Below are 144,179 nucleotides of genomic sequence, written 5' to 3'. Positions count from 1 at the left end.
TTTTACTACAGACATCCGAAAAGTCTTTATATTGTGGAGGTAGCTGGTCCAAAACATGAGGAGGGGAATTATATAACTTGCTCACCTTTTCAATAGAGGATTCAGGTTTAGTCTCTGGAGCATATGTTTCTTATGAAAAAGAAATAGTCTTTGGTTCCCAGTTAATGGATGGATTATTTGCAGCCAACCAAGGAATTGCCAGAATAATAGGAAACTGTGGATAAGAGATCAGTAGGAAAGTCTGAGTCTCGTGGTGATTTGGCTCAATTACAAGTAACTGGACCAGAGTTCAAAGGAGAAACATTCACAATTCCCATTAACACAGGTACCTGTTTCTCTATAAATTCAATCTTATTTCTCTTAGCAAACATAATGTCCATAAAATAACAGTTCGCACCATTGCTGTACTGGAAATCCAGTGTGCACCAATCTGGAATCGAATTAGAATTGAGAAATGTGACCTATTATTCCCCTTATTCTTCTCAGTTGATGCTAAGGAGGAAGGAATAATAACACAAGGAATAATTGCGTTCACATTCTGAGGAATTTCAAAAATCATAGATTCCCGATGAAACAACTTAAAGTTCTTGCTTAACCTGTGATTCAAAAGCAAAAACTGTCCTTCAGGAATTTCAGCATCGCCTGGTATTCAATTAGCACAGTGATTAAACTTGCCACACGCCACTTAATAGGAATTTCTTCGTCAGGATCCATTTCAAAGCTTGAGTATCCTGTAACAATACTGGTGGTATTATCTGGAGCCCAATAGCCGATTAAAAATCCAGCGAGTAGTCAGACGTTTGCTGGGTCGTTACACAAGCGGGTAGTCAGACGTTGCCATTTTGATACACTAGCAGGTAGTCAGACGTTTGCCAGGTTGGTACACAAAAAGGTAGTCACGAATGGAAGAAAGTGTAGCAAGTAGCATGAGCTGAGCAGGCAGAAAACTCAAGCACATGTCTGAACCAGAAAGTGCCATTTTTAGGCCAAAACAGGAAACGGGATCCAAGATGGTTTCTCTTTGATGCCAAAGTGGATAAGGGCAAATCTAAGGGCAAGTTTGCAAATACAGAGACCTCTAGTGGTCGGAGGTGCAAATATCAGCGTAATTACTAAGAGTATGGTATATATGAATTCTGCCCTAGCATAATCTACAAATTACATTCTGTAATTAAATATATGGTTGGAGACAACCTCTGCACCTGCAGTAAGCCTGTAAGTCATAACTGTTTTCAATTTTGCTTCTAATGTAGTATCTTTGTACAAGATTTCTTGACAAGAGGATCCTAGGTATCTTGAATCCGCATGTAAGCACACAAGTCAGTAAATTAATAAAATAGTATCCAATAATTTAAACACAAAAGTGTTTCTTATCTTAATAGTACAGTAAAGCAGATAAGGATCTTCCCAGACTTCAAGCAGTCCGACTGTCCTGGGTCTTGGAGGCAGAATGGGAACCTATGCTGTTGTGTAATTATCTTTGTTTTCATTTTATTACAGTGCACATTGTTGAACAGCAAAGGGATCGCCACTGGAGAATCAATTACCTAAGATCAGTTGTTAATTATGTAAATTAAACAAAACGAAAGACTTTAGTAACATTTCTGCTTTAATGAAAATATTTCCTCCTGAATATCTATTTTTTATAATATAAATTAGGATGTAAAGAAATGCAATTTATTGATCCAATTCAGCGACTAAAAATAGAAGCTGGATTGTCTTAGAAGTATGGCACTGAAAAGTGGATAAAAACTCCCTGAGCATGTTGAGCACCAATGCACAATACCTCTTGATTAGACAGCCATAGCACTCTTCCAACCAGCAGCTGGCTATCATTTCTACCCTCACATTGGGTCCCTCCTTTTTCTGGCCCTCAGCGGTGATGACAGCAGCCATCCAGCAGGGGTCCCCATTAATTATAAGTAGATACTGCTGAACTATACAAATGTCTAGGGACACAGGAAAGTTAAAATAAAGAGTACAGGAATGGTGGGGATTTATGAAGATATATTTAGGGTGGAAAACTTTTTAAATAAAAACACTATACAATTTAAAATAAATTGCAATTATATTTTATATGGATTACATGTTAAACTAATTGAAAATGTAGCTCATTCTAGCAATGCACCCATGAAATAAATTGTATTGTAGACGACAGAGCACCAGACAGCAGATATTTGGAGTGTCTGGTTTAGATCCAGCAGTCATCTAGTACAGTGTAGGCAGTTTCAGTATCAGCCGAGCTGAAGTCCCAACGGTGTAATACAGACATTCGCTCCACCGCTGTCAGTGATATGCAGCACAATGGAGGGCTTATCAGCAGCCGCCCGGTGCTCCATTGCTTTCAAATTGATTGTCTTAAGTTGACACTCCTGGACAATGGAGTTGCGTTAGGAAACATCTCTCTCAGAAAGATTGTGAATGGACCCTGTCATCTCGGCACACAATGGCCCTGAAATCAATGTGGATGCCTCTTTGAAAATAGAGTTATACCAATCACAAAGCAGACGGAAGTGTCAATGCATGTTTCAATTTTTGTGTATGAATCCATGTGGGTGGAAACGAAGGAGAAACAAAGAGCGGAGCGTTATTTGGCTGGAATGACACTTGGATAGATTTGCTGGGTGTGAGACCAGCCCCTCTCTCTGTCTGTGCTGCTTGATGGAAGCTAACTGAATTGATTTTTACTTTCAAACATTTGAGGCTACTTTTGGTTTCTTTGTCAGGCACGGTAACAAACTCACAAAGCCAGTAGAGCATTGATGGACAAACTGATACACTTCGTGGGCCACAGTTTGCGGCCCTCTAACCTTCAAAAGGGCCGAACATTACCCTATCTCTCATTAGCTAGTTAAAACAATACTTTTAATCAAAGAAGGAGACACCTATCTGTAATAACAAATCAGCATGAATTTTAAACAAGTCTTACACGATACATGCATCTGCCAATAGAGCCGGAAGGAGCCGCATGCAGTCCTAGGTCCGCCTCACTGCAGGGTAAAGGGTAACACTTTAATTCTACTTTTTTCCTGGCTGAAACAGTACAACGCTTTTTTTGCTCATTGAAATGCAATTTTTGAATGTGAGAAATTGCCAGTATTAAAAATATATACAACCTATAAGTGTCAAATAATATTTGTTATATAGTAGCCTTTATCCGTGCAAATTACTTTGTACAAGACATGAGCATTAAAAATAAACGAAGATTTATCCATCTACAGTTTTGGAGAACACATGATATATTCACAAATTTTAAGGTAGGAGATCCGTCCTCAATGGAAAAATATAAAAGGAGAAATGATACTATAATTTAAAATACAGCACTTGAAGCACTAATGACTAACTATTCAAGAATGTCAGCTTATAAATGCTTAGTCCGGTTGATATAATATGTATTATATTGCATAATTGAATTTCAATTTCCCATAATATAATTGTTCATCTAAATAACTATCAATTGAATTATAAGAAATGAGGTTAAATATGACAAGAATTACTAATTTAATACTGTGAACCATCACAATATATTTAAATTGCTATTCTTCCCATATATCCACAATAAAGCATAGGCAATGTTTAACTATAACACTAATAATTATAGAAATGTGTGTCTGATCGTTGGTACAACCTGTCTTTAAAGCCTTATTAGACATGTCGATATAAAAAGAAATTCCAAATCAGTCTCTCATTTGTGGGTAGATGTTTCAAACCTTCTATAAAAGAAAAGTGGAGGTGTTGCCCCTAGCAACCAATCAGATTCTAGCTATCGTGTTCTAGAATGTTGTAGATAAATGAGTGCTAGACTCTCGGGCCTTTTGGCTAAGATCAAGTGTAGTTCCTGTCCTAGAAGGGGTGACCAAACGCCCCGGAAGGGATGGGGCTCCTTGGTCTGATGCCAGAAGGCCGTTGGTGACTTGGCGGCTCGAGGTTGTCTGTGCCTCCGGGGGACAGGGCCCGGAGGTGACCTGAAAATGCACAGGTGGTGGTGGTCCCACTATCATGAGCACAGAGTAAAGCACAGAGCACAATACACTGAGAGCGAACCCTGCACCACTTTTTACTTTCTTGGTCCTGGCCTTACGGCTGGGCTAGAACAATTTTTACACCCTCCGGCCATCAGGCTGGGGCTTATGGGCATCTTTTTTTATTTTGAACATGCAGCACTTATGCACACTTAGCACTTTTTTTGCACGGATTTCAGTTGGTTTGATTTTCGTTTGCACGTTTTGGGTTTGGGTTTAACCCTAAGGGGAACCCCTCTCCCTCAGTTATCTGAAACTCTCTCCTTATGGGGAGAGTTGAAGAGCTAGTCCCCTGGCGAAAGCCGACCATGGGGTAAAGGGGACGGCCCGAGCCTTGCGGCGGAGGCAGTCCTGAAGACCCTTGCCCTCTAAGGAGCCTTATGGCTCAGAGGGACGGGGAGTAAAGGGACACCCCCTAGCTTCGGCAAAGGGTTGTCCGAAGAATCTCTTTCCCCCAAAGAGGCCTTTTGGCTTCGGGGGAGAGGGAGCAACGGGGCCCTTTCCTTTCTGGGAAGGGTCTAAGTCCCAAGCCCCCAGCACTGTTTTTCACGGCACTGGGTGATTTGGAGCACGTACCTCGAGTTTCAATAAAAAAAAAAAATGAGTACTAGCCTCTGATTGGTTGCTAAAGGCAACAACTACATTTTTCCTTTTTAGAAAGTTTGATACATCTACCTCTTGATGCTGTGGGCCCATAACTAGGTGATGCATCAGAAGTTCCCATTCTCCTTGATCTCTCCATGATCAAGCGTGAGAATTGTTTTTTTGCAAAAGGTGCAAAGGCTGCAAAAGCAGCTATAACTTTTTTTAAAGGATCCTCCCCATATATTAAGTATATTTGTGCAACCTCTTTGTTATAAACTAACTATTGTTAGGGCTGACGGCAAGTGTCATAAACCTGTAGAACAGGTCACAGAGGTCTTCGCCTATAGCAGTCGTCTTTCCCGTAGAGCTGAACGTGCTCACAGGTATTCGGATTCCCCCAGGTCTTGAGCTCAAAGTAGTACAAGTTTATAACCCTACCGCAGCGCAGGCGAGGGCCAGGTGGAAGAATAGCAAAGTCCAAATTGGCCGAGGTCAAGGGGTACAGCGGGCAGCGGTGGTATAGTCCATACAAAAGGACAGGGCTGGCAGTAAACAACGAATCCAGGTAACAGGCAGAGATCAAGGTCACAGGCAATATAGCAGAGTCCAGTACACGGTCCAAGGTCATACACGGCAAGATCAATCCAAAGGCAGAGAAGGGGAACAGAGCAGGGAGCAGGTAAGTATGCACAGAGCAGGAACTATAACCGGCAGTGGAGCCCAGTCCACACTGCCTTATATACTATGATGGGCAAATCAGAAAGGAGGAGGACAGGGCTGACAATCAGCCTCAGGAGGCTGCTAATTAATTACTAGCTTAGAACTAGCATAGGTCATATCACAAACTAGGAAAATATATAAATGACAAATAGAATCATGCGAGAGCTCCCCCTGGAGTTGGAGGATGTCCCTACACCCTTCTAGTCTATGCCACAAGGATAACAGTGCATTGTAAGTAATGCACGTGCTCGGCTGCTACCTCACGCCAGGATGCGGCGCAGCGCTGCGGCTCGTAACAGCTATAGAGGAAAAAAGTAATATTAATATTACTTAATATTATTATCAGCAACATAAAGACCACCACGATTAAACATGACACTCTGCTGTCACTTCTGAATATTATCACAAAGCACAAAGGAAACATAATCTAAGTGAACACAATTTCCAAAGACTTCACCTCCAAGAATGCCGGAACCCGCAAATTAACGTAAGAAATTGCGTAATGTTGTATAGCAAAATAAAGATCTAAGCTGAATAATGCCAATTTCTAAGTCATTTTTCCTGAGCATGAAAACTGCCACTAGGTGAAAGCCAGACAGGATCTAATAGACTGAGAGGTATGGGAGATAAAGGAATTCTCATTACAACTCTAATTTCTTTCATTATTAAATGAATCCCTTTCGCTTATCAGCCTTTATTGGAAATACTCTCCCTCATGTTATCTCTAGATCTGTCTCTAACCTGCATCTCTCCTCCTCTCTGGTATCCACCTCTCACTTCCGTCTACAAGACGCATTGTGTACTGCTACCCAACTACAGAATTATCCACTATGGCCAATCAGACTCTCCCCCAGTCTTCAAATCTCCAAACACTTTCAGAAAACCCACCTCTTTACTAGAGCCTATCCTGTTCCCATCTACACCCCTCACACTGATACACCATCATAGCCGTCACAATCCCCACTCTGTGCCACACTCACTCCGCACTCCTCTAATCCCAGTTCTGCCCTTTTCCACTACAGTAGGAGCTCATGAGCAGAGCCCACCCTACCCTTTGCTTTCAGGGTTTCACATCTCGTATGTCCATGTTTTATGTCCCACAGCTATCCAGTCATTCATTCAGCATCTAGATAGATAAATATATATATATATATATATACTGTGTATATTTATTAAGTATACAGTGGTAGAAGTGGGCTGGTATATGATGGAATGCCATACAGTCGCCTCTCTTACTGCTTTAAATTTTGAACTATTCATTCCCCTCTCTTTTCCATACCACCACTTCTAAATTTACATTTAGACCACTGTGTGTGTGTGTGTGTGTGTGTGTATATATATATATATATATATATATATATATATATATATATAGTAGAAGTAAAGTTAACAATGTTGATTATCTAATTACAATGACATCTGTCAAGGGGTGGGATATATTAGGCAGGAAGAGAACAGTTACTTCTTGAAGGTGATGAGTTGGAGGTTGGAAAAATGGGCAAGTGTACGTATCTCAGTGACCTTGACAATGGCCAAATTGTGACGGCAGGTCTTGTGATGTGTTCCCAGCATGCAGTGTTCAAAGGAAGGACAACTGGTGAACCTGCACCAGGATCATGGATGCCCAAGGCTCACTGATGCACGTGGGGAGCGAATGCTAGCCCGTCAAGCCCAATAAAACAGAAGAGCTACTGTAAATTGCTGAAAGTTAATACTGGCTATGATAGAAAGGTGTCAGAACACACAGTGCCTGCAGATCGGTCAGAGTGTCCATGCTGACCCCTGCCCACTGCTGAAAGTATCTACAATGGGCAGGTGAGCGCCAGAACGGGACTATGGTGCAATGGAAGAATCACATTTTCTTTTACATCATGTGGATGGCCGGTTGCGTGTTCATCGCTTACCCGGGGAAGAGATGGTACCAGGATACTATATGGGAAGAAGGCAAGCCGGCAGAACCATGTGAGGTTCTGAACAATGTTCTGCTGGGAAACCTCGGATCCTGGCATTCATGTGGATGTTACTTTGACACTTACCACCAGACCAAGTACACCGCTTCATGGTAATGGTATTCCCTGATGGCAGGGGCCTCTTTCAGCAGGATAATGCACCTTGCCACACTGCAAAAATTGTTCAGGAATGGTTTGAAGAACATGACAAAGAGTTCAAGGTGTTAACTTGGCCTCCAAATTCCCTAGATGTCAATCCAATCGAGCATCTGTGGGATGTGCTGGAAAATCAGAAGAACTAGGGATAGTTGAACAAATAACAGTACCTGCATTTAAACATACTTGGGATAAACTAAGGCCTGTTTTGAGAATATACTATAAACACATAAAATATTAATGTAACCTGGGCCGGTTGGGTTTTATGTGCCAAATCATTTGTGTAACTATGTTTATAATCATATCCACATTACATTAAAATACGATTTTAAGTGAGTGCAGAGGCAATTTGACCTTCTACAGTATCGATATATAGTTTACAGCATCTCATAAAACTAATGAAATCTTTAAATATTTTATACCATAACTTTGTTTCCCATTTTAAAGCCATATTGTTGATAAATTTCGCAAGAAGGACTAACATTTAGATTATAAATCTGTCCAGCTCTGAGAGCTAATATTGAAGGAGCGCATTTAGAATCGATAGTAAAATCCTGGTTGTTTATGGGGTCACGGGTAGGTTGTGACTACAAATATGCAAGCAAATAATATATTAAAATGACATTATTATCATAAGTACGCCGTACCGAGTATGATTGCGCTATGCCGAAATGGGTAATGTATGTGAAATGTATTTTGTTTACTGGCTGAGGCAGAACCTTTAGACAGCTGATCAGCAATCCAATTCAGAATCCTACAGCGGCTTTTATGATAGGTGTATCAAGCCGCTGTGTTTGTACTGTATTTTGTCATATACAAATGACCTTTTTCACTGTTGTTAAATTATGATAATGGTCTATAGCTAATGTATCACTTCCTTGTAGCACTCAGCCAGTTAACTATTCCTTAACCCGAGACTTGCTCATTCTAGTGTAACACGATTACTTACGTGTTTACTGATACAAATGTAAATTAGCATGCTTCCATTTGTTTTATTTCTTACCTAGCAAAAATGTTCAGTAGCTGAAATGTTTCATATACAGTTGGAGTAGTCTTTAGTGAAGTTAGCACATATGAGAGATCATTGTCACCTTGCCACCAATTGTTGTGTTATCTAAATTGATGTAACTAAGCTTTGTTATTTTATATATTCACATAGGTCCTAATTCATCAATGCACGTATCTGTCAATTTTGAGCGTATCGTAAGCAGAATCACGGTGCATGCTCAGAACTGACAAATACAGACGTGAAACAGAGAGACACGGATGTGCATGCAATGTTGGTGTGATAGTGAGTGCAAGGAGCACTTAGTACAGCTTTCGACTTTGGGGAGTGAAGTGGGCTGGGACAGGGCGTTGTGCCGTAGTCAGGAACAATAGGGGGAGTGCCAAACCCGAGCCATGAAAGTTATTCGTGTTTTTTTGCGTATCTCTTGCTCCAATTACAGGTCTAGCCTAAGTCCTGATCAGTAGTGATGACAGTCTTGTATTCATGCAATAACATGTGTTTGCAATCACAAGCAACTGTAAAATGTATTTTTATGTACTGTAATGAATGTGAGTATGAAACCCCTGTAAGCACAATTGTTGTCTCCTAAAATACTTATATTTTGGTGTGATGATTTCTCTTAGATGACTGATATCAATACGTCTCTGATGAAAAAGCCACTTGGTAGGGTCATATTCACTAAAAAGAGAAGAAAATATGCAATAGTGTAATACTGTAGAGACAGTATACAAATCTATATGTTCTCAAAATGATTAGTGCTGTTGTATTGGTGTGTGTGTGTAAATTATAATAATGAACCTAAAAAATAGACAAATCCCAATATATTTCAATGAATATTTATTGACTCCTGGTATAATTATTAAAAGACCAGACATGTCAAATCTTTAGGTTTCTATTTTCTTCTCACTGGTGGCTAGAATTTTTTATTTTTTTTGACTGTCAGACAATTTACGAAAAGCGGTTTTGGATGTACATGATAGAGGATTCATTCTCCAAAATAGTTGCATTAAGCTTCTTCTTCATAGAGTTTACCAAGCCTCCGGAATCATATGATAGAACCCAGCAGAGCACTGATTTGGGGCGGAACCATCAGGGGAGCGGCTTATTGACGAGGGGAGAGAAGAAATGAACAGACATTGCCAATGAATACCAATTTTACCAAAATATATAAAAAGTGGTGTATGTTTTAGTTGTCATATCCATGTCAGTGTACCGAGAAATAATCCCGCCATGTAAATTGTCACAGTGCAAATTTTCTCCTTTCAGCATATATGTGATATTTTAAATATTTCAAACTGTTTATTTGTTTTTTGAAAGATTTACAAGGGGTAAAAATGTAATTTTTATGGTGGGAGTTATAAGGCTATGACATTATATTTTATACATTTTATTTGACTCTTTTATTGGGAAATTTATTTAAAAAAGTGTCATCGGGTCAGCTGAGCGGTGGTCCTGGCTAGCAGCGGTGAGCGGAGTCTTATCACCTACCAGTCCTGAGACCCTTTGCAGATACTTGAGCAGACATATCGAACTGGAACTGGAAGCCAGGACTTAAGCTGCCACTTCCAGATTCTACAGGGAAAAAAAAATGACAGCTAAAATATAAAAAAAAAAAAAAATACAAAATATAAAGCAATAATGAAAAAAGAATAAAAAAAACAACAACAAAAAAATGATTTATTTTACTAACACAGAGTTTTTCCTGTGGGCACCAACGCCATCCTGAGATGGGGAATTGGTGAATAAGGAGAAGCCCTAAATCTGGTGAAAGTCCCCTTTTTGCAGGATTTCAGTCACTAGTAATGGTGGGCCCCATCCAACTCTCTAAATAATCTCTACTGTGTCCACAAACAAATAAAGAGTTACATTAATTGTGGTGCACCACTAGGAACCTTACTTTATTAAAACATAACCTTTTATTTTGAATTGTTAAAAAATATATTTCTTATACTGTCAGATTATAATAAAAAACAGCGAAATTTCAAAACAAGTATAGATTGTACAAGGAAGTAAAGTGTATTAATACACACGGTGTGTCTATTATAGAATAAAGATACTATAGTCCCACAGTGTGTTTTATGGCTCTACTAGTGCCCCAAAATATATATAAATCTCAGTCTTTGTTTGTGGACATATTAAATTTTTGTTATATCTTCAGAAATAGTTTATTGGGATAATTCTGGGAGTAAAATAATTAGATCAGTGATATTCTGTTATATATATGTATAAATAATCTTTACTGGTAAATTTTATAAAATTAGACCGATCCACTGATAGACTCCTCTCTGGCTGACCACACCCCCTTTTGTGGCTGACCACACCCCTTTTGCACCAGACACTGTTTCATGGGCCCCTACCCTTGCATTCCCCCTGTGGGACCTTCATGCCCCAGTCTGACACTGGGCCCACGGGGGATTTCCCAGGTATCCCCGTGGGCCAGTCCGACCCTGTATGGAAACATACAATTGCTCTTGTTGATTTCCTTGCCTCACTTATGTACTAAACATTAAACCGCTTCATGTCCATATGTGTTTCACTCCTTCCCGAAACCAGACCAAACCATCACCGAAACCTCGGTCACACCAGGGATATTTTTTATTTGTATGATTTAAAGTTCTTCAAGTGAATTCTGTTTTTTTTCTTGACAAACAGAATCTTCTTTTAGATCTTACAATAAATATATACTTTTATTTCACATAGATTATATAGAGGATCACGAGTATAAGCATAAAATAAATACTTTAACCATTCTTTCCTTTACTATTACTTTGCCTATAGTTAGTGCAATTCCCTACATTTAGTTTACGCTCTTATCCTGTATAAGGATGACAAATTTGTGCACTTTATTATTTTCAAGGGTGAGTGAATGTTTGCACTTTTTTTTTATTAAAGCTTATTAGATTTGTTTATGTATTATTTATTATTTCAAAATCATCAAAGAGAAGATACGGGCGCTATAAGAAAATATTTTTAAAAAAAACGGCACAGCAGAGCAAATGCATGTTGCAGATAATTAGTAAATAAAAATACATGCACATACAATAGTGTAATTTGTTACTTGCATTAGGAACTTAGACAGTCCCCCAGCCTCTTTGGTCCATTGCCGTCTGTATGGCATTGGCATCTGACTCAAAGGGTGGGTCAGCTGTAATTGTGGTACTCTCATTGAAGAAGTAAAGCATTTTTTTTTTTTGGGAGTAATATTTGTATATATTGATACTCATTCTTGTTTGTTGCTGAGGGGAGCGCTGACATTGTAACACTATCTATTGTATTAACATTATTTTAAAATCATGCCTTAGCATAAGTTTAGATGTCAATGGCGAAACGCGGAAACGGGCTCCACCTGCACATGCCTAGTGTTCTATATAGGGTGGCATTGCGGAACTGACGTTTCTTAACCGCTTTGAATGTTTTTTGGCTAATGCACTAGAACATAGAGGCTGTCAGCCCCCGTGCGGGTCCATTGTGAGGGACATAGGGCAGAGCAGGCAATGAAAAAGACAAGCAATCCCATCTTAAATGGGTAGTGCAGCAGGTGTCACAGACGTGACCTTAGTACCTTCAAGTATTGGCACTACTACACCAGGAGGCGCGGAGTCTAACACGCCGCTGGTATTCACCAGGGACCCCCGCAAGGAAGTTTGGACTTAGCAGCAACGACGTGCAGGTCGCGGCCCTCCCAGGTAGGTACTTGCGAGATATAGAGAAACACGTAGTCAACAGGCAGAGTCAGGAACCAATCGGGCAGGTGAGGTACCGAATCAGGAGACAGAGAATGGTCAGCAGGCCGAGGTCAAACCAGAATATCAGGATGGAACAAAGGGAGAATCCGAAAGCGAGGTCAGGAAGCCGGGTCAAACACAGGAGTCAAGATAACAGTAATACTGGAACGCTGGAGACTAGATAAACCAGTTGCTCTGGCACCCTAATGGTGTCAGAGCAGGCTTTAAATAGGAAGTGATAACTCCTCATTGGTGGGCAGAGGATCGGCGGTCAGCTGTTCTGACCGCTGACAGGAACCTGGAAACACGTCCCGTTGCTATGGCGACGGGCGCGCTTGCGCACCGCGTCGCCGGAAGACGCGTCCCCATTGCTTGGCAACGGGGCGCTCCGAAGACGGACGTCCATCCCTGCTCGAAGAGGAGGCGCAGGACGGCGTCTGACAGCAGGTCAGGTATTATTTATCAGGCGGCCATGGATGGGTCAGTGGGCAAACGTAACCACAGAGCGCTGTCATTTCTCAAGTGAGAAGATCACTGCACCACATCACCACTGATATACAGTTCTGCTTCTTAATGCGGTTCCTATAATTATGTTTTTAGCAGCAAAGTAAAAGTTACAGCGCCATCTACAGCTCACGTTTTGATCTACAGCAGTGGATCCCAAACTTTCTCAGTTCGAGACACCCCTTGGGTCTCCATAATTTTTTCAAGGCACCCCTAAGCCAAAATAAATTCCAAGTAGCCCCCCGCCTTGCTTACCACCAGCCATGTCCGTGGTACCACTGTGAGATCGCTGAGGCACCCCAGGGAGCCACAGAGCACAGTTTGGGAACTACAGTTTGACCTACAGTAACTGGAAATACCCAATACAATGCTGACCACCCACCAGTTAGATACCATTGATTTATCCATCACAAAACATAACACAATGAAGGTTCTAAATGTAATTTTATTAATTAGACATTGAGATATTACATTTTTTAAACTGATTTCTCTAGGTGGGAGGGGGTCCTGGATGCAAATTTGTAATTATTCTTATGGATGACACTGCTTCAAATGGCCTAGACCAAATTATGCAATTTTTGCTTTTCAATTACTGTAACTGTTGAACTGCATCTTCTTAGAAGATGTGTACACAATCGCCTCTCATCCATAAAGAAATATTCCTCCATGGCGCCTTTGTATTTCCAGAAATTGCCTAAAGACGTTGGTTCATCTGGGACACCGCTACCAAAATTGTACGCCCTTTACAGGTATCTTAAACATACATAGATTTAAAGGGGTATTGTTGTAATCTATTTTTTTTTGTGGATACAACTGCACACAACTTTCTGTTTTGCATCATTTGACATTGTGTGTGTGTAATTCCTTACAATGGACCCACCTCCTCCGCACAAACCCGTATCTTGCCTAAGGCTCCAGTATGTCTTAGTCAGGCTCTGCTCCTACAATCTCTGTGATGTCCAGCGGCGCACATTGCTGACGGTTACAGTAGCAAACTCCTTTCATTTTTCTACTCACCTCTACGGTGTGCGAGGAAATATGAGCGGAGATTCCAGTCCTAAAAGGTGTCGTCACAAACGTTCCGGAGACACCTTCTGCCGAATTGAATCTACCTCTAATAAAACAAAAGAAACAATTCTATAATAATAGCATATTGTCACAATCGGACTAGAAGATGCCGCTGACTGGTATTGACTCTACTAGGTAGGAAGGCGCGCAGTGTAACGTATCCCCGGTATTCACCAAGGACCCCCGCAAGGAAGTATGGGCTTGGCTGCATGGGGCACGCAGGTAGCGGTCCTTCAAGCTAGTTAACAGTGCAGCGGGAGTTTGCAGGAGTAGTCGTACGGTCCAAGTCGAAGCCAAACAATAGCACGGTACAGAAGGGTGATCCAGAAGAATGGTAGGGAGGAAAGCCAAGGGTCAGTATCCAATAAGCGAGGGAGCCAAATCGTGAGACAGAGAATGGTCAGAAACAAGCCAAAGGTCAAACACCAAAGGTAACTGGAATATGGGAACAGGAACAGGATACTTGCTGGAGAAAGGTGAAACCAATACTCTGGCACCAGGGGAGGAAAAGGAGGAGCCTTATATAGTAGGGCACTGGCCCTGATTGGTAGCCTGCGGCGGTCAGGTGCTCCTGACCACCGATATAGCGGCTACTGCGCATGCGCGCCCGACGGAACCTGGGACGGGGTCCTTCAGAGAAGACAGGCGTCCGTTCTCGGCAACCAGCATGGTGCGGGAGCGGCGCCTGACACATATACTATATTGCTGTCACAAAGACATTGAGGACACTCAACACGTGCAATATAAAATAGGTTGCTTAGTAGCACTTAAAACAGATAATTTAAATAAATCCATGTTAGTAATGATCTCAGTAGACATTTCTGAGCCACAGGAGATTGGAGGGGGACTATAGCCTTGGGATCAGGACCTTGTAAAACGTCTGGATGGGGAGGTGTGAAGTTGGAGTATAAATTTTTGTGAGGCCCTCTCATTATCTTTCTTTAACAGAATACCAACAAGAGCTGAATTAGAAATAATTTCTTCATTTATTAAGAAGAAAAAGAAAAAAAAAATCCTCAGGAAAGACTAATCTCGGAAACTGCATTGAAATATCCCCGTCCTCGTACACAATTATTGAGCGCTCTGTCAGGACTAACATAGATGTCTCCAGTTTGCAGCAAGCTGAACAATGCAAAGCCAATTAAATGATTCTATCTTGTGTTTTGCAAAGCTCATTGAAAGACACAATGCTGGAAAGTACATTATGCTCTATATTTTATTTGTGGTGTCCATTTATGTCTCGCTGGATCCTCATTTCTACGACTCGGCTCCATCAATGGTTAACGCTATTGAAAAAGGTGCATTATGTTAATGCTGTAATAAGCTTCTCCTTTACCATGTCATTGTGTCACATTTAAAGGGAAAACATACAAGATAATCATTTTCTCCTGTGATGGGGTTATCGAGAGCCAGAGAAACATCTATATTTGTGTATGTAACTTCGACCATCATTAGGCATCAGATATAATGAAGAGTTTTTTTCTCACGTTGCAGCTTCTGCACAATGTAGAGTTTGAGACGGGAATGAAAAGGATCCAGGAATAAACCAGATACAACGACGGTAAAACTTTGTGAGTGACAAGCACACAATCAGATGGAGAATAAATGGGAATACAAAACTATGGCAGAGCCGCAGTCATATAACTGTGAGAGTCAATGTATCGGTTGACTGTGTTGGTGTTTACATTATCTGTAATGGAAAACAATATTTATTCTGAGTGCTAACAAGCTTAATTAGATATTAGATATATTGATAAATGGGCCTGATAAGTAAATCTCTCTCTATATATAAAAGAAGTTTGTTTGTTTATTTGTTTGTTGGCGAATACCTTTTACAGCTCTCCAGGTATAGCTGCCAAATATTACATAGTTATTTAGTATCGGAAACGTAAGCTTTTAGACCATATAGCGACTACGCAACATTGAAAAAAAGCGACAGAACGACAACATAATTTTTTTTGGTCGTCAACAATTGTTTGCTTTGACAATGCTGTTACTTTGTTATAAAACAATTATTGTAATAAACAAATAAACTTAGTTAATTGCTAAATCATAGACGCATTAAAATTAATTTAGTTCTACTGAAATAAAATTTTGTTTAGTTAAAATTGTATTTTATTCCTCTAATCAGCGCTTTTGTACATTTTCTAAATAGCATTTTTGGTCTATTTACCAAATAATTTGCTGATATCTAAAAACCGCTACACTTTACAAATCAGACCCGCGCGAAGCCAGGCGAGCCTGCTAGTATCATGTAGGTTATTACATTTCATACTACACAGCGCATTTCAGTTGTTGGAAAATTATGATTAATTTTTTTCTGTCTGTAAGTTTATAGCACTTTGATGGAGCCAGATGAGATTACAGCACATAATGTAGTTCTTTATGGTGAAGCCAACTTTATATAGCTTAAATCGTAAGCACAAAACAAATTTTAGTATTTGGTACTTCTGGGCCTACGATGCTTAGGTGCTTCAGGGCTTGAAAGGCGCCTTTTTTCCAATGCAAGGCATTAACAGGGAACTGATAACCAACAGGAACTGACTTATGTTTAAGGGGTCTATTTATGAAAGTGAGAAAAACTCTAAGAAATAGGGGCTTAAATGAGGTGCAGATGAATTGTGTCCGACCTGCACTACGACAGCAGGGCAAAGTTACAGAATGTTCGCTGCAAATGTTTTCGATACTGTATGTGATGGGGTTTTAAAGCATGAAAGTCTATGTACCTATTGTACAGGCTTCAGTGATGTAGATCCTTCTCTAGGCATGAAGGAACGGTTAATACAAGCCCAAAACATCATCAAACAAGGTATTCATTAGAGATGAGCCAAATTTTCAAAACTGTCCCATTCTGCATTTAGCCGAAAACGTTTGCATTTTGCTGGTGAAATTAGGCCTGAAGTATTCTCATTCCTACCCCAATTACACTCCTCAGAAAAATTGGTACAGGAAGATAGCAAAGCTAGAGTTTTGCACTTCTGCAAAATTACCTATTCTTGATTCGTCTGAAGTTTTCTATCGATTTTGCACGTCTCTATGGCCAGGGGTGGAAAGTGTATTATGGTGTACGGTTGTACGTTTAAAATCATTTTACTTGGAGAAAATAGTCTTTTAAGTAACATAACATGAACAGTTGTTATATATAAAAATATAACTTTGATGTAATCTGTCAGTTATCTTATATTTACTCATATGCCATACTGCATTGGGCTTAAAGTATTTGTTGTTAACAGGTACTTCCCCAAATTGATCATTATTAGAGCTGTCTGCTTTCATCTGCATTGATGTGTGTTGTATTATGAAGGATAGATAGATTCATGTGGCTTTTTTACTTTTGTTTAAATCATGTTTAATGACCTACATTCCAATATCTAGGTGTAACGACCTGCCTCCTGGACTTTTGGACTTTATTATTTGTATTCCATTTTATATGTTGCAGCAGTACCTCTGATCACCAGAGGTGCTGCTATTGTGCCTTACTTGGTTGTATCAGGGGTTAACCTGCCCTGTAATTATTTCTTGCACCTGGGTGTGTCCCTTCTTAAATCTGCCTCTCCCAGCAGTCTTGGCTGGTTATTGTTGTCCCATCCTGTGGTTGCATTCTGTTGTTCCTTCCCTGTGCTGTGCTTGTGGTTTCATGCTGCCTGGATTCTCCATATCACTGCCTTCCTGCTATCTGGGATCTCTCCATATTACCACTGACCTACATCAGCCATCTACCCGGTATTTATTCCTGCATTTTCCTGTATAATCAGTATTACACCATCAGACTGTTATTCCAGCAATAAACTTTGTGTGTTTTCAACTCATTCTTGGCTCCTGAGCTGCACTTTTTATTTGAACCGTGACACTAGGTCTGTTGATTGCATTGTGCTGGTTTGTATTCTGAAGCCACTGTTGATTTGTGTACTTCTAGTATTGTTCAATTCAATTTATTAATATTATTCTTACTTTATCATTTTCTGCCTTGATGATACTTTTTATGTCTGTTACATATATAAATTTTCATATCTAATTTTTACAGATTGTATCCTGCTGCTCCTCACCAGTAATGCTACTTTCTGCTGCTCCTCATCAGTAATGCTACTTTCTGCTGCTCCTCGCTGGTAATGCTACTTTCTGCTGCTCCTCGCTGATAATGCTACTTTCTGCTGTTCCTCCTCACTGGTAATGCTATTTTCTGCTGCTCCTTGCTGGTAATGCTACTTTCTGCTGCTCCTTCCTGGTACTGCAACTTAATGATGCTCCTTGCTGGCAATGCTACATTTTGTTGCTCCTCCCTGGTAATGCTACCTGCTGATGCTCCTTGCTGGTAATGCTAGTCCTGTTGCTCCTCCCTGGTAATGCAACTTGCTGATGCTCCTCGCTGGTAATGCCACTTTCTGCTGCTCCTTGCTGGTAATGCTAGTCCTGTTGCACCTCCCTGGTAATGCAACTTGCTGATGCTCCTCGCTGGTAATGCCACTTTCTGCTGCTCCTTGCTGGTAATGCTAGTCCTGTTGCACCTCCCTGGTAATGCAACTTGCTGATGCTCCTCGCTGGTAATGCCACTTTCTGCTGCTCCTTGCTGGTAATGCTAGTCCTGTTGCACCTCCCTGGTAATGTAACTTGCTGATGCTCCTCGCTGGTAATGCTACCTTCTGCTGCTCCTTGCTCAAATATCATGTACCATTTACAGTTGAACTTATCTGATATGTCAGAATATAGCACAGATTCTCCACTTAATTCTGAGCTATGGTGCATATTCACTAAATAAACTCTTCTCCATCTGCATAATTCAGAAACTCGCTGAACTAGTGCACTCATCTTCTAAGTAAAAAATGTATTACTAAATTGAAACAGAACCCAATAAATATTTTAACATCGTTCCAGATATGCGCACTACTAACAGAGACAATATTGCGAGATCGGAGAATGATTTGAGTGAGTCTTAACATTCCATTTTCATAGACATTTGTTTGAGAATGTAAAATAATAATGTGGGTTTTTCATAAGTGAATCTACGTTACTTAGACACCGGCCTACAGAGAAATGCTGGAGAGGAATAAGTGACTTACAATAAGGCTTACATTCTTGTATAAGGATTTTATTAATCCGCTACATCAATGTTTGCTGCAGGGATTTCTAAATCATATTATCGAGTCAACTAAATCGTCGATGCTTTCAACATCATCTAATAATTTGATGTCTCTACAGCTTTCCAGGTTGTTGAGGCTCTTATCATTTAATATTATTATAATGAAATTTGTTTCATTAGTTTATTTCTAAAATGTGGACTTTCAAAATAATTTACTAGTTTGGGAGTGTTTAGGACTAAGCTTGTCTCCACGTTACACAATGTAAGAAACCGTTTTATGGGTTGAGCCAATATAGGCTACATTGCCATGAATGGCTCTACCCACAAACAGGCTGCCTGTGAGTAAGTGATAGCTTCTCTTTATGGGGTAGATTAATTAGAACTGCTAAGGAAATGGAAAGGTATTGCCCATAGCAACCAATCAGATTCTAGCTATAATTTATCTGGTATATTCTAGTATTAGTAAATCAACCGCTTAATGTCATTCCCTATTAGAATGCTGACAGATTTTGTTGTCAGTCGTTGAGCACACTTATACCGATCAGTCACTGAAAAGTTAGGTGAATAACATTGATTATTATCATCATCATCAGTTTTTTCGGTGGTAATCATTAATTCGGCTGCAAGAAAGCTGACATTACTTAGAGTAACGTAAAAATTGTGATTAGCATAAGGCAACATTCCCCCCATGCTTAATTGCCGGCAAATGTAAAATGTAACTTTTTAAAATGTCTCCAGCAAGAAATGACGCCAGTGACAATGACAATTTTAAAGTGGCAATGGGTGAACCCACCTCCTGGATTACATTATACAGGCTGCGTATACCTACCAAAAGTGGTCCGAAGAATGGCAGCCGGTGAACTGGCACCCAAGACTCATTTATGCATGTGGGGAGTGAAGGAGAGCCTATCTGGTCTAATCCCACAAAAGAGCTACTTTTCAAGTTGTTGAAAAAGTTGCTGGCTATAATAGAAAGGTGTCAGAATAGAGAGTGCAATGCAGCTTGCTGTGTATGGGGCTGTGTATCCGCTGACTGGTCAGAGTGTCCATGCTGACCCCAGTGCACAGCCGTAAGCGCCTACAATGGTGAACTGGACCATGGAGCAATGGGAGAAGGTGGCGTGGTGTGGTTTGATGAATCATGGTTTTTTTTACCTAATGAAGAGATGGCACCAGGATACACTATGGGAAGAAGCCAACCTGGCAGAGGCAGTGTGATGCTCTGGGTAATGTTCTGCTGGGAAACCTTGGGTCCAAACCTTCAGTCCTGGCATTCATGTGAATGTTACTTTGACACGTACCACCTACCTAAACATTGTTGCAGACCACGTACACCCCTCATGACAACGGTATCCCCTGATGGCAGTGACATCTTTCAGCAGGGTAATGCGCCCTACCACACTGCAAAAATTGTTCAGGAATGGTTTGAGGAACATGACAAAGAGTTCAAGGTGTTGTCTTGGCTTCCAAATTCCCCAACTCTCAATCCGATTGAGCATCTATGGAATGTGCTGGAAGAACAAATCCAAACCATGGAGGCCTCACCTCGCAACCTACAGGACTTAAAGGATCTGCTGCTAACGTCTTGGTGCAAGATACCACAGGACAGCTTCAGTGGTCTTGTGGAGTCCGTTTCTCGACGGGTGAGACTTGTTTTGGTGGTATGAGTGGGACATACACAATATAAGGCAGGTGGTTTCAATATTGTGGCTGATCATTGTACAGTTACTGAAGCTCTGACATCTATTGGCCTATACTGTTAACCCATGTTCTTTAGTCAGTGATACCAAGTCCAAATTGGGACTATATCTAGGTGTTGGCAACCCTCGGTAAATTAACTCTCACTTTAGTAAAATGACTATTTCTTTGTTATTCTGTATACCCAGATTTTCAAATACTGAGACCCCTTTGATCTAGACCCCTCTGCATTCATTTTCTTACATACATCCCCTTGATAAACAGATATCCCACCAGTTTTAAAAAACAAACAAAAAAAAACATTGCAAGTCACATTCTTTAAAATTGACAATAAAATTGTTTTGAAGTGGTTGCATTGTGATTACTGCTGTTTCTCCAGATCCTCTTCAGCTAATTCTAAAGAAATATTTTACGTGTCTTTTTGTCTCCAATCGTAAAAATACTGTGTAGCCAAACTGGATTCACTGTCAGTCAGTGGCCATTTTCCTCAAACTATAACTGTATTAGATGTAGACAAGCTGCCATTCAACAAAGTTTTCAATTGCACTGAAATGCATTTGCTTTTCTAAAACGTATTAGTCTAGAGGAGTTGAATCTCTAATCTAAATTCAATTATTTTCCCATCAATAAATAAAATGCATCCATTAAGCTAAATAAGTCTCCAAAAATGTCGACATAATCTATGACTATGTCCTCTGTATGGTTTTACTCTGAATTGTGACAATTTTCTCAGGATTTGCATTCTATCCTTCTTTCACCTTTCTCCAAATCAGACCTGTCATGGGACCACAAAAAAAAAATCATTTGATGCTGCAAGTCAGTAAGATCCATGATGTCATCAGCGCCTGCCAATCACAGGGAGGTTTAATTTGAATGTTTCAGCCACTGCTAAGGGACATGCAACTTTATAGCTAAAAAATAATAAAGGCTTGAATAATATAACACTTCTTTTTATAATAGAAACAGAATTACAGTTGTTCATACTTGGACGATTTTTATCAGGACGTGACGGATGCTGCTTAATCAATTTAGGAGGGCAGATGAACATCATTTGCTCACATTTGTCTTGTTATGTGTCAGCAATTAACGCTACCACATCTGCTTGCATGCAACTTATCGTCATGCAGGAATATCTTGTTTTTTAGTTGTCTATTCCTGTGAGCAGCAGGACATATGTGATAGACTGTCATAACTGTATTTGATATGTAGTCTCACTCGTTCTCTAGTTTGACTCTATACCTTGTGAGCCTAGGGCACAAGATAAGGGGGTTCTGAGAGTGACAGGTCCTTGAAAATCAAGTGTGCATCCAGGCATATCAAGCTGCAAGGAGATGAAAGGGAGCATTGTGTGTGTGTTTAGAAAGCTGCAGGCAGCACTACGCAGCGTATACACACAGGCAGCAAATCCTTACTCAGTCTCATAGTTATACAGCAGGAGGCAAATTGAGCAGTAGAATTGGAAGATGGTTCCAAGTGACACCGCAGAACAAAATATCTGTCATACCAGTTAAAAGGTAAACACCGAACGATGCACATTACGGTCTCTGTATACGGGGTTCCTGCTACTGAAACAAAGTGCGATTTAAAAGGAAAAAAAAAAATTCAGAAAAATGCAATGTACTGTAACTTATGAGCAAATCAATTTTTGCTTTCTTTCATTGACTTTAATGGTTTACATGGAATAAATCCAACAAAACAAAATGTAACTAAAAGAGATTCTAATTGAATTTCCAAACCACCAATCCAATAGCAATCAGTATAGTGAAGATTAGGTAATGCAAAATTATTTCACCGTTCCGGAGAGGAGGTGCGAGGATGGAGAATGGGAGAGAGAGAGAGTCAGTAAGGCTAATTAGTTAATGAATATAAGTTGCTTACATTTTGGGTTAATGGGTTATTTGAAACTCAAGATGCAAACAGAAAAACCACAAAGTTTATTACTGACTTAGGAGAGGCATTTAGGCATTCTCTAAACTATGGCTGGCAGCAGTGATTAATTAATGAGCCATAGATTGTACGCTCCTCTGAGCAGGGCCATCTCTCCTCCTGTTTCCACCACTTCTAACTCTGCTCTCCAGCTACTTAGCCCTCCTCCTCGAGGGTCCTCCACCCCACGTCAACTCTCGCTCCCTCCTCCCCCTGGGGGTCTCCCTGTCTTCCGCGGCCTCCTTCTTGGGCACCATCGTTTGCGGATCCTCCCTCCCCCTTCCCCGCCCTCTCTAGCTGTGCATTGTGCGTACTGAGTTGCTGTGTTTTCTGTACTGTGCTGTCTCCCATTGTATTGTGATTTTGTTTGTCTCTGTACGGCGCTGCGAATGCCTTGTGGCGCCTTATAAATAAATATTAATAATAATAATAATAATAATATTATGAGTAAAACATGCCCCCTGACAGCTAGAGAAATGAAAGAAAAAGAAATAATTTATTACAAGTCAGAACTAGGGGTAATTAACTTGTATAATGGGGGCAGCACGGGAGAAGCTGTGGAGGTGGAAGCGAGAGGTGGATAGGGAGAAGACAGATCAAAAAAGAAGGGCACCTTGTGATGGAGTCAGAGATGGGTGAAGAAGAGGAGTTAGTGAGGGTGTTGAAGGTGAGGGTGAAAGGCTGGAATTGAATTCTGGATGAAATGGGAAGCCAGTTTAGGTATCTGGCAGCAGATGAGATTTGGCGTGAGAGGAAGATCGATCTATTTGCGGGATTTAGGACATATATCGTAGCCAGGATAGATGGGTATGGGTAAGGATAGATAGTAAGAGATTACAGTAGTCAATGTGGGAGATAATGAGAAAAGGGAGGTAGAAAGGGACGCAATAGGGCAATATTTTGAAGGAGGAGGCAACAAGACTGTGCAAGGAACCGGATGTGTGAAGTGAAGCTGAGGGTGGAGTCAGGGATGACACCAAGGCGGAGGGTTTAGTGTCATCCTTGACAGGAAGATCTGATTTTGCCAACCAAGAGAGAGACTAGAGGAGGGGTAGCGACACTAGGATGGTGCAATATGATGAGCTCCATTTTGAACACGCTGAGCTTTAGTTTGGAACATCCAGGTGGAGATGGCAGAGACAAAGTTGGACGCATGAGTTAAAAGAGAATTAGACAGGTAAGGGAAAGAGAAGTAGATTTGAGCGTCATCTGCATAGAGGTGGCAGTGGAGGCTGAAAGAGTGTTCACTGAGAGTAGTTGTATAAAGAGAAAAAATAAGGGGGCCAAGAACAGAGCCTTGAGGAACCCCAACAGAGAGAGTGGAGGAGAGGATGTGTCCGAAGTAGACAAACTAAAGGAGTGTTCAGAAAGATAGGAAATGAACCAGGAGAGAGCAGTGCTGTGAAGGCCATGGGAGTGAAGGTTATACAGAGAAGAGGGTGGTCAACTGTATCTAAATCTGCAGAGAGGACAACAAGGATGAGTAGGGAGAAGTTACCCTTTGGCTTAGTCGTTAGTTATTATTGATCACTTTTGTGGTTAGCCATTTATCTCATACTGGCAAGTACTGAGTCATTTATCTCATACTTATACTGGTCAGTATGGAGCCATGTATCTCATACTGGTCAGTACAGAGTCATGAATCTCATGCTGGTCAGTACGGAGTCATGTATCTCATACTGGTCAGTACGGAGTCATGTACCACATACTGGTCAGTACGGAGTCATGTACCAACTACTGGCCAGTACAGAGTCATGTATCTCATACTATTATTATTAATTTTTATTTATAGGGCGCCACTAGGTATCCGTAGCGCCGTACAGGGACAGACAGAAACGCGATTCAGGGTGAGACAGCACAGTACAGTTAACAGAAAGCACAGTAACTCAGAAGCTCAATGAACAGCTAGATTAGAGGTGAGAGCCCCCAGCGGGGTAGAGACAGGGGCCGGAGGACCTCACGGAGGAGACAAGGAGCTGGAGAGCAGAGTTAAGGTGGTGGAGAACAGAAGGAGAGGAGGCCCTGCTCGGAGGAGCGTACAATCTAAGGGGAGCGTAGGACGGACAGAGACACAATGGTAGGAGGAGGGAATGGGGAGAGCGGAGGCAGAGACGGAGAGAGGGGGGAGAGGAGAATGAAACAGTGGGAAGAAGGAGGGGGACAGGAGAGGGAGGGGGTAAGGGGAGACTGGGAGGAGGTCACTGGGTGGGGGAGTGAAGGGCTTTAAGGAAGAGGTGGGTTTTTAGGGCCCGTTTGAAGCTGGACAAGTTGGGGGAAGTTCTGATGGAGCGGGGGAGCTGGTTCCAGTGGAGAGGGGCAGCGCGGGAGAAGTCTTGTATGCGAGCATGGGAGGAGGTAACCAGGGGGGTGTCACGACTTGCACTCTGCAGCTGCTGTCTGCAGTGACTCTATTGGATTTGTTATGCTTCCACTTGTAGTACCACTGCCCACCAAAGGGGCCACTGTGCTACTTGATTATTCTCCTTGATCACTGGGAGTGGTTTCAGCTGCATGAGGCCTATTTATACTGTCACAACTTGCACTCTGCAGCTGCTGTCTGCAGTGACTCTATTGGATTTGTTATGCTTCCACTTGTAGTACCACTGCCCACCAAAGGGGCCACTATGCTACTTGATTATTCTCCTTGATCACTGGGAGTGGTTTCAGCTGCATGAGGCCTATTTACTGTCACGACTTGCACTCTGCAGCTGCTGTCTGCAGTGACTCTATTGGATTTGTTATGCTTCCACTTGTAGTACCACTGCCCACCAAAGGGGCCACTGTGCTACTTGATTATTCTCCTTGATCACTGGGAGTGGTTTCAGCTGCATGAGGCCTATTTATACCTGCCTGCTTCAAACAGTCTGAGCCAGATCATACTGTCAGGATTTCCCAGGTATGACCACGGAGAGGAGATAAGTGGTTATAATGAGTTTATTAATAAACAGAGATGACAAGGTAACTCATGAGACAGTTCAAAGTGCAGATGAGAAACAGGTAACTGCAATAGTAGATTTCAACAGGCAGCATAGAACTACAAGTACCAGGTATAATGGTTAAAGATGCAGGAGTCCAGGACACAGGTAACAGCAAATAGTAGATTTCAACGAAGAAATATGCAGGAGTCCAGGACACAGGTAACAGCAAATAGTGGATTTCAACAGGCAGCGTAGAACTACAAGTACCAGGTATAATGGTTGAAGATGCAGGAGTCCAGGACACAGGTAACAGCAAATAGTGGATTTCAACGAAGAAATATGCAGGAGTCCAGATGGCAGATAGAAGCTGAGCACAGGGAATGCTCCTCAGAATGACCTGATGATCTGGCCCAGACTGTTTGAAGCAGGCAGGTATAAATAGGCCTCATGCAGCTGAAACCACTCCCAGTGATCAAGGAGAATAATCAAGTAGCACAGTGGCCCCTTTGGTGGGCAGTGGTACTACAAGTGGAAGCATAACAAATCCAATAGAGTCACTGCAGACAGCAGCTGCAGAGTGCAAGTCGTGACAGGGGGAAGAGAGGCGACGGTCGTTAGCCGAACGTAGAGGGCGGGATGGAGCGTGGATGGAGATAAGGTTGGAGATGTAGGGAGCAGTGGAGTTGGAGAGGGCCTTGAAAGTAAGAGTGAGGAGCTTGAACACGATTCTGTAGGGGATGGGAGCCAGTGGAGGGATTGGTAGAGGGAGGAGACAGAAGAGAAGCGGCGAGAAGGAGAATGAGCTGAGCGGCTGCATTGAGTACGGAGCGAAGGGGAGCGAGATGAGAGCGGGGGAGGCCAGTAAGGAGGAGGTTACAGTAGTCCAAGCGGGAGATAATAAGAGAGTGGACAAGGGCTTTAGTGGCATCTTGGTAGAGGAAGGGCCGAAAGCGTGCGATGTTGCGCAGCTGGAAGCGGCAGGATTTGGCGAGAGAGAGTATGTGAGAGACAAAGGAGAGAGAGGAGTCCAGGGTGACGCCGAGGCAGCGAAGTTGAGAAACAGGGGAAATAGAGGAGTTGAGAACGTTGATAGAAAGGTCGGAAGGGGAGGGAGAGTGAGTGGGGGGAAAGACAATAAGTTTGGTTTTTGTGAGATTGAGTTTGAGGAATCTAGAGGACATCCAGGAGGAGATGGCGGAGAGGCAGGCGGACACCCTGGAGAGGAGGGAGGGAGAGAGATCGGGAGAGGAAAGGTAGAGTTGGGTGTCATCCGCATAGAGGTGGTACTTGACACCAAAGGAGCTGATGAGTTCACCGAGGGAAGAGGTGTAAAGGGAGAACAGTAGGGGTCAGAGAACAGAGCCTTGGTGAACCCCTACTGGAAGGGAGGAGGGGGGGATAGATCCGGAGGTGGAGACGGAGAAGGTACGGTCAGCAAGGTAAGAGTTGAACCAGGACAGGGCGGAGCCGGAGAGGCCAAAGGATTGAAGGGTGTGGAGCAAGAGCGGGTGGTTAACGGTGTCGAAGGCCGCTGACAGATCCAAGAGAATGAGAAGGGAGAAGTGGCTTTGGGAGAGAGGAGATCGTTGGTGACTATGGCCAGGGCAGTTTCGGTGGAGTGGAGGGGGCGGAAGCCAGATTGGAGAGGATCGAGGAGGGAGTGATCAGAGAGGTAGGTGGAGAGGCGGCTGCAGACGAGCCAGTACTAGTCAGTACGGAGTCATGTATCTCATACTGGTCAGTACGAAGTCATGTATCTCATACTGGTCAGTACGGAGTCATGTATCTCATACTGGTCAGTACGGAGTCATGTATCTCATACTGGTCAGTACGGAGTCATGTATCTCATACTGGTCAGAATGGAGTCATGTATCTCATACTGGTCAGTACAGAGTCATGTATCTCATACTGGTCGGTACGGAGTCCAGGTATTTACATGCCGAGCTCCGTCCTGCCGCTCTCCTGCTCCAGAGAACTCTAGAATGCGACATGGAACAGCAGGACTACAGCACCCACATTATTTGCCCAAGCAATAGTGCCCCTCCTTGATACATGGAGAAGACTTTGCCAAAAACTATTTAAAGCCTGTACTTAACAATAGCTGATTTGTCACGGAATGTTCGCCTTTACACAATTAAAAATTCCTACATATAGGGTCTCTAAAATTTCCATTTCATCACTTGTTAAGGAAAACACTTACAAAACCTATTAGCGCTGGTACCTGGTTCCTATCTGGCTGAAGAAAACTTATGGGTCCACTTCTGACTTATGTTGGAGGTGCTGTGGGGTACAGGGGTCTTTCATCCTTCAGTCACAGAGGTCCTAGACAAATTCTCTGAAAAACTGTCTGTTCAGATCCTCAACGCGGCCAGATGCCTGGTCACGAAAGACTGGAAAAATCCAAAGCCTCCTTCCAGACTGCAACTTCACAATAAAATCTGGCATTTATCATCCTTGGAGAAAATATCAAAAGGAAAACCCATAAATTCTCCCAAATCAGGCCCAGAAATTCTCTGCCCTCTTTCTGTGAACAGTTGTGTGTAAAGTGGTAGCTGCATAGTGCTCCGCTTGGTCTGTCCTTCACCCGCTGGGGGCCCCAGATCTGATCTCAAATCGCCCCCCTCCCCCCCCCCACCTGTCCTCTTTCCCATCCTACCCCTACCTTCACTACTGTATACAACACCACAATCCACAACATCTTTTTAAGGTTCATCATTGATTTATGGCTGCGAAATTCTTCTACCTGTTTATGTTTTGTAATCACCCCAAGTGGACTTGTTTTTTTATACTTCAGTTTCCGATTCACAATGTAACTTGATTCCCCCTCTTGGGATACTGTTGTATATGTGTTTATTATGTGCCAAAAAAGTGTTAAAAAAAATTCCTACATATTGCAATAGACTCCAACAATGAGCAAACAAAGGTATTCTGTCAGCCAAAGGTGAGCCACACTGCACAATAATATACGAAAGCGATGTTCTTTAACTTATAAAATAACTCTGCATTCAAGGTTGAAACATTGTATCATCCTTTCTTTAATACACAAATATATGTGGGTAAGTTAGGAAACCGCCAGCTTCCTTGGTAACCTGTATTAACAATAAAACCAAAAGAATGTATAGAAAATGACATGTCAGTGACAATGCAAAAGTTCTAAAAGACTGAAATATAATTCATAATAATATAATTCACGAATAAAACAAAAGGTGAAACTCATGTTTCTTTTTTTTTCTCAATATACTGGTTTTTTTTGGAGGCCGTTCTTACTGGCTTGTCCAAAGCCGTACCTGGCGTTTAGGCCAAAAGACATATATCCTCACTTCTCAACTTCTCAGAGGGCTCAACATTCAACATTTCTTTGTAATCCTTTATTTTACTTTTAGGATTGTTCACACTTATCCAAATTGAATCATTCACATCAGTCCCTGCACCATTGGAGCTTATTTACTTTGTATGAAGCCAATTGACCTACCAGCATGGTTTGGGATTGTAACATCACTTTATCTCTAGCAGGGCATGTTTTCCATATCTCCTTGCTGGAGCACAGGTGTATTCATTACTGACTGATACAATGTAACAGATCCACAGGTGGTATAATTATCTCACTTGTCACCTGGAAAACCTGCACTGTTATGAGGGCTTGAGAACTGGGTTTTAGAAACCCTGCTCGAGGGTCATGTATAGGGCAACTAATAATTTTTTTTCAAAAAAAACTCCAATAGGGAAAAACTGGAAACAAGAAGAGGGCTATCCCTCCACCCCCTCCCCAAGGATTTAGGTGAGAAATAAAGGGGTGAACCAGGGTGTGTGTGTGTGTTTTATTTTTCACGGGGTTAATGTATTTGACTGTATGTTTTACAGGTTCCAGTGAGTCCTGGTTGCCAGGGCATGTTGGTGTTTGTGTTTCACCAAGCCCCAGCATACTTAATCACTTTATGGCTGTGTTAGGGTTTGCTGGGTCCAGTAGTGCACCAGGAACAAAAACCATTCAAACCAATTAACTCTTTATTACCACACAGCCATCGCCCCAGGTGACAATTTTTTGCAGGCCCTATTCCCCTAGGATATTCAGCATCAGCTGAATGGGCTAATGCTGGCTGAAAATATCAAAACGGAGACCCATGCCCCCCCCCCCCCCCCCCCAAAAAAAAAAGGTGTCACCAGGACAATCTGTCATAGCCGAAAGCTGGTAGTGGCTTTCTCTGGAGTCCCCACGTTGTTCTTCTCCCCGAGATTGTCTATACCAGCCTAGGTTATCAGCACTGGTACTGGCAACTCTTTTGTATTGGGGATGGGGGGCCATTTAAAAAAAAAAAAAAGTTAAAAAAACCTCTCAGCCACCTCAAGACAAAATGCGGCTCAGCATATAGACGTAGATACTATTTTTCTGCACAATTTTTATTTTGGCCTAAATTATGCCCACTTTGTTGCCAACTCCGCGTCAGACCCTGTTTCTCTGAACCTTTGCACCTGTTCTGCCACAAAACTTGATTCGCCTGAAATTATGCAACGATTTCTGCATAGAAGATGCAAAGATAATATACAGCTACGTGAAAATCAAACACTTTAACATTGTAACTTGCATTATTATTATATAAATACAGACTGGTGTTTAGTATATATAATGTAACCCAAGATGACTTTTTTTTTTACATTCTCTGCATTTTCTATTCCAAGTTTTGAAAAACTAGAATGACATGTTTTAAATAAAAGCGCCACTTTAATATTTTCTACCCCAGTCTTTATTCCAAACCTGTTTACGGCTATATTGTTATTAACTGCATTTTCTGCCACTGTGTCTGTGTGTGATGATATACAGCATATTAAAAGCTTACGTGTTTCAAAGCTGCTGCATTAAGGCTGAAATGATGTCTGGAATCTTGGCTGAATGGAACTTTACAGAGGAACAGTGCAGAGTAATTCTATCCTCACCAGCGTCGTCCTACCAGCTCGTCGGTGCAGAGGAGGATTCTATAGAGACTGCAATGACTGGTCTATACACCCAGCACAGATACATGAATCTATACATCCTGTCACTGGAGAAGATAGCAAAATGTTTTTATCCTGAGTTACTTTCTTCAGTGTGAACATATAGGGCAGTGTGTTAGAGGACTATGTAATTATCTAAAACACTCTTTCGTAATATTGCAGAAAAAATATACACTAAGAAAGAAAATAACTAATATTACCGTTCTAGGGAATAACTAGCTGTGCCAAGTAAAAATAAAAATTGTTACAAAGTTAGTTAAAGCTTACCTATCATGGAGTTTTGAAAGATTTCACATTATTAGTACAGTCTATTTGCACTGCAAAGTTATCAATATGTATACCATCGTCAGCTACAAACGCAGGATTTGTAGAGCGGGGTTTTCACACCACGCCGCCAGTGGGTGTGTCCAGCATGCATGGGGGCGTGGCTATAATTTTAGACAGTGCTTGGCTGCTCTCCAACTCTTCCTATCCCCATAACATACACGGGCAATGCTGCGTGCACTACTGTTAGGTGCACACAGCTTTCACTTTTCAAGCAGAGCTGGGTGAAGCGGGAGCAGGGTCCAGCCACCTCAATTATACAGTGCCCCAGGCTTGGAGGGGGGTTTCCAGGCACTAAGATCGTTTATAAAATCCAGCTACAAAGCCGCGCTAGTACACCTCTCTGACATAACTGCCTAAGGCTTATTTATAGTAGCATATCTCCCAAATGTCCCAATTATCCAGACTGCTGGATCATTGGGAGGTATGTGCTCCTCACCAGCTATGTCGTTGGTGCATGCGGCAATGTAGGACTGTAAGGGAGGGAGGAATGGTGGGTTTGGGGGTGGCATAACGCTTCAGAGTAACTCCCACAATGTGACTTGAACAACCCCCAAATTCGATGGAAGGGGTGTAGTCGTGTCCTACTCCCGAAACACAGAATGTTGGGAGGTAGGCATTAGCACTTGGTCTACATGAACTCCAACACATGCTCAAAATTTCCATCATGCCTCCTAACGGTACCTATCGAAGATGGTGGCACTACCACCATTCGAGGACTGAAAGAGTTATGACTTGTTGGAAATTGGGTGTGGTCTATCATGAATGTGGGCGTGGTTTAGTGGATCTGGTCATCATTTGGAGCAGTTCGAGTGGTGTTTTGGGGGGATTGTTGGAAGGAATTTTTTGTCGCAATTTTACTTTTTATATTGTTGGGACATGTGATGTGCAGCTGTTGATATGGTGTCATATAGACCACATGTAATCTATTTTATTTATTCAGCTGTATCAATAATTAGGGTATATTGCATAAAATGGACATCAGGATCCCCATGTAAAGTTTTTGTCAGATAATTCCTCCCACTTTTTTTTTGTGTTTCGCACATAACTAAGGTACAGAGAGCAGTTTCTATTTATATCTCCCCTGATGTTATTGTGTGCTGTCAGAATTTAAATGTGGTTTCTTTATTATTTAATTGTACCCAGTCCCCCGCAAAAAAAATAATGTTAGACAAATAAATGAGTTTTGATGAGCAGCTGTCTTGTTATCAAAGTTTTTCATTGGATTCTGTCTGGCTTTATTTTAAATTTACCAGCCCCTTCAGTACAGCTTTGCCTGTGTATAATGCCTCTGCCATGTACTATTCTGCCCTCTTACTACATCTAAAGGGGATTTACCTAGTGCTTTTCTTGTCATAGAACTCACAGAACTGAGTTCCGGCACCTTATTTTCAATGGATTTTCCAAGTTTTAAAAGTAACTTTTGAACATTTGAGGTTTGGTCCACGTGGACTTGAATCGCCCTGTCGAGCGTAGCAAGTCGGCGGAAAAATCATTAAAACGGTGCATGCGGCTGGATGTTTCGTTACACAACTGACATGTGTGGGTGTGTGTACAGTGATTGACAACGTGATGTGAGTTACGGCATTTTTTTTCTTACAAAAAAAGCACAGGATTTACCTAACCAAAATTATTGTTTCATGGTAGGACGTAAGTGTCACTAGACTGGATCACGTCCTACTCTTCAACGTTCACTTTGGTTAAGTGCACCCCGAGATTCAGAAAATCCCTTCATTATGTGTTATATGGGCCGGCTTAGGAAGGGATTGCCTTTCACTTTCAAAATGAAGTTGCACAGCACTCCATTGTGACACTACCCTCAAAAATCCTGTAATAACCTCTTCACCCAGGTAGCCCCCTGCTGTTACTGGTACCCATGACACAATATTAATTTCAGTGCATCAGAGGTGCTTTGTGTACCCTCATTTTAGAAGCAAAAGGCAATCCCTTCATACACTGACACATAGTAATAAATAGATTTTTTGAATCTATGTCCTACTAGCGATAATAAACTCTGTTATCACTGGTGCTGGTTGAGGATTTAGGGAGAGATGAATGTTGCCCATTTTTAGAATATGTTCTTATTTCCTGGGCTTTAACCAGTGCCCGAGAAGTCAGTACTGGCACTGAAATCTACCGTCCTGTTTTCTCTGTGGGACTAGACCCTATCGGAGAGTAGAGCTATGGTTTTCCAGCGATAGACTATAGTTTGGCATTGCTGCTTTGTAACCAAGGAAGGGGGTTGCCCAGTTCTCCAGTGGATATTATTTATTCAATGAATTTCGGATGGATTAGTACCAATTCTCTAATTAATTCACCGTTGGCCCATCCCTGAAATACAATCTTCTCAAATAGCCAGTATGCCAATACATAGACAATATACCTCCGTATAACATCACAAGCCTCCACACAGCCGGAATACATCCAGATATTCTCACCTTCAACCAAATATCCAACATGTCCCGTATAGGCTAATGTACAGGAGTATAGCTAATTTCCCATATAGCAAATAGCCTGATCTAATTAATGACTGGGGGGGGAGGTCATTAAGAATACTAATATAATAATTGTAACCTAATTTATCCTAACAAATAGAAAAATGACCGAGGGAGCACCATGATGAGTGATCAGACAAGTCATATTTTGTGTTATCAGTAAGAAAAGGAATTTGCTTAGTGTGATATGAAATGAAACCTTTAGCACATGAAGCTATATTTTCCCTCTTCTCAATTATCCTATGATTTTCCCACCCATATCCAGAGCTTTTTCATGTTTACATATAGAAATAATAACATTATTACATGTTACTAAAACGTTACTCACTTTTCGGAAGAGGTAAATTAAGATGAAAAGATTTATCTGCCCATCGGCTTATGGCTTCTGCTACTGATTTTATTTTCTGCCAGAATTTCTCAGCTCCGGTATATATATGTAATGTCAGAAATATGAAATATCTTCCAGTATCCATTTATAATTTATATTAATAAAACCAAATGTAACAAGGTGGAAATACAAATTATTGCTGAATGAAAACAGAAATGTTGTATAATCTATTAGGAAATTGTTGAGTCTAGTAAGACTATATAGCTTGTTCTGCTGTCAGACAATGCATGTCAGACACACTGAACACCAAAGAAGCAACATCAGTTTTGCAGTAAATGCCCTTTTCTTACCCAAGATGCTAACAAAACTCTTAACCATTCTCTCATCATCTCTCACTTTGGCTACTGCAACCTCCTGTTATCTGGTACACCCATATATCCACACTTCAGTCCATCCTAAATGCTGCTGCAAGACTGATCTTCCTCTCTCACCACTCCACAATTTCTGCACAAATTGGCAAATCCCTAAACTGGTTCCCTGTGTCTTCCAGAATCCAATTCAAATTACTCACCTTGACCTACAAAGCCCTCAACAACACCACCCCTTCATACATCTCACATCTCATATAAAGACACACTCCCTCCTGCCCTCTTAGATCTACCTCTGACCTGCGCCTTGTCCTGTCTCTGGTAACCACCTCTCACTCCTACAAGACTTATGGAATTCCCTACCACGCTCAATCAGACTTTCCCACAGCCTTCAAATCTTTATATGATCTCTAAAAACCATCTCTTTATTACAGCTTACCCTACTCACCCCAACACTACCCACAATAATACAGCCTCACAGCTGTCCCAATCTCCACTCTAAGCCACACTCGCTCCTCTTGTTTCAGTTGTGCCCTCCTCCACTTAGAATATAAGCTCTCTCATGAGCAGGGTCCCCCTTTGTTTACTTTTATGTCTGCATTTATTTTGTCTTACCATGGATGTCCTTCTTTTATGTATGTCCTGTTTTTCCTACTGTACAGCGCTGTGGAGCACTGTGGCGCCTTTCAGATCTACGATAATTATAACAAAAGTAAATGTTGTAATAACTCTAAATGTTCTATACATTCAGGGCCTGATCCATCAAGGCCCGTATCTGCTGATTTTAAGTGCATCAACACAAACCACTCTGTGCATGCTCAGAAGATGCAGAATCAGCCGTCTTGGAACGGAAAGAGCAGTCATTACAGCCTGCGATTTAGGGGGTGTCCTGGGAGGGGAAGGGTGTTCTCCCCTAGGCAATGTACAGTAGGGGCATGCCAAACTCAAGCACACACAGAGTGGAAGACTACGGCCATGGAAGTAATCTTCCGCTCTATACAGTGTAAAAAATAGATTAAAAAAAACACACTGTCCCCCCATTCTTAATCCTTTTAACCCTAGTGCTGTCAGCCTAGAGCTGGTTTCTGCAGAATCATGGGAAATAAAATGCGTGGGGTTCCCCCAATTTCACAAAAAACAGCACTAGGCAACCCAGCCGGGGTTGGTGGTACTATAACAGGGGGACACGCATTTCCCCTGATTTCGCAGAAACCCTCAGTAAGCTGGCAGCACTAGGGTTAATATCATTAGTAGGAACGGACTCCAAGCATTTTTTTTATAACAAATATTTTTTTTACATTGTATTAGAGCCGGCGGGTCAGGCGGCTATAATGCCTCCCGATTCGTCTGCTCATCAGGCACTGACAGGTACCTACATACCTGCAGCGTCCTGTGGAGAAGAGCAGACCTGCGTTTAAACTCAATCCGTGCTCTGATGAATTTGGGTGCACACAAAGCCTAAATACGGGCGTGTTATTCTGAGCGCGGGTTGCGTGCCCTAATGAATCAGGCCCTCAAGTTTAAATGTTCTCTACAGAGATTTTGTGTTTGTAGTTTTATGAGAAGAAAAATGTAATTAAAGATTGTCTTCACCTTTCATTAAAATGTTTTAATGCCTAATCCACGGTTGGGGTACGGTATAATGAAGCTGATGAAATCTACACCACTTACCCCGACATGTGTACACCGAAGCTTGCCGACGAGGATCGAGGACGACTGGTGTTGGTCGCGACTTTAGTTAACCAATGGCGATGAAGCAATAACCCGGCTGGACTTGATGACAGCACTCAGATCAGCGATGCTGTTATCGTTGCTGTTAAGGGGGAAATGTAAGTATTTGGCCATATACACTATACTATAGAAAGCGTTCTACATTGTATATGGCCGCATACTTAAATTACCTGCTTTTAATGGACAAGTTGATCCCACATTCCAACAGGTCCAAAATAGGAGTCATTGGGAGCATAATTGTTTTTAAAAATGCTGCTCTGGCAATAATGAATGCACCTTAAATTAGCAACTAGGTACCACAAATGCTGAAGACCCTCGGTCCATCACCTCATCCTCCTTTATTCTTACTGGGAAAAGATTGATAAAGTAGCAACCAATTTAATTAAAGGGAGAAAAGGCAAATTAAATGACAAAAATTTTTTCTCCTATTGTCTGCTGAACATCACAGCTCTAATCGTGTGCCTGGTATAGTGGCCCAGATTTAACATTAGCCACAGCAGGTTTGTGCCTAAGGATGACATGACCCGAAAGTGTTTATCTCTTTGCCTAATATAGAGCAATATTTTTTCTTTCATGAACAAATAGCAATGTCCTGAGAGACTGAGAAAAGTCACAAGTTGAAAGCAGTTTGTTGACCTTGTGGACAACTGAGGCTTCCTAGACACAAGGGGGAGATGTCACATACAGATTGGTATCCTAGAGCAGTGTTGGCTAACCTGTGACACTCCAGGTGTTGTGAAACTACAAGTCCCAGCATGCTTTTCCAACATGTAGCAGCTTATTGCTGGTAAGGTATGCTGGGACTTGTAGTTTCACATCATATTAAAATCTAGCAAAAGAAAATGTAGTCACCAAGGGTGGGTCTTGGTTTAGTAAAACCAAGCTTATGGCTCCCACAGCGCCCCTATTGGTACACAATTTGATTATATAGTATTGAATATTTACAACATCCAAGCCAAGCGATTTCCATGTTAACACATGTTCTATCAATCAAAAAACTAAAAGTGTTAAATGAATAAAGTTTAAAACGTGAAGAAAACCCCACATAGAAACACACATATGGTAAGTACTGATAAGGCCTCAAATAACACAAACATATTCTCTATCTCTGTAAATGTTAAGGGTCATAGAATAAAATAAGCATATATTCTGCCTATTTTTGCAACATGACGTCCAGAAATGAAGCTATTTATTTAGCTATGGTACCAACAAGAAAACTCTACTGAAGAAAAACAGAACATTTGCTTCAGTACAGTAAAAAAAATGAAAACGTGATCCTTAACCATACTTGCCAACTCTACATGAATTTCAGGGAGACTCCCTGAAATAGGGGTGATCTCCCTTACTCCCTGAAGAGTCTGTCATTCTCCCTGATGCTGAGCCAGTACAAGACGTGGTTGGCTTCGCCATCTGTGTCATGATGACACAGTTCAGAAATTGTGTCCTATGTCCATGTATTGATGCCTATGGAGGTGGCCATTTTCATGGAGACTGATATGGATAATCAATTCACACAAATCTAAGTTGAATTAAAGCTGGTTATAAAATAAAGTTAGGATGCTTAAGAGTTAAGTAGCTACGTGCATAAAAATATATTGACACATTAAGCTGTTTTACTTCTATAGACATATTGCTTAAGGTATGTGGAGAAACATGTCTAAAAAGTATTTCTAAAAGAAATGTGCCCTCCATATTACGGGAATAGGAAAGTTGTGGTACAATAAGGTACAGTAAGTTAGCGCCTGATAAGATGTGGCAAGATTAATTTGGATTAATGCCTATATCTGGGGGACGAGGGGAAGATATTGATAGTTCCTGATATGGGGAGTGATATTATTGGTTTAAAGTTTTATATGATGCTCTATCTATTTATTAGTTTGTGGTTTTAAGGCATAAAATGCTTGCAGAAGTAATATGAAATTACCATTATTCCTTTTGAATTGAATGGTCTGTATTGCGCATACATAAATAAAGAACATATTCTGAAGAGACTTCATTTTTGGATTAATTCTTTTAAAACCAAGAGACCAAGATTTAATCAAAGACTGACAGGTAAGACAACATGACTTCAGTAATGAGACAGAAATGTAAAAGACACTTCAGTCTCTAGAGATTCATTAGCTGCTTTTCTTTAACGCATAGTTGCCTACTCTCCCGGAATGTCCGGGAGACTCCCGCATTTCTGGGAGAGTTCCCAGGAGAGCAGGGCAACCTCCCAGTTCTCGCAGCTGCAATAGATAAGTGGCGGGGGGGCTTAGCCCCACCCCCTGCTGTAATTGGCCAAAATTGTGACAATCATTTAGGGGGCGGGGACAAAATGATGCGATTTGTCAAGCCCCGCCCCCGCACGCCCACCTCCCCCGGGATCTCCCTGAAGCCAACGAGGAAAAGTTGGCAAGTATGCCTTTAACGAAACTGACACATTGTGAATATGCAACAAAAAGTATCCTCCTGAAGTACACATTTGTCATGGCCGTGAAAGAGTTAAATGAACAGGGCTTGAATTATGCGGGATATTGTTAGATATTTTCCAGGTTTTGGCATGGTCTATATAAGGGGGTGTGGCTAGTAAATGGGGCATGGCCAAATGTGTGTGCCTACAGGCTGCAGGGAGGGGGATCCTGCCCTGTTAATGTGTGTACATGATAACTACATCTCTGCACCTGACCTATCGCTGGTATACCTCAGGGAGAATGCAATGTAAATGCTGACTTCATTTATTTTTTGCTTATATCACAAACTTACAAAGATCTAACATCACATCAGACGCAGAGTGAAATCTGAATGTGGATTCTCGTCTCTGGATACAAGTTGCAGGTCCTGCACAGAATGTCTCTGGGAGGCTTGATGAGGCATTTTAGTTAAACTACGTTCCTGGGTGCAGCTATGCAGAAAGTAGTCTGGTTAAAAACTAAAACATGTATAATACAAAAGATAGCTCCACCTGGATTTTTGCAGATAAATGAAACCGAGTTTACAAGGATACAGTGCAGGGAAAGTGAGGACAAGTCTATATAGCCCGCTGCTCAGTTTTATGGAGGATGTTATTTATAATCGTGAAAAGACAGCTAACACGCTGTGTGTCAGAAGGAGACAAAGAGTTGGGCTCTAAAACGACAACTGGATACTAATTGTTATCAACGCATAAATATCGATAGGGATATTATCATCTAAACTGCATATTGTAAGTTTATATTTAAACATACTGTAAACTTTTGTAGCGTATACAGCAGTTACTGCTTTGCAAACATCTCTCCGACAGTCTCAATGACTATCACTGTGCTGCAAGCAACAGGTGTGGCCAACCTGCTAGGTTTTTGGGTCCTCACATGTGCCCCTAAACTCCTGCAAAGGGCGACAGACTAATTGGGCTTAAGTAAAGATGAACATGAAGCATAGACTTTATATTTTATCAATATTTGAGATCTCAACTCTGGCACTGTGGCCCGCCATCACTAGAGATGTTCACTAGGGCGCTTATGAACTACAAGATCGCACAGTGGTACCAAGTAGATCTTGGTAGCTGTTGTAGTAATTGTCAGACAGCGTGTACAGAAGCTGTGATATTTTTATTATTATTATTGATTTGGCAGTTGTCACATTGCTCCGCAGTGAGGTAAACAGTACATACCTAAAACAGGGACTTACAAGGTAGACAAAATAAATGCAGACATGAAAACAAAGGGTATGGAGGACCCTGCTCATTACAGAGCTTACAATTTATATGGAAGAGGGCACAGCTGAAACAAGAGGAGTGAGTGTGACTTAAGAGTAGAGATTGGGATAGTTATGAGGGTGTATTGGTGTGGGTAGTATAGGCTGGTGTAGGGTAAGTTCTAATAAACAGATGGGTTTTCAGAGGGGGTCTATAGATTTGAAGGCTGTGGGAAAGTCTAAATCAGGGTTGTCCAACTCGCAACCCGCGGGCCGCATGCGGCCCAGCACGCCTGTAAATGTGGCCCAGAAGTAGTTTTGGTTGTGGCAAGGGGGCAGCACTGTTAATGGAAAAAAAAAATCTTGCAAAAAAAAGAAAAGAAAATACTTAACTTGCGGTCTTGCGGTCACGTCAGCTGGTACTCCGGCTCCCTCCCTTGTCTCCTCCTCTGTGCGGTGCTCGCAGTGAATGTCAGGCGTGATATCATCACGCCCAACATCCATTGCGGAGCGCAGCACAGAGGAGACACCCGCGCGAGAAGAACAATCAGCAGCACAGAATTAAAGAAGAGAAGAGGACAGGAGAACAAGCCGATTAAAAGGTAAGTTAAGGGGGATTTTTTTTTTTTATATTTCAAGGGACGCTGACCAGTGAATAAAAGTCACCTGGTCCTGGAGAATCATGGACCTTATCTCCCTGCTACATACTTCTACTTGTAATACTAATGGGGCATTATATATTATTTTCTTTGGCCCATTATAAGTTGTTATCCCTTAACTAACGTAGTGGTGTAATTAGCAAAACAGGTCACAATTTGGGGTCACAGTAATGTATATGTCAGGTACCGCAGGCCTGGTCAGAGCACCCTGATATACAATGCCTGGCTTAAATGCACTTTATTGATATTGCATCGAAACAATACAAAAAGTGATTATAGTATAATAACTAGAGAGGATTTTGTGAACAGGGCGATTGAAAGGTAAGTATAGGGGGATTTGAAAAAAAAGTGATATATATATATATATATTTATATCACTTTTTTTCTCATATATATATGTTAACTATGTTTTCTATGGTTTTTTGGATGATCAGCTATCGTTATTGTTAGTGTATCTTATGTGCGGCCCAAACCAACTCGTCGTCTTCCAATGTGGCCCAGGGAAGCTAAAAGGTTGGACACCCCTGGTCTAATTGGACGTGGTAGAGGAATCCATAAGTGAGAGGTGGTTACCAGAGATCAAGTTAGGCACAGGTCAGAAGTAGATCTAAGAGGGCGAGTCGGAGAGTATTTCAAGATGAAATTTGAGATGTATGAAGGGGTTCTATTGCTGAGAGATTTTTGGGTGGCTCATTAGTTTGACTTGGGTTCAGTGTGGGGAATAACAGAGTGGTGCACGAGAGAAAGAAAGATCAGTCTTGCTACGGAAATGAAGATTGCTCTAAGTGGGGACAGATCGATGAGTGAAATGCCAGCTAAGAGGAGGTTGCAGTAGTCCAAGTGGGAGACAAGGAGAGCATGGAAAAAAGTTTTGGTAGCATCTTGGTTAAGAAAAAGGCATGGTTTGGAGCACTCCAATACTTCTAAAGTGCTACTAACATTAAATCCCCCAGCATGGTGTGGACACCTCCCAGTGGCATCAAACCCCCCCCCAAATATTCTGTGACCACACCGCCCACTTGGATGGTTAAGGCAGTGGAAGCAAAATAACAAAAGTTTTTAAAAATTCTGTGTGCCCCTTTGTTTCTGCCGCTCCCCAGCTCCATATGGGGGGGTTTGGCATAAGTGCTGTAGTTGGTGCCATATGGAGAGTATCTAATAGGAAGTTAGAGTCAATATAACAAGTAAAATTCTAAGTTTACTACAGCAGGAAAGAAGAATTCCATTTGATTTTTAAAGGGAAAAATAACATAAGAGATATTTGTATTTATTTTATTTTATTTTTATTTTTGTGTTTGTAACACCGTCAAGCCACATCTCTACGCTATCTGTATGCTAACACTAAGTAAGCGCACTTGTACACCTTATTAACACATCTGGCGCAAATGAAACTGAGATGCGTCCGACTGAACATATATATATATACACGTAAATATGTTTATTTTTTCATCCATCTTTTCTTCCATATCTTCGGGGTGCAAATGTGTCCACTTCTGTATGAACCCCATAATGCCATCATATCTATAAGTTTCTTACATAATGTTATCATTTCCATAATGACCTCACGTAATGTCCATATGTTCCTTAAGGAATCTGGAAGTTATATAGGTAACCGCTCCTTCATATGTTGCTTAGTCTACTGCAGCAGCTCTAACCATCCACTGCTTGGCCCAATGCTGAAGAGTTTCTCCAAAAAGGAATGTAGGATGAGAAACAAACTCTGCATGAATAGTTAGAGATAAAGGCAATTTTCGTAACTCTTCCACTGATTAGTTGCCCCATTCCATATTCCAAATTTTACCTGCGCAGTTTGGCCACAACTGTTCCTAGTCCTACCCCAACAACACCTGCTCCTGTGACCATTCTGGTGTCTGATTGGCTACAAGTTGTTCTATAGTTGTCCACTAAAAAAATGATCCCTGCCAACCAAGAGACAAAGATTGAAAACACTGAGATGCTCAGACCCCAGTCAAATGCAGCTTAAAATTTGTACAAATAAATATATAAGACAGACTGGGGTATTATTCTTAATAGCGCACACTATTCTACTGCCTCCTTAAATTTTCAGCAGAGTCAAGTGAATTTTTTACTCCTGTTAGCAAAATGTAGTTCTGGTCATACTACTAGTCGCCCAAAATTTGGGAGTGAACCTGGGACCTTTTGGTATCTCCTAATGGAATGCACCACAGCTCATGTCTTCTAGCTTTAAGTCATTTGCTGTATCAATAAAAAAAGGTATTTCAATTTTGTTACGGTCACCAGCCACATGCCTTTTTGGGTTGCACCTAAAGCATATGACAAATAAAGTTACACAACTATACACGTTGCATTTATAATGGTTAAGGTCCTAGTAGCTCGGTTATGGATGGGCTCCACGAGTCCGTCGATTCATAACTGGATGTCGTTGGTCAATGCCATGATAGGCCAGGAAAGATTTGTGTAGGAGGATCCCACCCAAATTGGAAAGTATCTGAGGTAGGTGGTTTGACAATCCTTCTGCTTTGAGGAGGTTGACTGTGGAGGACTAAGGCTGCCATTTAATGTATTGTTATCAATCTCCCTGATGTTATACGTGCTTCCATGTTTCTGCCAATGATTTGACAGATCTTCTATTCTCTTATTTTTCACGATGCGTTGTAAACGACATGTCTGCTTGGACTGTCATGAAATGTTTATTTTATTAATAAAGCGTTTGGGCTGTGCTGTTTTTATTGTTATGCTATAAAAATACCAATTAAAATACTTGATTAAAAAAATATATAAGTAAATATGTAAAATAAAAACAAAGGACCGCAACTTGTGGTGACAAAACTTTAAAAACTTGGATGCAGGGCTGGTGGAAACTCTGTGGGTCCTTCTTACCTTAGCAGGTAGGGGTGGTATCTCCTGCTCCTCTTCCAGACAGGAAGTGTGGCGCTGGACTATGACATCACAGCCCAGCGACACACCTCCAGCCTATCACAGCCCAGCAGCACACCTCCAGCCTATCACAGCCCAGCAGCACACCTCCAGCCTATCACATCCCAGCGGCACACCTCCAGCCTATCACAGCCCAGCGGCACACCGCCAGCCTATCACAGCCATGAAGGAACTGCAGCCGCAGCTTCACAGGTAAGAGTATTGTAGCTGCTGCTTCTTTATGCTAAATGAGGGTGAAATAAGTGAAATTACATTAAGTTTTTCGGTGTCCCCTATTGGCAGGAATTTCTAGCTTAGTTTACAATATACCAACATTTTTACTTTTTAAAAGAAGCCCATAATGTTCCTTTCTACCCAAAATGTGCATTTTCCTTTAGCAATAACATTTTTTGGTCATTTTTAATGTTAGTCTGAGATGCTGAGTTAAGCTAATTCAAAATGTGCTTGTCCTACATCTTCTCCTCTCGTACATGGTCACACGCTGTGAATGTATCATTTGAATATTAAATCTCTTTTCTGAATCCTCATAAAAAGGAATATACATCATGTTCTTTCTTTTTTATTCTGAATAGCAAGTAAGAAGACGCCGCTATATCTGGGTCCTTTACTTTTTAATGTGTATTTCACCAGTCCAGAGCGCCTTTTCTTGTTACTGGTTTTCATTTAACACTCAACTGTGTTTCCCTAGTTTTAAAGTGGGAGGGGAATAGATCCTGAGGCCAATCAGATCATCAGAATACTCACAGCAGCACAGAGTATTTGATGAGACGAGTGTCCAGATCTAACGGGGGCGGTGACTTTTCCACTTGTGTGATTGTGTGAGAAGGGATAATGTTTTAATGTGAGGTAGGGAATCAAGTCTAGCTGGAAGCCACTGGCTTATGTTATAATGTACAAAAGTGCAAATATATTGCTTATTAGAGCCAAGTTCTGAGCCAAGTTATCAAAAATTGCATCTAGTTTTACAGGTAAGCAGGGCTGGCTGGGCTGAAGGGCAGGTTGGTCATCTGCCCCTAGGGGGCGATCCCTGGAAGGGGCTACATTGGGCTGGGTCACTGGATCACTTGCATCTTTTTTTTTCTATTAAAATGTTCCTGATAGGCTGTTGAGCCGAGTCTGGCCCCCCACCCCACCCAGGGCTAAAAATTTGGAAGAGTTCCCTGCTTTGTGAGTGGGCAGACAACCTTTTTCTTCCCACAAAAGGACTTTACAGTTATAAGTACATTCTGGCTCCTTCAACCAATGTAATAGATACATTGCAACAGACAAAGTATGGAAAGGGGGATGAATTTACGGATGTGATGAAAGCGACAATGCGTATTACGAAAAAAAATAGACGGAACTGACTTGGCCGACACCCAATAAATGCTGAGTGACCTTAACAATGACAAAACAAGTCCCCGAAAGTGTGGTAAGAAGTCACGAGCAGCAGTAATAACGGCAGCTTGTTTTGACGTCATTTAAAATGGGGACCGCTACATCAGTATTTTTAAAGTGGCAATGCCGGGTCCCTAACCCTAACTCTAACCCTACTCCTAACCCTAACCCTAACCCTATTCTAACCCTAACCCTAACCCTATTCTAACCCTAGCCCTAATCCTATTCCTAACCCTAACCCTAACCCTATTTTAACCCTAACCCTAATCCTATTCCTAACCCTAACCCTAACCCTATTCTAACCCTAACCCTACTCCTAACCCTATTCCTAACCCTAACCCTATTCTAACCCTAACCCTAATCCTATTCCTAACCCTAACCCTAACCCTATTTTAACCCTAACCCTAATCCTATTCCTAACCCTAACCCTAACCCTATTCTAACCCTAACCCTAATCCTAACTCTAACCCTACTCCTAACCCTATTCCTAACCCTAACCCTAACCCTATTCTAACCATAACCCTAATCCTAGCCCTTTTCCCAATGCTAACCCTAAGTGTAACACTTAAGTCCGATGAGAAGCGGCATCGCCGCTTTAAAAATAGTGATATTGCGGTCGCCATTTTAAATGCCGTCAAAACAGGCTGCCATTATTAGTGGTGCTTGTGATTTCTTACCACACTGTCGGGGACCTATTTTGACATTCTTAAGCTCAGTCAGCATTTATTAGGTGTCGGTCAAGTGAGTTTTGTGTATTTTTGCTCGTGGTAGTCCCTGTCGGTGTTATCAGCACCATTAAAGTGATAAAGAGAATTCTGATGTTCCTTCATTCACATGGTTAATTTAAGGCATGAGTAAAAATAAACCAAGCAGTATTTTAAGAGAAAAATATTAATATTTAAATGAACGAAGGGGGTGATCCTAACATGTCAGTAGGCTGGAGTTTGAAAATGACATTTCCATATTTCCACCATGTATATTTGTCATGATTATTGCCTAATCAGGAGAATTAGGAAAATAATATATTAATGTGACCATAATCCCCCCCAAAGATATGATTTGGTTTCGATAACATTTCTTGCAGCTAACCACAAGGGATTAATATATGTTGAGGTCTGCATCTGAGGCCTGCATTTTGTCACCCGGCTTGGAAAGTACTCAGAGATACCTGGTGTTACAGATGGCCAGTAAACTATGGTCTATGGCTCAGCCCCAACACATGCAAAAATATTTCCTATAGAGTAAATACTTTACATAATCCATCTTTTGGAAGACCTCTGTACATTTGTAACCAGTGGAGCCCTTCACGTAATATATTTTATCAATAGATAACAGCCCCATAAGAAGGTTATAGAGAAAATACTTCTCTCCAAGGAATCTATATAACAAATTCATGTTTCTTATGCATATGTGCAGGAAATCATAACACTTATTAACATATCTGTTAGGTTTCATAAGAAGAGTTATAATATTTATAGAACTCCTTACTAGATGATGTTTTGAACACAGGGCAATAAAACAGTTGTAAAAAAGATTACCACACGTGTCACTGGGAAAGGGGGATTGGGAAAAAAAGGAAAAGGTTTAGAAAGTGCTGAAATGATTTTTGAATTTTACAGTTTTGGAGGGGGTGGGCGGGTGTCGGTCTGCTTCTAAGGAACTGGTTACTTTCTAGCCTTTCCCCCGGCAGCATATTGTGCTAAAAATATGTACAGCTTTTGTGTTTCTGTGCATCACTTCTGTTTTATTTTAAAGAAACTGCTTCACATTTATATTTCTGTATGTCGATTTGTTATCATCGTTTATATTCAATAAACATTGTGTCATATTAAACTCCATTTAATAAGGTTCTGTCTTTGTGTTCTTAAAGAAATCAGGTTCCAGATAGGCTTGTTTTTTTATTATGCTACATTTATGCAAAGAATTGTTTGGTTTACAGTATCTCTGACTAAATTAGATTGTGAAATTTGATGAATACTAAAGGGCATATTCAATTACAATTCGCGCTCGTGATTACGCGCGGCTGCGCGCATAAAGCGTCATTACGGTAGCGCCATATCGCAGATCTCTGTGCGTACCCTGATGGGGGTGCACACAGAAATCCACGATGTTGCGGTACCGGGACCCATGTGGCAGCGCGCAATCGGGGACGCAAATCGTAATTGAATCTGCCCCTAAGGGTGTCAGCTCTTCAACCAAATCTAAGTGGTGGCAGAACTGGGTGTTTAACAGTGAGTGTGAGATATATTTTAGGGGATTTTAGTCATTTTTAGACCAGGTGATTTTGTTTTTTATTAACTCTTTCTCCCCCATGCATGTTTAGATGGGTCTTGCTGTGACATATATCTGGAGGTGGATCCGCAAACCCAAAAAACTAGGAGCAGATTGAATTTTGGGGGACAGTATCAAGGATCTGGTAATGGGCATGTACCTTAAAAATGTTCTAGGTGTAAAAGAAGCAAGGTGATTGCACATTGTAAATAGTAAATTCTCCTTACTGAGTGTGATATACTAGAAAGGGCTATATCCACTCTAAGCCACACTTGCTCATCCTGTTTCAGCTGTGTTCTCTTCCACTTAGGTGGTAAGCTCTCTAATGAGCAGGGTCCTCCATTCTCTTTGTTTTCATGTCTGTATTTTTTTTATGGGCCTTGTATGTCCCTGTTGTATGTATGTCCCTGTTTTATGTATGTCCTTTTTTCCCTACTGTATGGCACTGTGGACCGCTGTGGTGCCTTACAAATCTAAGATAATAATAATAATAATAAAGGGCAGAGTTCCCCTAAAGCACAAAGTAATGATGTGAAGTTGTTGTCACACTGGATATACATCTGCTTGAAACAAATAAATAACACCAAACATTAATGTGAATAGCATCCATTTATATAGCATATTGACTTACCACTAACTAAATCCTGAAAAACACCAAAAAAATACGAGGATTGGATTCTTGCGGGCTGTTCCCATATCTGTGTTACGAAATGTAAATGTTGTGTTTAAATCTTTAGAATGCAGCAAAATCTATTTTTCATGTGTTAACGCATGCTAGATTATATTGTATTGGGGAAAAAAGCAACGAATGAAAAGCATGTTAAAAGCTCATCGCTAAAACACATCTAAAGTACACTTTAGTTCTATGTTTTTACTATATGTGAAAACAAGCTGTAAGGATTGGTATAGTTATCTCAGTATTAACCATCCCATGACAAATACATGAAGACATCTTGGGGTTATTCTAGCCTTTCTGCAAATTCTTTCTGCTGATTTAATTCTTTAGAAAAGCAAACAAGAATTCCTCTGAAACTGACCCCTTAGTTCTTGATCATTTGATGTTCTTCATGTAATTTATTCAGTTTCCACCATAAATTATTACAGAAATGGACTTTTAACATGAAATATGTGATACATATATACACTCCAAAACACCTCTAATTCTTTGTCTCCGAAGAGACAATTTTAGTCCGAGTACACGTGAACACCTTGTCTTCAGTGGTGAACCAAACGTCAGTTCTTTCCAAAAATCCTCAATGTTTTGACTGATGTGTGTCACTCTCCTTAGCCCTGAGGGAAGCCTGAGGTTAATTTAAATTTCTCAAGGGACCTGCCAAGACTCAATCAGCGTTGGCAGGTTTACTCAAACCTCTGACTCATTTCAGCGTGTTTTATATGGTCCTAGAAATTTAAATAAGAACATCTCGCTAATTAAGTTCAGTAATAATGTGGTGGATCGGTGACGCAGTCTGAGTTATATGACATTCAGGTCTTTTCTCTTTTTACACATCTCGCAGTAACACCCTCCTTGCAGGCATAAGGAATGCTCAGTCTGGACAAAGAAAGACTGATGCATCAGCAAAAAGGGACATAATTAGGTGAGAATTAAACCATAACCGCTGATTGAAAGGACATTTTATATTTCTCCTACATGTGATTTTATAGAAACTTTCTAAAAGAATAAAAAAAAAATCCTTTGTCAGCCTGAACCAACTGCAAACTTTTTGGTGATGTCAGGAGATTTCGGACCTGGTTTTCAGTTAGGAGCAAAGCAAAGAAAAGGAGTATCTTTGCACCTTGGCAAAACCATGTTGCATTGGAGGAGGGAGGTAAATTTAAAATGTGAGGACAGATTTATAGTTTGGATACGGCATGTCATACATCAACTTTAATTTCAGTGTAAAAATAAAACTATTAAGTATTTGTGTGCTACATTAAATATCAGCCAGTATTTTCCTTGTGTGCAAAAGAATAAGTCAATTTGTACCCCTTTCATTGTAACATGGTTTGTCCAGGTGCAAAGTTGCTCCTTTTCTTTGCTTTGCTTTGCTTCTAACTCAAAATCAGGCAATTAATTAGTTAAGATGATATTTTGCAGATGATATTGTGGTTGCAGAAGTTTTTAAACAAGAACAATTAGTACTATTTTGCTGTGATTCTCATCTTTGTAGTATAAGAAAGGTTAAATGAGCCAGACTGATGTCTGATCTGTACATCCAGGTCTTTCTAGTAAAATAGGTCCACTAGATGTCACAGAAAGAGAAAGGTAGCGCCGTCTCAGGATGGCGTTACCTGTCATTTCCTATGGGATTCTGCTGAAGCCTCTTCGTCTTCGCAGAATCCGTTACAGTGGAAGTGCTCCGCGCATAGCACTTCCTCCTCTAGAGCTGCCGGTACATAAGAAAATTAGATCTCAGGAGATGGGTCACTTCACTGAGGCTCCCAGATTAACCAGTCATGATGCATTTAAGCAGTGCATAAATATGCATCATAAATATACGATGTACAGCGATGCATATTTAGTTACACTGCATATTATTGATGCATAGACCCCCCAAAATTGGTAACAATAGTAATGTCCTATTTTAAGCATAGCAATAGTTATTCATATTAATAAGCTCACTAATAGGCACAGCAGTGATAACGCTCAATAGTATGCCTGGTAATAATGAGCAGTACCACCCAATAAGCAATAGTAATTGTAAGTGTAGTAAAGATCATACAAGTAGTAACGCCCATTAGTCACTCACTGTCTGTCCGGGTCCTGCTGCTCCTCTGTTCTCACATGTTCCTCCCCATCACTGACTCTGTATACAGATACTTAAATGTGTTTAGTTTGCTTGTTGCTGGCTCCTAACTGACCTCGGTCAGATGGATGAGACCCCTCCAAGCCCCACCCCCCACCATCACCCTTTTAAATAAGACACACCCACTGAAATCTTTACACATTTTTTTTTCAAATCCAATTCCAGTTTTACTCATTTTGAAAAGCCCGTTTTAAAGAAAAACTTAAATCTTAAAATTTCAATTTAAATACATTTAGCAGCAAAATATTCTTTACCCCAGAGGGGATGTTGGAAGGAAGGGGAGGACTGCCGGACACATCTCTTGAGATGATCCAGAACAATAAATGTTAATAAAGTTTTGGGAAGAATACAGAAGTCTGCAGCTAATGCTACAATATCTGCAGCGTGTGTGGTCCAAAAATGACCACAATCTCCCCAAAAATGGACAAGTAGTAATCATCTAAAAAAAAAATGTAATGAGCAATTTTAAACTAACTATGTCTTGCAGGTTAGAAAATGGTTCCTAACAATCTGAGATAGCAAACATTCAGTGTGAGTACCCAGCAACATGACAATGTCCAATTTGGTCACACACATAGGATGACCTCCACTAAGTGGTAGTCAGCATATAGATGCTGACTACCCCGACAAGACTTACCCCGGCATGAGGACTTCGAAGGGCTCCTTCACGACCATCAGCAATGACGACTCCTCTTTAAAGCGACGTCACCCAATCAAGTCTTGTCGGGGTACTCGGCATCGATATGCCGTACCCCACCCCTCCACTATATACCAATCATCTAGGCCATGTCATTGTTTATATAATAAACTATTGTTTCCCTAAACAAAAGTGCACTAGTTGTGGTTTTAATTATTGGAATATGCTTTATACCATATTCTCTCTATGTCTCTCTTTTACTCAAATAAATATTGCAGTAGGTGTTGTTCTAATTATTGGAATATAGTTTATACTAGAGATGGGCGGGTCCGGTTCTCCGAGAACCGAACCCACCCGAACTTTGGGTATCCGAGTACCGAGCTGAGCAGCTCGGTACTCTCCCGCCAATTCCGAATCCAAATCGAGGCCGAACGTCATTGTGACGTCGTCGGATCTCGGGACTCGGTTCTCGCGATACTTCAACTTTATAAATACACGCCTCCACAGCAATCCATCGCCATTTGACAGAGGGAGAGAGCAGGGTGTAGTCATAGGCTAATTAGAGCAGGGACAGAGAAAGAATACAATATTGTTCTTGCAATTGCTCTAACCAAAATCGCTAGTGCAGAGAGGAGGATAGAGGTTTATTATTTTTTCTTCATATTTGGCACTCCCCAGCGCTTTTGGGTTGTCCCCCATAATTGTGCATTAATATTTCTGGCTGTCAAAAGTCATATCTGTCAGCAGTATCTACTCAATAAATGTTAGCACTCCTCAGTGTTTTTGGGGTGTCCTCTCTAATTGTGCATTAATATTTCTGGCTGTCAAAAGTCATATCTGTCAGCAGTATCTACTCAATAAATTTTAGCACTCCTCTGTGTTTTTGGGGTGTCCTCCCTAATTGTGCATTAATATTTCTGGCTGTCAAAAGTCATATCTGTCAGCAGTATCTACTCAATAAATGTTAGCACTCCTCAGTGTTTTTGGGGTGTCCTCTCTAATTGTGCATTAATATTTCTGGCTGTCAAAAGTCATATCTGTCAGCAGTATCTACTCAATAAATTTTAGCACTCCTCAGTGTTTTTGGGGTGTCCTCTCTAATTGTGCATTAATATTTCTGGCTGTCAAAAGTCATATCTGTCAGCAGTATCTACTCAATAAATGTTAGCACTCCTCAGTGTTTTTGGGGTGTCCTCTCTAATTGTGCATTAATATTTCTGGCTGTCAAAAGTCATATCTGTCAGCAGTATCTACTCAATAAATTTTAGCACTCCTCTGTGTTTTTGGGGTGTCCTCCCTAATTGTGCATTAATATTTCTGGCTGTCAAAAGTCATATCTGTCAGCAGTATCTACTCAATAAATGTTAGCACTCCTCAGTGTTTTTGGGGTGTCCTCTCTAATTGTGCATTAATATTTCTGGCTGTCAAAAGTCATATCTGTCAGCAGTATCTACTCAATAAATGTTAGCACTCCTCAGTGTTTTTGGGGTGTCCTCTCTAATTGTGCATTAATATTTCTGGCTGTCAAAAGTCATATCTGTCAGCAGTATCTACTCAATAAATTTTAGCACTCCTCTGTGTTTTTGGGGTGTCCTCCCTAATTGTGCATTAATATTTCTGGCTGTCAAAAGTCATATCTGTCAGCAGTATCTACTCAATAAATGTTAGCACTCCTCAGTGTTTTTGGGGTGTCCTCTCTAATTGTGCATTAATATTTCTGGCTGTCAAAAGTCATATCTGTCAGCAGTATCTACTCAATAAATGTTAGCACTCCTCAGTGTTTTTGGGGTGTCCTCTCTAATTGTGCATTAATATTTCTGGCTGTCAAAAGTCATATCTGTCAGCAGTATCTACTCAATAAATTTTAGCACTCCTCTGTGTTTTTGGGGTGTCCTCCCTAATTGTGCATTAATATTTCTGGCTGTCAAAAGTCATATCTGTCAGCAGTATCTACTCAATAAATGTTAGCACTCCTCAGTGTTTTTGGGGTGTCCTCTCTAATTGTGCATTAATATTTCTGGCTGTCAAAAGTCATATCTGTCAGCAGTATCTACTCAATAAATGTTAGCACTCCTCAGTGTTTTTGGGGTGTCCTCTCTAATTGTGCATTAATATTTCTGGCTGTCAAAAGTCATATCTGTCAGCAGTATCTACTCAATAAATTTTAGCACTCCTCAGTGTTTTTGGGGTGTCCTCCCTAATTGTGCATTAATATTTCTGGCTGTCAAAAGTCATATCTGTCAGCAGTATCTACGCAATGGATTCAAAGCAGTCCACATATGATCTAAATGAGCAACCAGGTTCTGTCACCAGTCCTGATGTTAGTGTTCCCAGTACGTCATCTGGCCAAGGCGATGTCAAACAACAGAGTGTTTTCAAATTAGTGCAAAAAACAAAAACCAAAAAAAAATTTACTGTATTGAAGCGAAAACGAAGTGTAACTGAGCAAAAGTTAAGTGACGATAAAAAAAAAATTGCAAGCATGCCATTCTACACACGCAGTGGCAAAGAGAGAATGAGGCCTTCACCTTTGGCTATTAGTGGCAGATCCCAAAAAGTTACCCAGCCTACAATTGGTGCACAACTACTGTTACGCGTCAAAGCTGAGCTGCAAGATACCAGTGAGGCATTACAGGAGAATATTTGCTCTGATTCACAAATGACAACAATCCCTGTGGAGAGTCCATCCAACAGTGGGATGTCTAATCGTGAGCATTCTGCTGATGTGTGCCTTAATAGCCCGAGTGTAGCCGGTGATACCCAAATTGAGGATGCCACTTTGGAATTAGAAGAGGATGAGGGGGAGATTTGTGTAGGCGACGAGGGCGCTAATGAGGATGTTGATGAGGATGAGGTTGTTTGTGTAAGTCCTGCACCAGTGGCAGCAGTTCTGGCACGTGACAAGAAAAAGGCCATTGTCATGCCTGGGCATAAAACAAAAAAATCCACTTCTTATGTGTGGAATTATTTCTACCCAAATCCAGACAACAATTGTATAGCCATTTGTAGTGTATGTGAAGCCACAGTCAGTCGAGGGAGGGACCTTAACCATCTTGGAACCTCGTCTATGTTACGCCATTTAACGAGAGTTCATGGCAAAGTGTTGGGAAAAGCTGAAAGTTCTTCCCAAAAGAATACAAGCACTCCCTCATCAGCTAAGACCCTCCGCTCACCGACATACCGACGGCCACAAAATACACCCACCACACCATCCTCATCAATATCCTCAGTAGCGCTCGGAGTTAGCCCGGCATCCCACTTAAGGCTGGATGACTCCGGCACTATTATTGATTCCTCTGAAGAAAGCGTTAGTCCTGCTGCTGCTGTTGCTGCTGCTGGGGGTGAATCGTCATCCCAGAGGCAGGTGAATAAAATGAGCAGTCCTACATTTCAGCAATTAACTGTGAAACAATCCTTTGCGAGGGGAAGCAAATATGACAGCAGTCACCCAGTCGCCAAGCGAATCACAGACGCCATGGCTGCAATGTTAGTGTTAGATCTGCGTCCAATCTCCACCATAAACGCAGCTGGTTTTTCACAGTTAATTGAGGTTTTGTGTCCGCGTTACAGAATTCCATCGCGACACCATTTCTCCCGTAAAGCTATTCCACAACTATACCAAAAAGTGTGTAAAAATGTAGAGATTGCGCTGAAAAATGCCATTCTGCCCACTGTTCACTTAACCACAGATATGTGGACAAGTGGAAGTGGCCAAACCAAAGACTATATGACTGTGACAGCCCACTGGGTTGGTCATTCACCTTCACCAGCAGGAACAGCAGCAGCATGTACACCACTACGTAACATTTGTCACAGGCAGGCCACTCTTTGTATCACCGGCTTCACTAACAGGCATACGGCTGACAATTTGTTACGCAAACTGAGAGATGTGATTGATGCATGGCTTATACCACTCGGACTCTCCCCAGGGTATGTCATTTCAGATAACGCCAACAATATAGTGCGAGCATTACAGCTGGGTGATTTCCAACATATTCCCTGTTTTGCTCACACCATCAACTTGGTGGTGCAGAGCTTCCTACGAAACAACCGTGAGGTGCAGGAGATGCTTTCGGTGGCCCGTAAAATTTCAGGCCATTTCAGGCATTCAGCCACAGCATGTAGGAGATTACAGCAGCTCCAAGAGCAGTTTAACTTGCCCTGCCACCAACTTAAGCAAGAGGTGGTAACTCGGTGGAATTCCACCCTGTACATGCTTCAGAGGATGGAGGAACAGCGCAAAGCCATCCAAGCATATTGCACAAGTCATGACATTGGGAAAGGAGGGGGGATGTATTTCACTCTTGCACAGTGGGGAATCCTTTCAGTGCTGTGCAAGGTGCTGAAACCATTTGAAGTTGTGACATGTGAGGTCAGTGCAGACTCTGCTAGTTTGAGCCAAGTCATTCCTTTAATTAGACTATTGGAAAAGCAGCTTGAGAAAATGAAGGAGGAGCTGAAAGCAAGCAATTCAGCAAAGTATGTTGGCCTTGTCGATCAAGTACTTAATTCGCTTCACAATGATCCTCGAGTTATTAAGATCTTGAACTCGGATCAGTACGTTTTGGCCACTGTGCTTGATCCAAGGTTTAAAACCTACATTGAGTCTTTACTTGTAAATGAGCGAGATGTGAACTTTTGCAAGGAGCTATTGCTCAGCAAGTTGGCCGCTGAACTGGGCCTCGGCTTGACGACGTGTCCTCCTTCACTTTCTCAAGCTGTTGCTCGTAAAAAATTAAATTTCCAAAAAAGAAGCAGGGAAGACACAGGGGGCAGACGAGAACAATTTAACATCTGGGCTGGTTTGAAGGATTTTTCAAAAAAAAGTGTCACTTTGCCCATAAGTCCATCCAATATGAGTATAAACATGCAAAGGATGGTGGAGGATTACTTTCAAGAGGTAGTTGATATGGAAATGTCAGACAGTCCCTTTCCTTACTGGGAAGAAAAGCAAGCTATTTGGAAACCCATGTACAAACTTGCTTTGCAATACCTAAGCTGCCCACCCTCCAGTGTGTACTCTGAACGAGTGTTCAGCACAGCAGGGAACTTAGTCAGTGATCGCCGTAGAAGGTTACTTCCCAAAAATGTGGAGAAAATGATGTTTATAAAAATGAACTACATCTTCCACGAGGAAGGCCTTCACCATCCAAGACATGCAAGCACTGACTGTTCTCTAATGGCGGATTCAAGCGGCGATGAATTGATAGTCTGTGATGATGACGATAACACTGATGAGGGTGAGGATGAAGCTGAAGATGATGCCGATAACATCTTTTTAAAACTTTCTATGTAAGTGTAGGGTGCAATCTACCCCCAAAGAGGAAAGGGACTTGTGGCATTTCCATATCACATACCATCTTGAAAGGCTGCTGTTAGGGCAATTTATCCTTAAGGGTAGGGTGTCATAGACAGAGTGACCCTAAACTGGCTTTGTCCATTTTTCATAATATTGTACAGTCTATAATGGCTGAATTTTTTAGTATTTTATACAAGTGGAGGGGGGCCTAGAGAGACAGAAACCAAACTGGCTTTCTCCATGTCAATTAATATTGTACAGTCTATAATGGCTGAATTTTTTAGTATTTTATACAAGTGGAGGGGGGCCTAGAGAGACAGAAACCAAACTGGCTTTCTCCATGTCAATTAATATTGTACAGTCTATAATGGCTGAATTTTTTAGTATTTTATACAAGTGGAGGGGGGCCTAGAGAGACAGAAACCAAACTGGCTTTCTCCATGTCAATTAATATTGTACAGTCTATAATGGCTGAATTTTTTAGTATTTTATACAAGTGGAGGGGGGCCTAGAGAGACAGAAACCAAACTGGCTTTCTCCATGTCAATTAATATTGTACAGTCTATAATGGCTGAATTTTTGGGTATTTTATACAAGTGGAGGGGGGCCTTGAGAGACAGAAACCAAACTGGCTTTCTCCATGTCAATTAATATTGTACAGTCTATAATGGCTGAATTTTTTGGTATTTTATACAAGTGGAGGGGGGCCTTGAGAGACAGAAACCAAACTGGCTTTTTCCATTTCTTTACATATTTAACTATAAGTGTAGGGTGTAATATACATTCAAAGACGATGGCTGCCTTGCCAATATGCATAGATGGAGAGGAAGACAATCTGTTTTGTGTGTAGAATAGGCCTACCAACGAAGAATTAAACTGTTTTTTGGGATGATTTATTACCTCAACAATTAGATTACTTGTCTCTAAAACAGTTGGAGCACTAAATTGGGTTAATTTAGGCCCAAAAACATGGATTTTCCCAAAAAATAGCAAAACAAAACCAAACAAAACCAAAACCAAAACCAAAACACGCAATGGAGGTTTTGCAAAACCAAAACCAAAACCAAAACACGACGGTAATCCAGATCCAAAACCGAATCCAAAACCAAAACACGGGGGTCAGTGACCATCTCTAGTTTATACCAACTTAAACTCCAGCTGTGGGCAAAAATGATCCCAGAGTTTAATTTACTGGACTTTTATTATTTTGACCTTTCTAACTCTGTATTGAAGTGGTTAAATTGTTTGTAATATAGTAGTAAAAAAAAGTAAATTATTGCTGCTCTTCGACATATAAATAGTAATAGTCACAAAGCAGTAAATGTATTAACCTCCGGTTCAAGAACATTGCCAATATTTGGCAACTTTACTGGCCAAATTTAAAATGGCAATGTGATTAAAGGCGATTTATTCTATGAATAAAACTGAGATGGGGTAGGACTGTGGATACTTCGGGGGTACATTTTCCTGGCAATACAGTAAACATTTTACCAACTAATTAGGAATTAGGAAAATATTTATTCAAACACTTTGAAAGATTTACTCACCTCTAGTTTATGCCAACCAGAAATAGCTGTCTGGATCATATTACAAGGGAGCATATTTTGAATCTCTTGTAAAAGGGACTTAATAGTTTTACATTATAGAAACAACTACCAAATCTGTAAATTCCTTAATAGAGAATGAAAGGGAACTATAGAGGAGGAATAATGGTAGTACTTAATGTGCAGATTTCTAGGTGAAATACAGAAATGATTAAAGTATCATGAGTTGGTAATTTCTTTTATCATTTTTTTTTGCATGTGCTCTGGTGGGAATTATATTTCACATATGCATGTGTGTATCCTGCAGGTCTAAAAAGCACTGTTTAGGCAGAGTGTACTTATACCCATATTCAAATGGAATTGTAAAGTGAGATTCAATTGGATTTCAATATGGGAGCACATATGCTCAAGTTTCGTGCTTATACACATAATATAAATCTTGCGTGGGCATTAAATTAGGCTTAAAAATTGCCCCCAGAACAACCTGAATTCTTTATGGCATGGATTCAACAATCTGCTGTAAGCATTTCGTAGAGACATGACAGCATCACACCATTGCTGTAGATTTGTCGGCTACACATTCATGCCACAAATTTGTAGCTGCACCCAGTGGTCAAAGTGGCACTTTAGAAGTGACGGTATGAAAAAATTTAATGGGAATATGTGTGAATGGAATTTAATAGCTTGACAATGAAGGCAGTAGGTACAGTGACGATATGGCGTACCACTTCATACAACCCCACTTCGACCACAGCCTACACCACAACCCACGGGTGAGCAACTGAATTCAGATCCGGTGACTGTGGCATCCATTGTAATACACTGATCTCATGGTCATGCCGGTGGAACCAGCTTGAGATGACGTGTGCTTTGTGGCATTGTGCGATATCCTGCTGGAAGAACTATTAGAAGATGGGTAGACTGTGATCATCAACAGATGCACATGGTCAGCAGAAATACTCAGGATGATTGTGGCATTTAAAAGATGGTCAATAGGTATCAGGAGGTCTATTTAAGAGGCCACAACATTTCACCACCAGCATACACCACTGTCACAAGTTAGGATGGATCCACGGACTCATGTTGTCTACTCCAAATTCTGAGCCTACCATCTAAATCAAGATTCATCAGACCAGGTGACGTTTTTCCAATCTTCAGCTGTCCAGTGTTGGCGAGCCTGTACGCATTGTAGCCTCAGTTTCTTGTTCTTAGCTGACAGTAGTAGGACCTGATGTGGTCTTCTGCTGCTGTAGCCCATCCACTTCAAGGTTTGATGTTCTGTGTGTTTACAGATGCTCTTCTGCATGCCACTGTTGTAACACATTGTTATTTGAGCTTCTGTCAGCTTCAACCAGTCTCTATATTCTCCTCTGACTTCTCTAGTTAACAAGGTGCGTTCACCCACAACTCTCCTTGCTTTGTAAACTCTAGAGACTGTTGTGCCTGAAAATCCCAGGAGATCAACAGCTTCTGAGATACTCAAAGCAACACGATACAAATATACACTACTGTGAGCTGTATTACACACTACTTGCTGTCTTTTCCTCTAAAGAAATTACCAATAATAAATAGACCTTTATTATAAATATTTTACATCTAACTGATTTCCATGGATGATTGGGACTTTGAGAAGTATCTTTGGATATTCCGTGCCTGATCATTCAACATCACGTCCATAGGTTGTCATCTATCGGAGTCAATTGCCAACGCTTCTCAGATCATTATTCTGATACACAGGAAGACAACAAATTAGCCGACTATATCAGGATCTTTGACCTCCCGCTCTATAGGGACGGATGAATAAACTGCATGTTAGGTAATAACAGTTCTTCATCTGTGTCTACAGTTATGTAGGAATCCAAAAAACACAATATATATGTGTGAACTTTGAATCACTGTTAGAGAACTGGCCATATTTGGATGTACCATAAAGTCTTATTTCAAGCTGTACACTAAATATATACTCACATATATTAACCCGTGCATGATACTCATGCATTCTAGTCAAATCAAGATACCTAAGGTCTTAAAAAGGTTCTTGTCATGCATTTGGGCCTAGCCCAGGCCTCCTCAGGGGAAGAGCGTTAGTTCCCGACGCAAGCGCCCTTTTCAATGTGTGTTCATGAGGTAAAATTACCTCACGAAAATGAGTTTGACCCCTCAACTCATAAATTTAGCCTTTACTACCCCTCCCACGGGGGGAAGGGGGGATGATGGAAGTTAACTGACTTGACTATTCTAATTTTTTTGTCAAATAATGTCAGTATACCAAATTTCAGGTCAATTGGATGAGCCCTTTCTGAGAAAATAGTTTTTTACACACACACACACACACACACACACACACTAACGCACGCCTCTACACATGTGTGTTCATGAGGTAAAATTACCTCACGAAAATGAGTTTGAGCCCTACCAAATTTCAGCCCTTTTTGAATTTTTTTTCCCACACACACTAAGAATTTAGTAGGTCAGTGTATAACTCTGCCCAGCAGGTGGCGCTGCAACTTGGTTTTTTTTTTTTCCACACACAGACGCCACTAAGCATTTATATATTAGATTCCAATTTTAATGCCAGGTCATATTTTATGGACAGTATAACACCAAATTTCTAAGGTCACTAGTGATTTAAAAATGCAAGATCATATTTGTGTTTCTTCTTATTATTATCAGCTCACATTTTAGTTATATTTATATTTAAGTCATGAGTTTTGTCAATTCCCAAGTGATATCTTTTTATCATTATTGTTTATTTATTAATAAAAAACATATCTTTATTGGTTATACCTTTTTAGCATTGTGTTTAGTTTAGTTCTATTTCGACAGTTACAGCAATGTAATTTCTTTCTCTTTTTATAGTTTGTCAAACCCACCCGCCTGGCACCAACAATCATTCCACGGTTAAAGTCACCTGCTAATTTGCATTAATGTGCAGGTGTACAGGTATACCGAGTAAAGTGGTCAGTGAGTGTACATGACCTATATAAAATAAAATAAAAAGAGTTGTCGGCGCTTATCCTTAACACTGCATATCTGTGTGTGTCTAGCAAAATGAAAACATGAGGTATAAGTTCATATTTTTATCAAAACATTTAAGCCTGCATCCCAGCGTCAAGGGCACCTCATTATATGCAGGCCCTACACTGACCTATATGCTTCAAACACCCTTAAGATGCAGTTAATATCAGATGCACTCACCTCCCAGATATAGGGGCTTACATTTAGCAAGGGCTGGCTTGTGAGCCACACCCAAATGTGCCTTAAATAGGCATGATGGGCAGCTGCTATGACATAAGGCAATATTTTGTAACAAAACCAAGGAAAAAACCTATATAAAGGCACGCTGACTATAGCCCAGTGGATTCCAAACTTTTTCAGTTCAAGGCACCCTTAGGGTCTCCAAAAAATGTTCAAGGCACCCCTAAGCCAAAATAATTGCCAAGTAGTCCCACGCCTTGCTTACCACTGGCCCTGACTGAGGCACCCCTGTGAGATCCCCAATGCACCCCAAGGAGCCTAGGCGCATAGTTTGGGAACCACTGCTATAGCCTCTGGTCTATATATGGCCACGCAACCCCTCAGTGATTTTATTTTAACATCCTTATCATTTACATTATAGGTCCATTATTCCATATGTCATCAGGGAGTAGTTGGAATAAGGCAAAGTTATGCATACACTGCATACAGAACTTAGTAAATATATAATATGATACGTCTACGTCTAAGCAGTAAATGAGAAACAATGAGGTTCTGGTACTTAAGTGTTTAAGTTGATAGATCTACTAATTATTCCGTGCTGTATCATTAGCCTTCTGCGGTCAGCGGGGGATGTGTTTTGCACAGCGTACCTGTGCTGACCTCTGCATTTCTGATTGATCTGTGACTCAATAGGTGGGATTTTGTGTTCAGACACAAAGTGAAAAGAATAAAATCCGTCCAGAGAGGAAGAGGCACAGTTAGGATAATACCTCTTTCAGCGTGCCGGGTTACAGATGGTCAGAGAAAGAGGGGATCAAACTAGGTTTAGAGGAGTTTGTTTATTTTCTCGCGCCCATTCACTGAACATTTAAAAGGCCAACGCTGGAGTCGTGTGACTGAGCAGCATCCAGATCTCTTTTGCTTTGGTATCAGTTTGTTGTTTAATCGTGTCATCACTTTCTTTTATCTGTTTTCTGTGCCCTCTGCTTTTGTGCTACCGTGAATTTCGCTTGACCCTTTCAGCCAGAAAGGACGTTTTTACCCACTCGGCGCTTTTCAAATCTCATCTTTACTTTTGAATGCGTTTCCCTGGATATTTCAGAAAAGATGACACTTGTGACTGTTTTTGTTATTAGTATTTTATATCATGTTATACATACCAGATTAGCCTATACTCTCTTTAATGTAAAATTTAAAGTTAAGATAATTTAGGAATGAGCAAGTTGGCAGTTTAAATGCTGTTTTGTGATGTTACGTGTCTACTTTTGTGAAAGTGCGCTCACTTTTCACAGGTAAGATTGCGGATTTTAGGGCCAAGACGATCGATAGAGGCGCGAAAATAGACACTGTTTTATTGGAAGGGTTAATTGGGACAGAGTAGTTCCTCGCAATGGGGATTAATTAATGATGGAAATGTTATTTTCATTTGATTATTTAAATGAGCTAATGAAGTGGAGCTGTCTGTACTACGGGCAGGCTCACTTGCAACTACATGACCCAAATTCTCTGACTGGTCAAATGTGCTCTCAAATCTATCCCACTACCACTTTAGAACCACTAACAGTTTCGGAGGAGGCCCAAGTTGGTGCAGAATTCAATGTTGCATAGCTCGCTGAATACTCCAGGCTAGTCTACGCCAGGACGATCTGAACTAGTGAAAATCTATTACATAAATAAAGCCAAAACCATATTATAATGAAATAGACCTCAATGTATGGGAAACACGGTGGCTCAGTGGTTAGCAGTTCTGTCTCACAGCACTGGGATCATAAGTTTAATTTACGGCCATGGCCTTATCTGTGTGGAGTTTGTATGTTCTCCCCGTGTTTGCGTGGGTTTCCTCCGGGTGCTCTGGTTTCCTCCCACACTCCAAAAACATACTAGTAGGTTAATTGGCTGCTGTCAAATTAACCCTAGTCTCTCTCTTTATGTCTGTCTGTCTGTGTGTTAGGGAATTTAGACTGTAAGCTCCAATGGGGCAGGGACTGATGTGAGTGAGTTCTCTGTACAGCGCTGCGGAATTAGAGGTGCTATATAAATAGCTGATGATGATGATGCTCAATTATATTTGAACAAGTTTATGAAAATATTTACTGACTCTTTCATAATGGAAGAGAGTTTGGCAATCTCTCTGAAGCCGGGACAGATGGAGAAGTAGGGGATATATCCTATGGTCGATAATACTACTTGTGTACTAATGTCACTGTGAGGAGTGCTGGTAAACAATTTAATTAGAAGGAAATGTCATTGACTCAGGCAGGTTCCTCCTGCAGTCACTGTGAGGAGCCCTTCTTAACAATTTATTTCTGCTGCACTGAGAAAAATGTAAAATGCACAATCTAATTTAGAGTTGTGAGGGTGGCAAGTAAAAATATAGCTGAACAGTATGGTCCTGATTTAGAGTCGGACTCAAGACCTTTTGTTCAGCGTAAAAAGCATTTTTGGCAAAAGAGCCGTCTCAATTTGCGCTCAAACTCAGACTTATATTCTCGTTGCTCCTCTCTGCGCTTAGTGGACGAGCCAAGCAATGTAAAAGCGTGTTCACACTCTTTACATGCTATTTTGAGTTGAAAACAACCGCAGATAGGTCTCTAGGAGACATATCATGTGCTTTCAGCTGGTGCAAGAGACCTTGATGTATTAAAAAAAAGTAAAAAAAAAAAAATAACAAAAAAAGGGTGTGTACCCCTCCCAAACACAATTTTTATTTTTATTTTCACATTTTTTAAATTCACTTAATTATCTGCTTAACAGGGTACATGATACACTTGCACGCTGGCCTATACGGCAGATAAAGATGCTTGTTTGCGCAATTTGCACTGTATTCTAAGTCTGTATCTAAAGATCCATGTCATTCTAAATACTGTGTAAATTACAGGATGCAAATTACACTTACGATTTCAGTGTAAATTGCGTGCGACTCTAAATGAGGCCCTATGTGTGTATAGTGTGCAAGATTAAGTAGCACTGCATGCAAAAAATAGTTTTTTGCAAATTCTGCCCTTTAATGAGAAGGAGGAGCATTATAAAAAAGACATACCGTATATACTCGAGTATAAGCAGACCCGAATATAAGCCGAGGACCACAGAAAACTGGGAAAACTTATTGACTTGAGTATAAGCCGAGGGGGGGGGGGGCTTTTTCAGCTTAAAAAATGTGCTAAAAAACTCGGCTTGTACATGAGTATATACGGTAGATTTTTTAAAATATATTTTAGTATATTTTAGTAAAAGTGCTTCAAATAACAGAAAGACGCCCTATTTGGAAAACTCCAAGGGGTATATTTACTAAACTGTAGGTTTGAAAAAGTGGAGATGTTGCCTATAGCATCCAATCAGATTCTAGTTATCATTTATTTAGTACATTCTACAAAACGACCGCTAGAATAATATTGGTTGCTATAGGCAACATCTCCCCTCTTTCAAACCCGCAATTTAGTAAACATACCCCTAAGTCTTGATCATACATAGCTATAATAAATGAAACATTACCTGGTTAGTGTCTATTGTAACTTTATGACATTAAGCAAATGATCAAAGCAAATCTGAATATGGTTAAGTGGGTTTGTTTGACTAAGTTCCAAGTCTTCTGAGATCCTAGCAATGCTCTTACTGGGTGGGATTAGAGTTATAGCAATAATACTGATCTTTAGTAATCTATCTGCTGTTTATAAATACAGTATGCCATTAAATGCACAATAAAAAAAACAGTTTACTGAGCGCATGATGAAATACTGGCAATATTAAGTTTCCTATCCCCCTCTTCGTCATGGTAACAGAGTTACACACCTTTTAGCAATCTGAGATAATAGATCAGCACAATATAATTATCCTCTGCAAATGACATTAGAAGATGCAAATCAAGTGTAAATAAGTATTTATATGCTGGATAGACTCCAGCAGGAAGTTTTGCTCTAGCACAGTTTCATCTCTGGAGATATTTCATTGAAAATAATTTAGCATTTATTATTTTGGAGACTTGTGGAACTCCCACCTCTGGTTTCATAATACACTAAAATAATTTATCTCAAAAGTTTTGCAATGTTGCAGTGGTTTTAATTGTCCTTGGAGATGATTTGTAGACAGTTCTGACTTTCAAAAGCATTTCCCAATTTATTAATAAAGTTTGCCAAAAGGAATATTGTTGTTTAGGACAAATGTTAAAAATTAACAAAGTGAATGAAACACTTCATCATCATCATCATCTATTTATATAGCGCCACTAATTCTGCAGCACATCAGTCCCTGCCCCATTGGAGCTTACAATCTAAATTCCCTAATATAGACACACACAGAGAGGGAGACAAACAGACAGAAACAAGGGTCAATTTTGATAGCAGCCAATTAAGCTACCAGTATGTTTTTGGAGTGTGGGAGGAAACCGGAGCACCTGGAGGAAACCCATGCAAACACAGGGAGAACATACAAACTCCACACAGATAAGGCCACGGTCGGGAATTGAACTCATGACCCCAGTGCTGTGAGGCAGATGTGCTAACCACTTAGCCACTGTGCTGCCCACTTTTATAAATAGCTACTTTCAGTACATTGTTAAAGAAGAAATTGAGACAAGTAAACATATATATAATACCTTGCAAATCATAAGGGTATTACTGCATGCGCTCATTCAGAAAACTACAGTTCCCCAGAGTGCTTCTGGGAAGTTCAATGCAAATTGCATTGGCCATTTTGGGTTGGACAAGGGGCAAACTACAGCACCAGGCTGCTCATTAGAGCCTCAGACTGCACTAGAAGCATGCAGAGACAGAAACTGCAAAAAGTTGCAAAAGCCTGCAAAAATTGAATTAGAAACCTCCAGGAAATTATTGGGGAAAAGAGGAAGTACCAAAAACGGACTGGTTAAGGGCTAATTGATGTTTTGCTGTAAGGTGTGCACTGATATTGAGAGGTTATGCTGCTGTCTCAAAAGGAGATTTTATTCCAGCCAAATCTGCTGTATTTAATGTTACCTGCAAGCTGACACTGTGTGCAAGGGACATAGAGAGAAATAATTTGTCAGAAGAGTTTGTCTATAGTGCAACAGAAGATTGATTCTATTGTGAAACTGCCTGAGGAGAGAATTGCAAGTTATTTAACTCTACAGTTGGTGGGAAAGATCAATAATTGATTTAATCTTGTACAAGTAATCTTGTCTTTCCTCCCCCTCGCACCTCACCCCCTTCTGACCTCTCTATCATTGTCGACAAAGCCTCTATCTCCCCTGTCCCCCAACTTTGCTGCCTCTGGGTCATCCTCGACTCCTCTCTCTCCTTTGACCCCCACATTCTCTCTCTTGCTAAATCCTGCCGCTTCCAGCTGCGTAACATCGCTCGCATCCAGCTCTTCCTCTCCCAAGATGCCACTAAATGTCTTATTCACTCTCTGATCATCTCCCGCTTGGTCTAGTGCAACCACCTCCTTACTGGCCTCCCCACTCTTATCTCGCTCCCCTTCGATCTGCATTTAACGCAGCCGCTAGGCTTATCTTCCTTTTTCGCCGCTCCTATTCTGTCTCCCCCCTCTACCAATCCCTTCACTGGCTCCCCTTTCCCTACAGAATCCTGTTCAAGCTCCTCACTCCCACATACAAGGTCCTCGCCAACTCCACAGCACCCTACATCTCCACCCTCCTCTCTATTCATGCTCCATCCCACCGTCTCCGTTCTGCCAATGACCGTCGCCTCTCTTCCCCCCTTATCACCTCCTCCCACGCACATATCCAACACTTCGCCCTCGTTGCCCCCCTCCACTGGAACAAGCTCCCTGCCTCCATCAGAACTTCCCCTAATCTGTCAAGTTTTAAAGGGGCTTTAAAAACCCACCTTTTTCTTAAAGCCTTCCAGTCTCCAACTTAACTTCCTTCATTTTTTTCTGCCTCTTCCCCTTCATTCCCCTTCCCTTATCCTCCATTCCTCCTTCTCTCCCTTTCTCCCCCGTGTCTCTCTGTCTGTCTTCCCTACCCCTTAGATTGTATGCTCCTTTGAGCAGGGTCATATCTCCTCCTGTCTCCACCACTTTTAACTCTGCTCTACAGCTTCCTATCCTTCCTCCTCGAGGACTCGCTTCCCCCCGTCCCCTCTCGCTCCCTCCTCTCCCCCCTGGGGGTCTCCCTGTCATTCTGCCCTCCCTCTTGGGCTCCGCTGTTGGCGGACCTTCCCCTCTCCCCTCCCTCGCCTCTCTAGCTGTGCCTTGAGCTCACTGAGTTACTGTGCTTATTGTTTACTGTACTGTGCTGTCTCACCTCGTATTGTAATTTCGTTTGTCTCTGTACGGCGCTACGGACACCTAGTGGTGCCCTATAAATAAAAATTTACAATAATAATAATAATAAAAGTAAATAAGCTTCATGTGTCCAGCCACTTTAACGTGTGGATTACAATTTAACATGTGAGTTCTGTCTATTGTAAAGTGACTCTAATCTACAATCATTTCTGCTAAAGCATCTAACTTGAACAAGCTGGATTAATCCTTGTGATAAGTGGTGTATAATTGCACTAAATGTCTATTGTGATTGATTTGTATAGATAATCTGCTGCAGCAGCATTTAGTGTAATGGTCTAATTAGCTCGTTAGCAACCGGTTGTCTCTCAAAAGAATTTATCCAATGAAACCCATTTCACTGAAGCACAGTGCCTAAATTTAAAGTGAGATATATTTATTCAGTGACCTTAAAATTATGGATTGTCTTAGTATAGCTACCATATGTTCTGTAATATAGATTGCCTTAGTATAGATTTAATACAGATTGATTGATTTGTTTATTTAAAAAAAACGCTAAGTGTTCCGTTCATAAACATTTAATAAATAACCTGTATTGATGATGAACAACTCTTCATTTTACATTTACCCTGAATTTTGTGTGGTGCGTCCAGTAACAAACATGAGATATAGCAATTTGTATTTATAGCACAGACCATAACCAGTGAGGCGGTGACTATAGATTTAAACATACCCCCAATCAAATTAGAACAGGCTGTCAACTAAATCTGAATAAAAACTAGGTTAAGGACTATGAAAAATGTAAATTTTTGAGATGAGCAATTGAGTTTATCTATCTTTCTAACAGCTATTGCACTAATTGATAGTTAATATTAACAACAATATTTATTTAATATTGTATAAATAAATTGTTATAGTAAAATAAACAATTAAACTGGGGTTGGCCAATCCCTGAAACACTGACAAAAATTAACATAGGATTGGGAGTCTTTGTATATCTACAGTCACTGCTACAACTGTTGTAGAATGAGATACCAAAAGCGAGAAAGAGAAGCTACAAGTCCTAAAGTGTTCCTTGGCCTTTTGCCCCCTCATGAAAATTTTCATTCCTACACCCCTGACCACAAGCAAAGAGAATAAACCCACGAGATTATGCAATATTAGTCTTATGTTCCTTGTTTTATTCTAACACTACAGGGGGGAGGGGGGGGGGGCTTTGCCTCTCTACCAAATCACTGGGCCTGTAGAATCCTTTCTTACACTACTTCAGGGGTGCCAACCAGCCACCACATTAAAGCTTGTTTAAAAGGACTACACTTTCGCTCTTGTGATCTTTTGGGGTTCCACCAGTGGGTTAATGACTGCTGTCACATCACTGATTCTAATACCCAGGTCGATTTAGCGTGTCTGACGTCAGTTTGTTGGGGGAAGCCGGATGGACAAGAGCTAGATGGCTTCTGTTTTCAAATCAGTGTTTACTGACTGTGTTTAATGAAGCATTTACTATTCCAGAAATTTTCTTTTTGACAGATAAGATTACTTCACATTTTCCTAGGAATTTTTTGGGTTGAATATTTTTGGAAATCCCATCTATTGCAGCGGCATGGTCCAATATACTCCTTCTACTGGAACACCAAATTTTCATATAAATGATAATTCCACTTTAAAACAAGTTGCTTCCATTAAATACATCAGATGTTATAGCTTTAGTTTAGAAGATGCACCACTGCCTGTCCTACGGTGGAGTAATCCTAGTTACGTTGGTTGCTCTGGGTAACAGACATTACTATTTAGTCTTGTGACAGTCTGACCCATCCCCTCCAACTTCATTTTGCTTTACTAGGACTGTAAGTATGGTGTTTCAATCTTTGTAGCTCATAAAATACTGTTCAATCATTGTATTGTATAGTTTGTTGCAAGACATTATTATCTGCTTCCTAGTGTAAACTATCAATTTGCTGAAGCTGCCTTTCTGCTTTCCCCAACCTGTCGCCAATCAAGGTTAATTAGATGTACGCACTTCAGTGGTTTTACTCTGATTGATCCGGCAACTGAGCTTACGATGCTTGTGCCTTACGTCTGATTTCCATTAATATGATTGATAGACATCCTGGCATCAAACCTCCTGTCTCCACCTTATTAGTGCCACAATACCCCATTTTTAGCCCATCTCCATTCCTGTTTTATTTCAATGCTGCCAGTCATGTCCTGCGTTAATCTTAGGTCTGTCAGAAAAATGTAATATTGCAGCATTAAAGTGAGATTATACTCTACATAGAAAAGTAATTTTAGACTCTAAAATAAAAATCACTTTAAGTACCATATTAAACATGTTAAAATGTTATCTCATGGAGAACAAATGTGTACTATAAAATCCTATGCAATCCATTTTAAAAAGCTACTTCTATAGTACAGATGTAGCAAGTCTTCTAATGCCAGGTGATTTAGTTAACTGTCAGTGTTGTTCCGCATTAAATGTGTTTCCTGGAGACTAATATTGATTTTACCTGCAATACATTTTACCACCACTAGATGGCACTTTCAGAGACTAGTACTACGCATGACAGATGAATTAAAAGTTCTTCTCTCATTTGCTTCTGTGCCCCTGATTTGACTCACTGTCCCTCCTCCCTCTTTTCCTGTCTCCTATTCCCCCTCACATCCTTTCCCTCTTGTCCCCTTTGCTGCTCTTCTCTCAGCGTCATTCTGTTCCTACCTACCCCCTCCCTCTTCTTTTCCCCTGGAAATCTATTCCTTCACATCACTCCTTCCTTCTCCTGCCTCTCCCTCTCCTGTTCACACCCCCCCAAATCAGCCCCATCTCCACTCCTCACCCAGCTCTTGCTCCGCTCCCCCTATCCACTGCCTGCTGACGGGTCCCCTCCTAGTTCTGTTTCTTGTCCAGTTCCAACCCTCTCTCCCTGTCATGTCTCTTCCTCAAAATCATACACACCCTTGAAGTCGCAACCCCAACAACCTCATCCACATCGCTCCTTTTCCCTCTCTTCCTCTAGCCTGTGGTCTCTGGAATGCCAGGTCACTCTATAACAAATTGACCTCTATACATGATCTTTTTATCTCTAGATCCTTCAACCTGCTTGCCATCACTGAAACCTGGCTATCCCATGAGGACACTACCTTTCCTGTTGCTCTCTCTTTCGGGGGCTTGTCTTTCCCCCACAAACGCAGACCCGGGGACCGTCAAGATGGTGGCATTGGCATACTTTTCTTTTACTGCCTCTCTTTCCTGGTTCTGCCCCCTGAACCTTCTCTCTTTTTCTTCTCCTTTGAGGTACACTCTATCCGTCTCCTCCACCCAGCAACCTCTGTGTTGCTATTATCTGCCATTGTTCTTGACCTGTCTCTTAATTCCTTGATCACTTTGCCACCTGGCTCCTTCACTTTCTCTTTTCTGACCTTCCATTCCTCTTCTTGGGGGATTGTAATATCCCTATAGACACTCCCACTTACTCTGCTACTTCCAAACTTCTCTCCCTCTCCTCCTCCCTTGGTCTCTCTCAATGGACCTCCTCTCCCTCCCACCACAGTGGCCACTCCCTTGATCTAGTTTTTTCACGCCTCAGTACTGTCTCTGAAATCATTATTTCACCATTTCCTCTCTCTGACCAACATCTCCTCTCTTTTAGCACCTCCCCACTCCTCTCACCTTTCCCATCCCCCAAGGTTACTCTCACCAGATGTAATCTTGACACCATTGAGCCTACCAAGTTCTCCTCTTTCCTGGTCTCCCTCATCTCCCCTATCACCATTCTTTCTTTCCCTGAAGAGGCTATCTCCTACTATAATCACACCCTTACCACTGCACTTGACTCTTTCGCTCCTGCTGTCACCATCAAGCTTCGCTGGCCCTCACCTCAACCCAGGCATTGGGATGTTTTAATTAGTGTTGGTGTACTAATGTAATAAATTGATTGATTTAATTTATTCACGGCACACATCTTTGTTTTGTGGTTCATAATTCAAAGCTGCAACTTGGTTTGTTCATTTTATATCTATTGAGGGGATTGCAGACTCCTGCAGCTGATTGTGTTTTGAACCATAATCTGCTAAGCGCCAGGAGGTAGTCTGTGTTTTTAGTTTATTTATTGATATCTTCTCCCTCTACACCTTCTCCCTTGGTGCCCTCATCCGCTCTTTTGGCCTCCAGTACCATCTCTATGCTGATGATACCCAAATCTATCTTTTATCCCCTGACTTCTCTCCTTCACTTATGTCTCCTATCTCCTCTTGTCTCTTGGCCATCTCATCTTGGATGTCCCAGTGCTTTCTTAAACTCAATATTTCCAAGATTGAACTAATTATATTCCCTCCATCGAGGGCTTTCCCACCTCCCCACCTCTCTATTTCTGTTAATAACACTATTCACCTTTTTGTCCCTCAAATCTTTTGTCTTTCATCCTCGACACCTCCCTCTCCTTCAAACCTCACATTCTGTTTCTCTCAAAATCCAGTGGCTCAGTGGTTAGCACTTCTGCCTCATAGCACTGGGGTCATGAGTTCAATTTCCGACCATGGCCTTATCTGTGAGGAGTTTGTATGTTCTCCCCGTGTTTGCGTGGGTTTCCTCTGGGTGCTCCGGTTTCCACCCACACTCCAAAAACATATTGGTAGGCTAATTGGCTGCTAACAAATTGACCCTAGTCTGTGTGTCTGCCTGTCTGTCTCTGTGTTAGGAAATTTAGACTGTAAGCCCCAATGGGGCAGGGACTGATGTGAATGAGTTCTCTGTACAGCGCTGCAGAATTAATGGTGCTATATAAATAAATGGTAATAATAATAATAATAATAATAATAATACTTCCAAGTCTGGAATATATCCAAGATTCGGCCTTTTATCACCATGGAAACCACCAAAACTTTTATTCACTCTCATGTATTATTTTGCCTTGACTACTGTAAGCCATTTTTAAGTCTACAATCAATCCCCATCAAAAACAACTTACCCACTCACTAGAGCTGGCCACTGCTAGCTGGGCAGAGCAGGTAATTCCCATGATTCCCTTTCACTGTCAGCCAATTATAATCAGCCAGTGTGGGAAAATGGTTGTGATTGGCTGGCTATGAAGGGTTTTAGTTATGTATGGCTTTGATAATTTGCTGATTGTTTTTTATAGTGAATGGGTGGATCATCTTTAATGGGGTTTTATTTTCTCTTTATTTTTGGACAAATTAATCGCGAGGAAAAGAGAACAAGGGTCTGGGGAGTTGAGAGGAGTGTAGTGGGCATATTTGAAACTGAATTATTTTAGTTTACATAAAATATAGCCAAGTCAGCACATGGTCTACTTGAGCCAGGCACCGTGCTGAGTGGCTCCTAATAGTCTATTCAGGTGTGAAAACTCCATACCAGACCAGGATATAGCTCACCGCAGGTGTCTTTGAAGCTGCTACAGATGACACTGCTATTTTCTAAGACTGGGATGTGCAGAGCCACCGAATACACACACAACAGATTCCCTGACTTCATATTTTACACTTTAGTAGCTCAATTTATCAATGGATTCATGTGATATATCATATTTACACTGCAGTTATTATTTAGGGCTTATTCCCCACAATTATGTGATGGGTTAACACTTTTAACTGTAAGTTCTCTATGTTCACGACATTCACTATTAACATAAATAGGGAAGGCACACAATTGCATGTGTTAACCAAAAGTACAAGATCAACAAATGATAATAAAATCTGTTGCGGCAGCGTGAAGTCAAAAGTTTGTAACAGGCATTTGTAAAGATAGGTTGCAAAGGTTGCTGTGATTTTAATTGCAAAACTCCCACAACCGCATTAGATGGCCTCACAGGAGTATTTTATTCAATTAAATTTCATTGCAAAATTGTGTGTGTTTTTTTTTACTCACTTAATATAACAGACATGAGTCTTAGGGCCCATTTTTGATGGGACCGCTTGCAGTGCCCATAAGTTTCAAACTTGTCAATTGCACTCTTATTTTTCAAAGTCCACACTTGCATTTCACTGTCGCCCCCCCCCCCCCCCCCCCCCCGTTCTACTGCTCCAGGTGTAAAGTGATGCAGGACAATGATACACAAAACTAATATGTAACTGTACATTGACTACATGCACACACCTAGTCCCCTCCCCATTCCGCCCATGGAATCATAGGCTGTAGAAAGGGTCCATTGCGCTCTAAGATAAATTGGGATGTTGCTACGTTGTCAGGCTTATGGTTTGTTTCTGGACATGCACAGAGTAATTTTACGCACTTGTCACATATCGATATATACATGCCTTGATGAATCAGGCCCTTTGTGATTACCTTACTTTGTTGAGTGAGCAATTGAATCTCAACAAAGTATTGCACTAAGCCTCTATTACACCGGTTGAGGGCATTGTATACTGCTGCTTGTTGCTTTTGTGGGGGACCCCATGATATCCATCCCAGTACCCAGCCCAACTTACTTCACTTTTGGGGGATGAAATAAAAATAGAGAGTGAGCTGGTGCCCTGTGCAGACATTCCTCAATTCTGCCTTCAAGAGCTTCTGAAGCTTGGTGCTCCCCGTGCACATACCTCCTTCTGCTGGCCCTTCCAGGATGATTACAGGGCATGATCAAAAGCCAGGAAAGGCGAGAAAGACACATTTGGGTGTCACTTCATAGTGAATAACATGAATATATTCAGCCCACAAAATAGGTGCCTGCATTTCATGTATGTGACAAACGGACTCTACTGAAGTAAAGTAAATGAATTAAAATAGATTTTTATTTTTTATATGTAAATGAGATGTTAAACAAAGGGATTATGATGAAAATGTAGAGAACATTGATGGAACCACAGCTCTTTACTATGTCATCGTCCAGGAATTTCACTTCTACTTTAAACCCAGAAATACCAATCAGCATAATTTAACAGGTAGACTTCTCATCTGCATAATTGGAATAAAACCAAACCTAATTAGTGGGGAAGAAGCAATCAGTGGCTGCGTAGGCAGGATTGCTGGGACATGTGAAAATGTGATATCCAAATGGTAGGAGACATATATTATATTTGGGGAAAGTAGGTTATATGTTTTAAATATAAGCCTGAATATATCATTACTGATACATATGATTTTTTTTTTAGTTTAACATTAAAAGTGAACATTATGAAAAGACTGTTGCTAACATCACATTATCTGAAATCCATACACTGTAATTCAGATTTTATTAAGACATTTAGCTGCGTGAGCTTTGGTAAGTAGTTAAATTATGCATTGTCCAAAATAGCAGATATTACTGATTTAGGGGATTAGTTAGAGTTAGGAGTAAATTTAGCTGGAAGGGGCAACTTTTGTACCTTGACAAGACCATGTTACACTGCTGGGGGCAAATTTAAATTGTCCGGACAGATATTGAGTTGGAAGGGGGGCCTATCCTAGCTTAAATCAACTTTGCAGTGTGAAAATATTGTTTGCAAATGTAAGAGTGCAAAAACAGCAATCCTGGCAAGATTGATTAAATTATAACCAAAATGCTAGAGCGCAAGACCTACTCTTAGGGCCAGCGCCCCTCTCCCCTTCCTGAGGGTACAGGCCTGGCTGTGCAATGGGAAGAGGCACTAACCTCGTGTGGACACGCCTCCCATCGGTGACTATGGAAGAGGCCTCAAGAAGTTGTGGTACCGGGTCCCGATATTCCTCTTGACGGCTCTGAGAGTAATACACTCATGGTATAACTACACTGTAAATATAATAAAATCATCTATCAAGCACAAAATAAGATAGAATTTATTGATAATGTTAAAAATATTTAAACATTACTCCAAATATCGGCATGCGACCAATCAAGAAAATAGATTAATACAGTGAAGATCACTGTTTATACTAAAAATCCTATATGCAATAATATAATAAAAACATAAAATAAACAAACTGAGCTATTTTGGATCAACAATTAACTCTTATAGTCATGATAGACCATCCCATCTTTCAATGCTCCACTGTAGGAGAGATCCTAACTCAGCCGGATCTTTTGGATTCAACGATGTCTGAAGATGACTTTAAGCCCCGTAATTAGGAATTAAACTCTAGACCAGGGTTTCCCAAACCCAGTTCTCAGGGCTCCCTAACAGTGCAGGTTTTCCATATCTCTTTGCTTGAGCACAGGTGTATTCATTACTGACTGGCACATTGTAACAGATCCACAGGTGATCCTAATTATGTCACATGTGATTCAGAAAACCTGCACTGTTGGGGAGCCCTGAGGTCTGGGTTTGGGAAACCCTGCTCTAGACCGATAATATATATCTATATATATATATATATATACTATATATATGCATCAAACCTTATGATGCTCCTATCTGACTTGGGAGTTTCTTCAGATGTTAAAGGGTTACTAGGATTATAACAAGTAATGACACAACCTTCTGAAGGATGGCTATGAAGTTGTTGGTTGTTTTCACATGTAGAAGACCCAACTAGAGTTATAGGTGTGTGCATACATTTTTTTGGGCATAGTGTGAGGATAGTGTGTAGATAGTATGAGTCCAGATGACCTCACTGCTTGATGGTATATTTCTTTATTTGAATTGATCAATTAATAGTTGCATTGAGGTTTGTAAAAATCTACTGGCTACTACCTGCTCATTCCAATCTTTTGGATGCACGATATCCTTGGCACCAACGAGTTCTAGACCTGTAATGAACCTGAAGATCTTAAACCTTGGCTCTCACATCTTACACTCAAAATCACTGACTACATTTTGCTTAGTCTAAGACCCGTGCAGCGAATATTTAAAAATAAGATCTAACAAGATTTAAACAGCTGCCTACAAGCCCTCTAAAATAATAACATATTTTTCTGCTATAGTTACGCTTGTTAACTCCGTAATGTGTCCTCCAAAATGTACGACACAACGACAAACTAACTGACCTCTTCCTTTTGTACAAAAAGGATAAAACTAGGCTTACAGTAAATACACATAATATCGTACGAGAGTCAACATATTACAGAAGGTGAGATTGCTGAGCTGCCGACCTCGGTGGGTGTACAGTGCTCTCCCCTAATCTGCTCCACATGACATACAGGGAAACTCAATACTTTCGCCCCTGCCAAAGATTCTGCATTGACAGGCTGTGTTTACAGGACAGACGCACCTCTATCCTAGCTATTATTCCTTATTTCACTGACAACAATAATTGCAGCTTTTTACAGTGTACAGATTTTTACAGCAGTGTAAGGGTGCATTTCACGCTGTGTCCATAATTGCACCATAGTGCATAAAAATAGGGATTACCCATAAATATGTATACTTACTGAGAGGCTGCTGTCAAGATTTATTGGAAGAAAAGAAGAGCTGCAGAAAGCGGCACACTTATAAAGCTGTATTTGTTTTCTTTAAAACGTTTGATTGACTTGTATAGAATTTTGCTGTGCAATAAATACCTATTAAAGCCTGACAGTGTCACCTCCCCATCTTTCTAAGGTAACTAGGTTTTGCAAAGTCCTCTATTATTTACACACGTAGTTCTGTATTTTCTCATCTGAGAAGGAGTTGTAGAACATTTATTATTTCTTTTGACCTATTTACTAAATTATCGTAACTCCAGTCTGTTTCTGCTATTTTTCATTTATTTATCTTTATTAGTAAATCCTCTGTTCTCTACAAGCACCATAGGAATCCCTTCTCCGAAACCACTGCCACTACCGAGATGCGTCAAGCAATTATATTTCCACATTTGTTTTATATAGAAAACAATATTCTAATTGATATTTTTCATCATAATTTATTTTTTTTGCTAACTTTCTTAAAGGACCCTTCACACTTTTTTTTTTTTACCATTTTTTCACTTTACATATTAGAGGCGAAAGAACCACAAATCTCCCAAATTTTTTATGTATGAATCATGAGGGTAATATACATTGATTGCCCTTCATAGAGAGGAACAAAGTTGCAGCCGCATTTTGCAGCAGAACAGTCCATTGATGATACAGTCTCTGAGTTACACTTTGTATTACCATTCTGCACTGTTTGTAAATTGCGCGTTAAGCATTTTGCCGAATTTATAGTCTTTGAATAGTGCTGGGACAACAATGGTGTCAATTCCTTCTGCTTAGTGCTGTGCTTGGTACAAGGCCAGATTAACCCAAGGTCTAACTGGGCTACAGCCCAGGGGCCTCAAGCATCCAGGGGGCCCTTCACAATATGTGAGCAACCAAACTAAAAAACTGGTCTCCGACATCCTTATGGCTGCTTAACATATTTGCAGCTAACTCTGGGTCCCCTGTGAGAACAATTTCAAGCGTTCAGGATGTATAAACTACCTCTACTATTCTAGAGCCATGTAACATTATTTGGTGTTGAAAAATATTTATTGCACACCATAAATATGTTTCTTCAATAAATATAAAGATAAAATATTGAGTTACAGACTCTTTAACTGAGTAGTAAAGTTTACTGAAGTTCCATAAAATCTGTTCACCGCAATTTGGACAAATATTGGCTCAAAAATTGCGAATCGTTGTGAAGTTTATTTTTTTTATATTTTTTTGCCCACAAAAATAGTTTTTGCCAAATGCTTCCCCATCCCCTTTCAGAGGTAACCACAGAAAAGCAAGACAGGAAGCCAGAGCGTGAGCAGCTTCTATTATGCCACCAGCAGCAGCGCTAGTTCAGCTTCTGCTTTTTCTAGAGACCAATGTCAGCTTTCCAGATCTGGAAGATAGAGCCAGTTTGAAGGATGATCATTTCAGTAATGAAAAGTAGAGGGCACCATTAACCTCATTGTTAGTGTTGCAGAGAGATCAAAGACTTCCTAGTGATGAAGAACCAATTCACGTAACATTTGAAAGCTTTATTTGTGACAGACATGGATTCATCAGGGGCCACAGATCCCTCCAATGCCATGATATCTATCATAGACAGCTCTGGCAATGCCAGCCTCATTGAGGGTACTCCTTCTGAGTCTTCCCTCTTTCTGCTGTTTCCACTATTAAAACATCATTGGACATTAGTAGAAGCCACAGACCTATGTCTCTTTAGTAGACCATTGTCTAGTTTTCAGGATTTATCCATTGACATTGTGTCAAACTCTAATGTCTGTGACATTTGCTAGAGCTGCTGGTAGCCCAGAGTCCTGCACATAATTGTCTCTGGCTTGGCAAAATTTCACATGTCCAAATGGGGCTCCATTAGGATTCAGCATTGGTTACTTGCATTCAGTGCAGTGCCTTTTTAGGGAGGGTCCGGACACCTTCGGAAGGGTGAACAAGATGGACCTGGGCACAATTGGCAACTGAAGATGTTCCTCAGGACAAGATGCAGAGGCACACAGTTTGCTGCAGGTGCCTCTGCTATAGCCATAGGATGGGCAGATTCTGCACAGTTTGTGGTGAAGGAACACTAAACACTGCAACAGAGGATGAGATGGTTCAATGATGGTACTGAAGGAACTATATGCATTAGAACGTGCCTGTTATAATCTAGAGTTCTCTTTAATCCCATTCTTCTGGAGGAGTTAATTCTGTCCACTCTGCCACACCCTGAGTGAAGATATTGGGCTGTCAGCTTGATTTCTACAGTAGACAATTCTATCATGTATGTTAATATGTGTTCTATTTTGGAGTATGTAATTGCAAGGATTGGTGTTGTGTGTTGTAGATCTGTGGAGGAATAGGTGCAGAGACATAAACAGTTAGTTTGGTTTGGGAGTGCAGCTAAAATACTAAGGTTTACTGCTAGAGATCAGGGAAGTTGCAGTGGAGTTTTGAGCTAATCAGATGTGCATAATACTGGATATACTTAGTGACTCTGTGACATTCTCCTTAGAGAGGTGCAGCTCGTAAGGACCCTGCCAAAAGTTTATTTTGCCAGAGTGCTGACCCTGAGTGATCACTGGGAACACATTCCCACACAGGGTTGTTTAACCAGAGCATGAGAAAGTGAAGAGTTACGCTATGCGGAGCACAGGTGAGTCACAGCCTAGTCTGTGGAATGCAAGCATCTTAGCCTGGCAGGTAAATCTCATAATAGCCTCATACTACCCAGTATGAGTCCTTGCAGAAATCCTTTGCAAAAGAACAACATTTATGTAAGTTTATTGATGGCAAGTTGAAGGAACCTCATAATGAGGAAATATTTTACCAGCAATGTGACTTACTGGTAGCCAAAATTGAGCATGGCAGCTGGTTTTGGTTACCACAGCAAGAGAGAGTCTGCTTCATTATCTGTTCTGTGAAGGAAGAAGAGATCTCAGACTTCAGTGAGGCTGTATCCACCAATGTTTAGCCTGCTGAAGAGAACAGAAGTGCTTTAAGACAGAAGCCCTCGTCCTGAAGTGCAGATTATCACACCAAGGAGGATTTAGCAGCCAGTTTTTAGTAAGGATGTTCACTGACCCACATGTTTTGATTTTGGTTTTGATTTTAGATCTATATTGTTTTTTCAAAAATTGCTAAAAAATACTAAAATCACATAATTTGGCTTTTTTCTGTTCCTAAGTTATTATTAAGCTCATTAACATTAAATTCCAGTAATTTCCAGGCAATTTTGATCACCTCACAGGTCATAATATTATTTTTATCCTGTTTAGGCCAAAGACTGCAAGGAGTTGGCTGGTTATTAAGCGGCAGAGCAACGGCACAAACAGCAGTTTCTATCATATCTACGAAACATTGCCACACAGTGGCAAAAAATTTAAGTGGTGCAAGATGGAATTGTCCTTCGGCCTTTCCACCCACCCTTATGTTGGATTGCCATAATATAATTGATAGGCAGCAGACTAGACAAGGATATAAAGTCAACAATATAATGACATTGACAGTATTATTAACACAATTGAAATGTAGACGGTATTATCCCTAACTCTAGCTCTGTCCCTATCTCTAGACCTGTACCTAACCCTGCCCCTATCCCTATCCCTAGACCTGTCCCTATCCCTATTCCTGACCCTAAACCTGTCCTTAACCATATCCCTAGCCCTAAAATAATATGTCCACATTTGAATAGTCTACCTAATTGGGTGGGGTACGATAAAACTACGCTGGTAATTCCAACACCTGTCATGCCTCCAAAAAAAAAACCCGAAAGAATACAAAATCGACTTAAAAATAATTAGACTTACCTTGAAGACGACGCTGGAGATCCCCGAAGACAGTGGCATAATGACAGGAAGGGTTTCCTATTGGAGAACTGATCTCCTCTGCTGCCTGACGTCATTGGGACGTGTGTCAAGCAAAATTTAAAGCGCCAATATGACGTCCCCTAAGGTTAAGTGGTTAAATTTAGCTTGACAGACATCGCGATGATGTCAGGCAGCAGAGGCGGTCAGTTCTCCAATCGGAAAGCCTTCCTGTCATTATGCTGCTGTCTTCGGGGATCTCCAGTGTCGTCTTGAAAGTAAGTCTAATAAGAATGAATGCTCTAGCACTAAAAGTTGTGGTAAAAGTTGTCTTTCCAATTCGGGTAACATTCCTGGGGTCCCCCAGGGATGACCCCAAATTTCTGATTAATGATTGATAAAGAAAGGGTTGTTTCAAATATGCAACCCCATTCATGGAAGCAATGTGTGTTTTGTGTATTACACACATAGCTAAAACTAATTCTAAAAATAATTCCTCAAAGGTTATAATGCTACATATTTTCGAATATAAAGTGTTTCCATATCCAATGTCATCATCTGCACAAAGTCAATTAACACTTATTACAGTGCTCTCAGCAGTTTCATTATGTATTAAATGTAAATATTTTCATGATTGATGGAGAGACCAAGTTTAGAATTTTTGCTACCTTAACTCAATCTAATATTAGTGTTTAATCATAACTAGCGCACGCTATCCCATCATTAGATGACAGAATTGCAGAGTTTGTTCTCATCTATCCACATATCAGTCCTCCAGGCTCTCTGTTATATATTCCTGCACTTTCACAGACCTGTTGAAAAGGTGTTAATTGTTCTTTAGAAATCTTTACATGATGACTCGATACCTTGAAACATTGTACAGACCTGGTCACAGTAACTTAGGTCTTGATTTAAAATGACTCAAGGTGCTTTGAAGGCTTAACACAACCTGTCCACATTGCATTTAATTCACTAATATCAGCAATAAATAAAACAAACATTTATATTGAGGTAAGAAGTATCATAAGCTATATGACGCAAAATCAAATGGTAATACAGCAGGTTGATTTATTCACATGATGCAGAAGTACAGAAACCCATAACAAACATTAACTTAAACTAATAAACAAAATAAGAAGTGTGCTAAAAAGCCACGAAATTAGAGTCCAAGATATTAAAGCTCTTTCAACTTTTTGCAAAATATCCATCTCTTTCGCAGCGTTCTTTAGTAGCAATAGTCAAACACAAGATGAATTTATCCTCTGTAGCTTCTACTTCCAATTTATCCGCTCTCCCCAAGACAGAAACATCTAAAATAAAACAGACATAGCAGAAATGGTTAAAAAACACGTACATCACAGCATGCCAGGCTGTACAATGTTTTCCTTCTTGGTATAAACACGGAACTGTCAAGAAACAGCCCACTTACAAGCACAGGATAAACTTTATCCAAGCTATGACCCAACGTGTTTCATGATAGGACCTCATCAGGAGGGGTGACCTGGTGCATGAAAGAGCAGGTTAGTATAGGAGACACATAAGATACAGGTGTTGTCTAATTAATAAGCATCACACGTAAAAGAGTTAAAAAATACTAATAAAAATGAAGGGGGGTAAAGAGGAATTTTGAAATACATAAAATCCTGATGTACTCAAAAATTAAAAGCACTTTACAGTGTATGCCAATATAATGCAAGAGTAAAATTGTTTACTTTGTGAAGTCCACGGTACATGAAGTCCTAAACCACTTCCACAAATTAGTATGAATCTCTATTTACAAATCAAAATGTTATCAAGCATAGAAATAATACAAACCTGTATTTACAGATTCTACTATAGAATTAAATATTAATTTATAATCAAACACTGATTAAACCAATCAGAAGTAAACATAGTAAAACAACTCAGCCAATAAGAAACCTACTCTGTTCATACGGTCTGGTTTCCTAATGGGCTTCCGGTTCCCACTTGATATCTCCACCGATGTCTCAGAACCTGCGTATGAGAAGATACTAAATATTTAGTTAACAATATATGTTATGCACAGTAATACTTTATTTCTTTTTATGTTCTTAATATGGCATAACAGTCATTGAGCAGAATCTAGCCATCTCTGGCTTCAGTCTGCTCAATGACATTTTATTGTCAGGTCCAGTAGGTATGGAAAATGCGTCATATGCATAACACTGAACTCATATGGAAAACATACTGATATATTGTACTACACTGTATTGTTGATGTTGGTCTGTGGATCAGGAAAGAAAGAGCAGAGCAGCTCCAAAACATTGCTGAATATTGGTATGATCTAACCAAATTATACAGGATATGTTTTCCAAGACCCATGTATGCTCTTCTTATCTACTTATGCATATATGATTTTTGATTCTTGAAGATTTTCTGCACAATGATTGGATGATGCAGTATGCAGCAGAGTTTCTCAACAGGTTACATATGTATCCCAAGTGCTAATTTTTTTTTTTCACCTTTTCAGTTTAACTTAAAAAATCAGTCCCATGTCCTAGTGCAGAACAAAATTATAATCAAAACTATTCAGAATTGGTATTTTTAAACCTACGAACTTGTGTTAATGTTTGGTTGAAAACTGTGCACAATAGAGGGTACTTTTTTAAAATAATAAGCAGTGCAATTAAAATATCCTCTCAATGTAGGGCATTGAGTGACATTTCAGTGCTTGATGAATAAGTGTAATTTAAATAATTGTCTTCCTATTTAAACATGTATTTTTCTTTTTAACCATGTTACCACTATGGCACAATCCAAACCAATCATCATCTTGTTTCTATGCCTTGATAATTTTACACTTGTACCTGTATGACCTATGTAAGTGATATGATATCTGGTTTAGAGAAAGAAAACTCACTTGGCTGTGAGGTTACACTCAGTCAACAAGATCTCTCCAAGAATATGCAGTGCTATAATAATGCTGGATACTCAGAATTTACCATGTATATTGCAATTTAGACTTTACACCTCCACAATTTCTTGGTGTTAACAGTGGGATACAGATGCTTGGAGTGAAAGGGAACCTGTGTATGGGACAATCTGTGGCCTATATCCCAGTGTACATGTCAATGTAAGGAAGATTTGAAGTTTCTCTTAGGGTTTTTGCAGAGAACTGCCCATGATTCCTGCAGCTAGAGCTTACCGTATTCAGTCCCTTTTGTCATAAACGATCAAAATGTTCCTTAGCTAGAATATTTTGATATTTTTGGTATCTATATATGTTCTCGTCTTTAGTAGAATTTTTTGCATTTAGACAGGGACAAGAATGTAACATTACAGGCAAAGACAATAGTTACCTGCAGAGAATTGAGTTATAAGTCCCTTTCACAGGTGACTGAATGTGAGTAGAAGACTGGAAATTGTAGCTGTCCCAAATCCTTCACAAGATCATTGCGGAAGAAAACAAAGGTGAAAGATTTTATAAACTGTTGCCCATTATTATAGTGCTACATGTGTACTCAGGCGGTATTTTCCCTTTGTGCAATAACAAAATATGATGCCCAAAGTGTCGACTTCCTTAGAAAAGTGAAAGAGACAATGAACAGGAACAATGAACTACTGTGCATCCTCCGTGGTCCACCATAGACCAAAAATATTTAGTTATGAATCAAACATTAGACAGGACTGAGTACATTCAGAGAAGAATTAGAGATTATTTTTAAGAGCTACAACCTAAATTTGCCAAGGTTTCAGAGCAGCCCCCCCAAGTGACGTTAGAAATAGGTTATATTTTGCTAAGGGTTGACCAGAGCAACAACTCACTATGCAAGAATTAGCACAGGTAAACAGCTGACTGTTAGGAGCTAGTGTCTGTATAAAATAAACTGATTGGGCTAAAATACATAATTGTAACCAGAATGAGGGAGAATTACTGCCATATTATTTGGATAGACTAAAGATAGAAAGATCAAGGATTGCAAGTGCTGCTGATAATAAAACAGCTACAGCTGCATTTGTTCAAGGGCCACTGCTCAAAACAGAGAGGCAATTATGCTCTTATTGTAGGATAGCAAAGTAAACCAGTGGCTGAACTTATCAGAATTCTTTACCACAGTTTAACTTGCCAGGAATAGAAAAAGTCAGATATTCTCTCCGTCTCTGACGACAGATGGGAGAGGTACAGGGGGATTTAGAGTAATATCAGGGTTTGCATTATGGGTTATAATGTAGCACTATGGTGATATACACAAAGCACCTGTTTATTCCAGTTTAACTCTTGAATGTATAGCATCTGGTTTACCTTTATATCTAGCGCCATAGCAGCTGCACTAGTTCCTTTGGTGCTAGTTTCTTCACTCACAGCGACAGCCCACAAGCAGTAGCAGCATTACGTAATTGCTTTCCCAACACAAATTGGGCTAAGAAAGAAATATATGCATTCTGATTAATTAAGGCACGCACACTGAGCGCAATGTGTTTGTTTTAAAACGCATGTAAATCGGGTATACGTGCCTCCAAATTCAACAAGGAGCCAATATGGAGATGCATGTGTTGATGAATACTGGTCAGGGGCAAATGCAGGATTTGTAGAGGGGAGTTTCCACACCACTCCACCAGTGGGCATGGCCAGAATACATGGGGGCGTGGCTATAGTTTTAGACAGTGCTTGGCTGCTCTTCAACTCTTCCTATCCCCATCACACACGGGCAATGCTGCGTGCGCTACTGTTAGGTGAACGCAGCTCTCCCTTTTCATGCAGAGCTGTGTGAAGCGGGGTCCAGCCACATCAATTATACAGTGCCCCAGGCCCGGCCGGGGGTTTCCAGGCACTTCCAGACACACAGCAGGAGAGAGAGGGGCGGGGACACACAGCAGGGGAGAGAGGGGCGGGGACACACAGCACGGGAGAGAGGGGCGGGGACACATAGCAGGAGAGAGAAGTGGGGGGACACAGCAGGAGAGAGAGGGGCGGGGACACATAGCAGGAGAGAGGGACAGGCACACAGCAGGAGAGAGAGGGGCGGGGACACATAGCAGGAGAGAGGGACAGGCACACAGCAGGAGAGAGAGGGGCGGGGACACATAGCAGGAGAGAGGGACAGGCACACAGCAGGAGAGAGAGGGGCGGGGACACATAGCAGGAGAGAGGGACAGGCACACAGCAGGAGAGAGGGGCGGGGACACACAGCACGGGAGAGAGGGGCGGGGACACATAGCAGGGGAGAGAGACGGCTGTGAACAGTGTAGACAGAAACAATCTGCACACAAGCTGTAAAGTGGCTGGTCCTTGGGGGCAGGGTCCAGCGACCTCAAGCATGCACTGCCCCAGGCTGAGGGGGGTCCAGGCACTAGGAAACACCCCCTGGGTTTTCCTGTGAGAATCGTCCAGGCGTACATTACATACTCCCAGATTGAAATCGAAACACATCTTGAAATCCACTTGGATTTGAATATGGTCGTAACTACCCTCACGTTCGTGCTCTTTTTTAAACCGCAACTTGCATGCAAGTTGTGTTTCAATTTGAATCAGGCCCTATATCTTTTTCTTTTTCTGGGGCCTTTACACCGGATTTCTGATCGGGAAAAAACATTTGCTATTTCTAGTGTCATTGGGAGCCCCTGTGAGATTCTGGGAGCGATTTAGGATCTACATGACTACAGAAATCACAAGCTCTGACTTTTTAATTAACCAGTGGAGCAAGTTCTTTTCACCTTTCGTTGCTCAACATCTGTCCAATGCTAGGCTCACCAAGTATGTAATGATGTTTAACTCTGCATACATGCTGTCCCTCCCTGATACCTAAATGAACGATGATGATATTCAAGGTAAACCCCAAGATTATTTGCAAGCCACTACCCAGATTATGTTACACCTTGATTTACAAGACACTCCTTTACACATTCCAAATTTGCTACTTTATGTTAATGAGTCTTGTCTTTAAATGAAAAATTCTCTTGGGAATCTGGTTCCAGAAAATGCAGCATGTTCTCGACATGAGGTGATTGAATTTTAACTATTTGCCTTTAGATTATTCAGCCCAGATTGTTGAACTAATTGCTGTTACTTGTGTAAGTACACTGGAAGGAAAATCTGTCATTATTTCTACTGATTATTGCTATGCATTTGGTGTGATGCATGATTATTTACATTTGTGGAAACAAAGATTATGTCTCAAATATGGAGGACACAGACACAAATTGGTCTCTTTACCGTTACCTTCTGCTTTTTTTATTATTATTAAATGCACTACATATCTAAAACCTCATTATAATGGTACAAGAGGAAATGCTTTAGGTGATACTGCAGTTAAAGATAGCATCACTTTCTTAACGTTAGACTATACACGTGTGTGTGTCAGACCTATCAAAATGGCTGCTGAATTCCATTTTGTTGCCTTGAACTTTCATGTGTGTATTGTGAAATGCTTATATAACCAAGAAAAAAACAGATACATCTCGACATATCACTAATCTTGCCAGGGCACTGTCTCAGGTGCTTACTACACATGTGCAGGTTTCTTATCAGTAGGGCACCAATAGAGAATCTGAAAATCATGTTTATACCTTAAATGTAAGTGATTTCCGGGACCCTTGTTTTCTGGTTAATAAAAGCTGAATAACTGCAGCAAAACTCTGCCTCACTCGGACCCACTGCAGGGGTGTTGACTTTTTCCCATTTTGTTTCTTCCAGCTTTCTTATCAGAGAGACAGGCCCTAGATTGACCATTGACTGAACATATTTGCTGAAGACATTTATTGGCAGCTAAGTATTCTCTTTGTTTCTATTGTTAGCAAATAAAGATAAACTTTTTAAATAAATCTTGCGGTTACGAGTCATTAACTCTTTGAAACCGAGAGAACCTTCTTCCACCTGGAACAACATGTTACTTTCACTTTCAAATTTCCTGAGGCTTCCATCAATGATATAGTCATTTTACATGATTAAGCCCCAGAATGAGACAATGGATACTGTCAGGGTGCTTACTGCTTCCTAATGAACTGTGGCAGTGTTCTGATGGTAACCTAGCAGCGCCTATGGTAGCTCTTTTTCACATGTTTCTTGTGTGCACCATGGTATGTGCAAAAGAGAAGATGATCTCTGCTGTAAATTATGACTTTCACATCAGTAGGAGTACTGTAAAATGGGCCCCAATTGTCAAGCTTTTAATATGGGAAAGGCAAACCAAGTAATACATCCACCTCTTTGGGGTCATTTTAGGTTGATTTCATTAAAATGAAAAATGAAGATTGTTACCTATGAAAATTATAAATAAACAGGGAACTAAGGTGGTTCTATCTAATCTTACCGATTTGCTAGCTTTCAATTATATAGCAATGAATGTGAATGTCTTTCTCTTCCAGAAATGCAACATACTGCCAATACCTTAATTCTTTGTATGTGTAATTGTCTTCAATCCGAACAGCAGTCTTGTAAAGAAAGGGTGGCTTTGGATTATGTCCTTGGTGTGTATGCTTTAATTGGTGAAAAATGCTATATTTTTGGTCTTGACCACTTTCAGGAAATATTTCATTGTGCCAAATATATTAGTGAGTCAATTACTAAACTGTGGGTTTGAAAAAGTGGAGATGCAGCCTATAGCAGCCAATCAGCTTCTAGCTGTCATTTTGTAGAATGTACTAAATAAATGATAACTAGAATCTGATTGGTTGCTATAGACAACATCTCCACTTTTTCAAACCTGCAGTTTAGCAAATATACCCCATGGAGTTTGTTTTACTGTTTGGGAGCTTTGGAAACTCAAATAAAATAAAGGGTATTGATATTCATTTGTTCTTGCCTTTTATATATGTATTTGTAGCATTTGTCAAGTGTTGTATGACCTCTATATGTAACCAGATGGTAAAAGATGCAACCTTATTTAATCTACATCAGCAAAGAGATGTTACCTTCATATATAGTGATAAATTTCATAGAGACTAGGATGCTTTAATAAACATACAGATGGAATGCATTTGAGCCAAAAGAGGCTCAAAATGGGGGAGTGAGTAAGTATATTCATGACATTGCATTTCTTTGAGAAATAAGAGGAAGTATATATGTGACAGATGAGAATGATGTAGGTCATATTATTTTTAGAATTCTGCTGATTTTTGGTTAAATTTTTTCAGCTGATCATTACTTTACATCATTAAATATCAGGAATTAACTGATATCTTACTTAACTGCTTTTGCCTTTTAAACATATAACTTTTCGCACATTTATAACTACAAACTCATATTTGCATTGTTCAACAAATGTCTGTTTGGGTTTAAGTTTTTTTTGCATAAAATACACATTTCCGTAATGCGCATGTGCACTAAAAAGCGTATGGATACGTCCGTATGCAGATTTTGTCCCATCTTACACTTATGACTTCTTATGCTTGGAGAGGCAAAAAAGATGAGGTATTGGTGGGCAAATGTACACAGAATGCAGGCTGGGCTTGTTCATTTTATGTTTAACTGAAGTAGACCTGGGCGCTGACACATTTAGACTTCTCAGAACACATTTCTCTTGTGGGTTCTGGAGGTTGGAACAACGAGACACAAGGATGATGATTATGAATAGCAGCAGTAGCTAACCACTTCTGATTGGTTGACTGTGGATTGAAAGCTCCAGCTGATCGATCTTAATTCATTCCTCTATTTGCATTACATAATTGATATTTCCATTTTGGCTGTGGCAGGAAAGAAGATGATTTCTATTTGATTTTGAAAGGAGAACACAACATTTGTGTTTGATTGCATTTATATTTGTTTTTTTATTCGTTTTTGTATTTAATTATATTTTATATTCTCTTGTGTACTTGTGTATGTGACGCTTTGTTACTTATAGTGTGTACAATTAGGAATATGCATCTTTAGCATTTACTACTGACATTGTCAAGCCACCTTTTTCACTTACTTTTCATTATTGTGTAGCGTATACACTTGTTCCTCCTGATGTCAAACTGGAACAAATGATAGTGTTATAGAGCCAGATGGATCTTGGGATGCTTCCAACTGAACATATACATGTAAATTACACGAGCCCCAATGTCTAATCATTAAAGTGATACTTGAGACTTTGATCCTTGTAATTCCAGCATATACTATTCTACAATAAAGGTTCTCCCTGATATATTAGCATGTACCTTGGAGTCTAGTCTTGACTTCCCCCAAATCCCCCATCACGGCAGTAGTATGCTAAATAGCCCAATCATGCCCGTATGGTACACTACAGGCCGTCAGGCGCCGTCCCGCGGTCTCTCCAGGACGGTCGCATGCATTTCCTCCTCGCGCGTCTGGTTGCCAGGCTACCAGACACGGAACTTCCGGCCGACCGGCCCGGCCGTCTGCGCATGCGTGTCCTATTGCTAGGCAACGGGACACTACTTATAACCTCTGGCGCCGGCTGATGACAGCGCTGCCGCCCCATCTCCATCCATTGGCTGCCCAGCCTTTATAAGGCATATCCTGTCTGTCATCTAGTTTCAGAGAATCAGGTCTCATTGCCTGCCTCCAGCGTTCCTGTACATTTGCCTTGTCTTGACTATCCTGCCTTCCAGTGCCCTTTCTACACGGACCGTTTGAACACTCTTTTGGATTTCCCTATTGTACCGCATTACCAGACTGTTACCGACCTGGCTTGTCTCACCATTCTTCAGGATACTCCTAGTGTACCTTGGTTGCCAGTATTGTTACCGACCCAGCTTGACTGACCATTCTTCTTACGTGCCTCGCTACCTGACTTGGAGAAGGCTGAGTCCATACCTCCTGCGGGGGTCCCTGGTGAATAACAGGGGCACGTTAGATTCCGCACCTTCCTCCAAGTAGTGCCAACGCTAGCAGGTATGCAACATATAGTTGTGACACAGGTTTTATTATGCCAGAATAATGAAGCTTAGCCCCACCAGACCAGTTGTATACCACACTCATAATATAGCACAAACAGTATACGGTATAGCCCCATCATGACATTAGTATACAGTACAGACACCAACATACCAGTATTATAGAGCCTAGCCCCACCATACCAGCAGTGCGCAGTCCAGTCCTGCCCACATGCGGGCATCCACCCATTTTTTGTACACTTACTGGAGCAGTTGGCTCTATATGCACAGTTTCTGGTTGACCTCCTTCACTCCCACTTCAGTTGTGACTGACAGTGCTGTAGGAACTGGTAAACATACATGGCAATGGGGAGCACTGAAAACAAGGAAAGCACTTGATATGTATGTTTAACTCTTTCATTATTATAGTAAATTGCACTTAGAACAGTTGAATAGGAAAAGACAAATCAATGAATCAAGGAGTCTAGATGACCAGATTAGTGTGTCCTCCTTTGCTATGCTTTTCGGATTGCACCTTCAACAAGCATTATAGCTATTCTACAGTTTACCTCACCCTCCAAACAGTAACGAGTGTACTATGGCTTTATAACACCGACTCTAACACCGATCAGAGCCGATTATAGATTCTGGTCCTGGTTCCTGTCTCCTGCTGTCTTTTGGGTTGTTCACTTTTGCAAACCCGGTGCTTGAACCTGACTACGCTAAATGCCTGCTGACTGCCACTGACCCTGTGCCTGGACCTGAGTACGCTAATTGCCTGCTGACTGCCACTGACCCTGTGCCTGGACCTGAGTACGCTAATTGCCTGCTGACTGCCACTGACCCTGTGCCTGGACCTGATTATAATATTTGTCTGCTACCTGGCCCTGACCCTGACCCTTTGCCTGGACCTGACTACGTTTATTGCCTGCCACCTGCCACTGGTATTGTCTTTGGACCCGACTACATTATTTCTCTGCCTAGTGATACTGACCCTGTGCATGGACCTGACTAAACTATTTTACTGCCACTTACCTCTTGGATTTTGCTTACATCAGTTTCCATGGGCTGTTGCTCTCTCTCTGATTGTCGCCATCAGTCAACATTTCTTCGTTTCCTGGACAAGTGGACACCCACCTGTGATTCACTTTTATTATCATGTTTAGTGTGTATGCAATATTACACTTCTGTTGTGCCAAAGGGTTGTTCCGAAGATAAGATAGTACTACTATGCGCTTAAGTCCTATGGGCAGCTGAGTACCGGTGAGCATGTATATGTTCTGTGGAAATAGGGGTTCCTGTAGGTGAACATCAAGATTAGCTTGGGTTTTAGTATTTTATCTCAGCGTCCACCATCCCTGGTCTTACACTTGCAGAAATAACAATAGGTGATCCACCCTATTTTAGGGTGTCCTCCAAACTTTTTGGGGGCCAGGATGCAGTGATGTTCAGTAGCTGGGACTTCGTACAGTGCTTGTGGAATGAAAATAAATGCACAGGTTTATTTGAAAAAAAAAATACATAACTGCAATGTCACACATCTTGGGCCTGATTCATTAAGGATCTTAACTTAAGAAACTTCTTATTTCAGTCTCCTGGACAAAACCATGTTACAATGCAAGGGGTGCAAATTAGTTTTCTGTTTTGCACATAAGTTAAATACTGACTGTTTTTTCATGTAGCACACAAATATCAACCTTAAATTTCTGTGTACAAATAAGCTATCAAGTATGTGTGTGCTACATGAAAAAACAATCAGTATTTAACTTATGTGCAAAACAGAAAACTAATTTGCACCCCTTGCATTGTAACATGGTTTTTTCCAGGAGACTGAAATAAGAAGTTTCTTAAGTTAAGATCCTTAATGAATCAGGCCCCTTGACTTTAACATTACTGAGAGTAATTATGAGATTGCAATGCAATATGTTTCAGCTTATGCTATATTTAAAACATTTTGCAAACAGTGATAAACGCTTGCTAAATACAACATTGCTGAAATTGGATCTCTTTTCATTAAGTCACATCAGTGGATTTTCTTTTCATTCATTGTCTAGTAAAAATAAATATATTCTGTTTACTAACAAAGTGCTTGAGTACAAATGTGCATCAGCACAAACTAGTCAATGAATGGAAGCTCCCCATTGGTTACTGCATAATTGTACTTTATTAATAAATAAGTAAATAACATCCCATGTGTTTGAAATATAAATTAGGATCAGTAATTATATTACCATCCCTGTCTCAAAAATTGCATTGCTTATAAAAAATTACTATATGGTTTTTTCTCATTTGTATAGAATACCTCTGACATTTAAGAAACGCCTGCTAGCAAATGAGATGGACACTTTAAAGGTTAATAAAAAAACATTTCTGTAATAAATATAATACATGATATAGATTATGTCATTTACCTTAGATTTTTTATATTTTGAGGGATCTGTTAATTTAAAGAATAAGTCTACCTTTGTGTTTACTATTTACTTAATGGGCTAAATGTGCAATAAATTTAAATATGACTCCTATTCAATGTGTTACCATTTGGTAGCTACAATCTAGCTGAGTGTATCTAGCACTCGCCTCTGCTACAGTCCGATTTCTAGGGGCCAGTCCCCACTAAGCCCAGATTGATACGTCATCTGGTCAATATCAGAGGTTTGAAGTCATGGGGTTTGTGATGGGACGTGTGGGCTGAGCATAGGTACACAACTGCAAACACCTGGCTCCCTGAAGCACTAGATACACCCAGCTAGAAAGTGTAGCCGGGGCCGCCATCAGGGGGGTACGGCCAGTACGGCTGTGAGGGGCCAGGACAGAGTAGGGGGCCCGGACAGACCTCTCCATCTTTCCAGGCTCCCTGGACTTCCCGGGCCTCTCAGTCTGATTGACCGTGCTGCCCCTTCTTCTCTGCGATGCTGCAGCTCCGCCTCCCAGGCTCTAATAGGCTGGGAGCGCGGCGCAGTGACATCATCACTGCGCGCCGCGCTCCCAGTGTATTAGTGACCGGGAGCTGCAGCATCGAGCAGGAGAAGGTAAGTTACTTAGGTATTCATTTTATAGGAGAGGGGAAGATAGAAGAGGGAACATTAACTGTGCCTGGGGGGGAGAAGGGAATATTAACTGTGGGGGGGACATTAACTGTGATTGAGGGAAGAGAGGGGGACATTAACTGTGGGGGTAGTGAGGGGACCTTAACTGTGGGGTGGAGAGGGGGACCTTAACTGTGGAGGGGGGAGAGGAACCTTAACTGTGAAGGGGGGGAGGAGGACCTTAACTGTGATTGGGGAGGAAAGGGCACATTAACTGTGGAGGGGCGAGAAGGGGATATTAACTGTGGAGAGGGGGAGAAGGATATTCACACTGCCACCTGCCACTGGTATTGTACATATAGGGGGCACATATATGGTGAAGAGAGAGGGGGGCACATGTATGGGGAGGGGGGGGCCTTGCCAGATTAGTTAGTACTGGTCCCCACAGTTTCTGATGGCAGCCCTGAGTGTAGCTAGCAAATGATTACATAGGGATTGGAGTTATACTGTATTTGCCAAATAGGACAGCAGTTCAGTGCATAGCATAGAAATGGCTCCAGGTTAAATGTATTTACATTTTCCTTGTTATCTAGTAGGTGTTTCCCAACCAGGCGAGAACAACCACCTCACAGACAAGTCCCTGCTCTGAATCTAACATTGTGAATCAACAATGCTAACCACTGTGCAGCTCTGCGGGAAGAGCTGCATTAAAAACCCACAAGCAAAGTGTTTACATAACAATAACAGTTTTACCATGTTATATAACAGCAGAAATGCAAATCACAGGTAATTGCAAGAAACAAAACACATAGCTTGCAGTATAGGTAGATTATCTGCCGTAGGAAAATAAATAAATAACAGGATTACACATTACAGTTTATAACCTGGTGAGACAAACAAGAAATATTTATGTAACCTATTTGTATTGTTATACAGATCGGGAATCACAGCTGGAGAAACAATTATTTAGCGATTGCTAAGTGTTTCAAATGAATGATTCACAATGTTAAACGATTTCCATTTGCAGGGCTGGGGGAGCGAGTTCCCTGTGCCCTTAGAAAACAAAGAGAAGTTTAATACTAAACAGAAGTTAACGCCGCACTCGGCACTGCGGGCGCTGGAAAAAAATGGCCGACCAGATGCAATAGGTTTTGTTTTGGTAAAAATCAATTAATTTAGACACAATGGGAACATTTCTGTGCGACTTGTCTTCAGTTTGTATTTTGTATTGCTTAGACTTTGCAGTTATTGTTGTTATAATCACTGTACTTATTATATGATTGTTTATTTGTCACCTTCTTCTCATCCAGGGAATCTGTACGGGGAGTTTGATTGATCATTCTGGATATTTTACGGTGACTCAGATCTACGTAGTAAAAAGAGCGGCTAAAAATGACAAAAAATTAGTGGATATTTAAAAGATATCTATGTGCACAGGAAAACAATGAAATTAAAAGACTAAAATGTACAAAGGTGCGGAAATAATGTCCCCATGTCCCCTTAGTCTCTCGATTTACTTATGTGGACAATAAGAATCTAAGGTGTTACAGGATAAAGAAGGAAAAGCCTCAAGAGATCTTTTTACGTTTGCTGGAGCGCAATCTGCAAATGGTTGCATAAATTTGCATGGATTCCCTTCACAAGACAGGATTAGCGTTTGCACAAGGCGTTGGGGGTGTGTACTGTAAACACAGAGCAGTCAAACAGGCTTATTTACATAAAAAAATATCCACCATTCCTGCACATCTTTCTGCTTCTGGAAAGAGCAATTTACAGGAGCAAACCCAGGGGATCAGCTGCTGATAGAGAGACTTTGCCTGCAAAACAGAATGGCGCCCTTGTTGTAGATGAATGTGTTTCTTCTGAATGTAGTTTTTTTTCTACCGTATAATGGAGTAAAGCATACTTGCCAAGTTCTGGAAGTTGGCGTTCAGGAGCTGCCGGGGGGAGGTGGGCGCAGAGCTGGATTAAGGCTTTGGGGGGCCCGGGGCACTTAAGACAGGGGGGGGGGCCCTAAGATCTAAAATTTAGGGCATAAGGACACATCCTGGATTACATCACCTACAGCCCACAGTATGACACTTACAGCTCTCCCAGAGGGCTCGCTTAGGTTGTCTGCATAAGAAAAATCATTGCTTTCACAAACTAAAATACTGTACATTAAAACAATCATCATAATAACACATTAAAATGGGTATTGACACAATGCATTAAAACTAGCAATGATATCGCACATTAAAAATACAATTGATAACGTACACTAAAACTAGCAATGATACCGCACGCTAAAACTAGCAATGATACCGCACGCTAAAACTAGCAATGATACCGCACTTTAAACATAAAATTTATAATGCACATTAAAACTAGCAAATTAAAAATACCATTGATAATGCATCATTGGGCGTGGCAAGGCCAACCTCTTACAGACAAAAAAACCTGCATTGTTGTGTACACCAAAAACTGGGATTGTCCCACTAGAATCACAACATTTCACAGACTCTGCTGCTCTCTCCTACCTGTTCTTCTCACTTTCACCACCTGTGCTGCAGGTTTCTTTAGTTGCGGCTTGTCTGGATCCTGGAAAAAAAATGGGTACATTTAGAAAATTACAGCCAGCCCCGGCGTTAAACCAGTACCACCCATGATTAATAATTAGGCCTTCCTCCAGCCCCAACATTAAAATAATAGTTAAATAATTCATAGGCACATTTAATAAAGAGACCTCATTCTCCCCACACTCACCCCCACATTCAGTAGCCCCCAAACCACCCCATCTTAAATTAATAGTCCCCACTATTATGCCTCTACCCCCTTTTTCCTTATGCTGTGCCTCTCCCCTTTTTCCTTACTGTGCCTCTCCCCACTTTTCCTTACTGTGCTTCTCTTCCCTCCCCTTTTCCTTACTGTGCCTCTCTTCCCCCCTTTTCCTTACTATGCCTCTCTTCCCCTTTTTTCCTTACTGTGCCTCTCTCCCCCCTTTTAACTTACTGTGCCTCTCTCCCCCCTTTTTTCCTTACTCTGCCTCTACCCACCCTTTTTTCTCATGCTGTGCCCCTCATCCTTTTTTCTCATACTGTGCCTCTATCCCCCCTTTTTTCCTTACTGTGCCTCTCCCCACCCTTTTTTCTCATGCTGTGCCTCTCACCCTTTTTTCTCATGCTGTGCCTCTCCCCCTTTTTCCTTACTGTGCCTCTCTTCCCCCCCTTTTCCTTACTGTGCCTCTCTTCCCCCCCTTTTTTCTTACTGTGCCTCTCTTCCCCCCCTTTTTCCTTACTGTGCCTCTCTCCCCCCCTTTTTCCTTACTGTGCCTCTCTTCCCCTTTTTACCTTACTGTGCCTCTCCCCCCCCCTTTTAACTTACTATGCCTCTCTCTTTCCTTTTTCCTCATAGTGTGCCTTTCAGTGTTATTACCTTTTTTTTACTTACCTTTCTATTAGATTATTTCTTCTCTTCTTTTCTGTCTTCTTGTTTCTTTCTTGGTTCTCTCTGCGCTGCTCCTTACTGAATGAAAGGCGTGACTTGATGATGTCACGCCTGTCATTCAGTTAGGAGCAGTGCGGAGAGGAGGGAGGAGGGACGCTGGTGCCGCGAACAGGTGAGTACTGTATAACTATTTTTGTTTTTGACTACCCTGCTCCCCCCACCAACAAAGGGGCAGAGCACCGAACACGCCCGCAAACCCTCCCACGCCACCGCCGCTGCCACAAAAAAAAATATCAAAAAATAAATAAATCAGGAGGTGAGGTTATGCGCCTGGCGGCGGGGGGCCCTTGGAGAGAGGGTGCCTGGGGCACGTGCCCCCTGTGCCCCTCTTAATCCGGCGATGGGTGGACGTGCAGAAGATGGGGCCCAGAAAGTGGCGCCATTTTTGCCCCGCCCCTATGACATAATGATGCAAACACGTCATTTTACAGTGAGGAGAAGGGCCAAATTCCACAATTCCATGAGAGTCACGGCATTTTGGTTCTAATTCGTGGGCAGATGCAGGAGACTGAACTACCCTCCCGGGAGTCCGGGAGACCTACCCGGAATTCAGGAATCTCCGGGACATTCCAGGAGAGTTGGAAAGTATGGAGTAAAGTGCGAGTTGGTTAGAGAGTGTCAGTGATGTACTCTTATTTTTATTAATATTATTATTATTATTATTATTATTATTATTATTATTATTATTATTATTATTATATTATTGTTTATTCTTACATTTTTACTGCTCCCAGAAAGTGATGGTTTGAGGGAACCCCTTAACAGAAGTTAAACAATGTTCTGATTTTTTATTTGCATTTAAAAAACATTCAGAAACAAAACATTAAATAGATTTCCTACTGACATGCATCTTCTGTTCTTCTGTGTTCTGCATGTGCAATATATATATATATATACACACACATACAGAAGATTCCTGACAGTTGTATGCTTGTGATGCGTTTAGCATTCAATATAGATGTCTCCTTCCTAAACATTTTTTCTCTTTCGTCTGTTAAAACAAGTGCAGAGAAGATCTGTTCCCTCCTGTAATCGTTCACTTGCTTTTAGCTACATAACTCCAGAATTTTAAGTGCTCTACTTAAAAATATCTCCTTAACTACCTCTCTTGGGATTTTTTTAAGTCAAGAAAGCTGTATTGTCTGCTTCTTATTTTTTACTTTAAATTTAAATGCCTTTTTACATCTTTTCTTTTAGAATTGTTTTTTATTTTGTGGCGTAAAAATTCACTGGTTTTGAGAAGACTTCCAGATTCTGTTTTATTTTCTCCCTTTGTCTGACGCTCGTTGATCACTAAAACAACATCTGTTTTGTTTTCCTGATATAGGTTTCCTTTAATGTCCTGGAAAAAATATTAACTGCCCTAAAGATGAGATTATTGTGTCTTAAATGTGTGTATTTATCTGAAGTTGGTTATGTTGGAGCCTGTAAACTGATGTATAAAGGAAAATAAATGTAATTTGGGAAGCAATTTTCTTGATACCATTTACTTAGTTTAATATTAATTGAGGTGATGCTCACTGGCATTAATATGGGTAATCAAAATATACTAAATGGAAGTTGAGTAATGTAGGTTGTGTTATGCTTATATGCTTAGGATGTAATGAGTTAAAAATATTGGAAGACAAATTAATATGTAATCTTTTAGCAGAAATTAAACACATGCTTATAAAGTAATGTATCGATCTATACTTATAAATTGCAACTGATCTAGGAAAATGAACCCCCCATGATGTGAAAAAGTGAAGTTGGGATGGGACTACTTGACTTAGGTCCTGTTGTAAAGAGAAGTTGAAAGGACCTGTAAGAGACCCGTAAATGGGGTGAAATTATTGGTTTAAAGTCTGAAATGATCCATTTATCTACGTATTGCCTTTGTGGTTTTAATCTATAAAAGAGATGTGAAATTGATTAATAATTGCCTTTGTTCATTTTTGATTTAGTGGTCTGTACTGTACGTACAAAATAAACCAGCATATTCTGCAAAGACTTTGCCTTTGAGTTTCTCCATAACAGACACCTACCTACCTGTCTCCACTCCTGCTAAATACTTCTGTGTCTAGTAGTTTGCGCACACAGTAAAAGACACTAACGGTGTTTTTTTTAGGGCTTTGTGTTCAAGAAGTATGTTTTTAATGAATTATACAAGTTTAAGTACATAAACAGGCATTAACCATCATTAATTATTAAAATAATGCAATAATAAAATAGAAAAAAGAAATGAAAATGGGCGAGGAAAGCAATAACAAAAAAAAAATCAAAATCATTTTATTTATTTTATTCTTAGGGGCATATTCAATTAGAGAACGCGGTTGAGCGGCGCTGCACATTACAAAAGATAATACAGTACAGTAACAACACGGACTTCCCTTTGCAACCCTATGGCAGGGCGAATGGAATTTGGCGTTCTTGCGCTACCACGTAGTAGCTTCGCCGGTCGCTCTGGAGCTTAACCGCGATCTCCGGACCAAATGGGATTTACCCCTAATGCTCATAGTACCGGAAGAGGAAAAGTGTAATATAATTAATAGCGCATGCTACACAGTGGACAAAGTGGGGGTATATACCAGAGCCTGATTATCTAATAGGCTGACAAGGCTGCAGCCTAGGACGGAAGGCTTTTCGGGGGGATGCACAATTTTTTGGGGGTGGAGAAATTGCAAACTGCAATTAATTTTAAAATATACAAGAATACTTGTCCTCCAAAGTAAAAAGCATTAAGGTTTTAATATTGACGTATTTCCATGGTAAAGGCTGAAGACATTGAGTCATCCTTTTAGGAGAGACAAGGATGGCAACAGGCGCAGACATACCCCTCCTCCTCCACCTTCGCTGTCAGTAGCGCTCGTTCATGCCTCCGAGTCGAGCTAATTTTGAAAACACAGAAACACAAACATTGGTGTTGTGGAAGGGGGTTAAGGAAGCCGGGTAATAAATTAAAGACAAGTATGTATTCACCTACTGTGTAGTAGCTTGGTGTGGAACTTGCGGGGGCTCTACGAGCGTATTAGCCTATGGTGGCCTGAACACTTCATCAGGCCCTGGTGTATACGATGATATGCCATAACGCCACTTCTCCCAATGCTTTAACTGCAAGTGATCAATTTCCATTTACTTACATTCCCGTTACATTTTCAATGCCGCCACTTCTAAATTTCCACTTTGACCACTGATACTACATATAGATTCAAATGCATAGGGGCATATCTCATTGTAGTGTAACTGAAAGGAAAAATACTGAAAGGAGTTTGAAGCCAATGCTAATGGAATACATATAATAATAAATAATATAATAAATACACTTGTAAGTGAGATATTGATATATTATATATATTATCTAAGTTGCCAGTGAAGTGCCTCTTATTTATACGTTGTAAGTGCTCTTATAGCAAAGTTGCAGCCTAATACATTCATTCAGTGCCTCCACACTTACATGCAATTATTGTTATTATAGAGGTATGAACTCTGGAGCTATTTTCTATGCTATACCCAGTCGTCTTAGATACAAATCAGTACATCTTCAATTAAAATCCAAGTAATACAGTGTAATGCATATACTTTTCTTACATGCAATAAGTGACTATAGACTATAAATATAAATAAAGTCCCTAAGTCTTCTTCTATGAATAACCACTTGGTAAGGACATTTGTGTAGCATCATTTTATGAATGGGGCTGGCTGAGTTGTACAGTTCACATGGTTACATGATGTGCTCGACAGAAATTAGACAATTACGTAAAACCCTTGCAGACACTGTTGTCTAACTTACAGATATGTTAGACACCTTCCTTTATGTCAAACTAGCTGAAGTACCTGGTGCTGCCTGGGTTTAAATCATCATCACCATTTATGTATATAGCGCCACTGATTCCGCAGCGCTGTACAGAGAACCCACTCACATCAATCCCTGCCCCATTAGATCTTACAGTCTAAATTCCCTAACACACACAGACACACACTCACACAGAGAGAGACTAGGGTAAATTTTGATAGCAGCCAATTAACCTACCAGTATGTTTTTGGAGTGTGGGAGGAAACCGGAGCACCCGGAGGAAACCCATGCAAACACGGGGAGAACATACAATCTTCACACAGATAAGGCCTTGAATCTTCTAGTTATTAAGTTATCTATGAGTTGGATGTAACTGTTGACCTTTTTAAAATAATAAATAGCTTTGCAGCACTTCCAACACACCCATGAGGTGGCTGCCCAGTGTTGTTTTTGTTTTTATATTAAATGTCATCCAAATCCATCCAGTGGAAGACCCAGAACAGGCTCCCCGGCTCAAATTTCTGCTCAGAGCACACTAACGGAAGGTCCGACCAGGACCTCAACCCCTTAGTATGTCTTCTGGGATCCAATTTTACCAGTCTGTGACATTTTCATCCAAATCCATCCAGTAGAAGTCTCAGACCAGGGTCCTCAGGTCAAAGTTCTGCCCAGCGTATACCAATGGGGGGACCGACTCTAATCCTAACCCCCCTAAAACTTGGCCAGGATCCAAATAGACCACCTCGAGTTTGTTTCATTCCAATCGGTTCAGGGGTGTCCGAATGCATAATCGAACAGACAAACAGACCAATGATTTTTATATATAAGATATAATACATTGAGTGACAGTTTGCAGACATGTCACATTTATATAACTTTATCTAAACAGCTGACAGCTCAAGTGTTCAACTCCAATGCGCTTCTACTCATATAGACCATCCTGTGGTTTGATCAGGAAAGCTCCTTTTAACATGGAAAGCCCTTATAGAAGTAATGTAGACCTTAATCAGGTCTCCTCTGCCAGGCTGGATTAGCAGATCCATCTCAACTGGAACTAATAATGGAAAAACTGAAATTACAGTGAGTAAAACTTTAGAAAGAATAAGGGAGGTGTCAGATGAGTGCTTTGTACTCTTGTCATTCTCTATATAGAAATGCGCTAGTGTTCATAACGCTTCAATACTCTTTTCCGTCATGTGGAAAGGAGCTTGTTCAGGAAACGCTGCATGCAGCATCATTAAAGCTTAGTTGCTCTCATCTGACAGGAGAAGAGTGCTCTCTTTCACTTCAGTGTGTCATTACAGGAGTTATTGAGTGCTAAGAACACTAGAGCCTTTCTAGCTGTGGAAGTTCTAGCATTCAAAGCATTCATCTGACACCACCCAGATAAAACCACAGAGCCGCAATGCTGTATATGATGAAAAAGTGAATGGAAAACAGAAACTTGTGAAACCTCAGTGGAATGTGGAGAATAAGCAAATTAAAATAACATGAGTTATCACATTAAAACAAACCCAAATCATTAGAAGATGATAACTTGATTGCAAAATCCTTTAGACTCCTACGGTCCCATCAAACTCATAGAGCTGTTGCTAACTATTACAACTTTCTTAGAGAGATTACTGATCACTCCACCACCACTACTGGTATCTCACCTTGGCATTCCCATTTTCCTTCCCTTACAATACTTATTCTCATTAGCACACTGACAACTTCCTGTAAGCTTCTTACAGGCATTTACAATGAGCCGTGAGCTAAATAATATATTTTTTTAAAACGTATTTAACACTGCATACTGCATAATAGATTTCTTATGTGTCCCTCACCCAACCATTCTTGTCCTAACTGTATTCATAACGAGACAAACCTTTATTGTTGTCTTTGGGATTGCCCCATTATCTGAAAAAAACATGCACAATCCTACTTAATTATGTCCTGTTCGCTGCAGAATGGACAATATTCTCCATCATTCTTCTTCTATAAGAAAACATTTTTTCGGTTTTCAAATAGACTCGGTCGAGACAAAGTACCAAATAAGACCGAGCGGAACACTTTTCTGAAGCATTGGAAAGTTATATTGACATTCTCCCCAATCACAAGTAATCTCAAATTCAGAGATGTCTCAGACTTACGACCTGGTATGATGTTAAAGTGGTCGTAAAGTTTTCTTAAATGATATCTTACTTTACCTTACCCCCCTGGGCATGTTTGAAATTGTAAGCTATTTTGTACTTATGATAAGCCTACTAGTGTTGTGACAATCAACTACTTTGTAATTCTACAACAAAGTGTTAACTTGAGTAACCACTAATTTGTGTATAACCATTTGGTTTGTCTCTTTCAGGGTATGTGTTGCATTTTGCTTCAACTAATGAACTTCAGATTAAAAAAAGATACTAATTATCTAAAGTTTCTAGAAATTATAGGCACATTAGTAAATCAAATTTGTATACAGTAAAACCATTTTTATATAATAAAAAGCAAGGTAAATGCAAAATAAATTACACCTACAGACTTTTCTACTCAAAATAACAGCCTTTACCAGCCATGCCTGGGATTTGGTAAGAAACGGTTCCACCCCTCGATACTTACTGGTGTCCACAGCTTGTCCCCACCAACCTGACTTAACAGCATGGAATAGAACAGCTCAGAATACGTTTTTAAGTCAGACAATTGCTCACGTTTACATACTATGTTTGTTACAAGATAATTTATTATCCTTATTTCTGGGAGCTGTAACTCATATCTAGGTGTTTTTTACCTTATTGTCATAGAACATTAGGCTTAACACTTTCAAATTGCTTGATGCCGTATAGTAAATGGATGGAGCCTGTTTCTTGGATATATAGTAGCAGACATATGTATCTGTAAAACAGAATAGATGGTTTTTGTCTTGTTTATACTATAAGGGTCTTTTAGTCCCTATGAACATTGAGAAAATGCACATATTTATCCACTTAGCACATACAGAGGTGCCCACATCTCATTCTGCTTTCCGTAGCTGTGCCCAGTAAATGCACATGATGGAAAGTTTCAGAGGCATCAAAGCTGTCTTTAAAGACTGTGATTGTGGCATATATTTTAGTCTTTTTACTACATTGGTAGAATCATACTGAAAGATAATGTCACATAAAATGTGTCTCGATAATGTGAAAGGGAACCATTTGAAAGTAGGAATATGCTGTTATGTTCCGTTACCTGTTATCTCTTCAACCCTTGGATCTCAGTTAGATATCACACAGTGAAATCTTGCATTTGTACGTGGGTGCAAAAACATGTATATTACATCTACATCTTCAACAACAGCAGCTATTTATATAGCACCACTGATTTTGCAGCGCTGAACAGAGAACTCACTCACATCAGTCCCTTCCCCATTGGAGCTTACAGTCTAAATTTCCTAACACACACACACACACACACACACACACACACACTAGGGTCAATTTGATCGCAGCCAATTAACCTACTAGTATGTTTTTTACATGCAATACATTTCGCTTCGTGAACAGAAGCCTTTCAGCGAGTGCGTTCTGGTTTGGTGAAAAATTAGGGTCTCCTACTGAAAACTGAAGACTTTTCCGCCAGCTTCTACTTCTGTTCGATCACCTTCTTACGCATATTTGGCAGAAAGTGCTGTCTTCTTCCTGGGTAAGTGTTACAACTTTTCTCTGGTAGAGTTCTTTTCTGAAACTTATTAACACCAAGAAGCACTTCAAGTCCTTTTTGCACAATTGAAAGGGTCTGTGTCCATATTGTTATCAAAGCATCTCTCTCTTTTACTTACTTGGCATGAGTTTTCAACAAGTGAAGGGATTCTTCCTCAAAGCACTCTTGAAGTGTCAGTTAATTTTATAACATTTTTTGTGTATCCTTTATGTTTTACAGTTAGATAATCTTTCTCTGGTTCAAACTCCACAAGTCTTGTTTGCAAAAATTCAAAGGGGCTCATTATTTCAATGTCAGAGTTTATGGGTCCACTTTGCTCTGTGTGATCTCTGTTTCGCTCGGATGTTCCTTTACACATTCTCCTAAAGTCTCCTTATACTGCAGAACTAATGTAGCTTTTTGGTTCAGGACAACAATCGTTTGCTCTTTTACTGCTATGAGCAGAGTACATTTGTACTCTCCTTTCAATGCAGTTTTTTTCTATTTGTTCTTGAAATTATTCTTTCATTAAAATGTAATTTTTCAACTCTACACATTGCTAAGGGGTCAAACTCCATCACAGCACAGAAGTGCGTCATAAACTTTATATCTACGTCTTTATTTCAAGACTGAAGACTTCAGTCTTGGTTTTGTATCTGTCCAAACTGAGAACAAAGTGTTAACACGGAACAATCTTACAATCTTTTTCCTTTGTAATAATGTATCTTATTTTTGCCAATGTTCTATCTGGACTAAACACCATATGCTCCGGCAACAATTTCCCCTTCCTTTATTATAGCTTACAAAGCATCAAACTTTATATTCATAAGCACTTTCCACACAGCAATGACCAGCATGTATCACAATAACTGTTATTTTAATTCTCCTTGCAAAAATCTCTTTTACCTGACACATGTTCTGCATCACACACTTCAGATTTCAGCAAAGATACATTTGGACTTTCTCTCTAAAATAATTTGACTCTGAGTGAAATACTTCTGCATCACAATATTAGCAGAGCCCAGTCCATGAAATACATTGAATATCACTTTTAAAGGTTTGATTTTTTTGGGAAAATAGCATTTTTTTTATTGCAACAGAACAGCTTACAGATACATTGATTATATTCTGTTTCTCCAAAGACAATTGTGCTTTGTGGTTAGAAATTGCATCACTTTTTATATCTTCATATATGCATAAAAAAATGTAATCAATGATTCATAATAAGCTTTGTCCCTCACCCTTCCCTGGACATGATGAAGATGAGGATACAATCCTGATATCCCAATCGCAGTTGCTGTAATTTCACATAACATGCTCAGACCTTCACTTGTCTTCATTCTCCACCATACTGTGATCAGAGATTTAGCTCAGGTAGAAGCTTTGTAGTCAGTGCTTTGTGTTTTGGAGCCCAACGAGGGTCTCCCACTGACAAATGCAGACATAAAATTGCTTCAATAGTAATCAGCTTTATCACACAATAACCCTGTCTCACCAAACACAATATACACAGCCCCCACAGGGAGTGCTGACGCACTTCTTTATCCATATCCATCAACTGGGAAGATAGGTCACTACCACTGGCTGTAGTGAGACATAAATAGAACAGTCTTTTTCTGTCTGAGGTTCCAACCTGAGATAATCAGCTTATTTCTGCTCTGGGACAGGACACCCTCCAGTCTTCAGTGGGTCTTCTGTCTGAGTGTACAATGAGGCTGCCGCCTTTTATTGTGACTACACCCATATTGGTCCTCTTGACGTTGATCATCCCAGGGAACATGCACATGACTAAGCTTGTCTCAGCTGGTTCCTCCTACTTGTGTGCTATCATATGACATTGTATGGTGTTGTGTACAGTAGTGTGATGTTGTATGGCGTTGTGTGCTGTAGTGTGATGTTGTATGGTATTGTGTGATATTGTATGGTGTTGTGTGCTGTAGTGTGATGTTGTATGGTATTGTATGATGTTATATGGTGTTGTATGCTGTTGTGTAATGTTCTATGATGTTGTGTGATGTTGTATGGTGTTGTGTGATGTTGTATAGTATTGTGTGATGTTGTATGGTGTTGTGTGTTGTTGTATGCTGTTGTATGGTATTGTGTGATGTTGTATGGTGTTGTGTGATGTTGTAGGGTTTTGTGTGCTGTTGTGTGATGTTGAATAGTATTGTGTGATGTTGTATGATGTTGAGTGATGTTGTATGATGTTGTGTGATGTTGTAAGGTGTTGTGTGATGTTGTATGGTTTTGTGTGCTATTGTATGATGTTGTATGCTGTTGTATGATGTTGTGTGATGCTGTATGGTGTTGTGTGATGTTGTATGGTATTGTGTGATGTTGTATGGTGTTGTGTGATATTGTATGCTGTTGTATGATGTTGTGTGATGTTGTATGATGTTGTGTGATGTTGTGTGATGTTGTATGATGTTGTGTGATGTTGTGTGATGTTGTATGGTGTTGTGTGATGTTGTATGGTATTGTGTGATGTTGTACGGTGTTGTGTGTTGTTGTCTGGTGTTGTGTGATGTTATGTGATGTTGTGTGATGTTGTATGGTGTTGTGTGATATTGTATGGTGTTGTGTGATGTTGTATGGTGTTGTGTGATGTTGTGTGATGTTGTGTGATGTTGTGTGATATTGTATGATGTTGTGTGATGTTGTGTGATGTTGTATGGTGTTGTGTGATGTTGTATGATGTTGTGTGATGTTGTGTGATGTTGTATGGTGTTGTGTGATGTTGTGTGATGTTGTATGGTGTTGTGTGATGTTGTGTGATGTTGTATGATGTTGTGTGATGTTGTGTGATGCTGTATGGTGTTGTGTGATGTTGTGTGATGTTGTATGGTGTTGTGTGATATTGTATGGTGTTGTGTGATGTTGTATGGTGTTGTGTGATGTTGTGTGATGTTGTGTGATGTTGTATGATGTTGTGTGATGTTGTGTGATGTTGTATGGTGTTGTGTGATGTTGTATGATGTTGTGTGATGTTGTGTGATGTTGTATGGTGTTGTGTGATGTTGGGTGATGCTGTGCAGAACATACACAGATTTTCACTCTGCAATCTCCTCATCTCCTCTCTCAGGTATCCTCACAGACTTCCTGACTCCCGCAGGAGAGATACTGGCCTCTCTCTTCTCAGCTCCTGAACCTCTATATGACATACTTTCCAACTCTCCCAGAATATCCAGGAGACCAAGCAATTCTCCCGCACCCTGTCCACTTCCTAGTGAAGTGAGCAGGATGGTAGCCTCAAAGATGTGATTCATGGTGATTCACATCATTTTGGCTCCGCTCCGTGACAAAATATCGATTTCTGTGCTGGGGCGGGGCCATAATGATTCTATTGACTTGCCCCGCCCCCTTCCACCCTCCCACAATGCCCTCTATCTGGCATCTCCCGGGATTCCACAATGAAATGTTGGCAAGTATGTTATATGGTGTATACCAGTCTTTTGGGTTATTTGGGTTAAACCACTTGTGTGTCTCCAACTGATATTTTCTCCATCTTCCCTGCCACCTGCTGGTCTGTACTCTGCTGCAGACAGGTGTAGTCGCATAACGTTTTAATCCTGAGGGGGTGAGATTCCTAATTTATTCCACTATTTATTTATCATCTATACGTTTTCAACAAAAATATAAAAAATAGCCGTCATTAATTGAGTTGCAAACCTAGATGCAAAAATGTTGGGGAGAATGGCGAAATCCTTTCTTAACTTTACCAAACTCAACATCCTGTATGATAAAGAAGACGGTCGCTTCTTTAAATGAATGAAAAGTGTACAAGTGAATAAAATCATTTGAAAAAGTGCAGCCAGGACAATTAAGACCACTGTGTATGTGAGAAGAAAAGAAAATATAATCCGGCGCTTTAAAGCAAACAATATATAAATCATTACGTGTCAGGATATACATATATAGGAGATGTTTACATTTTACATTTAAAATGTGCTGACAAATTTACAGTTGCGAGTAGGGTCATGTAATAGCTCAATTCTAAATAGCAGAATAAGTAAAACACTGATTGGTGTGTGCAAAAAAAAAATGCATGTCTTGTCCAAGGGCAGATTTGGAAATTGAATTTGTTCCTGACTTCTCTAATCTGGCAAAATGCATAAAAAAATATGGTTGACTGGATGGTGGAGGAATGGATGGAGGTGTCCTTGTGAAAAAGTCCCTGCCTTAGAAAATTATCTATTTTGACTTAATAATAGTCCCAGTTTAGAAGAGTATTTCAAAATTTAAACAAGTGAAGAAACTATTTGGGTGAAGAGATCTAGGGGTAAATGTATCAAGCTGAGAGTTTTCTAGCGGGTTTGAAAAACCAATCAGATTCTAGCTATCATTTATTTAGTATATTCTACAAAATGATAGCTAGAATCTGATTGGTTGCTATAGGAAACATCTCCACTTTTCAAACCCACCAGAAAATCTCAACTTGATACATTTACCCCTTAGAATTAGAATTATTTTCAATGCTGTAAGATTTCTGCACATTCCAGAGATAAGTAGAGAGTTACATCTGTACAACATACAAAAGGAAATGATAAAACGTAAGTAAAGCTTTTTTATGGGTTAATGATTAACAGATATAAAAGAATGCTATTAGTAGACAAGCATACTGCATTTTCCATTTTTGGCTTTCCTACTGACCAAATCGTAAAACCATGAAAACAGATGCATTAAGTCTCAAAGGAAGCAAAAGAGGTGGAAAATTAAGTAGATTCAGAGAACTTCACACTACGGAGTCAAGCACCCAACGCCTAGCCAGTCCCTATTCATTAACCTTTGGAGCTTATGCATGATCAAAGAAAAAGACAGAAGTACAATTTGGTTTTAAAACACATTTTTATGTCAACAACTGCTATTCACACATATTCAGTGAATTAATCTCTTAAATTGATGCTAGTGTTTCCTCCTACAGGCACCAAGAGGAGCTCTGCTAAACAATAGGAGAGGGACACCAGAAGCAGTGTGAGAAAATCCTTAAATGTATGTTAGGTGTAAATCTCCCAATGATGTAAAAACACTTTTTCCGGCAAACCTCAAGCTTCAAGAATTTTGAATAATAGACCACATCCCTTTATGTCCAAGACACTTTTTGACTAACAGTCTTTATATACTTTATGTACTCATAATATAAGCCACAGTATTTATAATCACAAAACTGGGAGAGACCAGTTGAATCACTTGCACGTAATCATTTGGGTGGTCAGTGTCAAGTAGAGAGCTGAGGTGTGCAGTAACTGCATGAGCATCTTCCTGCCAATCAAACATCGGTATTATGTGGACAGACTTTTATTGATCTAATTCTTTGTGGATATTTATTTCATTAATGGACTGATTTGCTTTGGCCAGTTATTCCTTTCATTTGAAAGGAAACATGGACTGATACCCACTTGGTTCTTAAATATTGCCAGGGGAGTTAACGTTACTCAATGGACTACAATCTGGATGTAGCTGCTGTGCATGGGGAAGCTATCACCAGTGAGGCCGGAAAATCCTGCCACCAGCAACGGTTTCCTCAGGAGATAGCCCTTGCATCTCCGACGTTGACCCGTTGATGTATAGGGTGAAGCCACTCTTCAATCACTCATTAATATTCATTCATTAACTTAATTTGTGGAAATATGCCTTTTTGTCCAACAAGGAGATTACCCACTTTACGGATACTGGAAACATACCATTTTAGGTCAACCCTACAATTACTACTTTTACATATTTCCCTAAAATACTTCTTGGTCTAGCCACATTTATCTCTTAATCATAAAACTGAGAAAACATCGGAACTGTCTTTAGCACAGCTATCACTTACGTGTGTATGAATGTTTTGATGACATTGAAATGTGCCTACAAATGTACTTTCCCCTAAAATGGAAACTACAAGGTGCAAAGTTCGACTCATTAATAGTATAGGGTGAGGCCTTGGTGCCAACATGCTGCTTGCCCTCCTGGAAAATGGGGAATACCCCTTCCCCACCTAAATATGCTATCTACACCCCTTTCTTTCATTTAAATAATTAACCACCCATGTGTTTGCCCACATTTGCAATGATATCACAAAAATACGTTTGCTCTGTTTTTTTCATAAGGGGGTCTTAGAGGAAGATTCAGTTCAATGCTATATACCTCAACAGTCCACAGGGACAGTCCGAGGCGATGTCCAAGCTGAAATCTCTGCTCATTTTTCTTCGCTCCACAGAGGTGAATAAAAAAATGAGCGGAAATTCCTTACCGTAATAGGCTGCGATGTGCGCAGTAGACACCGTGGTGATGCCCGGCGGCACATAACTTAGAATTGCATCTCCCTCTATTTGACCATAAATAGGTTCAGCTTTCTGTATTTTGGCTGAGTAAAGTTTGGTGTTGATTTATGGACTTTTAACTTGGCTTTTCCACTGACCGACTGCAGAGCTCCGTTATCCCTAATTCCTGATTGTAACCCCAATTCTTATTTTTGTCCTATGATATACTGTCTTACGTTAACTCAGTTTGTTTTATTTGCCTTTGAATTATTTGGATTGTGACTTTTACCCAAAACCTGTATATTTAAAACTAGTCCTGATTCTGGTCTTTATGAAGTTGTGGGTGTAGTTATGAAAATGGTTTAGGGCAGATCATGGATTATACTTATTTTTCCCAACTACTACTTTAAAATGTTGAGTGTTATGTGAAAGAGTCTCTATTTACAGATGTCACACTCATATGGGGATGTGAGCCAGGATACCAAGTGCTCCCAAAAGTGTTGGCTGTTGGTCACTGTATGGGTCTCAAATCAGTTTGCAAAATGAAATTCCACTAGTTCATAAAAAGCAATCCGGATTTCCAGAAACATCACAAAGGCCTGGAGTCTTGGAAGGTAGAACTGCCGGAGTTGGAGGCTGTCCTAAGTTTAGACCTCTTCTAACATTGTTTTTAGTACAGTATTTACATCCATCAACACAAACATCACTGATGATTTAAATAATTGGTAGAATGCATGTATGTCTTTTTTTATATAGCAGTTTTAGGACCTGATAGAGGTCAGGATCATCTGAAGATGGAGGGTGACACGTAAATAAAAAGAAAATCATAAACTACAAATACAAAATGTTAAATTTGTTTTTCTAAAAATCAAACCTCAAACTTGTTTAATGCCTATGGGCCTTATTTAGGGTCTGTCCGTTTGTGTGGCCTACCTGTGTTTTTTTTACACTGCGCATACTCAGAAAGTGAATGTACTGCGGCTATCAGGACTTGCAACTTTTTGCCGTTTATGACTCTTTATGTCGGAAGGTGCATGAAAGAGGAGGGAAGGGTCTAACGTAAGCGATGTATTGTAAGGAGTGCTAATGATTAGAGGTATTTAAATGATTCCCCCATGCTTAATGAGGACTTAGTAGTCACTTGGCCATAGATTAGGATTTGCCAAGCCTGTTGGAGCAAACATAAAACATTTTTTAATTGTAGTATGCATGTCGAGAAGTTGTACCTGCTGTACTATCTAGTTAATTCAAGTTTAAATGATGCTTCATAGTTAAGGTAAGTGTCTGTGGAGTGCTTCTGTCTCCCAGCGGTCGTATCTTCCACTCTGAATGCAGCGTACATAAGCATACACTTACACGCAACTTTTCCAAACACAAGTTACACTCACACTTGCGCAGGGTCGGATTAACCATAGTGCTAACTGGGCTACAGCCCAGGGGCCTCGGGCATCCAGGGGGCCCTTTTAAGTGCTTATCAGCAGTATTGATCGGTCGGGGGCGGGGGCCCTCCCGGCCCGATCAGTGCTGCTGAGCACTTTCACTGCGGTCCTTCCCCGGCGCGCTGTAGTCTCCTTACTGAGGAGATCTCGTGAGTCTCACTCTTACAAGATCTCCTCAGCAAAGAGTATACAGCGCGCCGGGGAAGGACTGCAATGCCAAGAGAAGGAGGTAAGTGCCTTGGGGGCGGCTCAGCTCACCGGGGGGGTTGCAGCTCAGATCACGGGGGGGACGGGAGGGAGCTCAGATCACAGGGGACGGGGGGGCCCTCACGGGGGAATGGAGGCCCCCCTTAGCCCAGGGACCTCCATTCCCTTAATCCGGCCCTGCACTTGCGCCCCACTCCTTGTTGTAACTAAAGCTAAAACTAAATATATGCAATCAATTAGACAACAAGCTAATGATCCGATAGCGCATAGTGAACCAAAGCAAATGAATTAACCCATCCCGGAGCCGGATTAGCAAACAGCATAAAAATGGGTTAGGATAAACTAGGTCCCTCTGTGTCAATGGGCCCCAAGTGGCAGCTTAGGTTGCCTAATGGATAATCCGCCCATGAGCAGCATAGTTATCAACTGTCCCTAACTTCCAGGTTCAATCCCAAGTTTTAAGCTTTGTCGAATTATATTTTTACCCCTCGAAATGCTCACGTTTAACTTTGCAGAATAATTTCTTTTACTTTCATCATCATCATCATCAACCTCTATTTATATAGCACCAGCAATTTCCGTAGCGCTTTACAATTGGGAACAAACATTAATAAAACAATACTGGGTAATACATTAATACATACATAGAGGTAAGAGGGCCCTGCTTGCAAGCTTACAATCTATAGGACAATGGGAGTTTGATACACAAGGACATGTGCTACATCATATTGTACACTGGACCAGCTAGAATGCAAAGGTAAAAGTATTCCGTGGGCTGTTTGATGAGTCACACAGCAATGTTGATCAGAGGGCTGTTGTCTTGTGTTAGCTGTGTACAGGGTGGTAATAGGGTAACCTAGGGAGATTAAGATGGTGGTTGAGGAATATTATAAGCTTGTCTGAAGAGGTGGGTTTTCAGAGAACGTTTGAAGGTTTGTAGACCAGAGGAAAGTCTTACTGTGCGAGGGAGGGAATTCCACAAAGTGGGTGCAGCACGAAAAAAGTCCTGTAACCGAGAAAGGGAGGATATGATGAGAGTGGAAGAGAGACGCAAATCTTGTGCAGAACGGAGGTGTCGAGTAGGGAGATATTTTGAGACAAGTGAGGAAATGTATGTCGGTGCAATTTTGTTGATGGTCTTGTATGTTAGTAAAATAATTTTATATTGGATTCGTTGAAATACAGGCAGCCAACGTAGAGACTGACAGAGTAGCTCAGCAGAGGAAGAACGGTTTGCAAGGAAAATCAATCTAGCCGCTACGTGCAAAATAGATTGTAGAGGTTCAAGTCTGACTTTGGGAAGACTAGTAATGAGGGAATTGCAATAGTCGATGAGGGAGATGATGAGTGCATGAATTAAGGTTTTTGCTGTGTCTTGTGTCAGATATGTGCGTATTCTGGAAATATTCTATAGATGTATGTAACATGATTTAGATATAGAGTTGATGTGGGGAATACATGATAGTTGTGAGTCAAGGATTACACCTAGGCAACGAGCTTGCGGGGTTTACTTTGTACATTAAAAGTAATAATCCCCATCTACAGTATTGTTTTTAATTGGGCTTTATAAGCTGATATTTATTAAAGAAGAATGTACAAAAATTGCATTATAACCATGTTTAAATCACTCATCATGTTGGGGAATGTAGTGTACCAGAGACCTCTTAGACTCTTGTACCTTCTCTAGACGACTCATGTTCCTTTTCCCAGCAGCAAAATGTCCCTGAAAATTGTTTTTAAGAGTTGGCAACTATACAACAGATGTAGTGACAGATTATGCCTGTAAATGAAGTTTACCTCCTGACAACAGCACTAGTTGTACTGTATTTGGTGTGGTGATGGCTGCTGAATGTAATATTGTAAATCAGAGGTGGGTGACCTGTGGCTCTCTCGCTATATATAGAGAGACCATTAGAAAACCATTCTGGCAACTGCTGTAGTTAAGCGATGGTTCCTGTATATAAAACACCATTCTCCAGCTCCATTTTTACTTGTGAATACTGTACATAGATGTAGAATTTTTTAGTGCTTGTGCAAAGTATTTAAGTATTTAAAATAAATCCACAGCTCTGTATGTCCACGTTTGCATTGAATGTCCTCCCGCTTGTCTCCCAAGTTATAGATTTTCAGGAGACCAGAGACCATTAACGTCTGTTCTATGCGTCCAGCCACGTCAATAGCTGTCCAGAGAGAAGTGTTTTCTTTGGATCATTAGGTCTGTCAGAGACGCACGGATATTATTCTTAAAGGGGAACGTTTGCTGATTGTGAAACTAATTTAGGTAAAACTAATTTGGTGTAGGTACAATTTACTTTGACCACACTTGTTATAGTTTGATTGCTAAGGATAAATGGATGATTCGCCTTAGACTAAATGGTTAAGCTGACCACCTTCCAAGAAGATAGAACTGCGAGGAGGCTTTTTATCCCACCCTTCCTGAGGCATAGAACTCCAAATTGTGCCCTCGCCATAGGGCCCAATCTAAAAATGTATCTGTCAGATAAAACTATTAAAAAGTCTTCATTTCATTCCTTGCACAAAGCTGTTCAACTATTTATTTTAGCTTATTATAAATTACAGAGGCACTTTTAGGTGTTTTTAACTAGGGTCAGAGTGCCTATAGTATTCATTCTCCAAAACAGGAAAAATATTGTGAGTAGGAGGTCAAGTGGGTGCGCTTACATACATGGGAACCAATGTTTAAAAATTGATTGGGGCGCTCACATCACTCCCTCCCTATATGACTTAAAAATGGCATGCATTGACATGGTTAGTGGTTGGGACAGCACCACTATTGCTTGACCTCCTATGGTTAGATACAACCTGTATCCAACTACTGATAAGATATGTATAAACACTTATAGCACAAGCACTTGTTTAAGTGAGACAGACTCTATCATCTTTAATATTTTGAAGTTTAATACACTGCATTTGCATCCCTAATAGTTGGATTCCTGATGTTCTACTCAACAGGATTACAATAAATAAAAGTGATGCTTTCTTGTTAAAAATATGTACATGCTAAGGTTGGCAAGGTATTCTGAGGCTTTTAGTCCCACAAAAGATGAACAATCACATATTTCTCTGCTAAAAACTATATGTAGGTGTGTTATAAATTATAAAAAATATTTAACAGGTACAGTCTAGGGATGTGCACCGGCGACTTTTGAGGTCTCGTGTTTTGTGTTTTGGATCCGGATTTTCGTTATTTTTGGGGTTCGGATTTGTCTCGCAAAACACTTGACGAAAGGTCTCGGTTCGGATTTAAGGTTTTGGATTCGGATTTTTTTTGAAAAAAACATAAAAAGTTTAAAAATCAAGTTTTTGGGCTTATTTTCACTCCTAGGCTATTATTAACCTCAATAACATTCAATAACAAGCATTTCCACTAATTTACAGTGTATTCTGAACACCTCACAATATAGTTATTAGTCCAAAACGTTGCAACAAGGTATCTTTCTGGACTGCGTAGAGGAGTGGGTCACCACAATATATATTAAAAACCCTGAACTTTTATGATTCGCACCAATAAATGTACCTGGACTGCGTAGAGGAGTGGGTCACCACAATATATATTAAAAACCCTGAACTTTTATGATTCGCACCAATAAATGTACCTGGACTGCGTAGAGGAGTGGGTCACCACAATATATATTAAAAACCCTGAACTTTTATGATTCGCACCAATAAATGTACCTGGACTGCCTAGAGGAGTGGGTCACCACAATATATATTAAAAACCCTGAACTTTTATGATTCGCACCAATAAATGTACCTGGACTGCGTAGAGGAGTGGGTCACCACAATATATATAATAAGAAAACCATCAACTTGTTTGATTCGCACCAATAAATGTACCTGGACTGCGTAGAGGAGTGGGTCACCACAATATATTAAAAACCCTGAACTTTTATGAATCGCACCAATAAATGTACCTGGACTGCGTAGAGGAGTGGGTCACCACAATATATATAATAAGAAAACCATCAACTTGTTTGATTCGCACCAATAAATGTACCTGGACTGCGTAAAGGAGTGGGTCACCACAATATATTAAAAACCCTGAACTTTTATGAATCGCACCAATAAATGTACCTGGACTGCGTAGAGGAGTGGGTCACCACAATATATTAAAAACCCTGAACTTTTATGAATCGCACCAATAAATGTACCTGGACTGCGTAGAGGAGTGGGTCACCACAATATATTAAAAACCCTGAACTTTTATGAATCGCACCAATAAATGTACCTGGACTGCCTAGAGGAGTGGGCACTGGGCACCACAATAAAATATATAAAAAACCTTCAACAGGTCTGCATTACACTACACATACGGCTGCTCCTCCATCCTCTCCATCATATACATGTTGGAGTTTTAGCGTGTGACAACCTCTTGTTTTTGATAATGTCAGTGCATTTTGAATATTTTTCAATTTGCCCCACACCACTGAATGTACTTTATCTATGATACACATCTATCTATCTTGACTGCGTAGTGTGGTGGCCCCGGTACACAATTTGGTACCGAGGCCACAATATAATTAAAAAACCCTCCACGTGTCAGAATTCCACCAAACAAGTATCTGGACTGCGTAGTGGGGTGGCCCCGGTACCCAATTTGATACCGGGGCCACAATAAAATAAATACACCCTCCACGTGTCAGAATTCCACCAAACAAGTATCTGGACTGCGTAGTGTGGTGGCCCCGGTACACAATTTGGTACCGAGGCCACAATATAATTAAAAAATTGGGCATCAACTGTCACCGTTGTTTAATATCTGATACACCTAAATATGGACTGCACAGTGGAGTGGCCCCGGTAGTAAATTTGGTGCCGGGGCCACAATACCTCCTCCAACTTCCAAGTGTAGTGTTTATAAAGACAGACAGCGTCGAAGTGTTATTAGTTGACTTTCTTAACCCTAAAATTGTCCCTGTTGCAAATATTCGTGCAATGGACAGTTACTTTTTTATTGAAAGACTCAAGCTTTCAAGTATAGTGTTTATAAAATATAAACAACAATACAGTAGTTTTAGAGCACGTCAATACCTCTTGTTTTAAATTATGACAGGGCATTTTACTTTTGGTTTAATTTCTTGAATTTTTTTAAATTTGGTTTTACTTTTTGAACATGGCAAACGACTGTTGATTGGTCATATAATGCAAAAAAAAGGTCTAAGATGGAATTGTCCTTGGGCCCTCACACCCACCCTTATGTTGTTGAAATAGGACATGCACACTTTAACAAACCAATCATTTCAGCGACAGGACCTACCAAACAACTTTGGCTGAAATGATTGGTTTGTTTGGGCCCCCACACCAAAAAAGCTATTCATCTCTCCCTGTACAGACTAAACAGGCTCTACTGAGGCAAGATGTCGTCCTCATCCTCAACCTCTGATTCCTCTCCCCCTACAGTGTGTACTTCCTCCTCATCACACATTATCAATTCGTCCCCGCTGGACTCCACAACCACAGTCCCTCTGTACTGTCTGGAGGGCAGTGCTGTACTTCATTGAGGAATTGATTATTCATTTTTATAAACATCATTTTTTCTACGTTGTGAGGAAGCAACCTCCTTCGCCGCTCACTGACCAGGTTCCCCGCTGCACTAAAAACTCTTTCCGAGTACACACTGGAGGGGGGACAACTCAGTTAAAAAATAGAGCCAGTTTGTACAGGGGCTTCCAAACTGCCTTTTGGAGTTCTACCACGTCACTACCTCTAGTTAATTTAGATTGCAAGGCTTGTAAATATAAATACTTTGAAGATAAAAAAAGCAGGCTGCACAGACTGTTGAGCTAGAAAGTGAAATTAAATGGACCACGTTACTTTGGTGGCTATCTATGCCCCCCCCCTCCCGCCCTACACTTGTAGTTGAATATAAATAAAGCAGCCTGCATAGACTGTAGAACTAGAAATTCAAATATACAAAGAAATGGACAAAGGCAGTTTGGTATCTGTCTGCATCAGATCCCCTCTCCACTAGGAGTAAAACAGGAAACTTTTCAGCCGTTATATAATCTAGAATATAAATAGAAATTGAGAAAGGCAATTTGGTATCTGTCTGCATCATAATCATCAACATCCTCCTCAGCGCCAGCTACATCAATATCCTCCTCCCAGTGTACAACATTCACACCTTCATTAGCCAAATCTGTAACTGGACTGTGGGTGATCCTTCCAGCATATGCAGAGGGCGTGCTGCAAATGCTGGATGGAGTCACCTCTTCCCGTACAGTGATGGGAAGGTCAGGGTTCACAACCAACAACACCCTTTGACTCGCCTTGGGGATTTGTGATGTCATCTGTTTAGAAGGCAGAGTTCTTTGCTGTTTTGTTGTTGTTGCTGACAGCATAACTCTCTTAATTTTTTTGTAGGGGGGGGGAGGTGGGCTTAGATCCTTGGGTGAAGCTGGACCACTAGTCATGAACACGGGCCAGGGCCTAAGCCGTTCCTTGCCACTCCGTGTCGTAAATGGCATATTGGCAACTTTACGTTTCTCCTCAGATGATTTTAAGTTTCTCTTTTTGCTATTTTTTGAGAACTTGGGCTTTTTGGATTTTACATGCCCTGTACTAGGAGATTGGGCATCGGGCTTGCCAGACGACGTTGATGGCATTTCATCGTCTATGTCATGACTAGTGGCAGCAGCTTCAGCATTAGGAGGAAGTGGGTCTTGATCTTTCCCTACTTTATCCTCCAAATTTTGGTTTTCCATTATATGTAGCACAAGAGAGCGTACCCCTAAGCCATTTACACACTCGGCAAAGCCTTTAAAAATTATATGCGGCACAGGAGAGTAGCACTGCACTTATACTGCTGAATCAGTGAACTTTGTAATAGCAGTACCACTGGACTTTTACTTCTGAATGTGTGAACTTGGTAATATTGCAGTACCAATGGGCTTATATACTGCTGGATTGGCTTTGCAAATTTGGTTATAATTATTATTTATTTATTTTTTTTATTTTAATTTTTTTTATAACTTTTTTTTTATTTTTTATAAACTTGGGAATAATGGGGAAACTATGCCCTTAGAAGCACAGAGCACAGGACACAGCACCACTGGACTGAACAGGACACGGCACAGGACCCAGCAGCACTACGGACCTCAGCAGGACAGAGCACAGGACACAGCACCACTGGACTGATACTGCAGAATGTGTGAACTTTGTAATATTGCAGTACCAATGGACTTATACTGCTGGATTGGTTTTGCAAATTTGGTTATAATTATTATATATATTTTTTTTTTTTTTAAATTTTTTATTTTTTTTTACTTTTTTTTTATTTTTTAAAAACTTGGGAATAATGGGGAAATAACTATGCCCTTAGAAGCACAGAGCACAGGACACAGCACCACTGGACTGAACAGGACACGGCACAGGACCCAGCAGCACTACGGAACTCAGCAGGACAGAGCACAGGACACAGCACCACTGGACTGATACTGCAGAATGTGTAAACTTTGTAATATTGCAGTACCACTGGACTTTTACTGCTGAATGTGTGAACTTGGTAATATTGCAGTACCAATGGGCTTATACTGCAGGATTGGTTGTGCAAATTTTGTGGTAATTAAAAAAAATTAAAGTAGTTTTTGGTATTTTTTTAAAAAACTTTTTTTTATTTTTTTAAACACAGGGGAATATTGGGGAAATAACTATGCCCTTAGAAGCACAGAGCACAGGACACAGCACCACTGGACTGAACAGGACACAGCACAGGACCCAGCAGCACCACTGACCTCAGAAGGACAGAGCACAGCACACAGCACCACTGGACTGATACTGCAGAACACAGCACAGCACAGCACAGCACAGCACAGCACAGCACAGCACAGCACAGCACAGCACAGAACTAAACAGCACAGCACAGAACTAAACAGCACAGCACGAGATCTACCAGGACAGAGGACCACCTAACACACCCTCCCTCTACCCTGATCAATGCCCGAGTGAAGATGGCGGCGACTAGCGGGGAATTTATAGGATCCGAGTATCGCGAGATCCGACAACGGGATTATGAGTCAGAGCCTCAGTTTCACATTTGAATTTGGCGCCAATACCCGGATCTGTCTCGGATCCGACTCGGATCCGCAACATTCGGGTGGGCTCGGATTTCATAAATCCGAGTGCGCTCATCCCTAGTATAGTCGAGATCTTATGGAAGTGACATTAAAATGAAACATTACTTAAGTTTTATAGAGCAGTTTTCATTTTTATAACCACTGTTATTTTAAAGCCTGTGGACAATTTTTCACTTAAAGGGGTCGTCACCCAGATTGATACACCAAACCTTAGAACCCACCCCTGTTACCTAAAGCAAGGAGATGCTAGGGGCAGTATTGTGATTCAAGATGATGGCATTCAACCAATCCTCTTCAATAACAGTGAAAAGAATAAAAGAAGCTCGAGAAGGACATATCCCGTATATAGGTTGTAGATCCTTATGAGCTGTGGTTCTCCTAAAGTGGGCCAAGCTGCATAAACAACGTCCACATATGTTACTGTAATGCATGTAAATAAATTGGGATCATTGTTTAAAATAAGATTTACTTAATAAATTATATTTTCCTGTTGATTTAAAAATGCATAGCAGTATAAACTTCTTGTAAAAAGCATCACGTTGGTTATTTTGTTTAGCATTTTTCTCCCTCACCACTGTTCTCCGTGTAAAGATCCTCACGTCAGCCATTTTTACCTGACCAGACATTCCCTGCGCTAATGTGAGCATAAATACGGACACTTATCTTGTCACCCTGACTAATTCAATTGCTGAACCTTTTAAAGTAATTTTTCCAGCTACTCAATGCGCTCATTAGTAGATTTAGGTGGTCTCAAGTACCCAAAGTAGCTCTTAGGTTACTAATAACTTATCTTTCATCTGCAGATTGATTGATTCAGCAAGGAGGAAGAATGCTGTCCTAATATAACTTTCCATACATCGCATAGAGTTATCATTAAAGGGCAACTGCAGCCAAGATAAATATTGCAGTAATTCTCATTTACCCCCCTCCTTATGAGGGCACTGTTTTCTTTTCTTACTTTGGTCCTTCCCTAATAGTTTTTCAAGGGGTCAGTGTTATTTATCTGGTAGGACCACAATTTTAGAGGATGAGATTATTTAAAAGAGATTTGAGGGGTGGTAATTGGAGAATTTAGGAAATTCTCTGTTTATCATGAGACTACAGAGCATTTTTCTTCCTGCAAAAAAAAAAAGAAGTCCTTTCAATGGGATGCATTTGTTTGATGCCACAGATAATTTATTTATTTTTTAATCTAAGCCTCCAAGTATGTATTTCAAAATGCTTTCATGGCCGGGCTCTCAGTCCCAGAACTACCTGTTATATCAGACCTTGCTCCAGTGCCCGGAGTCTCTCTGCTCAGCCAGAGATGACATACAGACGTCAATTAAGCTAAAGAAGCGAATACAGACAACTGCTTCTTCCTGTGTGAAGGCCTCTGGTTAGCTGCTCTGAAAGTTCTAGGAACTGCTGGAAGCCTCACGGACACCAATGAAATGGATGAACAAAGCAGGAAGAACGGGTAATATACTGTATAATACCCACATGGGCATTAAAATAATTCATCTTTGGATGGATTTGTAATAAATGTAAATAAGTGTTCCTCTATCATATTTATGAGCTAAATGAAAGTATTTAGCAATGAATGGGCAATATTTTGTTTCACAATAATTTCTAGTAATCATCATCATCACCAACATATATTTATATAGCGCCACTAATTCCGCAGCGCTGTACAGAGAACTCACTTACAGTCTAAATTCACTAACACACACACACACACACACACACACAAAGACTATGGTCAATTTGATAGCAGCCAATTAACCTACCAGTATGTCTTTGGAGTGTGGGAGGAAACCAGAGCACCCGGAGGAAACCCACGCAAATACGGGGAGAACATACAAACTCCTCACAGATAAGGCCATGGTCGGGAATTGAACTCATGACCCCAGCGCTGTAAGGCAGAAGTGCTAACCACTGAGCCACCAAAGGTCCTTCTTGACCAAAGACCATTACATAGCCAACTGACTCTTGCATTCTTGTAGGAATGAGTTATCATCATGTGTTTTTAATTTGCAGAAAACATAGGGCCTGATTCGTTAAGGAACGTAAAGCAAAATAAGGAGTAAATTTTCACCTTGGCAAAACCATGTGGCATTGGAGGGGGAGGTAAATTTAAAATGTGATGGTAGATTTATAGTTGGAGTAGGGCATGGCCCAGATCAACTTCACATTTCAGTGAAAAAATAAAGCTACCAAGGATTTGTGTGCAACATGAAAAAACGACAGTGTTTAATTTGGGTACAAAATAATAAATTAATATGCACCCCTTGCATTGTAACATGGTATAGTCCAGAAGATAACCTATTCATTTTTTTTGCCTTACTACCTTAATGAACCAGGCCCGTAGTCTATATAGTCTTGTTTAACGGTATAATTTGCAAAACTTTTTTTTTTAAGCTAAATCTTTTAGTACTATGAGGAACGTAAAGCTGTACTACTATCTACTAGATAAATGATGCTAGTTTTCTGCTCACCTTAACCAGAGATATGCGGGACCGTCCATGCTGTCAGTTTTCCCGACGTTCCTTCGATTAAGTAAAACAGGACAGGCAAATCAATTTTGTTTGCTAATTTAAATAGGGGAAAATGAGAGAGGGATGTAAGTGGATGCACCAATTACAAGCTCAAAGCCACCCACCGCTTCCATACCATCACAAAGCCACGGGTCTCCAGCTGGAGTAAGCAGGTGAGGAAAAGGTATCTCTAGCAGATGGTAAAGTAGCTCTAGTTATTTGATGCCACTCTCTATTCCTGATGGGTACAACAAGAACAGGAAATAGTTGGTGTATGTAACAGAGTTCCCTCATGTTAGTGAAATGATGCCCAAAATAATACCAATGGATTAAAATTATTGAGACAGAATTTGGCGCTGGCAGAAAAGACTCTAACAAACACAGTGGTCTTCACCAGGAGCTGCCGCAAAGTTTTGTGGGCTTTGCTGCCGGGAGATCACAGGTAATGGCCCTCTGAGCTGCTCTCTGCCGTGATTCAGAGACAATAGCTAAAACTGTAGAAATGTCAAGAATCCGGGGTCTGATGCACAAGAGGACAAGAGAGATGCTAATTTAGAAACCAAAAATAGTGTTCAACCAACAAGCCAAGTTCAAACCAAGAAATAAAATGAGAATGGAAACAGGGAGATACACTGGATCTAACCGGGCAGATGCAATGGGGAAGAAACTCTTGTTCTGACACTGACAGTGTTCCGAGCAGGTTTAAATAGTATTTCAAGTTTTACAAAGCAAACCCCTAGAGCTACGTTATGACAAGGGAGAAGATGAAGGAACAAGCTGATGACTGGAGTCACATGATCTTCATGAGCAAATTTCATGCGTTCTGTTTTGTGAATATTTCCCATTCCAGCCATCTGATTAAAATATATCTGGTTTTCTTGAAGGGGTTGTAGCTCCACTTTAAATGGGTAGATCAGGTCATTGTTTGCAATGTATTGGAAGCATGACCTAATTTGACCTGATTTCCCGATTGAGCACGTTGGAGAACAGCCAATTTCTACCACAATGGCTCATTTTTAAAAAGTGCAGAAGCTCAGCCCTGGGTGTCATGTGACAACAATTACTGTGTGCAGCAAGATGGCCATGTCTCCAAGGACTGCAATAGTTTGCATCTTCTGACGTGAAAGTGAATTTCTAGGCGAATATCAAACAAATGTCAGATAACAAAATAATTCTGATGCCGCTCACAATTCTAATTAACAAAAGGCAGACATGGAGCTGGAACATGGAAAAAGATTTTGGTGAAGATATGGTTCTAATATAAGAGTAGTCAGGAAGTAATGTTATTACCCTATCTACCACCTGGATCAGCAATCCAGATAAAGTAGGCATAGAGTATTGTTATGGAGCATTTCTAAAAAAGATGCAAAAAATATGTATGACTGAGGTGCATAAATAGTAGAGATGCTCGGGCTCTGTTTTCTGAAAACCGAGTTCACCTGAACTCAGGGGATCCGAGTAGGCTTGCAAGCCGGCTCGGTACTTTCGAGCGTTCTCGAATCTGATTGAGGCAAAACGTCATTGTTACTTTGTCAGATCTCGCGGGTTTTGGATTCCATAAGTACCTCCCTCCCCAGGAGATCCAGCACCATTGCTCACACAGAAACACGGGTAGCAGTGTTCTTGTCACTCTCCAGTCTCCAGTGACATTGTTCAGTGACATTGCGCACACAGAAACATAAGTAGCAGTGTTCTTGTCACTCTCCAGTCTCCAGTGACATTGCTCAGTGCCATTGCTCACACAGAAACAGGGATAGCAGTGTTTTTTTCACTCTCCAGTCCTCAGAAACAGTGGTATCGAAGAGTTCTTGCACTCTACATTCTCCAGTGACATGGCTCAGTGCCATTGCTCATACAGAAACAGGAAGGGTAGTAGTGTTATTGTCACCAGGGGAGGGCTGGCAAACTTCAGCCCGGGGGCCAAGACTATGAAAGCGGCCTGGGGGGCAGATGCCCTCCAGCCCCCCAGCCCAGCCTGCCCCTGATTGTCACTTGACAAAAATTGACTGGAAATCACTGGAAATTAATGTTATTGAGGTTAATAATAATGTAGGAACAAACAACGCCAAATTATGTGATTTTAGCAAAAAAATAAGGATTTTAGTAAAAAATAGGGATCAAAAACCAAAACCAAAACACAAGAGGGTGGTTTTGCCAAAACCAAAACCAAAACACAAAGTTAATCCAGATCCAAAACCAAAACAAAGGGGTCTGAGAACATCTGTAATAAATTAACACATTTTCACAAAATTAAATGCAATGTGTGCCCATATTTTGATAAGTGATCTCTAGTGGGTCAATTAAAGATGAATTTACCCTACATAATTTTTATTTTTTTTGCGTGAGATTTTTATTTCCGTACTGTGCATGTACACCCAAAATACGTAAACAGACATCCATATACTAATTTTTGCGTATTGTTGACTTACGTCTAGACACAAATGGAGAACACAGGGGCAGAACAGCAAGCGTAATTCAAGTACAGTGAGAGTGTGTTCACATAATGGTGACACAAAATGACATGGATGCATCCACAGCTATGTTTGCCAGTTAAGAGGCATATAGAGGTAGCACCTACCCTTGTGCATCAAAACATTGTCCCATAGATTGTAAGCTTGCGAGCAGGGCCCTCTTACCTCTCTGTCTGTATGTATTACCCAGTATTGTATTATTGCTGTTTGTTCCCAAATGTAAAGTGCTACGGAATCTGCTGGCGCTATATAAATAAATGATGATGATTATGATAATGATGATATATCTTGCCGGTGCTCCAGGGTTTGTTGAACGACACATGATGACGATGATGTTGACAATAGCAGCGTGTAGTTAGCTGCTTCTGATTGGCTGATTGCATATTGACCTCTCCAGCTCCCCTCCTGTTTAATTTGGTAGTGTTGCTGCATCCGCCATAGAACCTAATTGACATTTCTATTTTTAATTTTCTATGTAAATATTTGGCATTTATTAAAATCAGCCATACACTTTTCTCTCTTATGTATACCAGACATCTTTACATTATTATATTGTGTACAAAAAGGTTAATGCGAATTTAACATTGACTACTAACAATCTACACTACACTTTCTCTCTTTCCGTTCACTCACTCGTTCAACAAGGGCTTACACACTTGTTATGCATCATGTTTGTCTATTTATGAGTTGGCAGAATATTACAATACTTCCAACTGAACATATGCAAATAAATACTCTGACGTTTAAGCTCTACGTTGCATGTGTGTCCACCTCTAGATCAGACCTTTAATGCATACTGGATTTCCCAGGACTTTTTCCATTTTTCCGTTGGAAATTTCTGCATGCAAGGGAAACTATAGGGAAACTATAATAGAAACTAGAGATGAGTGTGTCTTGCAAAATTCAATAGTGGAACTAATTAGTTGAGTTGAATCACGATATTCATAAATCTGTGAATTGATTAGTCATTCTGCAAGGCAGAACAGCATTCTTAAATCAACTACCTGTTCAACTATGTTCCGTCACTAACACAGCTATCATTTTATTTTGCGGTATGACTAAAGAGAATGGGAGGTGGGAAATCAGTTAACTTTATTAATTGGACAACTAGTTTATAAGTCAAATTTGATTATATTTGGTGTATTAATTATATTAAAAGGATTGCAACCACAATATCGCAAAAGAGAAATACATAAGGCTATTTAATTTCCAAAATAGAATAAATTATATAAATATTATTTCATTATTTGAATCACAACTAATGCATATATGTTAAGGGAAAATGTAAATGAACTCTAGATATTTATAAGACAGATAATTTTTCGGAGGCAGTTGATGTAAAAATTTTTGGATCAGTTATATATAGTTAGAGTTCCAGTTATAGATATAGTTTTATGGATCAATAGGTCGTTTTTCAGTTACACAGTCTTCAAGATCTACTTTTGCGTCTCCATTCTGCAAAGTATTTGGGAATTTGCCTTTTGCAGAATGAATAGCGCTGGTACAGCGATGGTCACAACCTTCTGCTGTGTGTTTTGGTTGGCCTAGGACGGTGAAACCTTTAAGTCAAATTCCACAAGGTGAAACATGTGAAGCATTGTGACCAAGGGGTAAATGTATGAATGTCCGATTTCTGCAAGTCGCCGGAAATCGGCGACTTTGCAGGTAAAATTTAAAGTGGTGAAGGCTTGTCAAGGCAAGTTTGCCTTGACAAGCCATCGCCCCTTTAAATTTTCACTGCAAAGTCGCCGATTTCCGGCGACTTGCAGAAATCGGACATTCATACATTTACCCCCAAATGCGGACGGAGGCAAATGTTGCATGGATCAGTTTTGATCATCATCAACTCTATGGGGCGTATTCAATTGTTGCTCCGGCCGCTGGAAGAACGAGCGCGTTAAAACTATTACCGTTTACACGGTAATTACTCGCTGAATTTCATCTCGCAGCTCCCTGAGCTGCGAGATGAAATTCAGCGAGTAAACTACCGTATTAACGGTTTTTATGCGCAAGTTTACCGTATAAACGGTAATAGTTTTAACGCGCTCGTTTTTTTGCGGTCCGGAGCAACAATTGAATACCCCCCTATATTGTAGTAATTTGAACCACTCTTATTGTGACATTTATTTAAGTGAAAAAAAGATTAATGAAATCCTGGTTAAACTGAAAGACAAATCATCAACCTTGTCTTCTTGCGTGACATCAATACATATCTGTCTGTCATCATATTTGGTGTCCTGTTTACCAGGAGCACATATATATATAACCTGGATCGCTACATCTGGGCATTATACAAGGCTGAGGATAAATTACTTCATTAGTTATCCACGGAACAAGTGCACCAATACCCAACAACCACTTTAATCCAGAGAAACACCAAAAATAATCCACTCCAGGACCATCCACCAAACTAAGAACAGGAAGACAAAGAACCAAAGGAGAGGAACATCTCCCGACAACGTCTTCACTCTAATTAGGCATGGAAGAGAGATATAATGTTTACAGTATGCTGATGTTTTTGACTGGAGACCAGACTTGCAGTTGCTGAGTATGCTGACCACATAATATTGAAAGTGAAGTGGTTGTTAAGCTGTGTTCCAGTCTTTGGATTAATCATACAGATAAGCGATATAATTTCCTTTGGGTGTGTAATACTATGGTGATGGGCTATCACTAACACACTGCTTCTACTAATCCTATGCCTATATTATTCTGTCTTTTATATGTGCAAACTGGACTTATACCCTTGGTCCTATAAGACCGTCCAGCAAACGTGGAACTTTGATCCATTGACTATACTATTATTTCCCCACTGAACCTGGGATAAATTCCTAGTAACACACCATTGTGCGCCGTATCCTTGTTTGACTTTCTATATATATATATATATATAGTTTAAATGTGTACAATTTTGGTCGCTTCATTAAAGGACCCCAGCAATTTGCAGATGGTCTCCATCATTAGCCATTGCTTTAGATGGGGAAAAAAAATTCCAAGCAATTCTAGATTTTGTCTTATATATTCTCACATAGTCACTAATGACTTATCGCTGCTCATTCAATCTTTCAAGTGTAGGCAAGGTTCAATTCCATCTAGTTGTAAGATAATGTTATAGCACATTATTATGATTTGTAAGAGCATTTCTTGCAGCATACAATCTGCTGAATGTGCAGTATTCTTCCTTGACATTGATAACATACTCTCTATGTCTTGGTAAATGTTGAAGGATCACTGTATTACTGTGTTAAATGCATGACCAGAGAATATGTGACATTTGTGCTGACTGCAAGGCTGATACGGTATTTAAACCATTGTTACATGTCACAATTCAGCTATTTAATTGTCTTGCAGATAACCAGTGATAGACTAGCAAATATTTGGGTGCCTGTGTGAAATTTTTGATTAAAACTTAGTAAATGTCAAGATGCTTGGAAACACTTCAACTTTATTTAAAAGATTAACAGTTTTACCCATGAGGGTGATTATAACGAGAATGGAAAATCCAATGGATAGTGGGATCCAGATTCTAACATTCACATGTGTCTCTCATAGACAAAGCTCAATTTCAACTATTTAACATGAATTTCCCTTAGCATGCAATCGCGCTCTCGGCATTCAAGGCTTGCTTAGTGTAGATCAGATGCACGCTTGGATGTTCATGCTTCTTAACTGACACAGGCTCTGCCATGAACCTTAACTTCAAACTCTGCAACTATTCCTCAGGCTCTGAAACCGAACATGTTCCTCTCTCAGTCTTTCAACATTGTCGACTCGGGATTTTCCACTTGGAGTTCTGGACTCTTTAAGCAGTACTCTCTGACACATTGTTCTGTTCCCACCCTCCAAAAAATACTCTGACTCTATTTTGTTAGAAAAGAGACGTTCCACACTTATTAATAAGATTGTCAAGATACTATTCTCTCGTGCTTCATTATATTATATTGTATACGAATAGGGTAATGCACCTTTTGCATTTATATCTCCTATTTATACATCTCTAAATTATTATTGGAAATAAGTATTTGTACAAATATTGCTGTGTTTTGAGTTGGATGTATCTTGCAATATGTGCGACTTATACAAAAGTGGAAGCTGCTCAAATCAATTTATAGGCCATAACAGGTGCTGAAAGGGTGGGGTTATCCTGCAAGGAACATACACACAACATTTTTTCCCCCAGCACACTGCTATAGCCAGCAACAGATCTGCCATTTCTACTGTAGATAAAAATGCAAAAGTCTTTGTTGCACACATTTGCAAATGTATGTTTAAGCCATCCTGCCACGCCAAGGCGCTTTTGCATATAGGATGGTCCTACTCTAAACAATGAGAGTCCCTATATTTGGGCCATACATATGTGTTTTTAAATTGAGAGCTAACTTACCAAAGAGGTACCCCAGAAGCCTCCAAATAGCAATCCAATGTCAGCACTCCCCTTCAGCTACTGACACCAACATGCCTCTCAGACAAATACAAAAGTGGAAGCTGCTCAAATCAATTTATAGGCCATAACAGGTGCTGAAAGGGTGGGGTTATCCTGCAAGGAACATACACACAACATTTTTTCCCCCAGCACACTGCTATAGCCAGCAACAGATCTGCCATTTCTACTGTAGATAAAAATGCAAAAGTCTTTGTTGCACACATTTGCAAATGTATGTTTAAGCCATCCTGCCACGCCAAGGCGCTTTTGCATATAGGATGGTCCTACTCTAAACAATGAGAGTCCCTTTATTTGGGCCATACATATGTGTTTTTAAATTGAGAGCTAACTTACCAAAGAGGTACCCCAGAAGCCTCCAAATAGCAATCCAATGTCAGCACTCCCCTTCAGCTACTGACACCAACATGCCTCTCAGACAAATACAAAAGTGGAAGCTGCTCAAATCAATTTATAGGCCATAACAGGTGCTGAAAGGGTGGGGTTATCCTGCAAGGAACATACACACAACATTTTTTCCCCCAGCACACTGCTATAGCCAGCAACAGATCTGCCATTTCTACTGTAGATAAAAATGCAAAAGTCTTTGTTGCACACATTTGCAAATGTATGTTTAAGCCATCCTGCCACGCCAAGGCGCTTTTGCATATAGGATGGTCCTACTCTAAACAATGAGAGTCCCTATATTTGGGCCATACATATGTGTTTTTAAATTGAGAGCTAACTTACCAAAGAGGTACCCCAGAAGCCTCCAAATAGCAATCCAATGTCAGCACTCCCCTTCAGCTACTGACACCAACATGCCTCTCAGACAAATACAAAAGTGGAAGCTGCTCAAATCAATTTATAGGCCATAACAGGTGCTGAAAGGGTGGGGTTATCCTGCAAGGAACATACACACAACATTTTTTCCCCCAGCACACTGCTATAGCCAGCAACAGATCTGCCATTTCTACTGTAGATAAAAATGCAAAAGTCTTTGTTGCACACATTTGCAAATGTATGTTTAAGCCATCCTGCCACGCCAAGGCGCTTTTGCATATAGGATGGTCCTACTCTAAACAATGAGAGTCCCTATATTTGGGCCATACATATGTGTTTTTAAATTGAGAGCTAACTTACCAAAGAGGTACCCCAGAAGCCTCCAAATAGCAATCCAATGTCAGCACTCCCCTTCAGCTACTGACACCAACATGCCTCTCAGACAAATACAAAAGTGGAAGCTGCTCAAATCAATTTATAGGCCATAACAGGTGCTGAAAGGGTGGGGTTATCCTGCAAGGAACATACACACAACATTTTTTCCCCCAGCACACTGCTATAGCCAGCAACAGATCTGCCATTTCTACTGTAGATAAAAATGCAAAAGTCTTTGTTGCACACATTTGCAAATGTATGTTTAAGCCATCCTGCCACGCCAAGGCGCTTTTGCATATAGGATGGTCCTACTCTAAACAATGAGAGTCCCTATATTTGGGCCATACATATGTGTTTTTAAATTGAGAGCTAACTTACCAAAGAGGTACCCCAGAAGCCTCCAAATAGCAATCCAATGTCAGCACTCCCCTTCAGCTACTGACACCAACATGCCTCTCAGACAAATACAAAAGTGGAAGCTGCTCAAATCAATTTATAGGCCATAACAGGTGCTGAAAGGGTGGGGTTATCCTGCAAGGAACATACACACAACATTTTTTCCCCCAGCACACTGCTATAGCCAGCAACAGATCTGCCATTTCTACTGTAGATAAAAATGCAAAAGTCTTTGTTGCACACATTTGCAAATGTATGTTTAAGCCATCCTGCCACGCCAAGGCGCTTTTGCATATAGGATGGTCCTACTCTAAACAATGAGAGTCCCTATATTTGGGCCATACATATGTGTTTTTAAATTGAGAGCTAACTTACCAAAGAGGTACCCCAGAAGCCTCCAAATAGCAATCCAATGTCAGCACTCCCCTTCAGCTACTGACACCAACATGCCTCTCAGACAAATACAAAAGTGGAAGCTGCTCAAATCAATTTATAGGCCATAACAGGTGCTGAAAGGGTGGGGTTATCCTGCAAGGAACATACACACAACATTTTTTCCCCCAGCACACTGCTATAGCCAGCAACAGATCTGCCATTTCTACTGTAGATAAAAATGCAAAAGTCTTTGTTGCACACATTTGCAAATGTATGTTTAAGCCATCCTGCCACGCCAAGGCGCTTTTGCATATAGGATGGTCCTACTCTAAACAATGAGAGTCCCTATATTTGGGCCATACATATGTGTTTTTAAATTGAGAGCTAACTTACCAAAGAGGTACCCCAGAAGCCTCCAAATAGCAATCCAATGTCAGCACTCCCCTTCAGCTACTGACACCAACATGCCTCTCAGACAAATACAAAAGTGGAAGCTGCTCAAATCAATTTATAGGCCATAACAGGTGCTGAAAGGGTGGGGTTATCCTGCAAGGAACATACACACAACATTTTTTCCCCCAGCACACTGCTATAGCCAGCAACAGATCTGCCATTTCTACTGTAGATAAAAATGCAAAAGTCTTTGTTGCACACATTTGCAAATGTATGTTTAAGCCATCCTGCCACGCCAAGGCGCTTTTGCATATAGGATGGTCCTACTCTAAACAATGAGAGTCCCTATATTTGGGCCATACATATGTGTTTTTAAATTGAGAGCTAACTTACCAAAGAGGTACCCCAGAAGCCTCCAAATAGCAATCCAATGTCAGCACTCCCCTTCAGCTACTGACACCAACATGCCTCTCAGACAAATACAAAAGTGGAAGCTGCTCAAATCAATTTATAGGCCATAACAGGTGCTGAAAGGGTGGGGTTATCCTGCAAGGAACATACACACAACATTTTTTCCCCCAGCACACTGCTATAGCCAGCAACAGATCTGCCATTTCTACTGTAGATAAAAATGCAAAAGTCTTTGTTGCACACATTTGCAAATGTATGTTTAAGCCATCCTGCCACGCCAAGGCGCTTTTGCATATAGGATGGTCCTACTCTAAACAATGAGAGTCCCTATATTTGGGCCATACATATGTGTTTTTAAATTGAGAGCTAACTTACCAAAGAGGTACCCCAGAAGCCTCCAAATAGCAATCCAATGTCAGCACTCCCCTTCAGCTACTGACACCAACATGCCTCTCAGACAAATACAAAAGTGGAAGCTGCTCAAATCAATTTATAGGCCATAACAGGTGCTGAAAGGGTGGGGTTATCCTGCAAGGAACATACACACAACATTTTTTCCCCCAGCACACTGCTATAGCCAGCAACAGATCTGCCATTTCTACTGTAGATAAAAATGCAAAAGTCTTTGTTGCACACATTTGCAAATGTATGTTTAAGCCATCCTGCCACGCCAAGGCGCTTTTGCATATAGGATGGTCCTACTCTAAACAATGAGAGTCCCTATATTTGGGCCATACATATGTGTTTTTAAATTGAGAGCTAACTTACCAAAGAGGTACCCCAGAAGCCTCCAAATAGCAATCCAATGTCAGCACTCCCCTTCAGCTACTGACACCAACATGCCTCTCAGACAAATACAAAAGTGGAAGCTGCTCAAATCAATTTATAGGCCATAACAGGTGCTGAAAGGGTGGGGTTATCCTGCAAGGAACATACACACAACATTTTTTCCCCCAGCACACTGCTATAGCCAGCAACAGATCTGCCATTTCTACTGTAGATAAAAATGCAAAAGTCTTTGTTGCACACATTTGCAAATGTATGTTTAAGCCATCCTGCCACGCCAAGGCGCTTTTGCATATAGGATGGTCCTACTCTAAACAATGAGAGTCCCTATATTTGGGCCATACATATGTGTTTTTAAATGTGCGACTTAACATATATATGTAAAACATAAATTTTTGCTACATTATTTCTACATATACATCAAAGGTGCAAAATCCATCAACCTCTACATGAGCAGTACAGGAGAAATTCTGTTTACTAAAAGCTCAGTACAAATTAGCAACATTTACTGATCAGACCGGAGATCAAAGGTTATCTCCCAGAGACCTGGTGTGGGATTTAAAGCTCTACGAGAAGTCTGGCAAGTTCCCAGCAATGTATTGCAGCTCTAAGGGGCTGACCTTCCCCCCCCCACCCCCCTTCCACTCAGTACAAATGTTCTGCTTCTGAACTTATTTAAGTTATTATTACAGTTACCTATCCTGAGTCAATTAATTGATGTCAGAAAACACCCTTTTCATCAATTAGTTCAGCCCATGATACTTCAAAAGAAAAACAAAAGTGGAACGTATGGGAGCAGAGCATTCTGTAGGGGTCGAGTTTGGGGGATGAGGAAGCTTATTTAATTATATAGATAAGAGAGAAGTGGAGGTTGTTCAATTAATTTATAGGTTCATAGCAGGTGCTTGAAAGGGTGGGGTTATCCTGAAAGGAACAAACACAGAGAAAAATCTCCCAGCACACTGCTATAACCAGCAAACGAGCAGTCATTTCTATTTGTACATAGAAGTGCAGAAATCTCAGTTGCGCACATTTGCAAATGTATGATAAGCCACCCACCACTTCACGGCGCTTCTGCTAATAGGGTTCTAACTCTAATCAGTGAGAGTCGCTATTTTTGGGCCATACATATATGTGTTTTTAAGTTGAGAGCTAACTTACCAAGAGGTACCCCAAACTCCTCCAAATGGCATTATGGTGCCAGTACTCCCCATTAGCTACTGACACCAAACATTCCTCTCTAACAAACAATACAGAAGTGGACATTGCTCAATTATCCAGATGTAACAGACATCAATGCAATTTCTGTAGTGAACTACTGTATTTATAATATGAATGAGTTATAAATACAGCAGCTGAAATTTTTACAATTGAATTGATCTTGATTTGGTGTAACGTAACTGATATTACTAATACACTGGTTATTGATTTAATTGCTCACTGACTGGCTAATTTATTACTACCAGCTCAGGACAAGCTAGGTACAGCTGCAGCTTAGATGAATAAGTGTATCTCAGCTAAATTGATTGATATTCATTTGGTGCACCATAATTAATATTGCTAAAGTACTGTTAAATATATTTGGCTAGTAGTGGCACATGTATAGATCACTGTGTGAGAATTGATTTTTTATGTCGCATTTATAAATTCTCTTTTACAATAACGGTGTATGTGGTCTGTTGCACTCTCTTGTCTGGACATCCACACTCAGACTGTGTGCACACAGCCTATTGTTATTCATTAATACTGTCAGTTCAGCCCAGCTGTATAGCAGCTCCCATTCATCCAACGTATTTTGATTGTGATTTTGCAAAGCACAATTAATAGCAATGATACACTTTGGTTGTGATTTGGGTTACCAGAAGAATTATTATGCCGGTTATTAATTTTTTGCATACTGACTGGTAGCAAACACATATTCGTCACTGTGAGCAGGGCCGCCAGGGCCGGATTAAGGGAATGGAGGCCCCTGGGCTAAAGGCGCCTCCATTCCCCCGTGAGGCCCCCATTGTGAGCCGCCCGCCGTCCCCGTCCCCCGTGAGGGTTCCCCCTCAAAGCGCTTACCTGTCAGTCCAGTCCTCCGTCCCCGGCGCGCTGTATGCTCCTTACTGAGGAGATCTCGCGAGAGTTCACTCGCGAGATCTCCTCAGTAAGCAGAGTACTGAGCGCCGGGGACGGAGGACTGGACTGACAGTGCTCAGCAGCATTGATCGGGCTGGGGGCGCCCCCGCCTACGGACCGATCAATAATGCTGCTGCGGACTTTGAAGGGCCCCCTGGATGCCCGAGGCCCCTGGGCTATAGCCCAGTTAGACAATGGGTTAATCCGGCCCTGAGGGCCGCCAAGAGCAATTTCAGGCCCTTGTACAGTAACTTCTTGGGGCCCCATTCCATAGCCACCAGGCTGGTAGCTCATACTTTGGCTACGTGGGATAATGATGCCGATGATGATATTATTGCTGCAATTGAATTGTCTGCCAATGCAACTAATGATAATGACAATAATGAATGAGCTTGTCCTACAATTGCTCCTTATGGGCATGATTCATTAAGGAGCGTAAATGCCGATACGTGTTGTATTTTGCGTGAAATCGCTCTGTATATGCCCAGAAACTAACCATACGCCAGAGAATGTAGAGATGTCCAATAAATCTACTAGCGCAAAGGACACTTCCTACAGCCTACGATTTCATAGGTGCATGTAGTCAATGTACATTAAGGACGTGCCAAGCTCGAGCGCAAGCAGCAGCTTCTAATTCAGGCTTTGGGCTTCTCTCAGGTACGTGATTTTCAGTCGTATCACTTGCAACAGCTTCAGGTCAGGTGTAAGTGCCGATTACTAGTGAAGACGGCGGTGTATACAGCTAGAACATGTGTTTGTATCAGGAGCAACTGTAACAATGTATTTTATGTACCGTAGATATTAATAACATCCTAATAAATGTATGTAATAATTATTGAAAAAAAATATTTGATTTTTCCTTTTAATTAATGTTTTGTCATTAATGACTATACTATTAACAAGTGACACTAATTCATTTTTTTTTTCCGTGCATTCTTTTGTGACTTTATATTCCACACATGTATTGGACGTATTCTGCAGTGTCTGTTAGAGCAGAGCGGACCTAGACCTGTATTAATCAACAGACGTATCTCTACATCTGCTCCTTGATGAATACGGACGTGTATATGACCATTTTTAAAAAACGCACAATACGCTCATTTTTCGTGCCTTAATGAATTGGACCCTTTAATTCTGGTGGTGATGACGAGTCAGACTCCGTGGAGTCAAGTGATAGCGATAGTAGAGTGATAGTTGATGTCATGTTATTTCATAGGGATTGTGAGCATGGGATGAGAGATAGGCTGACAAAAAATTTCAGTTGTAACTGCATTAGTAAGACGGTTTTATATACCTGCTTATAATAAACATTTATTTGTAATCTATATTTATTAGGGATGTGCACCGGCGACTTTTTAGGTCTCGTGTTTTGTGTTTTGGATCCGGATTTTCGCGATGTTTTGGGTTCGGATTTGTTTCGCAAAACACCTGCCGAAAGGTTTTGGTTCGGATTTAAGGTTTTGGATTCGGATTTTTTTTGAAAAAAAAATAAAAAGTGTAAAAATCAAGTTTTTGGGCTTATTTTCACTCCTACGCTATTATTAACCTCAATAACATTCAATAACAATCATTTCCACTAATTTAAAGGCTATTCTGAACACCTAACACCTCACAATTTTTTATTTTTTTTAGTACAGAACGTTGCAACGGGGTATCTTTCTGGACTGCGTAGAGGAGTGTTCCCCACAATACAATTAAAAACCCATCAACTGGTCTGAATTACACCCAAAAATAGTATCTGCACTGCGTAGAGTAGTGGGCACTGGGCACCACAATAAAATATATAGAAAACCTTCAACAGGTCTGCATTACACCCAAAAATAGTATCTGGACTGCGTAGAGGACTGGCCACTGACCACCACAATAAAAAAATATAGAGAAAACCTTCAACAGGTCTGAATTACACACAAAAATAGTATCTGGACTGCGTAGAGTAGTGGGCACTGGGCACCACAATAAAAAATATAGAGAAAACCTTCAACAGGTCTGAATTACACCCAAAAATAGTATCTGGACTGCGTAGAGTAGTGGGCACTGGGCACCACAATAAAATATAGAGAAAACCTTCAACAGGTCTGAATTACACCCAAAAATAGTATCTGCACTGCATAGAGGACTGGCCACTGGCCACCACAATAAAATATATAGAAAACCTTTAACAGGTCTGCATTACACCCAAAAATAGTATCTGGACTGCATAGAGTAGTGGGCACCACAATAAAATATATAGAAAACCTTCAACAGGTCTGAATTACCCCCAAAAATAGTATCTGCACTGCATAGAGTAGTGGGCACTGGGCACCACAATAAAATATATAGAAAACCTTCAACAGGTCTGCATTACACTGCACATACGGCTGCTCCTCCATCATATACATGTTGGAGTTTCAGCGTGTCAAAACCTCTTGTTTTTGATAATGTTAGTGCATTTTGAATATTTTTCAATTTGCCCCACAACACTGAATGTACTTTATCTATGATACGCATCTATCTTTCTTGACTGCGTAGTGTGGTGGCCCCAGTACACAATTTGGTACCAAGGCCACAATATAATAAAAAACCCTTCACGGGTCAGAATTCCACCAAAAAAGGGTATGGACTGCGTAGTGTGGTGTGCCCGGAACACAATTTTTTACAGCGCCAACAATATAATTAAAAAATTGGGCATCAACTGTCACCGTTGTTTAATATCTGATACACCTAAATATGGACTGCACAGTGGAGTGGCCCCGGTAGTAAACGTTGTGAGGAAGCAACCTCCTTCGCCGCTCACTGACCAGGTTACCCGCTGCACTAAAAACTGTTTCCGAGTACACACTGGAGGGGGGATAACTCAGTTAAAATAGAGCCAGTTTGTACAGGGGCTTCCAAACTGGCTTTTTTTCCTGCCAGTAACAATATGGACTGTCTGACATGTCTACTTGGATGGTGTCAGCAAAGTAATCCTCCACCATTTTTTCAATTGTGACAGCATCCAATGCAGCGACAGTAGACATGTCTGCAATGGTTGGCAGGTCCTTCAGTCCGGACCAGATGTTATCAGCATCCCCGCCAGCGCCTCTTTTAGGAAAACTGAGCTTTTTCCTCGCAGCCATAGATATGGAAGAAAATGAGGGTTTCCTATGTCGTAGGTGGCTGTGTAGGCTTGAATGGCCTTTTGATGCTCCTCCATCCTCTGCAGCATATAGAGGGTGGAGTTCTAGCACGTCACTACCTCTTGTTAATTTAGATTGCAAGGCTTGTAAATACTTTGAAGATAAAAAAAAGCAGGCTGCACAAACTGTGGAGCTAGAAAGTTAAATTAAATAGACCACGTTTTTTTGGTGGCTAGTATCTATGCCCCCCCCCTATCCCCGCCCTACACTTGTAGTTGAATTTAAAAAAAGCAGCCTGCATAGACTGTAGAACTAGAAATTCAAATATACAAAGAAATGGACAAAAGCAGTTTGGTATCTGTCTGCATCAGATCCCCTCTCCACTAGGAGTAAAATTGAAAACTATTCAGCCGTTATATAATCTAGAATATAAATAGAAATTGAGAAAGGCAATTTGGTATCTGTCTGTATCTGTATCTGTATCTGAATCTGTATCTGTCATAATCATCAACATCCTCCTCACCCCCAGCTACATCAATATCCTCCTCCCGGTGTACAACATTCACACCTTCATTAGCCAAATCTGTAACTGGACTGTGGGTGATCCTTCCAGCATATGCAGAGGGCGTGCTGCAAATGGTGGAAGGAGTCACCTCTTCCCGTACAGTGATGGGAAGGTCAGGCTTCGCAACAGCCTTGGACTCGCCTTGGGGATTTGTGATAATTTCTCTTTAGAAGGCCGAGTTGTTTGCTGTTTTGTTGCTGACACCATAACTCTCTTCAATTTTTTGTAGGGGGGGGAGGAGGAGGAGGGCTAAGATCCTTGGGTGAAGCTGAACCACTAGTCATGAACACGGGCCAGGGCCTAAGCCGTTCCTTGCCACTCCGTGTCGTAAATGGCATATTGGCAACTTTACGTTTCTCCGCAGATGATTTTAAGTTTCTCTTTTTGCTACTTTTACTTAACTTGGGCTTTTTGGATTTTACATGCCCTGTACTAGGAGATTGGGCATCGGGCTTGGAAGACGACGTTGATTGCATTTCATCGTCTATGTCATGACTAGTGGCAGCAGCTTCAGCATTAGGAGGAAGTGGGTCTTGATCTTTCCCTACTTTATCCTCCAAATTTTTGGTCTCCATTATATGTAGCACAAGATACTGCAGAATGTGTGAACTTGGTAATATTGCAGTACCAATGGACTTATACTGCTGGATTGGTTTTGCAAATTTGGTTATAATTATTTTTTTATTTTATTTTTTTATAACTTTTTTTTTATTTTTTAAAAACTTGGGAATAATGGGGAAATAACTATGCCCTTAGAAGCACAGAGCACAGGACACAGCACCACTGGACTGAACAGGACACAGCACAGGACCCAGCAGCAACACTGAACTCAGCAGGACAGAGCACAGGACACAGCACCACTGGACTGATACTGCAGAATGTGTGAACTTTGTAATATTGCAGTACCACTAGACTTTTACTGCTTAATGTGTGAACTTGGTAATATTGCAGTACCAATGGGCTTATACTGCAGGATTGGTTGTGCAAATTTTTTTGTAATTAAAAAAAAATTAAATTAGTTTTTTGTTTTTTTTTTAATAACTTTTTTTTATTTTTTTAAACACTTGGGAATAATGGGGAAATAACTATGCCCTTAGAAGCACAGAGCACAGGATACAGCACCACTGGACTGAACAGGACACAGCACAGGACCCAGCAGCACCACTGAACTCAGAAGGACAGAGCACAGGACACAGCACCACTGGACTGAGCACAGCACAGCACAGCACAGGATATAGCAGGGCAGAGGACCACCTAAAACAACCTCCCTCTACCCTGATCAATGCCTGAGTGAAGATGGCGGCGGCCAGCGGTATATTTATAGAATCCGAGTATCGCGAGATCCGACAACGGGATTATGACTCAGAGCCTCGCTTTCAGTTTTGCAATTGGCGGGAATACCCGGATCTGTCTCGGATCCGGCTCGGATCGGCAAGGTTCGGGTGGGCTCGGATTTCAGATATCCGAGCCCGCTCATCCCTAATATTTATATGCAGTTGTTATAAAAAACATTCCCATCTCTGGAAAATTTAACATATTAATTTTAGACATTGTGGGATAGTTACATTTATTTATGAATTCTTATTACTGAACAAGACAAAATTCTCTATAGAGCTTTTTCTTAATTAGTTACAATGCAGGGTTGTTAATGATGTGAAATGGGACCAGGATTGTTTTGCAATTTCCCCCATTCGTTATCATCTAGTCTGAGAGGTATCTGGTCCACTTTCCACAACATATAGTCCTTCAGATGCGCAAAGAATTTTTATTCTTGAAATGCAAAATCTGTTGTTACTTTATTTAATCCAACACAAGCCCACAGCCCGGCCCATCATACATTAATGTCAGGCTCCGTCCCGCTCTCCTGTCTTTGGGATAGCTGCCTGCTTTTGTGTTGGGCCCTTCATCTGGTTGCTGAGCAGCCAGACGCAATGTTCCCGGTCGGCTGGCTCTACTGCGCATGTGTGTCCCGTTACTAGACGTCATCGCCTCCGGTAATTACCTCTCCGCCTCCCTTATATAAGTCAACCTCCTGGCACCATTAGGGTGCCAGAGTATTAGGTCTCCTGCTCTACAGCATTCCTTTGTTGCCTGTTTGTTCCTGTCTATTTCGGCTTCTGACCTCGGCATTTCTGACTACTCCTTTTGGATCTCCCTTTGGTTTGCATTTACTCGTGATTGACTCCTGACTTGTTGACCTTCCATCTGGATCTCGTTTGGTACCTCGTCACCCGCTCGGCTGGATCCGGACTGCCTGACCTCTCTTCACCTCTACTTCACCGGAAGCTGTTCTGGAGAACCGCGACCTGCAGTGAACACCAAACTTCCTTGTGAGGGTCACTGGCGAAGACCAATGGCGCTTTAAAGTCCGCGCCTCCAGACTCAGCAGTGCTAAAAGTAGGCAGCATCCTATTCACCTGGTGTATCCGTAAGAGTTAGATTGACTTAAGTGTATGAATAAATTACACTGATCAACACTCATATTATTGCCAATCATAAAATAGTGATTTTTGGGAAACTTTGTGGTGCTTATTCCAAATATGACACCAGTTGTGCTGGATTGGCTAATTGATACCCCATTGAAAAATGGGATACCCACTTACTAATCACATTGAAAATGTGCAGTTTTATTATTGGAACGAAACCTATTATCAGGGCTCTTGTGCTGTTATGTGTAATAGGCGTCAGCGATGTTGGTGGTAGATGTTAAACCACAAGAAGCTTTTAGACTTAACCAATGTGTTGGTTTTATATCAGAACTTGTTGTAACAGATATTATATACATATTTGGGGACACACTACCAAGAGATAATAGATACCAGACTGAGCGCTTTTGTAATCTTACTGGGGATTAGTTACTACCCTCTCCATATATGATAGTGACATCAATTATGTAGCAATATCTATCTATTTAACTGATATATCTGAGCATAACTGCTAATTCACAGAGAGGAAAGAACGCAGCTCAAGCTATAAGTCCACAATCAATACATTCACAGTGGGTTAAGTCATCTGTCTGATAATACGCTTATATATATCTTATTACCCTATAGATACACACACCATTGATGAGTTTGGTGAATACATATGGATGATGGAATATATACCGATTAAATGTATTACTATATGATTATGTTTCTATATGTACGATCACCAATACAGTCTCTCCTGACAAGTGTACTACAAACTTATTACAATCTTATGACTATTTTTCCTATTGACAATTTTCCTATTAATCCAATATTCTGAATTAAGGATAGAAGCCGATTATCACAGGGGATTTAACCCATAAAACCTATTTCTTTAGCGCCTCTCTCATTAATAGGAACTAGCAGGATATAACATAATCTGTTGTTTAAACACTTTAGTCCACTACAGTATCAAGGCGGACCAATTTAATATTAGACATCACAAGAGTGTTTCACGATAAAGGACCCATCCCTCCCTAGGGTCTATACATTTTAATTAACTTTATTCTTTTTCTGTCACTATCTAAAGTTTTTAAACAAAAATATGCCTACTACAAATGTTTTTTGAGTGCCTTTTTAATAAGAAGCAAATAAAGATTGGTTTTAATCTGTATACAACTGTTGGACTAAGGACTGGAGTGCTTCATTACTCAACCTTCTTCTTTGTTTATATACAGTCAAGTCCATAAATATTGGGACATCGACACAATTCTCATATTTTGGGCTCTATACACCCAACAATGGATTTGAAATGAAACTAACAAGATGTGCTTTAACTGCAGACTTTCAGCTTTAATTTGAGAGAATTTACATCCAAATCAGGAGAATGGTGTAGGAATTACAACGGTTTCTATATGTGCATCACACTTTTTAAGGGACCAAAAGTAATGGGACAAACAAAACAATCCTACATCAAACTTTCACTTTTTAATACTTTGTTGCAAATCCTTGGCAGTCAATTACAGCGTGAAGTCTGGAACGCATAGACATCACCAGATGCTGGGTTTCATCCCTTGTGATGCTCTGCCAGGCCTCTACTGCAAATGTCTTCAGTTCCTGCTTGTTCTTGGGGCATTTTCCCTTCAGTTTTGTCTTCATCAAGAGAAATGCATGCTCAATCGGATTCAGGTCAGGTGAATGACTTGGCCATTGCATAACATTCCACTTGTTAGCCTTAAAAAACTCTTTGGTTGCTTTTGCAGTATGCTTCGGGTCATTGTCCATCTGCACTGTGAAGCGCCGTCCAATGAGTTCTGAAGCATTTGACTGAATATGAGCAGATAATATTGCCTGAAACACTTTAGAATTCATCCTGCTGCATTTGTCAGCAGTCACATCATCAATAAATACAAGGGAACCAGTTCCATTGGCAGCCATACATGCCCACGCTATGACACTATCACCACCATGCTTCACTGATGAGGTGGTATGTTTTGGATCATGAGCAGTTTCTTTCCTTCTCCATACTCTTCTCTTCCCATCACTCTGGTACAAGTTGATCTTTGTCTCATCTGTCCATAGGATGTTGTTCCAGAACTGTAATGGCTTTTTTAGATGTTGTTTCCCAAACTCTAATCTGGTCTTCCTGTTTTTGTGGCTCACCAATGGTTTACATCTTGTGGTGAACCCTCTATATTCACTCTTGTAAAGTCTTCTCTTGATTGTTGACTCTGACACATATACACCTACCTCCTGGAGAGTGTTTTTGATTTGACCAACTGTTGTGAAGGGGGTTTTCTTCACCAGGGAAGACATTCTTCTGTCATCCACCACAGTTGTTTTCCGTGGTCTTCCGGGTCTATTGATGTTGCTGAGCTCTCCGGTGCGTTCTTTCTTTTTAAGTATGTTCCAAACAGTTGATTTGGCCACACCTAATGTTTTTTCTGTCTCTGATGGGTTTGTTTTGATTTTTCAGCCTAATGATTTCTTGCTTCACTGATAGTGACAGCTCTTTGGATCCCATATTGAGAGTCGACAGCAACAGATTCCAAATGCAAATGTCACACCTAGAATCAACTCCAGACCTTTTACCTGCTTAATTGATGATGAAATAACGAGGGAATAGCCCACACATATCCATGAAATAGTTTTGGAGTCGATTGTCCCATTACTTTTGGTCCCTTAAAAAGTGGGAGGCACATATAGAAACCGTTGTAATTCCTACACCGTTCTCCTGATTTGGATGTAAATTCCCTCAAATTAAAGCTGAAAGTCTGCAGTTAAAGCACATCTTGCTAGTTTCATTTCAAATACATGTGGTGGTGTATAGAGCCCAAAATATGAGAATTGTGTCGATGTCCCAATATTTATGGACTTGACTGTATATGTGGAAAAGAATTACCCCCTCAGAACTGAACACATAAAATTTGTTATTGTGACCAGTGAGGATAGTCCATAACCTGTTGTGGAGACAAATCCCTTTATACTAGAGTTCTTTTCTTTTAGTCTGGATTCTAAACGTTCAGATGCATGAAACAGACTGAGGTTCCATATCAGATCATGGCGTTCTTCTTGGGAGAACTGCTGACGTGTTGAAATGCTTTCTTCATATTCACTTCCACTGCTACCACCTAAGTCCTGAATTTGTTCTACATCTGACAACGGAATGTCCGGCAGTGTGGCAAACACTGGTAAGGGAACGTCTTCACTGTGTGGCACAGGCCGCCATGATGATTCCAAATCAGGATATTTCCACTTGAGTTTCTTGTATCGATTGAAAACGTTCACATTAATCGCGCAAAAATATCAATCATCGTGGTGGTTTTTGGCTCTCGCCACAACATGGACACACCAAAGTTTAAGCTTTTCCTTTCTCAATTTTCCACTGTCATAAGCATTCTACACAGGTTTTGCAAACCTTAAGGGGAGCCCAAGACTCGTCTTGGCCTCCAAGCGCCATGCCAATATAAGCAAGATAGACTTGCTTTACAATGTCTGTGATGTTTTTTTGCAGAGTGAATACCTTGAATATTCATGTGTCTAACCTTCTAGAATGTTGCGGTAGATTCCCAAATGCACGTGTGATGGCTAAGTTCCCTATAAATTGAGGGCATCCATTATCTCAAGAACTAGAGCCAATTTGAAAAAGCTACCTTCATTTTTGAATTCAGCAACCACAAAATACGCTAAATTCGTTCAAATATCCTTAACAACAACATAAAATGTTTTTTTGTTGAGCTGTGCTATTATTGCATAAAAATGTTGGTCTCCACTCTTCAGCAGACGGAACAGCTTTGTCAATGTGCTTAGACGTGCAGCTTAATGAGCGACAACAAGCCAGTGTTTGCATCTGCAAATAAATACTGCTGGGTTCTAAATTTGGTTTATGCAGGTTAACTGGCAATTTTCAAAATCAGTGCAGTTTTAAATTCTTAAATTAATGCTTAGTGTTACCTTTTACTCTCCTATGTCTATTTTGAGGACTGAACTAAAATGAACTTAATTGGAACAGAAATGTACTGCAGGTGCATCTGTTTGGCTATGATGTAACGTATAAATAAACTACATATTTTAAAGTGGTCAGAATACTGGCAAACGAGAAACTAGTGGGGCG

Source organism: Mixophyes fleayi, chromosome 2 (genome assembly GCF_038048845.1).
Source record: "Mixophyes fleayi isolate aMixFle1 chromosome 2, aMixFle1.hap1, whole genome shotgun sequence".
In the NCBI taxonomy this organism is placed as follows: domain Eukaryota; kingdom Metazoa; phylum Chordata; class Amphibia; order Anura; family Limnodynastidae; genus Mixophyes; species Mixophyes fleayi.
The sequence above is the reverse complement of the archived record's forward strand: the minus strand, read 5'-3'. Positions refer to the sequence as shown.